At 40.8% G+C, this 139,207-nt stretch overlaps 5 protein-coding genes and 1 pseudogene across 6 annotated transcripts; all 6 read left to right on the forward strand.

The window, feature by feature from the left end:
* Positions 1–3,546: 3,546 nt before the first annotated feature.
* LOC127429981 (P2Y purinoceptor 14) lies at positions 3,547–4,551 on the forward strand. The gene has a single exon (XM_051679385.1). The coding sequence runs from the start codon at positions 3,547–3,549 to the stop codon at positions 4,549–4,551; it is 1,005 nt and encodes a 334-aa protein (XP_051535345.1).
* Positions 4,552–4,571: 20 nt separating this feature from the next.
* LOC127430202 (P2Y purinoceptor 14-like) lies at positions 4,572–121,608 on the forward strand. 2 transcript variants are annotated; one of them, XM_051679787.1, is made up of 3 exons: positions 4,572–7,493; positions 104,367–104,797; positions 115,928–121,608. In XM_051679787.1, the coding sequence occupies exons 2-3, from the start codon at positions 104,397–104,399 to the stop codon at positions 116,622–116,624; spliced, it is 1,098 nt and encodes a 365-aa protein (XP_051535747.1). In that variant the 5' UTR covers positions 4,572–7,493; positions 104,367–104,396; the 3' UTR covers positions 116,625–121,608. The 2 variants fall into 2 exon arrangements, with proteins under 2 accessions (XP_051535747.1, XP_051535746.1); XM_051679786.1 differs by lacking the exon at positions 4,572–7,493 and adding an exon at positions 103,402–103,491.
* On the forward strand, positions 17,976–19,209 carry LOC127429982 (P2Y purinoceptor 14-like). Its single transcript, XM_051679386.1, has 2 exons — positions 17,976–18,379; positions 18,573–19,209. Exons 1-2 carry the CDS (start codon positions 17,976–17,978, stop codon positions 19,159–19,161), a joined length of 993 nt encoding a protein of 330 aa, XP_051535346.1. The 3' UTR covers positions 19,162–19,209.
* On the forward strand, positions 82,655–89,490 carry LOC127430204 (P2Y purinoceptor 14-like). Its single transcript, XM_051679797.1, has 3 exons — positions 82,655–82,751; positions 86,089–86,495; positions 88,454–89,490. The coding sequence occupies exons 2-3, from the start codon at positions 86,089–86,091 to the stop codon at positions 89,082–89,084; spliced, it is 1,038 nt and encodes a 345-aa protein (XP_051535757.1). The 5' UTR covers positions 82,655–82,751; the 3' UTR covers positions 89,085–89,490.
* LOC127429983 (G-protein coupled receptor 87-like) lies at positions 92,972–99,052 on the forward strand (annotated as a pseudogene).
* Positions 121,609–128,803: 7,195 nt separating the features above from the next.
* On the forward strand, positions 128,804–132,346 carry gpr171 (G protein-coupled receptor 171). The gene is made up of 2 exons (XM_051679799.1): positions 128,804–129,000; positions 130,344–132,346. The coding sequence occupies exon 2, from the start codon at positions 130,658–130,660 to the stop codon at positions 131,606–131,608; it is 951 nt and encodes a 316-aa protein (XP_051535759.1). The 5' UTR covers positions 128,804–129,000; positions 130,344–130,657; the 3' UTR covers positions 131,609–132,346.
* The last annotated feature ends 6,861 nt before the right edge of the window (positions 132,347–139,207 follow it).

Genomic DNA, 139,207 nt, shown 5'->3' on the forward strand with positions numbered 1-139,207 from the left:
AAAATAATTACTTAATGTATTGCTAAAACAGAAGTTGATTAATAATTGACATAAAAACTGAATATGGTTAATTGAATCACTACAGTAAATGCAATTAACTGCAATTGATATGAACATAATTTGTGGAAACAGTTGGATTATCCAAAATTGTTTAGCCTACAAATGCAATCAAACAGTCCTTAAAATCAAACATTTAAATTAGGGCTGTTAATTTAACGCATTAATTTGCATTGATTAAGAATAATTATATAAATATTTATTAAATAAAAATTAATAATGTCTTAAAGGTGCACTCAGTAATTTTTTCCCATAAAAAAGTTTAACTCCTAAAGAAATGAATAGTAATTTTGAAACATATGTATAAAATCATGACCACTTACATGAGATGAGGAATCTAGTCATATCAGTAACCTTATAAAAGCTGTTTTATTCTACATGGGGCAGGGACTGCCATTTTAGAATCACATGACCAGCTGAATACTGCTCACTTAATCTCATTAACCTTCTTGTTATTGGACACTTTCACTCTTGGATTAAATTAATCATGGCTGTTTATAAATAGTGAATTTCTACAATGGCTGTAACTATTGATTTTGAATGATGCTGCATCCACACCACTAGGTGTCACTGTAAGTCCAAGATGACACAAACAAAAAGTTACTGAGTGCACCTTTAAACATGAACAAATTAATGATTTTGCAAGTCCCAGTCAGCAGGGGGCAGTAAGCGCAACGCTCAGCTGAACAGGCAACAAACCACACTTACTAGTGTCCATTCTTTTTGTGTTCTTACGTTCTTGTGGACTTGGTTGATGTCATCACCCACCTCCAAAAAAAGAAAATAGTTAAGTGGTTGTTGAATCTATATAAATCACATATATCTCTCATATATCACACATCTCAAAACTCGCATAGATGTGTTTGACGTCCTCATGTCTTCCGAGTTCACATTTTCAAGGTAGTTAGGAAAGTTCTGATTTTCACAAGAATGCAAGAATGAGAACATGTACTTAGCATTGAGAAACACCTACTGAGAGCAGACTGCACAAGATGAGGATGGGTTCTTGCATTCAAACACAGCTGGACAGAGCACAACTCCAAATGCAGTGGTCTCAAGATGTATTTTTACAAGTTTTAAACTATGTTTAATTTTAAGCTGTGTTTATGACACAACGCAACCAAAGTGAGACTCTCCAAAAACGTCTGACGCATGTTTACATAGACGTGTCCTTAGAAAAGCCCTTAATATAAGTCTACCTTGGACAGATAGACAAATTTATTTCCAAAATGGATTGCTGTGAACTGTAGGTCAATGATAGGCTTATGTTTAATGATTTGGAAATAAAATGTATATTGCCTTTTTATGTTGTCTAATCAATGCTTTACTCATCTGCAATGGTAATGTAATGTATTTTAATTATCTGAATTATTATCTTCATTATTTATATTATTTAAAAATAATAATTGTAAATTATTTAATCATTATAAATTGCATTATTTTTATTTGGGAGCCTTTCTCTGCAAATATTGATATATGCAATTAATTCTATGAATGATCTGGCATATCATGTAATTAATTAGATGAGAGACAAAATGTTCTGAGTTTGAAAGTGGATCCAGCCCTGTGGTAACCGAAACCTTTTTAGAACACACAAACTCTGACCCGCTTTTGGGTGACACACTTTTGTGTCAGAGTTTTTCACGGCCAACCAATTAAGTTCTAGTGTTGTAAGTGGCACTTTTAATATTTGAGCACCAGCAAAAAGACCTCTAGGGGCGAATTCACTTAACAGTTGTGCTTCTTTTGCAAGTGGTATTTTGGTGCAAAAACGCTGCACCTTATTTACTAACCACCTGCAATCTGGTTACAGAGGTGCAATCAAAGCTAAAATATCGCTGCATCTTAATTATTTAAAGTCATTGTTATTTCTTTCCGTGCAAACACACCTCCTTTCTATGTAAATTAGCCTCATTATAGATTGCGCTTCACTCACAGAAACTGCCAGGCACAATTTAAATAGTGCTATTACTACCTGATAAAAGTAGGAGGTAAAAAAACATTTCCAGGTTGGTCCAGCTAATGTGCATGTTCTCGTGTCAACTGACAAGCGATCTGCATCTAAAAGGTGATTCGCTCTTTTACCTGTATGGCAGGACTTCCTTTTCTACACCTGCCATATTGGGTGTTCCAATTTCTACCATTCATTATAATACAAGTGGTCTGACTGGACAATTTCTGGAGCCAGTAGCGTGCACTGAAGGGGGCAGCATGGGAGCGAGCCACTGCCCCCTTTTTTTCCCCACAAATTTAAATGTGCCCTTCTGGTTGTGCAGAAAAAGGGTGGGGTTTTAATAATTAAAATCAAATAAATTAGACAAAGGTGATTTTTACAGCATGCACTACAGCTGATCGAGGCGAATTCCAATTAAAAGTGATCATCCTTATGCCCTACTCACTCTAAAAGGCAGAGCCCTTGATGAAGGTGTTCTAAAAGGAACATGGCATTGCTGTATGAGTAATCCCTTCACTAACAATCTTGTGGAAGGAACCTTCGAGAAAAGGATCATTTTCTCACTTTTGTTTGAAACAACCCTTCAAGTGGCATTCCCTTCCCGCGGTGCTCTTCAACGGTGCAAAAATGCAGTTGGGAATTTGCTCCCAGAATCATCGAAGTGGCGTTGCCCTTGAGGAGTAACAAGTCATATAAAAAGTCCTCTGTATGTACAGTAACGTAATGTAAGTTCTTTGCTTCCGGAATCATCGAAGTGGTGTTGCCTCTGACGAGTAACAGGTCAGATAAAAATTCCATTGTTTGTACAGTAATGTAATGTAAGTTCAACAAAAAGTAATACATGATTGCTACCGCATTTCCAATATCACACAGTTGCAGTGTAGGCAGCTTTAATAATTATAATGGGAGCGGTCATGTCACTATAAGTGTAAATAAAAATTCAATAAGTCTTTTATAGAATACTGTCATAAACTAAAGAAGTTGTCTGATTCTGCCAAAATCACTTTACTTTTTCTTGAAACGAATAATCCATCAGACTGATCAATATAAAAAAGTACCATGGTTACCATGGTTCTGCAACATTACTGCTGTAAGGTCCTAAATATTAATCACAAAATATAGTAAAATAACATTACATTAATGTGAAAGGGAATTAAGTAAAAGTACTATAGAAAGTGTCAGTTTTATAAAGAGGGTGATGAGGTCAGAGTGGAAGCCGAAGATATGCAAGGATGAGGTGAGGGAGCAGAGATGAGAGAAAGTGAAGAAAAGAGTGATGAGACAAGAAAAATATTAGCACGGTGGTGTTAACAGGGTAATACCATGGTACTGAATGATTATTATATTCATATTTCATGATATTTTCAAGGTTACTCCAAGGTACTTAATTCCACCTGTTCCAGCTGAGGTCTGTGCACTGCACGCCACTGTCTGGAGCTATTCATTCTTAGTGAATTTCCCCCTGAACCTTCTCAAAATATTTCCTTATATCATCAAGCTAAAAAAAGCTTTTTATGTTTTTCTTTGTTTCAGATATGAACTACAGCAATATTACTCAGACAGCTTGGGAGAGCAATAGCACCAATGTCAGCAGTGTGTTTACACGCCAGATTTTGCCTGTGCTCTATGCTGTCATCTGTGCTTGTGCAGTCATCATCAATGGACTTGCTGCCTGGATCTTCTTCAGGCTTCCCAGCTCCTCAATTTTGGTGGTTTACCTAAAAAACATGGTGATGGCAGATGTTCTTATGCTGTTCACCTACCCCTGGCGAGTGGCAAGCGACCTGGGTTACGGTGGCTTGCAGCTGAAACTGATAGTTTGTCGTTACACTGCTGTACTATTCTACCTCAGCATGTACACAGGAATCACATTTATGAGCCTCATCAGCTTGGACCGTTACTTCAAAATTGTTCTCAGCACATCTAGCGTGTCTTCCCTTTTACAGCGTGTTCCAGTTGGAAAGGCTATTGCGGTGCTATCTTGGGCTGTTATGCTGTTTTGGATGCTACCAAACACAATTTTAACTAACCAGCCCATTACGAAGAATTTTTCCTGCATGACCCTAAAAAGTCCACTAGGGGGGCGCTGGCATGACATTTCAGCCCACTTCAATGTTGGAGTGTTTTGGGTGGCTTTCCTATTGATGGTGTTTTGCTATACCTCCATCGCTTGTCACGTGTACCGCTCGTACAAAAGGGTGCAACAGGACAGCAGTAAAGCAGGATGGAGGTCAAATCGTAGCATTTTCAGCTTGCTGGCTGTGTTTATCATTTGCTTTGTACCCTACCATGTTTGCCGTGTGCCGTACACACTTAGCCAAAGGCCCAGGGCTGGTTTTAGTGGGCACAACCGCTTCATTCTCTTCCAAATGAAAGAAGCCACACTCTTCCTGTCTGCTCTTAATGTTTGCCTGGACCCCATAATTTACTTCTTCATGTGTAGGACATTCAGAGAATCACTGCTACACAAGATGTCTTCTCTAAATACTGAAAACAGAAGGCCTTCCATAGGCACTGGGCTGAGTATCAGCAATCTGTGAGTGAAGGACATTGAGAGAGAGAGAGAGAGAGAGAGAGAGAAAAGAAATGATGGTTGACATGATTCAAAACAACATACAGTATATAGTTTCCTTGCATTCAAAAATACAGCATGAAATGTCACACAGAATGGTGTTGGTGTACAAACTTGTTGCCACAAAACCAAAAGTTCAACAAAATCTGAGTTCTCAAAATCATTTGCTGGCAAAGAACAACCTTTAAAGGGATAGTTTACCCAAAAATAAAAATTCTACAGCCTGATCTCATAAAAATTACATGACTGTGACGATATTTCTGCAAAATGACCCCAATCTAAACTATAAACCTAAACTTATTTTAAAAAGCAAATGTGCGAGGAAAACCACAGTTGCAAAAACGACCACATCCGTTTGTGGTACTTCTGACACTTTCAGCTCATGTGTCCACTTGCATGCTTAGTGGTACTTGAACCCCAGTCTTTTGCACTACAAGTGCAAAGTGCTATCAGTTGAGCTATTGTGCAATCTGATCACATCAGAACAACCTTGTAAATGTAGTTAATTATGTATTGGTTGGCTTACAAGTCATGGTTTGTGAAAGGAATCAAAGTTGTTGTTGTATCGCCTCTTCTGTTCATTTCACCAGAAATTGCCATGATACATACAACGATCCACATAAAAATCAGTGATTATAAGTTAAGTTCGCAGTTCTCTCATAAAGTACTCATCCTCATGTCATTTCAACTTTTCTATGTGGAACACAAAAGGTGAATTTCTGAACAATATCCTAGCCACTCTTTCATTTAATGAGAGTGAATGGTGACTGGGGCTGTCAAGGAAAGGAAAGAAAAAAAGCACCATTAACAATTAAACAAGTTGTGTAGTACAATACAACTTTTAGAGTCCATAGGAGCTGTGGCATAGGAGAACATTGTTCATCGGGTGAGAGACCAAGTTGTTCACTTTCGTTATATGCAAAAGCATCCAGAATATTCTTCCAAAATTCACCTTTTGCGTTCCACATAAAAGAGAAAGTTATATGGGTTTGGAACAATGTGGGGGTGAGTAAATGAGTAAATAATTAAATTTTTTTAGGTTGATGCAAACATTTCCGTTGATTTAACTTATTTAACTAACTTAGCTTGCTTCTTACGCTTACACTAACAATGCATATACTGTATGTATCTATTTATTTAATGCAAAGTGGACATCTCAGAGTCAAAGCTCTTTTTTTTTTTTTTTACAGTTGCAATTCTTCACAAAACTGACAAATATATGAATAATTATAAGTCAGGAAATGAGATATATTGGTTTAATGCAGTTTCAAAGCAGCATTTAAAGCAGTATTCTAACCAAAGTTTTTTTTTATTTTTTTTTTTTTTTAAGGTCAAAGAAAATATTAGACACAAAATAAAATCTCACTTTGATCATGTGTGATGTCACATTTTGTTGTTGGAATGTTATGGAATCCATGATGGCAGTTTCCAAGAGATCCCACCAGATAGCAGTAAATCAGCACAGTTACATCACATCACACAAAGTTAAAGGGATAGTTCAACCAGAATGTTAGACTCACCCTGCACTTTCATTGTATGGAAAAAAACATCCAAAATAAGTGAATGGTTATGACTGATGCTAAACTTCAATCTAACATCTCCTTTTGTGTTCCACGGATTTGAAACAATATAAGGGTGAGCGAATTATGACATTTTTGTAAACAATGAATGATGAGTTTTAATTTGTGATTGAAATTAACCCTTTAATTGGCCATCTATAAGAGTCTTCTTATACTATACTGATCTGATAAAGCCACAGTCACACTAGGCTTTGAGCACATGACATTATATTGGACACTGCAACGGACCAGGATATGATGTCACGAACGACGACTTCTGGTTTTAATAAATAATAAATCACAAATAACAAATAATGTTATATTCAAAATGTTAGAATATACTGTCTACTCACTTTCCAGCAACAATAAAAACACACAGCTTTAAAATACAGTATATTTCCATTGAATTTAGCCAAGAGGTCAATGTGTGAGGTTTCGATCTTCTATTGATCACACGTCTTCTCGTCATCCAGATTCACAGTGCAGCGTTCACCAAACTTGAACTTTGGTACCCAACATTGTAAATTTCTTAGCCTGAGCTTGCATTTCTGGTCTTCTGTGTTCAGATGCATTTGAATGGAAATGAATGGAGTGCCATGTGTAGCCCCTTAACTCTGATCTGTACCTGATAACTTTTGCTCTGTCTTTAGGATATTCCCATCGCTGCAGGCACCTCAACATTAAAGGAATAGTTTGCTTACATTCATGTTGTTCCATATTCACATGCTGATATTTCTGTGAAACACAAAAGGAGATTTTTTGAATAAGGTTTTGAAGACTTCTGAAGTTCTTTTACTTTTCATATGTGGTTACGATACATATGAGAACCAATTACGCAAGCCACATCTGAGACACAGATTCTGGTCCCATGGAAACCATGTAATCATGTTCATACATCAATGGTAAACACGAATCAGAGGTTGCATTTTCACTCTAAAGTTACATTTTTACTCCACTAACAGGTAGGTTTAGGGTTGGGTGTATGGTTAATAAAATATGCATTCCTCTTTTACTGTTTAAAACAACAACAAAAGAGTAAATGTTCTACCATTATTCACTCAGACGACTTGGCATTCATTATTCACTCAAATAACTATTCCTTTAAAAGTGGTGTAATTTGCATGGTGAGAAAACAGACTGCAACAGACTCATGCCCACAAAATGGCAACCTAATATACATCGAATTATATACGACCCATGAAACAATCCTTGTAGTGTTCTTCATTTGCATTCCTAATTTGCAAGCCCACTTTCCTCTTAGCATGGTCACGCAAAAGGAATTTGAGATAAATGTGAGGGACAGACAGCTAGATCAAAGCTCAGTGGAAACTTGTTTACAAGTGGATTTCAAGTAAGTTTAATATGACGTTTTAATGTTGCTGCTAGTTAATATTTTATTTAATATTAGAAAATAATACCAATAATTTTCTTAATCAGTATTTTGTGTTGTTTTCCAGAACAACATATCAAAACATCCTCAATACAAGATATATTTTCAAGCAAAAATATGTAAGGGAATAAGATTTTATTTTTTCAGAGAATGTTAAAGTACATTTTAATTACCCCACTATGTAAATGAAGTGGTGCAGTCTAATTTGCATTTTTGTTTTTGTAAGAAATAAGTCATTGGACTTTAGAAGTCTGAGAACCACGTCTATTTTCAGTGCAAAGTCTGAATTCAGTCCTTGCTTTTGCAGTTAGGGGATTCATCCAGCAGGTGTTATCAAAGTGTGAACAATGTCTCTAGCAATTATTGTTAATACTCGCCATGATTTGTGTAATGTTTGATGTGTTGGTTCATGTTTATCATGTCTTTTATTTTGAAAGTTATTTCCTGTTTCATGTCATGTGTTCCTGGTCATGTGATGTCCTGTTTTCCCTCCATGTTCATGTGTCTTGTTTTCATTGGTTCATTGTTTGATTATCTTGTTATCAGTTCTGTCTGTTCATTGGTTCCCTCATCATTGTTTTACCATTTGTCCATGTATTTAAGACCTCATGTTCACCATTGTCCTTTGTCAAGTATTGTGTGTGTTTGGTAAGGTCTAAGGTCTAACGACAGTGATGTTTCTGACCATTTTGGCACCCTAGGCGAGCTCGCTATTGTTGAATTGGTGCTCTGGCAAACGAGAGCAATCTCATCATTGATGGTGGTGGTGTGTGTGTGTGTCCTCCACCTTGTGAATGGGACGCCAGTGTTCACTCTGGTTTTACTCCATTCTCTGTGTCTTTAAGCAAGTCTTCGAATTTTGGCGAAGCTCAATTTATTTTCCTCTGTACACGTATGCCATGGTTTTTCATATTCCCCCAGCTGAACCAAGTAGCCATGCCCCAAATTCACGCTAATGACCTGTTTCATGTGATGCCACTGTATGACCGTGCTGCCATGTTTGTGACCAATATTCCATTTATCTTCATTGTGCTGCACTGTGAGATGTGACAAAAATCTTCTTCGGGAGTTAAAAGCAGCTCATACATTTATACAGATGGGATCATCACAGATGTTTTTAATACTGTGACTAAATCAGACAAGAAAACAACACAAAAACTTCTGTAATTTCTCAGTGAGAGATGTTTACGGTGATGTACCAGTCGGTGTGTGCACACATTAGACCCACTGAGGTACAGAGATGAATCGTGGTTAAAATATCTTTGTCTGCGAAAGTTCAATTTGTCAATATTTGTGCTGTCTTCAGACCCATATGAACTTTTCTAATTCACCCCCATTGTTTCCTCCCAATGATGTTCACATATGGCGGCTGCTGGGAGAAGTGACATCACTGAAACAGGTCAACAGGTTGAGCTAGAACTGGATGGGTGGACCTGAGCAGGCCGCTCAAAATATAAACATAAATGTTTTGATAGTGCCTGGGAAACTCAGTGTTTATACTTTTGGCTGAGGTAAACCCATGATTAGCTTATTTATAGTTGTCAATGAACAATAAACTGGGAAAGTAGAATGATTTTTGACATGAAAAAGTTACACACTTCACCATTAATGCACAAAAAACATTAGACACAAATGTTCCATATTTCTATTCTTCTGTATTGCATACAGCCCATTTACACATCCACATTCTTATAATTGTGCCATCTTTATATACTGTATTTTGATGTTGCTTAACAGGCAGTTTACGCTATTTAATAGAACTCAGATGATGCAATAACCAGAGAAAACCCTCCACATTAAAGGAATGTTCTGGGTTCAATACAAGCTAAGCTCAGTCGATGGCATTTGTGGCATAATATTGATTAACAATTTATTTTATTTTTTTTTAAAAGCACAAATCTTGGTTCCAGTGAGGCCATGGAAGTGAATGTGGCCAATGTTTGAATGTTAAAATACTCACAGTATATTCTAAAAGTATTTAGGGTTGTTAGTGTCCCAAGATATGTAGTAGTGTTGCAATAAAAATTTGAATTGAAATTAAATTGAAAATTAAATTTGTATATTATTTCATGAATCCCAACAGGGGGAAAACTTCTTTGTTACAGTAGCAACACATAAAGTGTCAATGGATTTCCCTGCCTCTGCTTTTGATATCCCCCTTCTGGTTATTAATTTTTTACTTTCGGAGGGGATAACGTTTTATCCCTGTTTCTAGTCACACTGAATGCATTTACCATACCCAACAGAAGGTGGTACTATTAAGTACAGCCCTATTTGGGTGCGATTATTTTTGAGGACAAATGTCTGACTGTAGATGAATAATTATTGCGGACGTCTGTAATGTTTACTTTCGATTCGCACAGGATAAGGGATGTTTGCAGAGATTCCAGAGATGGGTGCGTAAACTCACTGCATTTACACACTGACGTCACACGTAAATAACCCATCAGAAAATGTAAAGCTGTGCTGATTAATTATCTAGAAACATTAAACATGAACATACACCGATGAGCCAAAACATTATGACCACTCAAAGGTGAAGCGAATAATGTTGATCATCTCCTAACAAGGCCACATATCAAGGTCTGGGTAGATTAGATGGTAATTGACTACGAGAACAATCAGTTCTCGTAGTCAATGTGTTGAATGCAGGAGAAATGGGCAGGAGTAAAGACCTGAGCACCTTTGACAAGAGCCAAATTGTTATGGCCAGACGATTGGGTCAGAGCATCTCAGCAGGGCTTGTGGGGTGCTCCCGGTCAGCAATGGTGAGTACCTACTGACAGTGGTCCAGAGAGGGATAACCCACAAACCGACGACAGGGTGTTGGGCGCCCAAGGCTCATCGATGTGCGAGGGCAAAGAAGGCCCGTCTGGTCTGAAAATTGTAATGATGGTTACAGGAGGAATGTGTCACAATGCCCAGTGCATCGCACCCTGCTGTGTATGGGGCTGCGTAGCTGCAGACCGGTCAGAATGCCCATGATGTCCCCTGTCCACCATCAAAAGCACTTACAATGGGCACGCAAACATTGGAACTGGACCTTGGAGCAGTGGAAGAATGCACATGCCACCTACATTAACATCCTTGCAGACCAGGTACACCCCTTCATGGCAATGGTATTCCCTGATGGCAGTGGCCTCTTTCAGCAGGATAATGTGCCTGCCACACTACACACATTGTTCGGGAATGGTTTGAAGAACATGATGAAGAGTTCAAGGTGTTGCCCTTGCCTCCAAATTCTCCAGATCTCAATCCGATAGCATATGTAGGATATACTGGACCAAAAAGTCCGATCCAAGGCGGCTACACCTCTCAACTTACAGGACTTGAAGGATCTGCTACTAATGTCTTGGTGCCAGATATCACACCAAGGTACCACAGGAAACCTTTAGGGATCTTGTAGAGTCCATGCCTCGGCAGGTCGGCGGCACGCAGAGGACCAACAGCATATTAGGCAGGTGGTCATAATGTTTTGGCTCATCAGTGTGTGCTGTAATGTACTATCTGGATTACTTACCTAAATACAACACAACTTGTGACATTAGTGAGCCTGTAATCCTATATTACAATATTGAATTAAAAATATCGACAATCTGTTCACATTATGTTTTTTTTATGCCCCACCTGAAAATATGTTCCGAACCGAGAAGCTGCAGTGCCCGAGCAACACTTAAAAACACAACTTCTCCCCTTCACTCAAAATTACATGCTTTTATACTAATTTCCCTTATCAAAAGAAAATATGCTTGTTTCTTTCTCTTTTACATGGGTAAATAAACCCATAATTGCATATAAAACATGCATCTCTCTATACACAACAGCCAGCGTTATTTTAAGTTGTGAAGCGCATCTTTTTCCTGGTATCTTCTTACAGTGAACAACATCTTCAGACACACAGAAAACTAGAGAAACAATGATAATTAAAGCCAAGGGCTCACAGACAGTTCAGATTCACAAAATTTGAACCTTAACCTTGGCCCTATTTTTAATTTTCATCACTCCTGTAGCTCAACTGGTAGAGCATGACAATAGCAACACCATAATCATGGGTTCGATTCCCAGGGGAACACACTAACTGATAAAACGGATACCTTGAATGCATTCTAAGTCGCTTTGTATAAAAGCCTCTGGTAAATGTAGAGCATTCTTATCTAAGTCAGTTTTAGTGTGCCAACTTGTGGCAGAATTATGCAAGGACACCACATGTTCTGTCAGGTAGCACATTCAATGAGTTAAACAATATAAACCGAAGCGCTCAACAAGAATCTGCCCCACCTATTTCTGTGGTCACGAGCCACTACTGATGTTGAAGTAAAAATAATTCCCAAGTGTAACTACTTAGACTTAGACATGCTTTGTGAGATTCACCCAAAACAAGTTCTAAAACATGCCATTATGTATTATGTGTGGCATTACCTAGATATACTGTATGTCAGGGCCAGAGTGGCTAATCGGGGGGTTCTGGAGAATTCCCAGTGGTGCTGGTCAAAAACTGGGCTGGCAGGTCCGCATGTTTATTAATAAACTTTCATCAGTTGTGGCATAACTGATGAAACCGTTGCCAACCGTCCATATCATCTGGTATTTAAGGGATCAAAATTGCATTCCGTTTTAAAGTGAATGCAGTCTCTACCTTACTGTCTCACATCCAAACAAATGAGAGAGCGACCTGTCAAGTCATTTTTATTTGTATAGCGCTTTTCACAACACACAGTTTCAAAGCAGCTTTACAGAAAATCATGAATTAACAGAAAATGAAACAGTAATATCTATAAAGTCTTAGAGTCATCATTGTGTAGTTTGATTAAATATGATTGTAAATTGTCTATAAAGATAAGTAATTAAATAATAATTGTATTTAGAACCCCTGTGAGCAAGCTGAAGGCGACTGTGGCCAGGAACACAAAACTCCTTTAGATGTTGGTTAGTGGAGAAAAATAACCTTGGGAGAAACCAGGTTCACTTTGGGAGCCAATTCCCCTCTGGCTAACCAGCATGAATATAATGCCAATATTAGTTATTTATGTGCAGTGCAGGTCATGGTTTAAAATGAGTAAACTAAGTAAGTGTTAAGGGCCAGTGTTTATCAAAGATTTTTTATGAACTATAAGATTAATGTCTAATGTCTTTGAAGTTCATCCTGGATTAACTGCAGAAGTTCAAATTGTTGCATTGAACTTTGTTAGTTGACTGATGAAGGCTTTTGATGGCAAAAAACTGAAAGTCTATGTATTCCATTTTAAGAGTGTAGTCCATCATAAGACCAAGTTGATGCAGGCAGAGATCGGTGAGGTGCATCGCAGTTCAACCAGCAGGCCATTTCGGTGAGACCTACCCTAAGTCCAAGGTTCAGGCAATGGCATATGAAGTATTCTATGGCTTATGGTTGGAGTTGGCATCAGTTCATCCCCTGAAGTCCATCGTAATAGACTGAAGTGATGTCTGGTTAGCAACACTTAAGTCTATTATGATGGATTTCAGAGAGACGAAACACTGGCTGTTGTGCCATCATGGACACTTCACTTGACAGCGGGGGAAGGATCATAAAGGATCCAGCATGAACACTCGTCTGCCCCGATCAGGCTTCTGGATCAGTCCGCCAGCTCGTCTCATGGCGAGTTCGACCTCTTATTCGGAGCCCGCGAAAGTGATGAGCTCTCGAGCGCAGCATCGGAGAGCGGGCTCATCCAGTTGGACGCGGAAACCTCAGCTGGGCTCCTCCCTTCGGGTGCGGTCGCCCGGTCACAGGCTGACGTGGAGATGAGGACATGCTTTCCCGTGCTGCCGCGAGCGCCGGGCTAGAGTGGAACCCTCCGCTCTCCCCTGAACCCTCGCAGCTCGATGATTGGTTCCTGGGCTTGCGGCACCACTCAAAGCCCCGCCCCCATTCCTTTCTTCCCGGAAGTGCATGAAGAGCTGACAAGGTCGTGGGAGGCACTTTTTACTGCCTGGTCCCGATCTTTCAGCTTCCCCACCCTCACTACCCTCGATGGTGGGGCGGTCAAGGGCTATTTGGCAATCCCCTCGGTGGATAAAGGCACTCATGGTGCACCTATGCCCAGCAGAGCGCCGCCACCTGGTGTGGGTGCCCAAAGCTCCCGTCCAAGGCCTGTAGGTTTACGTCGTCTCTGACGGCCAAGGCCTACGGTGCCACTGGACAACCTCCTCCGCCCTGCACGCCATGGCTCTCCTACAAATCTGCCAAGGCGCTAAAGGAACTGCACGAGGGTAGTTCCGCCCCAGGACTGATGCAGGAACTGCGCTCAGCGACCGACCTCGCTCTCCGAGCAACAAAGGTCACGGCGCGGTCTCTTGGGTGGACGATGACCACATTAGTGGTCCAGGAGTGGCACCTTTGGCTCAACCTGGTCGAGATGGGTGAGGCCAACAAGACTGCTGCCCCCATCTCCCAGGCCGGCCTATTCGGCGACACTGTCGAGGACTTTGCCCAGCAGTTCTCGATGGTGAAGCAGCAGACGGAGGCTATCCGGCATATCCTGCCCCGGCACGGCTCAAGATCCTGCACCCCGTCTGCTCGTCGCCAAGGGCGTCCCCCTGCGGTGACTGCACTGGCTCCATCGCAGCCCGCCCCTTCGGCCCTGCCCCGGCGTGGAGCCCACTGCAGGAAGTAGACGCCACCCGTCTCGCGGCTGCCAAGAAACCATGAAAGGCTTCAAAGCGCCCCTATCTTTTGGGTAGTCAACTTGTCCCCAAAGGGTCGTTCGACACTCATAACTATGTTGGAGGAGGTTACGTGTCGGCCTGGTGCGCTGGCTATGAGGCACACAGTTGTCTGCCCATCACATACCGCCAGTTGTGGCGTTTTGTATAGGGACCCCTAGTGTCACTACATCGACACAACGTCGAGTGAGTGACAGATAGGGAATGTCATGGTTACTTGCATAACCTCCATTCCCTGATGGAGGGAACGAGACGTTGTGTCCCTCCTGCCACAATGCTGAACTACCCGCTGAAATGGCCGGACCTTGTCTTGGCTCCTCAGCATAAAACCTGAATGAGTGGTTGCATACCAGCTTATTTATACTCATATGTCCGGTGGAGTGGCATGCAAATACCACTCGCCAATTTTCATTGGCCTTTTATCAAAGATCAGAGGTGTCCCAAGAGTGACCCCTAGTGTCACTACATTGACACAACGTCTCGTTCCCTCCATCAGGGAATGGAGGTTACGCAAGTAACCATGTCGTTAGACATTATCAAAGACATAAAAAAAGTAAAACATTTTGTCAAAATTTAGCATTTTATTGGTTTGAGGGGTTTTGAAGTGTCAGTTTTTGCTATTTTAAAATGACAATAAAAGCAACAGCAATAAACAGAAATGAACATGAATGAACAGTGATAATTAATTTTGTGTACAAACTTAAGACTTAGAATAAACATTTTGCTCCCACCCCTAAGCATAAACTTTCTCACAGTGGAAAATACTCTCTGTTGTAGTGTCACCTATTCATTCCTGTGTGTGATTTTGTGTGTGTGTGTGTGTGTGTGTGTGTGAGCATGTGCGTTACGCATTGTGGATGTGTTATAATAGTACCACTTCATTGCTGTGTGTGTGTGTGTGTGTGTGTGTGTGTGTGTGTTCTGCATTGTCAAATTTGACCCTGTACACAACGATTTTACATTTTTTTTGACACACCACCACACCACCAGAATCCAGCCCAATTTGTGTGTGTGTGTGTGTGTATGTGTGTGTATAGACAGCAAAAGTAAGAAAGTCACCAAACCTCATGTCACTGAGATGAATGCAACCATGTTTTTTTAAGAAGCAAAGTTCAAAAAGGGTAATTTTTTTACCCCAAAGCAACACAAGTTTTAAGGTAAATTAATACAGATGCAACAGTATGATAGGGTACAAACAAATGGGGCTTTACAGACCTCAAAAGATTAAACTCAGTGAAACAAACTGTGCATAGTGCCTTCAATATTGTATCATGCGCGAAAACCCTCTTAAAGAGACAGTAACCATATTGCTGCTGTCTGTAATATTTACATTCCAAGTAAAAGAAAAGTACAAATTTGTTCACTCTTTATTGATGGTAAATGGCACTTTTCTTAAATGGCATGTAAAAATGACTCAACCTTCATTGTTTCCTGAGCAATTCATGCTAAGTTGAAATACTGACTTCTCCAATAACAGTGCTACAGCCAGTATATTCTACTTTGAAGTTTCCATTCCGGGCCGAAATTTATGTTTATGTTTTGGCCTGTGTGATCCTGCCCACTGCCCACTCACCAATATTATTTCAACACCACCGGGTTGCCAGATTTTAACAAGTTTGCTGGCAAACAACACTGTGTGCTGCAGCCATGGAAGCCAGCATACGAACTGGATCAGAGATAACAGATTCCACCCAACCTAAAAAGCCTCGCCATCCATCTAAAACCCACCATGACCAAAGGTGTAGAAAAACAAGGATAAATATTGGAGATGCCTTTGGAAGATGGAGACAGCTTAAAGACCAGAATTCCTTTAAAACAAATGCTGAGTTGGCTAATTTTCGTCAACATTCTGGCAACCCGCATGAGCTTCCAGTCTGGGGTGGGGCAGACAACTCTCCAATATTTTGAATTAGGACTGCAGTACCCATTTCAAACACTTGTTGTCAATCTTACATAGCACCATTAAAGGGAAATTTCACCCAAAAATTAAAATTCTCTAATCATTTTCTCACCCTCATGCCATCCCATATGTGTATGACTTTCTTTCTTCTGCTGAACACAAATGAAGATTTTTAGAATACCTACATTCTGTTAGTGTATTCAAAGCAAGTGAATGGTTGCCAGAAATTTGGAAAATATTTTGAATATTACATAAATGCAGCATAAAAGTAATGCACAAGTCTCCAGTGGTTAAATCCATGTCTTCAAAAGCAGTATGATTGGTGTGGGTGAGAAACAGATCAATATTTAAGTACTTATTTTATTTTATTTTTTACTATAAATCTTCCTCCCTGCCCAGTAGTTGGCGATATGTAAAAAGAATGTAACTCACCTAAAAGAACTCTTAGGAGAGAAGAGCCCTTAGAAAAGTGAAAGTGGAGATTAATAGTAAAAAAGGACTTAAATATTGATCTGTTTCTCACTGCTTCTCATTTACTTGCATTGAAAGGATCAACAGAGCTAAGATATTTTTCAGAAATTTTTAATTTGTGTTTTGCAGAAGAAAGAAAATCATATACATCTAGGATGGCATAAGGGTGAGTAAATGATGAGACAGTTTTCATTTTTGGGTGAACTATCCCTTTAAGATTCACTCATTTGTATTACTGATGCAATGATGTCTTATGTCAGAAAGTGAAAATCTAAGTGAATGCCATATGTAGGGCCCTATGATTTTCATGTTGCGGAAAACACGGACAGAATTGCGGAATCCAGTCATAAAAACTGAATTAACTATAAAACGCAGAATGTCACAAAATTTGACATATTTGGGATACCAAAAAATGTATAAATGCACAATTAATCAAATTAAAATCATAAATGCCCTAGTGTGATGATTAAACCATAAAATGCTGAGGTTTAATTAAACAAACATACGGTTTGCATGCGCTGCTGTTTAACAGTAAGTGAATGGGAAAAGCCAGCTGCGCATACACTAACCGCATCATTAACATCCCGTACACTCTATGTGTATAATGACAAAGAGCAGAGCGATTTATTCACATACTCATGCATACTTATATTTATAATATTAAATCATAGCCTTTATCATTTTTTTAAGGCCATTTAGCGAACGGCTTTTCCAGAGGTAAGAATTCGTCAAAAAAACATTCTCCGTCAAAACGCCAAAACAAAAGCCTCATTTAACTAGTTGCGTGAAACTGAAAAAAATGTGACAAAAATACAATACTTCTGTATAGTAAAATGTAATATTCAATGTAGTTGTTGCAATAATGATAATAATAATATATTTATAATAATGACATTATATTTAAGCAATATCTCACAAGCAAGAGTTTTATCACTGCTTTCATTAAAACTGTGATGCTCTACAGTGCAGCACTGTATTTGACAAAAATGTGGGTTTTGGATTGTGCTTTGATGATCAGTACAATAGAAGCTCTTCATTTGATAAAAATAATGCAGTGTTATGTTGAAAATTAATTGTTCTGTTCTCATTTGATTAAAACTCTATGAATGAATTTGATTAGGCTTTTTTATATAAAAAGGTTATTAAACTTTAAAACCTGGAATTCAGAGAAAAGAAAACTAAAACAGAATTTGGGAAAAATTAAACGGAATTTGGAAAAAAATAATCAAACGGATTTCATAGGGCCCTACATATGTGGTATATAGACATGGTAAGCTTAAATAACCTTCAAGTATTTATTTGTTGTGTTCTTTAAAAAAAAAAAAAAAAAAAAAAAAAAAAAGGAAGGAAGGAAACTTCTAAATAATTTGGCTCTCCTATGTATCTAGATGGAGTCAGTGCCTGCATCCAGCTTCAGAACTGCCCTGAATGACATCATGGAACCAAACCCAACAAACATAACACAAGTTGTCTGTACATTTTCACAACTTCCGGCCTATAATTTTTTTATATTTGCATACTCACTAGTGTTTCTTGTCAGTCTTGCACTGAATTGCCTCACAATACGAGTGTATTTCTGCACCAGTCTACAAGTCCAGTCCAGTATCACAGTCTACCTGAAGAACCTAGTTGTAACAGACTTCTTCCTCTGCCTCTCTTTACCTGTGCGCATTGCTACTTATTCCAACTATTCAGTGACCATGTACAACATTTTCTGCAGCTTTGGAGCAACAGCCTTCTATGTAAACATGTATGCAAGTATTCTCTTCATGGGATTTATTGCAGCAAACAGGTAACTTATTCAAACACCCACTTTTGTGACATTCCTTAAACTTAACCTTGTGTCTCTCCTGACCTCTTGAGATCAGATCACCGGAGATGGATATTAATACCATTATATGTGTATATGATTAATCACAGAGTGGAATGTAAATACATTTTCACAGTATTCTGACAGTATTTGAGTTGTAACTGTCTCATCTCAGGTACTTAGGGATTGTCCGGCCATTTGAGGCTCACTCTCTACAGACAATTCATGCAGCTCGCTACATTTCCACAGCATCTTGGCTACTCCTGTTATCCATTGCCTCCATCTACTTAACTCTCTTTCTCCAGACCTCCTGGGGCAACGATAACAGGTCTGAAGAAATTAGCTGTGAGTCCATGCACAGTCCTCAGTTTTGGATAACCTACAAAATCATCCACTGTTTTCTCATTGTGTTTTTTATTTCTGTGCTCATATCTCTTATTCTTCTATACTGGAGGACTCTGAAAATGCTCAGAGAAGCTCAGTTGTCCACACAGGCCATGACCAGTAACCATTTATTCAGCAAGTCAAAACGTAACATGCTAGTGCTAGTGGGGGTTTTCTGTGTGTGCTTCGTTCCCTATCACCTGATCAGACTGACTCACATGTTCATCAAACCCTTACTGCATGACTGTACAATAGCACAGGTGTTCTACATCCTGAAGGAAGTGACTGTACTGCTTGCAGTACTAAATGCCTGTCTGGATCCACTTATTTACTTTCTCTTTTGCAAGGCATTCAGAGCCCAGTTTTACTTCTGGAGATGATTTTGCCAACCTGACAGTGAACGAGGACTAAATGGGTGATAAAGGAGATTATAATATACATGTACTATATATGATATATGTTAATATATCAGTTAATGATTTAAAAAAATTTTTTTGTTCATTAATAGGGGAGACTGGGCTAGTTGTCACAAAGGCTATATCTAAGTAATGCTAAAACCTGTTTCACATCGCACACAGAAGCAGCGCTTATGCAAAGCTACAGTGTAACTGCAGTGTAACTACAGCAGCAGACTTGCAAGAGTTTTCACAATGGAAGCTTTTTTTTTTTTTTTCAGTGTAAAAAAGTGATTTCAATAGCCCACTGATAACCATTTTTTAAGTATAACAAACATGATCATCATAAAATCTTATTTACTTGATGGTGGTGTAACCTAATGTGTGTTTGTATAATTATTTCATTTAATGGCAGCCAACACAGTCTGCTCTTACAAACATCATCATTCAGTAGAGGAACTAGGCTTGTACATGAAGTGGAGAGGGAGGACGACGAGAGAAAGGACAGTGATCACTCTGTTTGGCTTTATAACATAGTCAGAAATAAGTTATGTTTAATCATTAAATAGTGATATCTCTTTGTTCAAACATCAGCCAAAACTTTTAAGTGTTGAATAATTTCTTCATAAGAATAAGGAAGAAGAGCACTAACAGCCAAAGCAACTGCATCTCAAACTTTTTCCTTGAATATTTAATCCTTGTTTCAAGTATGTTGAGGGTCATTGAGCACTTTGTTCCTTCACAATCAGTTTTATGTCATCCATGAGGTAAGTTCTAAGTTTACTGACCATACATATGCATTTGTTTACCAAATCCACTCAAGCCAGTACACTCGGCTGTGTATGGGTATTGATGTTAAGCCTAGAGACCTGCTCTATGTATAATTGTATATAATAGGCAGTTTTATTTTGTTTAAGCTATAACTTGAAGTACATTATTATTTTAAATGATAAAACCGCACTTCTGCTTAAGCTATATAATTAAAACAATGCCACTTTGTTTTTGTGTCATTTTATATCTGACAATAGTTTTCTTTTTTCTTTTTTTGCTTTCCCATATGCTCTAATTCATACAAAAACACACTAGACCAGGGGTTTTCAAACTTTTTAATGTCAAGGACCCACAAATACGATGATCCCCTTGCAAGGGACCCCCTTACTACAATGTAAATGCAGCCATGTATTTTTGTGTGTGAAGATTCCCTTTTATAATATAAAGGCATGTTTAAACCATATTTGAATATAAATACATCACAAATGCTGTTTCAAAATGTGTATTATTATTATTATTATTATTATTATTATTATTGTTGTTGTATTTTGGCATTGTACAAAAGCCAAATATTTCTTTTTTTTTTTTTTTTTTTTTTACAATGAACACTTTTTTGTTGCTTCTTTTGTTTTCTGTGAATCTGGAAAGTATTCAAACAGGGTACATTTTCAACACAATATTAAAACACTGGTAGGTGTTTAAACCTAACCATTTGCCTTTATGGAAACATATACAGTACATGGATCAAACCAAACAAAATAAACACATGGGTCACTGTATCAAGAAATCCAAATAGGTTGGATGAGCTTGGTGGCCGTGATGCAGTTTGTCAATGTGCCTTTTTTTAGACGCATGTCACTTTCAACCTCCAGCAGCACTCTATGCTTGAACTTCAAGTAGATTTACCGAACCAAGAACTTCTAATGGGATGGAGGAACCACTATCTAAATGCAGGACCTGCTGAAATATGTTGAAACTAAAATATGATTCTTTGGGACCTATCCAGACAAATGATCAAATTTGGAAAATATTCACATTAACTCTTTTGGGTTTTGGATTGTGCTTTGATGATCAGTACTACAGTAACTTTTTTTTGTTTTTTGTTTTTTACACAATTTTAAAACACTGGTAAATGTTTGAATCTGAAGTGCAACATATGCCTTTATGAAAAACAAAAACAAATAACAAACACGGTTCACTGTATCAAGAACTCCTAATGGGATGGATGAGCTTTGTGGCTGTGACACAGCTGGTCAGTGTGTGGCTTTATTTTAGTGAGAGCCATGCGCATGTCACTTTCCACCTCTAGCCATGCTCTATGCTTAGACTGACATATTTTGAGTCCTGAGAATCCAGCTTCACACAAGTAGTTGTGGCAAATGGTAAAAGAGACTTAATTGCCTTCTCAGACAAAACAGGGTAATCACTTCTCAAAGACTTCCAAAACTGTGACAGAGGGAGGCAAGAGAACTTTATTTTCATTTCTCCCTCATTTGTTAATTCATTTAGCTCCTCCTGGGCTGCTAGATTAAGGTTAGTGCCAACTCCAGGTGCAAAGGGGTCTCTAATCCAGTCCAGGTCAGTGTTGTCCAAATCAGGGAAATACTGTTTGAAATAGCCCTGAAGATGTGACATGTGAGACAGAATGATGGACATGATGTTATCAGCAGTGGAAGTGATGCGCTTCTGGTGACAGAGCTTCCCACAGAGCTAGTGTATGTGCACACAAAATGTATGAAATCAATGTGAAAATGTGAACATTTTGCCCTTGCATGCTCTGATTAAGAGCACTGAGATGCTGGAAAAAGTCTGCCATGTACGCCAATTTCAAAATCCAAGAACTATCTTTAAAACAGTTGGCAAGCTCTGACTTTTCAGCTGAAAGAAACTCATTCAACTCTTTTAGCAGCACGTACACATGATTTATCACAGCCTCGCGGGAAAGCCAGCACACCACTGAGTGGAGCAGCAAGCCCTCAAAATCAGCAGCCAATTCTTTGAAGAGTAAAGCAAAGAGTCTGTATGTCAAGGGGGGTGATTTTGCATAGTTCACAGTTTTAATTACATCCCTAAAACCTAATGCAATCATCATCAATCCGTTTAGTGTGAAGGTGAAGCATACAGTGTGTGCAAACTGCATTGGAGGCTTTTTCTTTGATCAGAGTAACGACACCACTGCGCTTGCTGGTCATGGCGGTAGCACCATCAGTACACACTACAACACACCGAGACCAGTCGATTGAATTGTCCACCATGTATTTATCTATCACATGGAAAATATCTTGACCCGTAGTTCTGCCTTCAAGGGGTTTACAGAACAGAAGCTTATCGACAAATTTGTCCTGACTGAGGAAACGTATGTACACCATAAGCTGTGCTTGATTAGCAACATCTGTGCTCTCCTCCAATTGCAGCACGAAGTACTCACTGGATTGCACCTGTTTTAAAAGCTAAGAAGCAACATCTCTGGCCATGTCGACTACTCTTCTGCTTACTCTGTTGTCCGACAAAGGCACACAATCAACTTTTCATGCCGCATACTCTCCAAATAGCTCCCTGAAAATATCTTTAGTGATAGGTAATAATAATGTATCACCAATTGTATGGGGCTGCTTAGCATGCGCGATGTGAAGTGATCCCAAAAATTATGCTTTTAAAGCCCACTCAGGGACTGTTACTTGTTGTCAAAAAATACTAGTCTGTCAGGCCAAACACATCTCTTGACATTTGAAAAAGTCAAAGGATTTCCCTGCCTCACCTGGATGTTTTTGTTGTTGTTGGCGATTGCGCTTTGATGGTTTCATGTTGTAGCAGGTTTTTGGTTGTGTGGGAAGGAGGAAGCAGGAGCTGGTTCAACAGTCCATGTGAGTTTTATTTCAAACGCTTTTCAGCGGAACACAACTAAAGTCAGTGCTTTTCAGCGAATATAAACAAACTGCTGCTTTTCAGCCAAACGGGGAACACACACACAACGACACTCTGCGTGCTTTTTTCCTCTCCCTCTCTGGTGGTCCAGCTTGCTCTTATTCCTCTCCATCTCTCACTGCAATAGGAACAGCTTTTAGGAATAATTCACTCCAGGTGTAAATCCTTACTGCTCTCATCTCCCGCACTCACTCTCCATTCACAAACTGGCGCTCGACCATGCCCCCACCACCACTACATTCCCCCATCGCCCGACTTAGGCCAGGGAGTCATCTGGCCTGTCACACCCCCCCCATTTCTGGAGAGGAAATCCGCAACAGCCATCTGCACCCCCGGCCTGTGGGCCACCTCGAACTTAAAAGGCTGAAGAGCCAGATATCAATGAGTGATCCACACGTTGGAGTCTTTCATGCGATGAAGCCACTGGAGCGGGGCGTGGTCCGAACAGAGGGTGAAGGCCCGTCCCAGGAGGTAGTACCGAAGGGTCAGGACTTCCCACTTGATGGCCAGACACTCCTTCTCAATGGTACTATACTCACTGAGAGTTTCCTGCTGATGTACAGCACCGAGTGCTTCTCTCCCTCGACCACCTGGGACAACACAGCCCCTGTCCGACATATCGGTCTGTAAAACAAAAGGGAGAGAGAAATCAGGAGAGTGTAGCAGCGGCCCACCACAAAATGCAGCTTCCACTTGCGCAAAAGCCTGCTGGCACAGCTCTGTCCACTGGACTGGATCTGGTGCTTCCTTTTTAGTGAGATCAGTCAGTAGGCTGGTGACGTCTGAATAATTAGGCTCAAATCTGTGATAATAGCCAGTCAGCCCCAGGAACTGCCTCACCTCCTTTTTGGTCTTGGGTCTCAGACAGGCCGCAATCACTGTGGTTTTATCAAATTGGGGCCACACCTGTCCATGACCCAAGTGGAAGCCCAGATACTGTACTTCCACACATCTGATTGTGCACTTCTTTGGGTTGTCCCACCCATCTCAACGATCTCAGAACAGCCCTCAGTACTGTAGATAATGATGTCATCCAGACAGGCAGCTATATAGGCAGCGTGCGGTCTGAGGATCCTGCCCATGAGCCGCTGGAACATAGCCAGATCCCCGAACAAGCTGAACGGAAGGGTCACAAATTGGTGTAATCCAAATGGTGTGGAAAAGTCAGTTTTCTCACGGTACATTGGCATTAAGGCAATCTGCCAATATCCCTTTGTCAAATCCAGTGTCAAATAAAAGCGAGCCATGCCCGACGAATTGAGCAATTCATCAATACGAAGCACTGGGTATGCATCAAATTTAGACATTGCGCTGACTTTTCTATAATCCACACAGAACCAGACTGAGCCATCGCTCTTAGGAACCAGCACCACCAGGCTGGCCCAGTCACTGGTGGATTCTTCTATTACCCACATATCCAGCATGGCCTTTAATTCTTCCCGAACCACTTTTTTGTGCTCGGGTAATCAGTAGGGATGACTACGTACCACTACCCCTGGGGGTATTTCGATTTGGTGCTCTGTGAGATTCGTACAACTGGGAAGAGGCAAGAACACGTCTGAGAATTCTCCATGCAACCTAGCAACCTCCGTGACTTGGGATGGTGAGAGGTGGTCTCCACAAGTGACCGGGGTGACTTGATTGGTGGCTTTTAAGTTCACCTCCGGTCCGAGCTCCTCCCTCGAGCACGCTGTGCGGTCAACGCCCGTACAATAATTCAAATGAGGAGAACCCTGTGGAGGACCTCTCGTACTGCAAATAATAGGGGCTCGAGCCATTTGTCCCAATTTCGAGAAAGTTCATGTACGAACTAACGAATCATATTCTTTAGGGTCTGATTAAATCGTTTGACCAAGCCGTCCATTTGGGGGTGGTAAACGTTGGTCCGAATCGATTTAATCCCCAATAATTCATAAAGTTTGTGTAGTGTACATTACATAAACGTAATGTCCTGATCAGTGAGGATTTCTTTCAGAATCCCCACTCAGGAGATTATTCTGAAGAATGCCTCAGCAACACTTCATGCTGAAATGTTGCGCAGAGGCACTGCTTCTGGATATCACGTTGCGTAGGCCACCAGATCCAACACAAATTGATGCCCGTGTGCCGTCCACTCTAATGGCTCGATGAGGTCCATGGCAATTCTTTCAAAGGGAACCTCAATCAATAGAAGGGGGCACAATGGCATTTTTTTGGGGGCGGGTGGCCAGTGGATTCACTAGCTGAGACTTCCCCCTCCCTTGCGTCATCCTGATGTGGAGCTGGCATCACCTCCCCAGCCAGCGAATTGCAAACCACACACCAAGACACTTTGTTACAGGACTCATCCACAGAAATTCCCCTCAATAAGGTAGAAAATGCCGGCCAGTTCATACCCAAAATTAGTGGATGGGAGATGCAGCCTCGACACTATGCTTTTGTCCTCGAAATTGAATAATGATGTCACTAACAGGTAATCATTAATATCCCCATGCACACACCTCACCTTCACCCAACGGCTTGTACCCAGAGCCTCATCTTCAACCAAGCATTGGCGGATGGAGGTTTGGTTACAACCTGAATCCACCAAGGCTTTGAATGTACCCCCTTAATACTAACAGGTATCCGGTAAGCTCCAGCTTGATCAGGGTCGGCCTGCGGCGTGTCAGAGATCCGGACCAATGCCCCCACCTCCATCACTGGGCATCAGTCCTGGAAATACCCAGGCTCCCGGAGCTCCAATAGACTGGCCTAGGTTTTACGCCCACACCCGCGGTGGCAAATTCATCAACCTGGGAGGAAGAGTGGAGGGGCACGGGGGGTTGGCCAAACCCCGAACCTGGGGAGCCGGTTTAGGAGGGAGGACTCCTCATTTCCAGGGAGGTGGAATAGGATGGGAAGAAGGGGAGGGGAAGGAATGAGAGAGAGAGTGAGGTGAAGTCTGGGGCTCGCAGGCCCCCGATACGCTGTCATATGGTCCTCTGCCAGCTGGACTGCCTCCTCGAGCGATGCTGGGCGGTGGCACTGGACCTACTCTGCCATCCCCTTCGGTAACCAGGTAATGAGTTGCTCCAGTACCACCAGATCGACAACGGCCTCGTCATCATGTTGTCCGTCCAGTAGCCACCTCCGGCAGGTATCAAGGAGCTGTTGGAAGAAGGCGAACGGGCAGCCGTGCTCACCAAGCGTCAGCGAGCGGAAGTGCTGGTGATGCTGCTCCAGGCTGCGGCCGACCCGCTGCACGTTGGCTCTCTTCAAATCCTTGTATCGACGCATAACTATTTCTTGTGGTCCCATCTTAGTGAGCGTGACTTGGGGAGTGGCTATAGTCCCGCCTGGGGTCGCGGTGGAACACCCCTCCTGGAGAACTAAGCTCCGTAACACCTGCCGGTCCTCTGCTTGAGCCTGGACCAGCACCTGGAACCACTGCTCCTGTTCCCTGCGTAGCTCAAGCCTGGTGTTGAGCCTGGTGGATGCAGGAGAGAGTCTTGATGACTTCAGCCAATGGCGAGGACTCCATGACGACGTTTCCTCAAACAAGAGCACTTCATTCATAAATCGACAAGATCCTACCTTCACACTGTGCATGTACTGAGTGCCTCTGTGCTCTTGAAACTCCAAGAGACAACACAAAGTCATTAAAAATAGCTACTTACTACACCTCTGGCCATCTTCTCATGTCATTCACACATTGCGTTGAAACGAGCAGATTCATATACATGTGAAACTGTAAGTTTATTTTATTTAAAAACTTGTGGGGTGACAAATTAATTTCAAAAAGTACAAGTGCATTTTTCTTGAATATCATGAAATTGCATGTATAATAATACAAGCTGTCATTGTTAGAAATTTCATGTCAGCTACATGTTTTAAGTTGAAACTTAAAAAATTAAGCACGTACAATGATGTGAAAAATGATTTGCCCCTTCCTGATTTCTTCTATTTTTGTGTATTTTTCATACTAAATTGTTTTAGATCTTCAAACAAGATATAACATAAAACAAAGGCAGCTTGAGTAAACACAAAATACAGTTTTCAAATATATATATATATATTTTTTTTTTTTTTTATTGAAGCAAAAGAGTTAACCAACAGCTATATCACCCATGTGAAAAACTAACCGCCCACTTCAACTTAATAGTTGGTTGTGCCACCTTTAGCAGCAACATCTGCAACCAAATGCTTCTGATAACTGGAGATAAGTCATTCACAATGCTGTGGTGGAATTTTGTCCCACTCTTCTTTGCAGAACTGCTTTAGTTCAGCCAAACTGGAGAGTTTTCAAGCATGAACTGCCTGTTCAAGGTCCTGCCACAGCATCTCAATTGGGTTCAAGTTAAACTTTGACTAGGCCACTCCAGAACTTTAATTTAGCTTCTTTTGAGCCATTCTAAGGTGGACTTATTCCTATGCTTTGGATTGTCTTGCTGCATAATCCAGTTGCACTTGAGCTTCAACTCACGGACTGATGACCGGATGTTCTCCTTTAGAATTTTCTGGTAGAGAGCAGAATTCATGTTTACCTCAATTATTGCAAGTCGCCTTGGCCCTGAAGCAGCAAAGCATCCCCACACCATCACACTACCACCACCATGCTTGACTGTTGGTATGATGTTCTTTTTGTTGAATTCTGTGTGTGATTTACACCAGATGTAATGGAACCCCTGTCTTCCAAATAGTTCCACTTTCGATTCATCAATCCATAGAACATTCTCCCAAGGTGTGTTTTGTCAAAATTCAGATGAACCTTAATGTTCTTCTGGGTTAGCAGTGGTTTTCACCTCGCCACTCTTCCATTTTTGCCCAGTGTCTTTCTGATATTGGAGTCATGAACAGTGACCTTTATTGATGCAAGAGAGGCTTGCAGTTCCTTGGATGTTGTCCTTGGGTTTTTTGTGACTTCCTGTATGGGTAAGTTTGGAAGGTCGGCGATTCACTACTGTCCCAAGCTTTCTCTATTTGGAGATAATGGCTCTCACTGTGGTTCTTTGGCTCCCCAGAGCCTTTGAAATAGCTTTGTAACCCTTCTCAGACTGATGTATCACCTTTTTCCTCATAATTTCTGGAATTTCTTTTGACCTTGGCATAGTGTGCTACTGGGTGAGACCTTTTAGCCAACTTCATGCTGCTGAAAAAGTTCTATTTAGGTGCTGATTTGATTGAAAAGGGCTGGCAGTAATCAGGCCTGGGTGTGTCTAGTCCAGCTGAACACCATTATGAATGCAGTTTCTTAGATTTGAGGATTTAGTAATTAAGGGGGCAAAGGGGACAAATACTTTTTCACACAGGCCCAGCTGGTATTAGATAACATTTTTGATTCAATAAATAACATTATAATTTAAAAACTGTATTTTGTGTTTACTCAGATTGCGTTTGTTTTATGTTGGATTTTGCTTGAATTAAAAAAAATATTTAGTATGAGATATACACAAAAACAGAAGAAATCAGTAAATACTTTTTTCACAGCACTGTATAACAACTAAACGCTTGTATCATGATAAAGTGCAGTGTGTTATAGCTGTCCAGATGTGATCTGCCAGGTCCAAGTTTTAAAATGGCTAAAATAGTTTTAAAATGGACCAAAACTGTGAAAATCTGTTGTGTTTTTTATCTATCATTTGTTATTTTGCATTATTTGTGCATTGAAAAGTACCTGTTCTCATGGTCACGGAGCTCTATCTCAACAAACTGTTTAAAGACACCTCACATACAGCCCTAAACGAACCCTTTTGTTCCATACAGCTGTGGCTGAGTAAGTGCATGACAAATATTACAGAACCAAAAGCGAGAGTGACAGACAAATAATAGCAGTACTAGTCACTAGTAATATCCTCAAGAAATACAGGCAGCAGAGATTAGCAGAATATGTCTTTGAGTTTTCCAGAAGGAGGTGGAGAAAACTTGCATATGAAAATGTCAGCAGGTACCAGAGGAAGAAACATGAGGGAACTGCTGGAACACTGAATTCCAGGGAATGCAAAATGCAAACAGTAACCAAACAAAAGAGGAAAATGCAGAAACGATTTCTGTTGGATTCAATGAAGAACCTCCACATGAAGTTTCTGGCTGAGCACAATGATGTCCATAAGCCTTACTTCCTGTTCTGCACACTTACTAGGTAGTGCACCCTGCATTGGCAGATGCATGTGCAATCAGATGATCATCACATCCAATGAAGAGGCTCTTGCACAAGCCATTGTAATGTTGTGCAGGCAGGAACAGATGAAAATGATGACGAAGATGATGTCAGAAGAACTCAAGTGCAGTTTATTTACAATATGCATTAAATGTTAAAGTATCAACAAAACATAAACCGGAACATTAACTAAACTAGACTTGCCTTGATTTCGACTATAAGTAGAAAATCCACAGACCATGAAACAACATAAAAGTTATTTTAAAAAAACAGCAAAAAAATAAATAAATAAAATAAATAAATACTCAAAGGACTAGAGAACATGAGGGCTATAAATACACAGACATGTGTTGGGCCTCATGTATTCAGATAGAAGACAAGGGCAGGCCTAACACAAGTCGTAAAACCTAACTCAGCCCCAACACATTCCATGTCGTAAATTTTACTGATAAAAATCGTGCCAAAATCAAACAAAGGGAGTCCAAAACAGACTACAAATCCATGAAGCCTTGCTCACTAAAGGATCAAACTCTCAACTCCTATTGGATGAGGCACACAACAGAATGTCCCTCAAACATGACATCATCAGGAGTTTGAAATACCTCTGAAATGCTTCCAGAATTCACTTCCAGCGACTTCGTTCACCGAATATAGACGTAGCTTTTTGCTGCTCTCAGGTGCAACCTCGTGGCACAAGGAAGTAATGTCCGACTTGAAACTGTAGCCATACAATCTCCATCTCGCTGGACGAGTTGAGATTACTCTGTGTTCAACCAAACACTCTAACGGATCCGAAGGAGACTGCCGAGCAATTCGCATCTTCATCCGTTTGCCTACAGAAGTGAAGAGATTAAAGATTTCTCTTCCATCTTCAATCAAGTCAACATTTCTGAGTTCTCCGCCAGCCCGCCGAGAATCAACAGCCGTACCGCCTGCCGACAATCAACAGCCGTACTGCCCGCCGACAGAGCAAGGAAATGGCCTCCCGTCATCACACGAGCCTCAAGGAACCAGGTCAAAGTTAAAGGACGGAGGAAAACACATTCTACCAGTGTCCTCATGCGATTCAAGTAAGAGGTTTACGTCTGGGCAGAGATAGAATATTATAGTGTGTTATTCTTGTGTTTCAAGGTTTTTGCTTGTACAGTTTACGGATCGCCATGTCCGCTCATTATTAATACTCAGGGTATTAATTATCGAATTTGTTTTGCTGTATTGTGGTCCAACCAAATTGGATTGTTGTGCAATTTCGCCATCGCGGGTGAGACAGCAGCTGAGTTCATCCATTAAAGAGTCAAATAACGCTGGACTGTTTACGAGCCGTCCACCGCGTCTCTGAGCGATGAACTAAACAGCTGCTTTCTGTCCCACGATTGCGAAATCAGCTTTAGGGCTGTCACTTCTCTCTCTCTCTCTCTTACTAATCACACACACACACACACACACACACACTGTCTCACACACACACACCTTATGTGTTATAGGATTATTTTGATTTCCATATCTAATCATATCACTGTTTAGTTTGTAGTTGTAAGTCAGAAGTTTATTGACTGCATTGTATTAATTATTAATTGATGTTATGGCATAAATAAACTTTGTTTATATTACAAAGAGAAGTGTTTTGGTTTGTTTTGCATACACCTGTGTCATGCTGACGGGATGTCAGTGCTCGGATTCAAACCTTCATTCATTGTTTTTTTTCCCGAAAATCGATATTCTTCGGATGCCGATTTTCCTAAGAAAACAATCTAATATTGAGACTGTTTTACTATTCGGTTATTAGTCCCTGATTTCAGGGTGGTGCCCCGTCAATGTTAATCCTTAATATTCTATTGATTTTTGATAATTGATAATTATCTTTGATGATTGAATTTGATCAATAAGCTAGTATTAATTTTAATTAATGTTTCATCGATGTTAACAATTAATGATTATCTTTGATAACTGTTGATTTAAAGGATTTAAAAAAGCTAACATTGATTCTCATCAATGTTCTATTGATTTTAATAATTAATAACTATCTTTGATAATTATTAATTATTGCTAATAACCTAACTTGCTCCTAAACGTAGCACACTACATTTACTGGAGCCCCATATGAGGTTTTAATGAGTTAGATTCAATTAATTAATTTAAATATGAATTAATAACTAAAGAAATAATTATTAATTATTTCTGATAGTAACACTGATCTAAACAACCAGTAAAGCCCTACATAATAATTGGTGCCCCATGTGAGGAATCCTACGTGTCAGTTCTGTCACAGTGTGTATGCATAAGAATCCAAAGTAATAATTTGAATCATTACTTCAAAGTTTGGTTCTGTTTGACAATTTACTTCTCACAACTTGCCAAATATAAGCCAGTGTGGTGTGAAAGTGCTCTTAAGAGTGAATTAGGGGTTGGTAAATTTACTATAGTCTGCTTAAAATCTGCAGTTGTTGTTATTTAACTCCTAACGCTTTCATCTAAATGATTTAAAGAGGTGCCAAGTCACTTCATTGACGTCCACCAAAGAGAGAACACAGTGAAATTCGCACATCATAACAGTAGCCCGTAAGCCACAGGTCGAAGCCTCTCAACTGTGCTTTTGTGCTAGCATTATATAAACTGTAAAACAACAAGCTGTCAGAGCCACTATCACAAGAATTTTTACGGCCCCAGTAAAATGAGTCACCAATCGCCCTGCGTGACTGGAGCTGAAGCTCCACAGAGGTTAGTCGACCCAGCACTGCAAGATGTAGTTGCTGCTGTCCTCCGTCTCTCCATAGAGGAGAGAGATAACCTTAACGGCTACAATATTAGTCGTTGTGATGAAGCATTGCAGGAACTAGTTGATTATGTCAACAACCCGGTCGGGAAGCCAATGCACACAATCCTGGACCTAGTGGGACAAATGTTCCTTCTTCATCACCGCAAAACCCAACTGCAAACCGCAGAGCACCAGACCCAGCTCGCCCAGCTGCAGAGCAGCTACCAAGCAGTGCAGAAGGAAAATCTCAGTCTGAACCAAGAAATTAGGTGCACCCAAGCTGAGAAAGTCCAGGCACAGAAAGATAATGCCCGGATGCAGGAGGAAAATGAAACCCTGTGCAGGCAGCTTCAAGCTGCCCAGCTAAGAGTAGAGTCAGATCAGGTAAGTGCAGCTGAAATGCACAGCACAACATCTGACATAGAAGAAGGCCTCCTCTTTAGCGATACGCGTAGGAATGTGCCCCTGAGAAACCCAGGGACACAAGCTAGGAGCCGAGCTGCTCCTAGTGGTACAGTCTCTGACTTCGTCCTCCAAGACACCTCTCAAACTCCTCCAACGGCCCGCTGGTTGGATGCAGGTGCCCCTCCTTATAGTTGCCCCCCCCAGTCAGTTTTCAGTCACGCCACCTTGCGTTTCAAACCGACTGATTCCACACCACAGAGGGGGGACGATTATTTTCAAGCCCAGAGTGGTGTAAGCGGCTCGAAGATCCCATTAGCCAGGGAGCTGTACGCAACCTGGGGGCCACCCCCACGCGTCGACTGGACTCCTTCCCCACCATGAAGGGGAGGAAGTCGTCCTCATCGCTATAGCGATCCGAGTGACTATGATGTTTCGGATGACTCGGATGACCCGTGGTTATACCGATACTAACGCTTGCGCATCCGACAACTCGAGTCCCTCGCAGGGGATATAGAACGCTTTGACCCAAATAATCGAGATTCAAACATCGACAATTATCTCAGGGAAATTGAGCACTGCCTGACTGATTTGCCTTACGCTTCGTCGCGCAAAAAACTCAAGCTTATATGGAAGACCACGGTAAGGAGTGTCCATGCATTCATGGAAATGCTACCGACTTGTACACGAAACCGCTACTCAGCTCTGTGTAAAGCCCTAGGTGAAGAGTATTCGCTGTATATTGACGAAGTCTCCGCTACCATAGCTGCTTTCGCCATCACCCAGAAGAGGCACGAGCCTCTGCGTGAATATTATAGATGCCTGAGAACCACGTACTTCCAAGGAAGTAATGCACCAGGTCTGGAGGAGGAACGAGCTTTCAAGTCTCTTTTCCTTCACAACCTCCACGAGTGTGTGTGATATGACGTCACGATGCACTGCAGAATGGGCAACCCCACCATGCAGGAAATCAGAAAGTACGCGCAACTGGCATGGGAGACACGAAGACGATGCCAGAGCCCTGGGGATCCAAGCCTCATATGCAGACCTAGTGCTTGAAGGCAACAAAATGCCTCGCATTAAGGTGAATGCTAGAACAGGACCCCAAACGCGGCGATCACCCCGCCAGCAGGGTAAGCAACAGAACCAGGGGGGTGGTGACCAGACACACCCCCAGGGTCATGGCAGGCCTAAACAACAAAACGTTCGCCGGCCAAAAAGAAATGCACATTTCGAACGAAAACCCAAACAAGAAGGTGAGTGGGTAGGCAAGGTTTCAAATCCCCTCAGAGAACAAGATTTGAGAAAAGAAATGGAGGACATAAGGAGATGCTTGACTGAGTTAGTAACTAAGCTTGACGTGCTCCATTGTTCACCAGGTCCGTCGACCTCCTCAAAGGAACACGGCACTGAAACCCCGTCAGTATGACTAGACGATGTACCCCCTCCCGTTAACACAAAGTTTACTTTGTAGGTCGGGGAAAGGGGAACAGTGTCCAAGTTGCTCCCCAAAACAGTCACTCCTAACATGCCACACCCTCCTTTTCTGACCTTCTTGGGTGATCTGTACCGTAAGGGCAATGCCTGACACATGGGTCATTCAACTCCCATGCACTACTCAACACCGGTTCCGAAATGGTCTAATGGGTTCCAACACCTTCGCAGAGGTGGCTAGAGCAAAGCTCTCCCTTGGCAAACCATTATAGACAGAGACCTGCAACGTAAGCATCACAAGCTACACGCAAGATAGGTCGTCTATCATAAAACGGGCCTGGATTGACACCTTTCAAGGGATGACGCTAGTACACCCTGTTTACATATGTCCCATTAATACGGAACCACTGTTAGTTGGCCAGGACCTACTGAACCGATTGGCTCCGCTCATTGACTGCCGTCGTGGACACATGTGGGCTCAGGTTGACATACCGAGACCACTTGGTCCAGAAAACAGTTCGCCAGATTCAGATACACACGTCGCCATCGTCCAAAAATCCAGCAGAGACGACGACTCCAATAAGAACAATTACAGGGCCTGGGTAAAACCCTTCAGGGTACTATAGTCACTGTAAATTTGCAATCCGTTCTTATCAATAACACTTTGCATGCTCTAAGGACTTTGTCAGAGAAAACAACTTATGCGTGTATCGTTAGAGATCTAATGCAGGACCTCCTCAGGGAAATCAGTTCCTCAGTCCACAGTCTGAGTGGTGGAAGGATTCCAGCTTACCTGGTATCCCTAGACCTTGTCGAACAAATCCTTAGATCTGCTACTATCTCCGTTGTGCAACCTTCACAGATACACATGGCATATAGTTTTAGCATTGAAATATTTTATCCATGTAAATCCTCAGAACCTCAAAATAGGATTTATCCTCAATCTACCGTCATAGGCAGAATATATATAGACTAAAATCTGTATTTAATGTTGGTTTTCAGAGAGGTAATGCACACATTCACCTCAAAACACCACCAACACTCGCCTACCATGATGAGGACCCCTCGCTCTACCTTATCCCTAACCTAAACGTGTACCAAGACAAAGTACATTCATTGGGTTTGTCAAAACGCAACCCCTTTGTTAGAGAGGTGACTAACTACCTCTGCGGCCTAAGAGCCGAATTCCCTGAACAAGTGTCATGGTAGCATGTCCATCAAAGATGAAGGAACAGAGACAAAGGTAGAGCGAGCAGGCAATCGCTGGCTCATTACCACCAGCCACCGAAGTCATACGACTGCCATGATACAGCCACTAAGCTAAGGCCACTAAACTAAGGCTACCAAACCAAACGGTGTTCTTAATGGTTCCCCAAGGAGCCACAGTGCACATTGACGATATTGTCCTCCATCATCTCAATGTCGACAAAAATGGACTCACTTCTCATACAGTCGCGTTTTACACACCAGTCTGAGCCCATCCCACAGGTTAACCCCATCATTTCCAAGGATAAGCCTTTTAACCTTTAACTCTCCTTTCCTCTAACATTTTGTTCCTAGTAACCAATGTCAGGTTCTACTTTGATTTTGTGTTATGACCAAAGAACAACAAAGGATTGTGTTATGGTTAATGCTGTGCCTTCCAATAACTTGAAATGTTTATGTGTGATGAATGTAGTTTTAGAATTAGCTAGAAGTTCTATGCCCAGATGTGCCTCAATATCTGTCCAGACAATAAAGCCTCTGTGAACTCTAATGAACTGTATGGACTGTGAAACCAATTCTCTTTCCTATCAGGAATACATGGATAGCGTAACCCACAGGTTACTGTGAACTGACAAGAATTGTTCGGCCCTTCAGTTGCTCTAAAGATGCTGGACAACAACCAACTCTTCAGAACAAAGGGGGGAGTGTTGTGCCTCATGTATTCAGATAGAAGACAAAGGCAGGCCTAACACAAGTCGTAAAACCTAACTCAGCCCCAACACATTCCATGTCGTAAATTTTACTGATAAAAATCGTGCCAAAATCAAACAAAAGGTGTCCAAAACAGACTAAAAATCCATGAAGCCTTGCTCACTAAAGGACCAAACTCTCAACTCCTATTGGATGAGGCACACAACAGAATGTCCCTCAAACATGACATCATCAGGAGTTTGAAATACCTCTGAAATGCTTCCAGAATTCACTTCCAGCGACTTCGTTCACCGAATATAGACATAGCTTTTGCTGCTCTCAGGTGCAACCTCGTGGCACAAGGAAGTAATGTCCGACTTGAAACTGTAGCCATACAATCTCCATCTCGCTTGGACGAGTTGAGATTACTCTGTGTTCAACCAAACACTCTAACGGATCCGAAGGAGACTGCCGAGCAATTCGCATCTTCATCCGTTTACCTATAGAAGTGAAGAGATTAAAGATTTCTCTTCCATCTTCAATCAAGTTGACATTTCTGAGTTCTCCACCAGCCCGCCGAGAATCAACAGCCGTACCGCCCGCCGACAGAGCGAGGAAACGGCCTCCCGTCATCACACGAGCCTCAAGGAACCGGGTCAAAGTTAAATGACGGAGGAAAACACATTCTACCTGTGTCCTCATGCGATGCAAGTAAGAAGTTTACGTCTGGGCAGAGATAGAATATTATAGTGTTATTCTTGTGTTTCAAGGTTTTTGCTTGTACAGTTTACGGATCGCCATGTCCGCTCATTATTAATACTCAGGGTATTAATTATCAAATTTGTTTTGCTGTATTGTGGTCCAACCAAATTGGATTGTTGTGCAATTTCGCCATCGTGGGCGAGACAGCAGCTGAGTTCATCCATTAAAGAGTCAAATAACTCTGGACTGTTTACGAGCCGTCCACCGCTTCTCTAAGCGATGAACTAAACAGCTGCTTTCTCTCCCACGATCGCGAAATCAGCTTTAGGGCTGTCACTTCTCTCTCTCTCTCTCTCTTACTAATCACACACACACACACACACTGTCACACACACACACACACCTTATGTGTTATAGGATTATTTTGATTTCCATATCTAATCATATCACTGTTTAGTTTGTACTTGTAAGTCGGAAGTTTATTGACTGCATTGTATTAATTATTAATTGATATTACGGCATAAATAAACGTTGTTTATATTACAAAGAGAAGTGTTTTGGTTTGTTTTGCATACACCTGTGTCATGCTGACAGGATGTCAGTGCTCAGATTCAAACCTTCATTCATTGTTTTTTTTCCCGAAAATTGATATTCTTCGGATGCCGATTTTCCTAAGAAAACAATCTAATATTGAGACTGTTTTACTATTCGGTTATTAGTCCCTGATTTCAAGGTGGTGCCCCGTCAATGTTAATCCTTATTAATATTCTATTGATTTTTGATAATTGATAATTATCTTTGATGATTGAATTTGATCAATAAGATAGTATTAATTTTAATTAATGTTTCATCGATGTTAACAATTAACGATTATCTTTGATAACTGTTGATTTAAAGGATTTAAAAAAGCTAACATTGATTCTCATCAAAGTTCTATTGATTTTAATAATTAATAACTATCTTTGATAATTATTAATTATTGCTAATAACCTAACTTGCTCCTAAACGTTGCACACTACATTTACTGGAGCCCCATATGAGGTTTTAATGAGTTAGATTCAATTAATTAATTTAAATATGAATTAATAACTAAAGAAATAATTATTAATTATTTCTGAAGTAACACTGATCTAAACAACCAGTAAACCCTACACATGGGTAACAAGTAAACAAGACAACCAATCACAGACCAGAACTAATGACAAAAGAGCCAATAACAGAACAGATAGCAAGAAAACAAGACTAATAAACATAAACCAATGAGAGGACAAGACTAACAAACATGGTAACAAGACAATGACTAAAAACCAATGAGAACAAAAACACATGAAACATGAGGGTCACATGACAAGACAAGGAAGTCACATGAAACAGGAACTAAATTTCTAAATACAATACATGAAATCAAAACTTGAAAACATGTAAGTGAACAAAAACACACAAACATGTGACATATCCCTCCCTCAAAGGGTGGCTCCCGATGGCCAACAATAAACAAAAACCATGAGTTCAATATGGAGCTGGGTGGGGGTGTGGGGGTGGAGCTTGGGGAACCAGACAGTGCTGGAGACTATGGGGGAAGAGGGCACTGGAGACCACAGGGGACCAGAGATGGTGACAGAAGACCAGGGCGGAGTGGGTGGAGGGCCCGGAGACCGGCATGGACCAGGAGACCAGAGCAGAGCGGGCAAAGGCCCAGAGACTGGCGTGGAACAGGAGACCAGGGTGGAGTGGGTGGAAGGCTCGGAAACTGGTGTTTCAGAGCAGGGAGCTGTGGAGTGTGGCCTGGTGAGACAAACGTGAGCTGTGGAGCAGGGTCTCATGAGACTGATGTGAGCCATGGGGCAGGACCTGATTTGGCACCTTCAGGAGGTGGAGCCGCTGGAGGCAGAGACCCAGGGGTGGAGCCACCAGAGGCAGAGAACCAGGGGGCAGAACCACTGAAGGTAGAGACCCAGGGGGTGGAACCGCTGGAGGCAGAGACCCAGGGGTTAAGGCAGCTTGGCATTGTGGGCCAGACGTGGTGGCTTGGCATGGTGGGTCAGACATGGCGGATTGGCATGGCAGATGTGGCAGCTTGTTATGGCAATGCAGACATGATAGCTTGACATGGCAAGACAACATGGCTTGGCATGGCAGTTATGACAGCAGGGCTTGGCATGGCAGGCATGACAACATTGCTTGATCAGGAAGGCATGGCAACATGGTATGATGAGGCAGATGTGGCAGCATGGCATGAAGAAGCAGGCATGGCGTGTCAGATGTGGCGGCTTGGCATGGCAGGTCAGACATGGCAGCTTGACATGGTGATGCAGACATGGTAGCTTGACAAGGAAAGACAACATGGCTTGGCATGGCAGGCATGACAACAGGGCTTGGCATGGCAGGTGTGACAACAGGGCTTGGCATGGCAGGTGTGACAACAGGGCTTGGCATGGAAGGCATAACAACATGGCCTGACGAGTCAGGCATGGCAACATGGCATGATGAGGCAGACATGGCAATATGGCATGATGAGGCAGACATGGCAGCATGGCATGATGAGGCAGATGTGGCAGCATGGCATGACGTGGCAGACGTGGCGGCTTGGCATGACGGGTCAGACATGGCAGCTTGACATGGCGAGGCAAACATTGTAGCTTGACATGGCAAGACAACATGGCTTGGCATGGCAAGCGTGACAACAGGGCTTGGCATGGCAGATGTGGCAACAGGGCATGATGAGGCAGACATGGCTGCATGGCATGACAAGGCAGATGTGGCGGCTGAGGCTTCAGGCACTGGCTCTTGGATGGCCGAGACTTTAGGCACTGGCTCTTGGACCGCCGAGGTTTCAGGCACTGACTCTGGGACTGCCGAGGCTTCAGGTGCTGATTCTGGGACTGCCAAGGCTTCAGGTGCTGGCTCTGGGACTGCCAAGGCTTCAGACGCTGGCTCTGGGATGGCTGAGGCTTCAGACGCTGGCTCTGGGATGGACGAGGCTTCAAGCGCTGGCTCTGGGATGGACGAGGCTTCAGGCACTGGCTCTGGGTCCATGGCAGGTGTGGGTGCTGGCTCGTGGTCCATGGCAGGCGTGGGCGCTGGCTCGTGGTCCATGGCAGGCTTGGGCACCATGACGGCAAATGGCTCTAATGTGGTGACCATGGCGGTGGGCTTTCACGGGTTGGACTCTGACATGGTGGACATCCTCATCTGCCACTCCCACTGTAAATGGTGAACCACTAAGATGCAGGGCAAAATCAATATACTGTTGCAGAGTTCAATGAATTCCACCTGGAGGCATTTGGGAATAGATGGGCTCATTTAATGCCGCATGAAAAAAAAATTTAAGAGAGACCTACTGCAACTCCACCTTGTCGCAGAGTCCACAAAACACCTCTACAAAATCATCAATGGGACAGTTCCCTTGGCGGAGACATTTTAGCTGAACTGCTATGTTCAGATTAGGTAGAGTATTCTGTAACTTTGGTAGCAGGACAGGTGAGACGAGGACGCAAACTAGAAACACAAATATAGCTTATTTACAATGTGCATTAAACATGAAAGTATCAACAAAACAAATCATAAACCGGAACGTTAACCCCTTACACCCTAAAGGCATTTTGACGGATTTCCGCTAAAATCGCATACCCAAGAGTAAGAACTCAAAAAAAAAAAAAAAAAAAAAAAAAACAAAAAAAAAAAAAAAGAAAATAGCAAAAAACGTCTATTGCATGATATACATTTTTAGAAAACATTTAAAAATGTAAGAAAATATATTTGGATCCTGCTCAGTGACTCTAATGCTACAACACTGCTGACAAAACACAAAATAGAAGCACTAAAATATAAACGTTTCAGTTATTATTCAGTTTGACATTATAAGTTTTAGACAGGAAGTATGGATGATAAAAAAAAATATAGAATAATAACAGAAAACTATAATAGGAAAAAACAAATTTATTGATAGGACAAGGCAATCCAAAGTTATAGAATATTGAGCCATGGTTTCCAAGGTGGCCTTTTTTTTATCAAAGTGTCCAAAAAATCTCTCCAAACCATAATTCATTTATTGAACATTAAAACATGTTGGATTTCGAGGCAGAAGAGAACTAAGAGAAATTGAACAATTCAACAAAGAATGACTTAAATACAGAACCTACACTGACTTTCTCTGGAGCTATAAAGTATTCAGGCTGGTGCCAGCAAATCTGGGTTTCTTGCATCTGACAAATCTAAACTGCCTTAAGAACAGAGGTGAATCGGGGAAAAGCACATCAAAACCCCCCTCTGCTCTTTGTTGTTAACAAGATAAACCCCCAAACAAACTCATCAAATAACTGGCCATTTGCTGAGGGACTAGTCTTTTTATGATCGCCAGGGAAACCCATGGAAATCAATTGTTCTTCAATATAACCAACTCTCTACACTTGAAATTATTATATTAATCATGAGGCATGTTTCTGGCTTACCACCTCACATGAAGCTTAATTCATGAACATTTATTGAAAATTCATGAATTTTCCTATTTCACTACACTCCAAATACACAGTCATGTGTAGGATTATACTACAAATATGGATAAATGCATCCTATGCAGATTGTCAACCCTGACAAGTACACATGTTTCTCATAATGTGTAATGTTTTATCCATATTTAAAACTAACAAACTAAAAAGTAGGAAGTTTTATCTTGCATTATAACTGAATTATAAAATAATTTAATGAGAAAGTACAAGTGTTTGGTATGTAATTGATTGTCTCTTAAATTCCAGAATTATGGTGTGAAGTATTTTCGGGTTATTTTCAGTTGTAGTTTTCTTATGAAATTCATGATTAAAATGTTCACTTTTTGAGTGGGAAACTGACAAACCTTAGAACAAAGGCCATGAATTAATTATCTTGAGGGGAGGACACTTTAACCACAGGCCCTCTGAAAAGCCATCTCTGATTGGCTTAGAGCCTCTTTAGGGTGTGAACAATCCGAATAGGTCAAAAGACCAGCCAGCAAAACTCCCTCTCTCTCTTCTCTGCTCTACGGTCTTCAAACACATTGACCTCTGTCCTGCAAAGTCCCGGCGTGAAGCCTCCACACACGCTATGTCTCCATGGTAACATGCTCAACAAGTCATGTGATAAGATGTGCGGATTGATGGTATCAAACGCGGAGGCAACTGAGATTCGTTTGAGGCGAATCACTACACCACCATGAGGACTTAGAGCAAATTGGGAATTGGGCATTCCAAATTGGGGAGAAAAAAAAACAAAAAAAGAATTATATTCATCAAATTAATCGCTAATTCCCTTATTGAGCTAAATTCCCAGCATATAAATAATTAGCAGATACAATGAGCCTGTTGTATCAAATATTAAATGGTGGAGAATTTTAATCAGATTTCTAATCTGCTCAGGTGTCATTTATCTCGCATATATTTCCCTACAGTATTTTGGTGGACAAGTGCGGCCAAGATTCTTAAACTAATTATTTATATATAAAATCCTACATATATTGGTGGAGAATGTGGGTAGTTTAATGTAAATTGTGAGCATACTGCAAATCTCTCGGTCTTTGTGTTGTATTTTATATTTTTCTTAACATATATTGGTGGAGAAAGTTCTGTCAGATCTCCAAAACTGATATTATTTGTAATATTACACAGTCATTCTTTTCTATGAATTGGGATAACAATTCAAAACAGAACAGAGAAGACTATTCTACAGTGTTGCGTGTGTCTGTGGTTTAATCATTGGAATAGTGATGTTCACATTTTTTTGCCAGAGTGAATTTGATAAATAACTTGTGTAACATCGTGCATCAGTGTCCGAGTGTAATTTTGAACGGGAGTGTAAATGCTTGATCAAGCTAGAGAGTTACTGTAAAACTGTGTATCGGCAGATAGAAACACTGTTTGATAAGTGTGTGTCCAAAGAAACTGGCATAAGAAGTTAAGATCCGCAGAGATCAAAAGAAAAACTTGTTTAAACAGCTGCAGTGAATTTACCATTTAAATAGAGATTAATCTAACTTCAAATGAATTGAAATTACAAGAGCCACCCCAGAAAACATTTATGTATGGCATCTGATACATGCGCATTGTTTTAATGTTTCATTGTAAATGAATTACTATTGTTAGGGCCAATTTTTTTTGTTACTTGTGCACTGTTTAAGAATTACTCTGAATAAAATAGAGTTAAAAGTACCACAGCGTAAATGAGATACACGTATCGTCTGTTATTTGTAAATTGTTGAACACGCTGGCGTTCATTTGATTTACTGAAACTGTTCGCAGTTATCATGAGTGCTTGTTGCAAACAGTATTGGTGTTGGTTGCCATGATGACGGGTCATCACGGGAAGTCCTAGGAGACTGGGAGACTGCAACTCAGTACTGTGCATGTGCAACCTGATTGACGCAATATTGTCAACAAAGCAGCCAGTGTAGCTAAACTAACTTGAGTTAGCGGTCTTATATTTAAAGTCTGTGTTAAAGCCACAGCATCACAAGCTAGCGGTTAATATCCCGTGGCTTGTTACAGTTTAATACCGCTTGTGTTTTGGGCAGTGTTGAAGTGAATTAATACCTTAAAATGTATCTAATCCTCAAACTTAACACACATCTTTGGATTCTTCCTTACTTTGAAAGTTTATTAAATTTTTCTCCTTCTCCATGACCTTCAACTCATCAAACTAAAATGCTGTCTCTCAGTGATTGATTGAGTTACATTTAAATTTAGTTTAATTGGAGAGCTGATTAAAATTGATATTTTCTTCCCCTTTTCTTTTCTTTCCTTTGTTTTTGTTTTGTTTAATTAGTTTTTATTAACACCTTTATTCTTTTTCTCAACCTACCTTAGATAGTAATAGGTCTAAAGCAGTGTAATTTTATAGAAAATGTGTCACGTTTGACATCATCATCCCATGTCTTATGTTTCGTGTACATTCTTTGTGTGAGAGCACGGGTCCGGTTGTGAGTTACTGCCGGGCACTCTTCGGTTGGTCTTGTTTCATGTCCGGAGCATGGTGTCTGGATCCTGACTTCCTGTATGGTTTGGTTTCGGTCTGTGTCGGGATCCGAACACTCATGCACCATGTTCTGTTTGTTTTAATCAAAGTGTGTTGACGTTTCTCCCTCATGTGTTTCAGGTGTCGCTGGCACGCAGAATAGGCAGGAACAAACAAGGGACAGGTGCTGCTCACCAGCTGAAAGTTGGTATGATCAGCGTTCCCATGGAAACAATCAGGGTTCCCATGGAAACACTGATCATACCAACTTTCAGCTGGCGAGCAGCACCTGTCCCTTGTTTGTTCCTGCCTATTTTATTCCCCTCGTGTATCATGTTCTTTGGTGGATTGTTGAATGTAGTCTGTGGTTTTTAATGTGCTATCATTATAGAAAGCTGTTTGATGTGAAGTAACTTACCTCACTCTCTCTGCCTAGTTGGTCCTGTCTTGTGTATCTGTTTGGTTGCCCGTCTCTGCCCGCGTGTCGGGAGTGTGGTTGTCTTCCAATCTGCTGGTCATTGTTCTCTGCACCTCACTATGTTTCAACGGAGGATTCCAACGAATCTGCTCCTGACTTCCACAATGCACACACTTGCCTACGAACACACTCTTCACAGATTTTCCCATTGCACGGCCATGGCACGCATGTATCATCAAACCCCATCCTATAACTGCTGCCAGTGCCGGGATCCTCAGTCTTCGCCAGCACAGTAAATGTTAATATTTATTGTTAACAAATCCTTTGAACTGTTCCTCTGCTCTTTGTCTCGCTCTCTGATAAAACGTATTGCTGTCTATTATTCCTATTAATACCTACAACCCCTCACATTCCAGTTTTATTATATTTCACTTATTGGTTGTTTATTTTTATTTCTCCTTTTTCCCTTTTTGTTTGGTGGGCATTGAGGTGATCTGTCTCCCACAGTAAATACCCACTCGAGTGAAGCCAACTCACTGTCAGGTGTATTTTGTTGATTCATGTCTTTTATTTTGAAAAGTTTAGTTCCTGTTCCCTAGTCATGTGATGTCTTGTTTTCCCTCCATGTTCATGTGTCATGTTTTCATTGGTTTATTGTTTAATTATCTTGTTATCAGTTCTGTTTGTTCATTGGTTTATGTTCTCCCATGTCTTGTATTTAAGCCCTCATGTTTTCATTGTCTGGGTGAAGTATTGAATGTGAGTATAGATGTTTATGTCAAGTCAGGTTTATGTCATGTTTATGTTTAATTCACGTGTATAGTTAGGGCATTCAGTTTTGTAAATAAACTGCACTTGGGTTCTTCATCTTCACATCATCTTCGTCATTGCCATCATTGTCAGCAACCAACAATGTTACACTCACCTCCAAGCTCCACAATATAAGACTTCATCCACTTCCCCATTGTGGATTTTTAAAGTAACAAAATCCCTCCAATTGAAATTTTTTGTCAACAAGCAACAAGTCTCAATCAGAAATCTTAATATTGCTATTGTATATATATATATACACTAAATGTATTGGTGGATTTTGTTCATTTTAGTCTTTATTTTATTTTATCTGCCTTCCACTTTCTTCTTACTACTTGCAGTCTAGAGACCAAGCTTGTTGAACCATTGATAATTCTGGTTAAAATATTTGTCATCAATAAGAGTCATCTTGAATTTTCAAATCATTAACCAAATTTTGTATGTTCTCACTATTTTACTCTCACGCAACAACTCTCTCATTGTGTTTATCAGTGCAACCCAAATTTCGGCATCCAAACACAGCCGCAAGATCAAGTCAAGTCACTTTTATTTGTATAGTGCTTTTCACAACACACATCAATTCAAAGCAGCTCTACAGAAAATCATGCATTAACAGAAAATGAAAACTGTAATATCTATAAAGTCTTAAGAGTCATAATTGTGTAGTTTGATTAAATATGATTGTGAATTGTGTATAAAAACAAATAATTAAATAATTAAATCATAATTGTATTTTGAACCCCAGTGAGCAAGCCGAATGTGACTGTGTCAAGCACACAGAACTACATAAGATGTTAGTTAATGGAGAAAAATAACCTTGGGAGAAACCAGGCTCACTGTGGGGGCCAGTTCCCCTCTAGCTAACCAGCATGGACATAATGCCAGGTAACCATCGCCTTTGAGGCATCTGTGGTAAGCAGTTCAACTGAACCACATAACAGGTGTATGGTGTCATACCTGCCAGACCGAAATTGAAAAAAGAGGGAACTTTACACTTCACTATTTGCCTACATTATTTGAGACCAACACCCCTAGCTGTAACACTACATCTAGGTCCTTAACCTTGTGCAGATCTGTGTCAGCTCTCTCCCTAGACTTCCACTACAGTGTGCCAACATGTCTCTGAAGACTGACCCCATGGCCCACTGGAAAGACTTGGAGGCGGAACTGAGAGTCATGCTGGCAAAAGTCACCAGCTCCCTGGCTCACAACCTCATAAGTCGGATGAAACTGAGCGACCAGAGTGCCACCCACACGAAACAGGAAGTAAACAACCTAAAGCTGCTGATGACAAAGACCCAAAAGGAGCTAACACATGCCCTGTGCTGCATAGACCTGCTAGAGGGTCAACAAAATAAATTGAAAAGCTTCAAGAAGCCCTGGAATCTGCTAAGAACCAAGAGCAGCAAGCAAAGGCCATCCAGGAGGAACTGGAAAGGAAACTCCAGCACACTGCATTGCAACTGGACCACGCCCGGTCTGAACTCAAAGAAAAGAATTCTAGATTCAAGGCCTTTGAAGGGCCTCTAGAAATGTCCAGAACTAAAGTTGAAACCCTGACCCAACAACTTGACCTCACCAAAGTCGAGCTCAACATGGTCAGAGATTAACTGAAACACTCTTTCAAGGTAAGATGAGAGTTTAAGATGGACAGATGTCCCATAGCATCACCCTTGTCCTACAGAGCAGCATCCTCCAATCAAGAGCTGGCATATGAAGGAAGCAACGAGGGCCCACAACTTAAAACTTCACCGGCCCTCTCCCAAGAACCCCTCTCCAACACCAGAGAAAGGATACTTAACAAACAAGGCTTTAATCAAACAAAGGATTGCCTCAAGAAAGGCCCACAAGACATTTTCAGTCTCGGGCCTCACCACATGAAACCAAGGGCTGGCATTAGAAGATCCGTGGCATCACAGCAAAGCCAATTTCTTTAGCAATGAACGAAGAAAATCCACTGGCGTCAAAGAATGTGACCCCACATCAGCGCCAGACCCAGGTATTCATCCAACCACTGGGAGAAACCATGTAACAAACCATGTCCCTCAAGCAACCTGCCTAAGCTCCCTCATGTGTACTGTTAGTTGCTGGTTTGTCCTTGTTAGTCATCATACTCTAATCTTGTTCTCCCTGTTGGATCTGTTTTTGTTTCTCTACTCTATGTCCTGCTGGTCAGATTCACCGTGCCTGGATCGAATGGATTATTATCTCTCTCAGTTTCATATATACTCTCCTTGTGAATTTACCTGCGCTTCTTGATGCCTGGTTGCCTTCGTTTACTTACCTTCTGATAACTCCGCTCTTCCGCTACAGCCTGTGTTTGGATTATGGGCTGTGTTTCTCTGTTTACTGTTCAGGTTCAATATATACCTTTTGACTGTTCATCTCTGCTTTTGGTCTTCACTTCCAGTGCCATGACTGATTCTTTCAGCGTTCATGAGCACATTCCGAGTGGTTATCTGATAGCTCTCTTCAATATCCATTACTACAAGTACTTTATGTCTTTAGTGTTGCTTTGGTCTGGCTGAAGGAAATGTAATCCATATCAGCTCTAGTGGTCTGTTTGCTCTGATGTTGACAAGTGGAGCAGCTTTTTCTGGAACAGCTCTGTGGAGTACACAATGAGGACGTCTTAATCTTTCTTTCAACATCAACTGCCATTTTTGGCCAGTAAAATCTGGTTATTTCTAGGTCATGAGTACAGTTGCAACACTTTAGATTCACATACAAGTTGATGGGGGATCATCTACCATAAAGATATATTTTAGATAATAAAAGGTCTCAAAAGAAAACATAAATCAAATAAACAAATAACCATAAATAAACAGCATTCATTAAGAACATAAACAGCAGTATACACCAGTCCTCTTTGGTTTTTTAGCATTCATAATATTTAGTAAACCATTTCACTAAGACACAAGGAAACACTACATCTCAATGATCTCCACCAAACCTTGAAAGACAAAGAAAGTCTGACACTGATGCAGTTCACAGTGAGTCGGTATGCCGGATAAGTATATAGTCCTAGGTTCAAGGCAAGCATAAACATGGGTTCATCAGGGGTATAACCAATCCAAATGAGCATTCACAGTGAAACCGGAGTGGTTCTTGGTCTCAGCAACTTTATCCTAGATATCATAGGTGGTTGGCACAGCAGATAAAGGGAATACAAAAGAAGGAATCCCTATTGAGCTGTGAGAACAATAATGTCTCACAAAATAGGGCAAACTCAGCAGTTTGGCACAGAAGAGCTTAATTTATGGCTCCTGCTACAGCATATCATTGCATGCTTAGTCACTCCCTGATATAGACCTGAGCTAAGATGGACAACTCCCCCAAGGGGCTGGGAGGAGAATTACAAAAAAAAAAAAAAAAAACTAACATTCCTCTGCAGCTGTTTCACAGTCTATTCCCATGTGACCCATATCATCATGAAGTTCAACTTCAAAATTTATTTCAAAACAGTCGTTCTGAGTTCCTCTGGCAAAACCAGTTGATGATTTAAGGTTCCAGAGTCTTGTCTTTTCCCATATAACACTCATTCTATGAACAATAAGTGATTCCAGTCCCTCAGCAAAAGAGGAAGCTGGGGGAGTTCTTCCACTGTGGGTGGTGGTTTATCTCCTATGTGGGTAAAGATTTGGTTGATGCTGGTATCAGCTTGTTGCATCTTCACCAAGTCATCAACTGATAGAATGGGGATTACAGAGATACAGTACCTTGTTCTTCCTTCTCATAACTGCTCTGCACAGCATTGAAACTCTTTGCAAGAGACTGAAGCACCACTATACAATCACTGCTGAGTTCAGGATCATTCTCAGGGGCTTGATAAACCATATGCCTTTCACAAATTGCTTTGACGACATATGTTGCATAGCTTGACATTATTGATTCCTCAAGATGGTGTGACAGGAACTGATCAATTCCTCTTGTTCTTTCTATGAAATGAGATCAGTGGATGGCACTTTGAGTACATCTGGATAACCCGTTAGCATCAAGATTGAGTTTGCCAGACCGGTACTGCAGCTTAAAAGAGTAGGTGGAGATTGCAGACAGCCACCTATAACTTGTTGCATCCAGCTTTGCAGAAGTTAAGAGATATAAGGGGGTTGCTTTCAGTGATTACAGTGAAATGATTCCCATAACATTTGTCATTAAACTTTTCTGTCTTAGCCCACTTTAGGGAAAAAAACTCAAGCTTATGTGCTTGGTAGTGACTTTCGATGCATGACAGCCCCCTGTTGGCAAAGGCAATAACTCTCCTCTTTCCTTCTTGTTCCTGGTATAATGCAGCACCCAGTGGTGCTTGCATATGTGTGCAGGACAACTGGGAGCTAAGGGTTTGCAAAACCCAAGATAGGGGCAGAGGTGAGTTTCTCAATGATTGCATTAAACGCCTGCTGACAGGTAGCCATCCAGCTGTGGTTGAAGGGCTTTTTGGGGTTAAAATACTGATCACTCTTCTCTTTGGTCTTTCCTTTATGAAGTGTGAGGTATCCAGCTATGAGGTCATTGAGGGGTTTCATGATTTTTTAATAGTTCTGGATGAATCTCCTATAGTACCCCATGAATCCAAGAAAAGACCTTGAAGAGTTTCTTCAAGTTGTTCGGACTTGGCCAGGTTTCAAAGCCTCATCTTCTCCAGATCTGTCTCAACACCATTTGCGGACACAATGTGGCCTAAGTATTGCACCGATGTATGGAAGAATTGAAATTTTTTTGGCGACAACTTCAGACCATAGTGCTTTATACGCTGGAGGACTCATAGAAGCTTATCTTTATGTTCTTCTAACATTGCAGAGAAGAAAATCAGGTCATCTATGAAAACTAGAAACTCTTTCAGGTTAATGTCTTCAATGCAACATTCCATCAGCTGTTGGAATATGCTTGGGGTGTTGGTAATGCCTTGGGCATTCAATTGAATTCCCAAAAGCCAAGTGGGCAAAAAAATGCAGTCTTTGGCTTATCGGTCTCCTCTACCTCAATCTGGCTGTACCCAGACTTAGGGTCTAAATCAGAACCATTCAGACCTAGTTGGAGCAGAGAATGTTTCTTCCAGATTTGGAAGGGCATAGGCATGCTTAATAGTCTGAAGGTTTAGCTTTCGATAATCCACACAAAGCCTTACATCATCATTCTTTTTCCTCACAACCGCGATTGGAAAAGAGAATGGAGACTCTGATTCTCTCATGACTCCAAAGTCAAGGTCATGGTGTGCAAAAACTTGGAATTAATTTTCTGCATCACTCTTCCTTTCCACTCAGGAGTCAAAGGCTAGGTACCGAAGTTGAAACTCATTTTAAAGTCTTGAGATGGCTTTGTCTGAGTATGTAATGACACATTGGATAGTGTTCACTTCAGCTAATCACATCATGTTCAGACTCAGGTAAGCAACCACGCTTAGCAGGAAGAGAGAGCAAACAGTTTGAGACCAAGATTCCACAAAGTGTATGGGATGATTTAATAAATACTTTTGAACCCACAAATTACATTGCCCTTGTTCATTCGTGAAATGTATGGTTATTTTAGAATTTAAGGCATTTTCTCTCAATACAGTAGCATTTTGGCTATGTACTCACAGAATGACACACTAATGCAGAACTATAAATGCAAACCACCACATTGGCCACTACACGGAGCCTACATCGTAGGTTTGTCGCAGAAGTATAAACTGGCCTTTGCATTCTCTCCTATAGTAGAACTGCAGAGGTTGATATCTCAGTATAAAGGAATTCCTGCGATTTCCGGTGATCGCTCTCGTGCACACACATACAGAAGACGAGCAAGAGAGAGAGAGAGGGACACGTAAACATGTGAAAACTGATGAACAGTATCAAATACACAGAATGTATGATAGTCCTAACAGTAGAGAGCACATCAAAATGAAGACAAAGCCAAATCCCAAACATTTTACACCAATTTTGAATTCCCAACTGGATGCTTTTTCAGGTCCGTAAAAAGGACATGTCTGTGAAAAAGGTAGACGTATGTTCACCCTGATAAATTAATTTGGGCCATGCCTAAAAATGAGTTGGTTCATAAATCCTAAATTATTTGACAAATCAAAATTCTTTAAACAGCTTGTGGTCAGGAGGATCCCTAGAAGATAAATGCCACATTTAGGAAATGTATCATTACATTTTGTTAAAATTAGGGACCATGGCAGTGGATGTAAAAAATAGTGCTTTCTTTAGAATTCTTCGGACTCAGATTCCGTGTAGCACTGCACATCACATGCTTTGTTTAAATGCACTCTTGTACAGGAAGCTGAACATAAGTGGTTGGATCTGACAAACAGAAAGTTTGGAAAACTATATTGTCAGTGTTACAGTGATCTTGGCCTAATTATGTAAAATTCTTCATACTTATAAACTCCAGCAAGATCATGCAACCAAAACAGGATACCCTACTGCTATTAAACAATATTTACAAGACAAACAAGTCCTCTATGGACTCTGTCTCCATCATATTATGTGTCTTATGTAAAGTAGCCTTTTGAATACATTCAGAACTAGGCTTCTGTGCATGCACTGTTATAGTCAAGCAAGCATGCAATAGTCCAAGCAAAAGTGGAAGTTTGCATCCCTAATTATCTTTGAAAGACATGTACACAAGTCACTTGTTTGAGTGAGCATACAGAAGGAAACTAAGGTGAATGAGGATTAACAGATTAGGATTAACTAGATCAAAGCTCTGTAATCCGCTACAAGCGAATTTCAAGTAAATTTAGTATGATTGGCCATATAGCAAATCATTACTAATTACTATTATTAATTATAATTATAATTTAGGCTATAGCTTCTGTATATAAAGTATGCCACGGATAAGCCTATTTAATTATTATTATTATTATTTAATTATATCATTGATATATTCTTTATTTTTTCTCACCAGATGAAGTTGAATATGTAGGCTACATAAACTGTGGAATATGTTGTTAATTGTGTTTTCTCCTGGTATTTCGGACCTTAATATCTGCTGAAACATCATTTTAATTTATGTCTGTGCAGTGTGTAAGTAACAATGTTATTCTGGAGGCACGAGGTGTCAAGCAATTGTAAAATATCAAGTACACATTTTGCAGTGAATATTAAATACAAATACGAATATGAAAAGAAATGAGAATAAATTAATATAGCCTACAAATTGAAAGCACGTAAATCTCTATCAGAATGTTTTATAATACACTTGAGCCTTATTTTGTGTTCACATATTTTTGTGGAGGACATAATTAATTAGTTAAATTACATGTGCAGAATTAGTGAAATACAGTGGAATTAATTGCAAGATCGAGCCTCTATATATTTCTAGAAATGAAAATTTTTGAACAGATTTTTTTTGGCCCAAGCACTGAAAGTGCAGAGGCCCTTTTGTTCTTCTAACGATTATTAGGGCCCGCACTGGAAGTGCGGAGACCCTATTGTTCTTCTAACAACAAATATTGCACACACATCAGAGTCTTTGGCCATTAGGGATTGGCAAAGTTGTGGGGGGGTGGGGGGATGTTCTGTAACGCCACCTAGAAGATGGGAATGTTCAGGGGGCTCTGTAGCACATCCCTTTTGAGCTACCGTTAGCAAACTTTGTACATATATTGATCTCATCAAGCTGGACAACTTTCGTGCTGACTGTCACAGGAAGTCGGCCATTTTGGATTGTTTGAAAAATTCATGCTCTGAAATTTGAAGTACTTCTCCTAGGGGATTCATGTTATAGGTATGAAATGTGGGCGACGTCATGCCAAGACACTGACGATGCTAAATTGCGAACAGATTTTTGATATATCGAATGGTGTTGCCATGGCGATGTGATAAATTAGCATCAGAAAATGGGAAACAGGAAGTGTCTCGTATCTTCTGCGTGCATTGTGTGGTTTACATCAAAATTGAGCCATATGTTTTGATGTGGCTATTGTAGGTCACGTCGTAGCACCACCAACTGGCAGAAGTGTCGAACTTCTAACAGACTTTGAAATATCCCTCTTATGTTTACCTGAATTGCTTCAAAATTAATAATGTATTAAAATAATGTCAAGACTTAAATTTAAATTTTAAGATTTAAAATTCTGAAAGGATACTTGATATCTTAAATAGTGTTGCCATGGCAACGCATTAAATGTCATTATACCTTTTTATGTATATTCACATGTTTTTAAGGTACTTAAATACTTGAATTTTCATGATATTTTGCACACACATCAGAGTTGTCAGCCATTAGGCCTGGGCAAAAGTTAACACATGGGCATGGCTGGGGAGCTCTGTAGCTCCACTTTTTGAAAAAAGTGGAGGGGTCAGTTTCTTTTACGGTCACCAAACTTGCTACATATATTGTTCTCATCAAGCTGGACAACTTGGCCAACAAGAAGTCAGACATTTTGGATTGAATGTGCATTTTTTTAAATTGCAGACCCTGAACTTTTGAATACTCCTCATATGGAATTCATGTGATTGTCACCAAATTTAGGCAATATTATGCCAAGACATTAAAGATGCTAAACTGCGAATAGATTTTTGATATATTGAATGGTGTTGCCATGTCAAGGCAATAGATTAAGAGCAAAAATATATATCTTCAGTGTGCATTGTATGATTTTGATGAAAATTCAGCTGTATGTTTGGTAATGGGGCTGATCACATTTATGCAGCTATTATGGGTCACAGGCAATTTCAGCAGACTTTGAAATAACCCTCTTATGTTTACATGAATTGATTCAAAATTCTTTATAATAATGTCAAGACACTGCTGATATAAAATTGTAAAGGGATATTTGATATCTTAAATAATGTTGCCATGGCAGATTATTGTACAAGTGAAAGCAGTTTTTAAAGTGAAATAAATAAGCTATAGAAGTCTAAGTTTATTGTAATGAAAATGTACTGTACAAACGTTTTCTTTTTTTATATAAACAAAATATACTAAAAATATCAACTGAAATGTACAAATACTAGAAAATCAAAGCCATGTCTAACCCAGCTCTGTTCAAATTTTAGCAGTACCAGAAATGTCCAATAGAGGACAGCCAAGCTCCATTGGTGAATGATTCCCAAAAGACCACATCTCAGTCCCTCCAGGATTTTGCGAGTTTGCGATCGCAAGAATTCTTGCAAATTCAAACAATCACCGGATTATTTATGGTAGCTTACCATTTTTATAATTCCCACACATTTTCTGCAAAAAACGTAAATCTGAGGGAATCCCATCGCTTTCCTTCATGTTTGACAGTGGCAAAACAAATGCTTGAAAATCTTGAAGCAATCACGATACATCCAAATGCACAGCTGCCATTGTATCATCTCTATAGTAACAGTGTAAACATCTCCGCCTCGTCTCCTGCACGTTGTGCATTCAATATCTAAATCTTTGTTTAAACTTTCGCAGGACCGCAGACAGCACACATACATCACAGCTAGCATTTAATTGTCACCCTGAGTGCTGCGAATGAGACACAAAAACTGTTTATACAAAGAATCCCTAACATTAATTTAAAATCCCCATTAGTTGTGTAATAAAATGTGATTAGAATTGGAGGTGCTTAATACGTACAGTAAGTTACGAATCTGAAAATGGCAATTTATCCTGAACACATATATGCTGAAAGTAAATGTTCATAAATGTTTTTACTGATATAAAAAGGTCACTGTAGAGCTGAGGAGGGCGGGGCTGGAATGAGACACACCCGGTCCCCAATCAGCCTGATGGGGCGCGCGAGGGATAAAGGCGGCCGGGGACGACAGTTCGAGAGAGAGAGAATTACAGACAGCTGTGCTGTGTTTTTAGTTGTGTGTTTTTGGTTAATAAATTATTATTTAAGTTGTCAAGCCGGTTCTCGCCTCCTCCTTTCCTCTAAACCCCCTTACACTGGTGCCGAAACCCGGGAAGAGGAGGGATTCCCGTCGCAGGGGCCTCGACACTGCCGTCCACCCAGGGGAGCGCCGCTGCCGTCCGACGGGGGACGGAGTAGCCCGACTACCTGGACGCGGGGAACGGCCGCCGTCCGCGAGGCGAGTGGGGACGGGACTCCCCGACCGCCTGGAGCGAGGGAGCCGCTGCCGGGGGCGGAGGAGTGCCCTGCCGTCCCCCGGGAACGCGGAGGGGTCGAGAGAAGACCGCCGTCCGCGGGGGGAGGAGGGAAGCGACTCCCCGACCGCCTGGAGTGGTAGGGCCGCTGCCAGGGGTGGAGGAGAGTCCCCACGGGACGCCGGGAACGCGGAGGGGCGTTCTGTCCGCTGGGGGTCGGAGGTCTGACTCCGGTCCGCCCGGGGAGGAGCTGCTGCAGTCTGCCTGAGAGGGTGGAGTAGTGATCGAGGACCACGCGACGGCGCATCAGAGAACCGGTGAGTTTCTTTTTCTCTCTCTCCTCTCTCTCTCTCTGCCGCTCCGTGTTGGCCTTTCCCTCGCCATTTTGTGTTGTTTTTTCCCCTCCTGTCTCCTCCCAGGTCGAGGAAGGCGGGGAGGACCCGCCGGCAGTCGGGGCATAAGGCACGCCCCCCCACCCGGAGAGGAAGGGTGGGGGGGATGTACGTCATGCCGGGGGCTCCCCGGCCTGAGGCAACGCCGGGAGGAGTGTAGAGCTGAGGAGGGCGGGGCCGGGCTGGAATGAGACACACCCGGTCCCCAATCAGCCTGATGGGGCGCGCGAGGGATAAAGGCGGCCGGGGACGACAGTTCGAGAGAGAGAGAATTACAGACAGCTGTGCTGTGTTTTTAGTTGTGTGTTTTTGGTTGGGTTTTTGGTTAATAAATTATTATTTAAGTTGTCAAGCCGGTTCTCGCCTCCTCCTTTCCTCTAAACCCCCTTACACTCACTTATATAGATATATGCAATATACTGTATATGTCAATATGACGAAAATGGCAATTTTCATATTGTAACATTTGTTTTAAACATTTGTGGAATTTAAAAGTGTACATAAATGCTCAAATATATGAACTCTAATTGTATTTGTTCGTATATGGCCATATACCAGATTTAAATATCAGACAATGTCAAAATGGCAACAGGCCTAATTATTGAATCCTCATTTGTGTTTTTAATTTACATATTTATTGTACATCTATTTTAACTGTACATAAGTTTTCTTGTATTACCTAACTGCACCGTAATTTGATGACCAAACTTTCGTCATGGCAATGTAACTGATTACGCTGTGACAACCGGAAAAGTGAAATTCCTGAATTCATTGCCACAACGTAACTTTGGAAAGATGCCAGTCCATCATGACAACGTTGTGGCAACATCAAGGAACAATAGTTGTTTGTTGGTAACCAGTTGGTAATTTTTGCTTTTAATGATTATTCTATGGAAGGACATGCAGTAGTCTAACCTAATTTATGTCCATATTTGCCCAGCATAATTTAAAATCTATTTAAACAGCTGTGCGTATGCACAACGAATGCAGACTCAGAGTTAATGTTCTTCATTTATTTTGACAGAGAACAGAGAAAAAATGCAACAAAAAATAAATTGAGACCTATTGCCACATAATTGCAACAGAATTACAAGGCAAAATGACTTATGTGTTCAAATTAAACTGTACTTAGGCCAGCTTAACACCTAATGCCTTGAATTACATTTGTGAATTTAATTAAACAATTTTTTTTGGATATATAAAAATGGCAAATTACTTAATTACAATATAACTCTTTAGATCTACATATTTTTTCAATAAATAATCCACATAAGACTTTAATGCCACACTTTTCAGTGTACATCAAAACATAAACGTGCTTTTCAGCACAATAAACACATTCAACAACAAACAACAGCCTTGCTTTTCAGCAGTCACTGTGACACAGACACACACACACAGCTCCATGTGTCTCCCTCTCCCCATCTGCCACTGTCTCCTCTCCTTAAATACTCCCGCCACTCCTCCCTGGAATGCGAGACCGGTGTGGCGCACAGGTGGAACTCGGTTACCACTTATCTCTCCACCCTCGCTCTGCCCCGAGGCCGCTTATCGGCAGCAGGAAGTATGGCACTTTTAACAAACTTAGAAATAGCCCTCTTATTTTTATACGAATTGCTTCAAAATTCTTTAGAATGATGTCAAGACACTGCAGATGTAAAATTGTCAAGGGATATTCGATATCTTAAATGGTGTTGCCATGGCAACACATTAATTGTTATTATACTTTCTTCTTATATTTGAGTGTTTTTGAGGCACTTGGCATGCTTAAAATTTCATGAAATTTTGCACATGCAACAGAGTCGTTGGCCATTAGGGCTGGGCAAATGTTCACGTATGGATGTGTAGGGGGGCTCTGTAGCACCCCCTTTAAAATGGGCATTTAAGAGGGCCTCTGTAGCACCCCCATTTTCACCTACAGTCACTAAAACTGGTACATACTGTATATAGTTCTCATCAAGCCAGACAACTTTCATATTTATAGCTATTAGCTGAACCCAACAGGAAGTCAGCCATTTTGGATTTTTTGAATATTGCAGTCTCTGAACATTTAAATACTCCTCCTAGGGCAGGGGGTCAAACTCGGTTCCTGGAGGCCCATAGTCCAGCAGAGTTTAGCTCCAACCCTAATTAAATACACCTGAAGCAGCTAATCAAGGTCTTCAGGAGTGCTTGAAGATTACAATGAGGCATTTTGGAGCAGAGCTGGAACTAAACTCTACAGGGCTGTGGCCCTCCAGGAACTGAGTTTGACACGCCTGTTGGGCCTCATGTATTCAGATAGAAGACAAAGGCAGGCCTAACACAAGTCGTAAAACCTAACTCGCCCCCACATTCCATGTCGTAAATCTTACTGATAAAAATCACGCCAAAATCAAACAAAGGGAGTCCACAACAGACTACAAATCCATGAAGCCTTGCTCACTAAAGGATTGAACTCTCAACTCCTATTGGATGAGGCACACAACAGAACGTCCCTCAAACATGACATCATCAGGAGTTGAAATACCTCTGAAATGCTTCCAGAATTCGCTTCCAGCGACTTTGTTTGCAGTGTGAAGACGCAGCTCTTTGCTGCTCTCAGGTGCAACCTCGTGGCACAAGGAAGTAACGTCCGACTTGAAACTGTGGCCATACAATCTCCATCTCGCTGGACGAGTTGAGATTACTCTGTGTTCAACCGAACACTCTAACGGATCCGAAGGAGACCGCCGAGCAACTCACATCTTCATCCGTTTGCCTACAGAAGTGAAGAGATTAAAGATTTCTCTTCCATCTTCAATCAAGTCGACATTTCTGAGTTCTCCGCCAGCCCGCCGAGAATCAACAGCCGTACCGCCCGCCGACAGAGTGAGGAAACGGCCTCCCATCATCACCCGAGCCTCAAGGAAACGGGTCAGAGATAAAGGACGGAGGAACACACATTCTACCTGTGTCCTCATGCGATTCAATTAAGAGGTTTACGTCTGGGCAGAGATAGAATATTATAGTGTGTTATTCTTGTGTTTTAAGGTTTTTGCTTGTACAGTTTACGGACCGCCATGTCCGCTCATTATTAATACTCAGGGTATTAATTATCACAAATTTGTTTTGCTGTATTGTGGTCCAACCAAATTGGATTGTTGTGCAATTTCGCCATCGCGGGTGAGACAGCAACTGAGTTCATCCATTAAAGAGTCAAATAACGCGGGACTTTTACGAGCCCTGCTCGTAAAACAGCATCTCTGAGTGAACAACTGAGAGCTGCTTTCTCTCGCGAAATCGGCTTTAGGGCTGTCACTTCTCTCTCTCTCTCTCTCTCTCTCTCTCTCTCTCTCTCTGTCTCTCGTACTAACCACACTGACACACACACACACTGTCACACACACACACCTTATGTGTTATAGGATTATTTTATTTCCATATCTAATCACATCACTGTTTAGTTTGTAGTTGTAAGTCAGAAGTTTATTGACTGCATTGTATTAATTATAAATTGATATTACGGCATAAATAAACTTTGTTTATATTACAAAGAGAAGTGTTTTGGTTTGTTTTGCATATGCTTGTGTCATGCTGATGGGATGTCAGTGCTCGAATTCAAACCTTCATTCATTGTTTTTTTCCTCGAAAATCAATATTCTTCAGATGTCGATTTTCCTAAGAAAACAATCTAATATTGAGACTGTTTTACTATTTGGTTATTAGTCTCTGATTTCAGGGTGGTGCCCCATCAATGTTAATCCTTATTAATATTCTATTGATTTTTGACAATTGATAATTATCTTTGATGGTTGTTGAATTTGAATGATCAATAAGCTAGCGTTAATTTTAATTAATGTTTAATCGATGTTAACATTTAACTGATTATCTTTGATAATTGTTGATTTAAAGGATTAAAAAAAAAGCTAACACTGATTCTCATCAATGTTCTATTAATTTTAATAATTAATAAATATCTTTGATAATTATTAATTATTGCTAATAACCAAACTTGCTCCTAAACGTAGCACACTACATTTACTGGAGCCCCATATGAGGTTTTAATGAGTTAGATTCAATTGATTAATTTAAATATTAATTAATAACTACAGAAATAATTATTAATTATTTCTGATAGTAACACTGATCTAAACAACCAGTAAAGCCCTACACCCCTGTCCTAGGGGATTCATGAGACTGTCACCACACTGTCACCAAGACGTTGAAAATGCTAAATTGTGAACAGATTTTTGATATATCAAATGGTGTTGCCATGGCGAGGCATTAATGGCAAAAAATGGAAAACAGGAAGTGGGTCATATCTTCTTTGTGCAATGTGTGATTTAGATCAAATTTGAGATGTATATTTAGTCTTAGGTGCTAATCACATGGATGTGACTATTTTGGAACACAGTCATAGCACCACCACCTGGCAGCAGGATGTGTGGCTCTTACAACAAACTTTAAAATAGTCCTCTTATATTTACCCAAATTGCTTCAAAATAGTTTAGAATGATGTAAAATTTCAAATGCATCTATTCACCTTGCATTGTTTTCCGATAGCCACTGGGTGGAAATGGACCCGTCGTGCTTGGCCCATCATCGCTGCTTGCAGCTATATTTTGTTTTAGAAGTATTCAGGAATATTCTGAATAGATTTTCACTCTATGAATTATTTAAACCTCTATGCAGCATTTAAACATTTTTGGAATAAAGGATTAACCAGATAAATACCTTAATGTGGATATAAATGTGGTCAACTTACAGTCTAGCTCCATTGTAAAATCATCACTTCTTTGGTCAGGAATTAAACACCACGCTCAGCTTGGTTTATAAAACCTTATATGTGAATTGTGTAAAACATTTGTTGTTAATGTGATTAGACATTTCAAACAGACATTTCAAGAAGTGAAAAATGTGTATGATATAGTTAATAATCTTTACAGGCATAGATTTCTAAGATGCGCACAATTTTAATGGAGTTGAGAATGCAAATGGAGTCGAGAATGCGGCCATCTGATCTGAACTTGAAATCACCATGTGAATTTCTATTCATAAGGTTTACACTGTAGTAATATTGGCTTCAAAGACTCATCATTGCTTTGTCATTTTCTATATGTTTATTTAAAATATCGTTTTATGCCTGTGCTCTCCTCCGCCCCTGGCAGTGGCCCCTCCTCCCCTCGCGGTCTGCAGTCATTCCTCTGCTTTCAGGCGGCCGGGCTCCTCCGTCCCCTGGCAGATGGCCGCGGCTACCCCTTTTGGGTGGATGGTAGTGGCGATGACTCTACTATGGCACATCCCTCCTCCTTCCCGGGTTTCAGCACCAATATAACAGGGTAAAATGGAAAGGAGGAGGCAAGAACCGGATGAACCATCAAAATAATGTTTAATGATAAATTAAAATATAAAGACAAAACATAAACATAAACACATACAGGGCAGCTGCCTGTAGCTCTCTCTCTTGAACAGCCTCCTCCGGCGGCCTTTATCCCTCTCGTCGGCTTGGTTAATCTGATTGGGGCCGGGCGTGTGTCATCACGGCCCAGCCCCACCCTCCTTGCCACAGTAATGTTCAGTCAGCCGGTTGTTATTGCACAATAAAGCCCGACAGGGTGATCAGGACTCTGACGCAAAGCGGAGTGGTCTTGTATTAACCTGAAGGGGTTTATTTTGCAATAACAATTGGCTGACTGTACATAATCCCTGCTTATCACAGTGCTACTAACCAAATAAATAAATATATGGACATAAAATATTGATTTCCGTCGAAATGATTTAATTTGAGAAGAAATCGCTGAACAGCTGGAATCAACCTCCGGTTTGCATCAGAGTGTTGTTGGTGTTTATTTTGTAAAAATGACCATCTGACTTCTCAATATTCATCATTTTACAGGACTACTTGCCAAATAAACAAATAAATGGACTTAAAACATTGATTTGAGTTGAAATAATTATATTAGCTTACTTATGGAGATCGCACAGTAAGCCGAAAAACAGGAGAGACGTCTCACAGAACCAGGATGAGCGGTCTAATATGTCTTAATCCCCAAACGTGCGGTTGTTAGAAAGCAATATCTGACCACTGAATGGTGCCACTGACCAATCAGAATCGGGTATTCTAGAGAGCTGTGTAATAATAGCTATTAGTTCACCCAAAATTAAAAACTGTGTCAAAATAAATACCTCCTGTAATTCCATATTATTTCAAATCAAGATATTCAACTTTTAAAATTAATTAGCCTGAATATTCTTGTTGTGGACCTATATAAAGTTACTTTCACATCAATATATCAGCTATTTTTATATTTTTATATCACATTCAGATTTTTTTTTCAGCTGTCCTCTCGTGCTCTAGCAGCTGTAGCAGCAATGTTTCTTCTTGTTGTGTGAATGTCTTTAAATTCTTCATCATTTAATCGTGATCCCCTGTGCTGTTTAAATATATTATAATTATTCATGATTTTATAGTGATCATTTGTGTTATGTAAGTGTGTTTTCACTGATCATATTTTTATAACGTCCTCTTGTGCTGTGTAAATTCTTCATAATTTTCATGATGTTCTTTAGCGGAGATGTAAATCGCCCTGATTCTCTCACGAGAAGTGACTCGTGCTGTCCCGCTCCATGTGCACGAGATTGGCTGTTTTCTTCATTCATGTGAACATGCTCCTGAACTAATAAACTCAAGATCAAACTCTTGATGGAGAGAGTTGATGACGGGCATCTTGATACTACTTAACCCTAATGAAGCCTGATTGGATTTGGTGAGTTTAGTGCTGGTGGTCATTTTCTGTGTGTGCTTTGCGCCCTATCACCTGGTGAGGCTGACTTACGTGTTTTTCAGTCACCTGGTGCAAGACTATACACCAGCAGAGGCGTTCTATATCCTGAAGGAGCTGCAGTGCTGTTTTCAGTGCTAAATGCCTGTTTGGATGCACTTATTTACTTTCTCTTTCCCAAGGCCTTCAGAGGCCAATTTAACTTTCTGAGCAGACGGTGCCAACCTAACAATGAATGAACGCAAAATGGGAGATCAAGGAAGTAAAGGGACGTTACTTCTGTAAAAAGAAATATACTTGAATATGTGCTTTGTCAAGGGTGAGCTGATAACTAAAGCTGATCTTAGGCGTCACTGTATAATGTACTGAAATAATTTCTCTATTGTTTTCTCTATTGAGCATGACTACCTTTACTAAAAGAAAATGAGTGTAAAAAAGTGTGCCATTTACTCGCAGACATATAGTGGAAACAATCTTGCTGCACTTGTGAAAAAAGTTTGCTACATTTAAGAAGTGGAAATTTACAATATTTTCAGAACTATAGATGTTTGATATTTCAAATGTATTATGTTCATTCGCCAGTCATGACAGTTTACATAATTAAAATATTTTGCAATCTTTTGATTTTTCCAGGTCTTTTTTTTTTTTTTTTTTTTTTTTTTAAAGCAATTGCCAACCTTTAACACTATTTTGTTTAGACACTAAATGGTGCCTTCGGTATAGTAGCTGCGGTGTGCACAACACAACCAAATTAACACAGAGAAAATAAAGCTGAAAACACGATGGAAATAAACCACAACTTACAGAATGTAAGCCACAACACAATGTAAAAACCACAGCACAAATAAATTAAGTGACAACACAACGGAAAAGCCACGAGACAGAACAACGAAATTAAGCAACAACAAAATTAAAAGGATAGTTTACCCAAAATATTAAAATTCAGTCATTGTTTACTCACCCCCTGATTTTTTTTCTTTTTTTTTTCTTTCTTTTTTTTTTTTACCCCATTTGACTTACTTTCTTTTTCTAAGCACATAGGGAGAAATTCTGAAGAAAATATGCTCAGTGATGTCATACAATGGCAGTTTAAGGTTAAAGCTAATCAGTGGTTGATTTGTTTAAAAAAAATTCAAGGGATATGGTGGTGTTAACAAGGTGTTAAAAATAAGAAATCTTTTCAAAAGTGTCGTTTGAAATGCTTGTGTTAAGTTCTTAGAAATGTAATATTTGTGTCCAATTTGGTTTAATTTTTTTTTTTTTTTTTTTAGTTGAAAAAAGTTATAGCATTTACTAAAAAAAAAAAACTTTCAAAATGTCATGTTGTGAGTGGAAGAATTGTATTTTTGGGAGTCACGTGGGTGCAGCGAAATAGATTTTTAGAGATTTCTTCACTGCTTAGGAGTTAAATCCACTTTCATTGTCTAATATCCCACATATGTAAGTACATTTTAGCTCACCCCAGCTAGCTAAATTACTTCAGTATTGAGAATTCTGTGCCAGTAAAAGAAGGAAGGCATGGCAACATCATAATATTTAAAAAATTCAAGTCGCCTGGCCTTGCAGAAAACTCCCCCACCCGAACTAGAGGATGAGGCCTCAGACAGCTCCCACAGCCCTACAGTTGTGACTGAGAAAACGACAAAAATGAGCTCCACACTGTCAAACATTGTGACTGATTTTTCAACTATTAAACAAACAACGGCAGAGTTGAAAGCAACAGTGACGGCTATGCAGGAGAGGCTGGGGGAAGCAGAGGCGTGGATTATCCAATTGGAGGAGTCCTCAGAACGGTTACTAAATGACAGCGGTGCCAGAGACAAACAAATGGATACTTTGTGGAACTGATTACAAGTCCTTGAAAACCACAGTAGATGAAATAATGTGAGGCTGGTGGGTTTGAAAGAGACTTATGGCACTAACAGAACATTGTTAGCCTGCGTTCAGAAGATCCTGAGTGAAGGGCTCAATGTTAAAACAGGTGGGGAATTTGAGATTGAGAGGGTGCACCAGCAAACTGCACCAATTCCAAACCCAGATCAGCCCCGCAGACCAGTTTTGATCTGCTTTACAAGACACTCGGCGAAAGACAAGGTGATTTATTCAGCTAAAGGAAAGCGAGGAATTGTTTGGGAAGGATGCCATCTTTCCCTGTTTCAAGATATGTCTAAAGAACTTGCTGTATGGAGGAAGACATTCACACCTGTGAAACGGAAACTGCAGGACCTCAATGTGCATTTCTCACTCGCCTTTCTTGCGACACTATGCTTCAGATCGAATGGGAAGAAGGAGAGCTTTCCAAATGCAGCCAAGAAATTCATTAATGAGCACTGTGACGGAAAAGGGGAAGTTTGAGGACATTAAATCAAGGTGAGCCAGTGTTGTAATAAGCATTTTGGATCTGACTATGGGTATGCATAAAGTAAACTGAATGTAACTCTTGGTAGCATAAGCAGAAACAACTAAGAAGACAGCGTGGACAGTAGCTGTGACAATCCTGCGGACCGAAGGGATTTCTTTTCTTTTTTCTTTTTTTTTCTTTTCCCCTCTCCCCTTGAACTTGTCACTTCGGGACGAATAAAGGGGAGCAGCTGAACACTTTTCTTTTTCTTATTTTTGTATATGTTCATATGTTCCAAAGTTTGTTTTGTTTGGAATGTTGCTGTTCTGTTTTAAATGTTCAAAAAACAGGAGGGTATTTGGTAACGACAAATATTCATTCGAAGGGGCTCAAGTGCTTGAAGGTAGTATATGATAACAAAAGGTTAATGGAAGGCACAGATTCAGAAAATAACTTCAATAAAAATAACAGATACATTAGATATGTCCAGGAGGCTAGTTAAATTCATCTCATGAAATATCAGTGGATGTGATAGTCCAGTTAAAAGAAGGAAAATGTTGTCATATTTGAAAAAGAATCTGGCAGATATTGTCTTTATGCAGGAATCTCACATGCAGGCATCGAAGCAGATAAATTTAAAGTGGGGAGGGTAGGCCACATTTTTCACAGTTCATATTCAAGTAAATGTAATGGTGTGATAATTCTGATACATAAGAATGTAAGTTTTGTTTTTCTGAAACAAAGGACAAATGCAGAGGGAAGAATTGTGTGTATTGAGGCCATAGTAGCAGGTACGTGAATGGTGTTGTGTAATATTTATGCGCCCAACAGGAGCGACTCGTCTTTTTTTACAAAGTCACTAATATTTTGGGTGATAATCCTAGATGGTGACTACAACAAAGTGATGGATCCTGTCCTAGATAAAAGTTCACGCTGGGCACATTTATTTACCAAGGAAAGAGAAGCATTACACATGCTGAGTAGTGACAATGGTCTTACAGAGGTTGACCAATCCAAGCAGGAGAGACTACACATTTTTCTCCCACTGTCATAAAACATATTCAAGAATTAATTTTTTCTTAATAACTACTCCCATGATAACTTGTGTAGCCAGTTGTACAACTAAGGCAATAACTATCACTGATCATGCAGCAGTAGAACTGATTTTGAATACAAATATCGATACAGAGCGAAGAGGCAGATGGAGAATGAACACTGCCTTATTGTTTGAACGCTCTTTTAGGAAAGTGTTAGAGAAAGATTTTAAACTATTTTTTTTAAATTAATATTGGTAGCACTGATTATATTTTAACTGTATGGGAAGACTCCGAGGCCTATATATAAGATGGAAACTGTGGCAGCGGGGGCGAGCGTCTGTCCGGAGAAAGAGAAAGCGTTAAGGGTGCATACACCTGAGCCAGATTATGATTAACACCTGTTTCCAATTGCAGTGAGCTTGGGGAAGAGCAGTATATAAGTGACCATGCCACCGGCAAGAGGCGATAGAGTATGGGTCCAGAGACCTATTGTGAAGCTAATGTGTTATTGTGAAGCTCATGTGTTATTGTGAAGTTGTAAAGCTGACGTGTTATTGTGAAGCTGTAAGCGCTGGAGTTTATTCATTAAAAACCCTTACCTGTGAGTGGAAGAAACCAGTTCCCTGTGTCCTCCTTCCCCTCCTGTCCTGAAGTTTGTTACACTGGTGCCAAAACCCAGGATTGAACTGAAGAAAATATGCCTCATGGAGTCCTCGCCATTGGCTGAAATCCTCAAGTCCCTCCCTGCTTGAGCTTCATCAGGACCAAGATCCCGCATCCATGAGCTCCTCAGAGCTCAAGCAGAGGACCGGCAGGTGATCCGGAGCCTCCTCAGCCAGGAGAAAGCCCTGGCCGCAACCCCAGACAACAGCAGCCCCATGCCCCTGCCCTCACTCATGAAGCTGGGGGTGGAAGATGACCCAGAAGCCTTCCTCGACCTATTCGAGCAAACCGCCGAGATCTGGTGTTGGCCGTGTGCTCAGTGGGCGGGCCGGCTCATCCCTTTGTTGTCCGGGGAAGCCCAACTCACAGCTCAACAACTGTCGGCGGCTAGTCTCCTGGTCTACAGCGACTTGAAGAAAACCATCCTGCAGCGGGTTGGCCAGAGCCCAGAATAGCACCACCAGCTCTTCCGGTCAATAAATTTGGAAAGGACCAGCCACATGTTTGCCTTCTCTCAATGTCTCCACGATGCCTGCCGGAAATGGCTGCTGGCGGGGGGACTGCGACTTTGAGGGAATTGTCAACCAGGTGGTGCTGGAGTAGCTTATCTGTCGCTACCAAAAAGGGACGGTGGAATGGGTCCAGTGCCATCGCCCGGCGTCGCTGGAGGAAGCGGCCCAACTGGCGGAGGACCATATAGCAGCATACCCATGGGAGAGGAGCCCTCCCACTCTCTCTATCCTCCCCCTATGTTTTCCCCAATCTCTTCTCCCTACCCTCTCACTCTGCTCTCTCTCCACAGCCCAGCCCAGTACCACAGAGGCGTGGTATTTCGCTGCCTCACCGCTCTCCCCCTCAGGTGGATGTGCCCTCCGACACAGTTGTTGGCGTAGCGCCTGGGCCAGCCTGATGGAGTTGCGGGGATCCGGTGCACTTCCGGGATCAATGCCCTTTGATGGAGCTGGGAACTGTGGTCCGGGTCCCCGACACTCCACGGGCTGCCCCCGATCGGGCCGGAGCGTACAGGATACTGGTAAGTGTCAAGGGGAGTACTCATCAAGCCTTGGTGGACACGGGTTGTAACCAGACCACTATCCACCAATGCTTGGTTCAACACCAGGCATTGGGCACAACCAAAAGGGTGAGGGTGAAGTGTGTGCATGGGGATATTCACAACTACCCTGTAGTAAATGGGGACCGGCTTCCCCAGCCGTGGCCTCTCCTCTTTCTTCTCCCCAAAAGGAAAAATCTTTCAGCTGGGGGCCATATAGCATATAGAGGGTAGTGAGAGCGGAGGAGCCCATAAATCAGGTCCAGGCAGTGAAAGGTGCCCACCACGATCTCGTGAGCGCATCATGCACCTCCGGGAAGAAAGGAACTGGGGCGGGCCGTGGCCGTGAGTGGCATTCTGAGCCCAGGAACCAATCGTCAAGCCGCGAGGGTTCAGGAGGGAGTGGAGGGTTCCACTCCAGCCTGACGCTGGCAGCCGCCCGGGTAAGCATGGCCACCAGCTCCATGTCGGGCTGCGACTGGGCGACCGCACCCGAAGGTGGGAGCCCAGTCGAGTCCTCAGCATCAGACTAGACCACCCTGCTCTCTGATGCTGCAATCGAGAGCTCATCCACTTTGTGAGCACCGAATGAGATTGCGAACTCGCCCTGAGACAAGCCGGTGGTCTCATCCCAGAACTCGACCAGGGAAAACGAGCGTACTGGGGAATGGGAGGTCCGTGGGGAGTTACCCGGCAGAGGGGCTCCCATTGGGGTCCCCAAATCGCCCACAGTGCTAACCGACACGGCCTCAAACCCGTAGGTAGAAGGACCGAGGCAGGGAGCCCTTGGGGTGGCTTTCCCTGTAACGACGGAAAGCCGTGACCGCAACGTTACCATGGTCATGTTCTTGCAGTGAGAACATGACCTGTCCACGAATGCTATCTCCATGTGGGCAGTGCCCAAGCACGTAAGACAGCAATCATGGCCATCGGAAGTGGAGAGGTAACGACCGCAACCAGGAAATAAACACAGACGGAAAGACATCTTTAAAAAGATGCTCTCCATAAGTGCCACTCTTTTAGTAGGGAAAATATACTCTTTTATTAGGAAGAATATATTCTTTTAGCTGCTGAAGCAACCAGAGGCGTTTTCTGCACACCACTGGTGCAAGAGGGGGAGAAACCGCTGTAATGCGCCATAAATCCAAAAGCTTTCGAGGTGAATGGATCGGCTCCGAAGAAAAAATCTGAATGAGTGGTTGCAAGCCAGCTCCTTTTATACCCATATGTCCAGGGGAGTAGCATGCAAATTCCACTCGCCAATTCCCATTGGCCTTTTCTCACAGATCAGAGTGTTTGTGGCTCCCACGGGCGACCCCTAGTGTCACTACATCGACACAACATCGAGTGAGTGACAGATAGGGAACATTGTCACTACTCACAGACAGTTCAGGAAAAACACTGTTCCTTTTTATACTCAGTAATAATGCCATTTCAAAACATGTTAATCATTCTCAAAAAAATTTACTAAATAGAAATGAACAAACTCTCAAAATTTCTAATGAACTTTCAACACATGTGCATTTCTGGTCGTCTATCATAGCCGGACCGTAACGGTGGATGATATAAGTAATCCCCACTGTTGACTTCAGCCAATGGAAGAAAAAGCATCTGGGACAAGAGCACTGTGCTTTGCAAGTGGTTTCTGATCATAACATTGCTGTTTTAGACAAAACTTTAGTTTTGCTTGATTATTAGGATAACTGCACACATTGTCCGGGAAATTTATAAGACATCCTACAACATTTAAAAAACAAGAATCTAACCACATGACATGCAAGCAAGCAGCGACTGGCTACACACAAAACGCCAACCAATCGCACTTCCACTAGCCAACCAGAAATTCCGACCTCCTTGCGAAATACAATGGACTCGCTGAGAATATTGTGTATAATCAAGTGGGGAAAGATACTGAAAATATGGAATTGTATAATGGCCAAATTTTGCAATGTGACTAATAATTTCATCATAGAATATCTCAAATCTCATAGAAGCTTGTGAAGCCTCCCAATTTTATAAAATGGTTAACACTTTTAGGAACAGTGATTTTGGATTTAAAAATGATATGGCAAAGGGACCTTGGTGAAGAAATTGATTCTGAAAAGTGGTCTAGCATTCTGACTGGGTGTAGGAAATCTGTAAAAGAAGCAAGGGGGAAGTTCACACAATACAAGATACTTCATAGATATTACCACACTCTATCAAGACTTTATAGGATGAAACCAATGAATGATAATTTATGTTGAAAATGCCGGGTGGAAACAGGAACTTTCCTACACTGTATATGGGAAAGTAGTTTTGTTAAACAACTTTGGGTACAGGTTATAGATGTTTTAAGTTGCTTGTTTGGATCCAAAATATCCTTAACACTAAAGTTATGCCTACTGGGTGATCAGTCCCAAATACCAAATGTATCAAAATGTGAATTTTCTGTTATTATGGTGGATATCACAAGTAGAATCATTTTAAGACATTGGAAGACAACTAAAGCCCCAGAATAGGAAGACTGGGCTACTGCAATGGTGGAAGTTGCATCATATGAATCTATGCTTAGTACAGCAAATTGTGCAAGAGAGGATGGGATATGCCTATAGGATGGGTTCTGGATGTACATAAAAAGAAAATGAAAATGAATTAGTTGTTGTTGTTTTTTCTCTCTCTCTCTCTCTCTCTCTGTATATTATTTTCTCCCTGTGTAAGAAATGTGCCTTATGAATATGGGACCCTAAATATGTATATGGTTGTATTGTTGTATGCATGTACCAGACCTTCCAAAAATCTATTAAAACTTTAATTCCAAAAAACAAATAAATAAATAAATAAAATGTCACGTTGTGTAACAGAGTAAAAATATTATAATACTTTCTTTGCACCTAGAATACATGAGACAGCTTCATCATTAGGTAAAAAACACTCAGTCTTGAGGGTCTCAAGGTGTCCGCTCTGTTTTATGTTTTTATGGTCTGCATAAACAACAAAATGGCTTCCATGTTGGTTATACCACATGACTTTGATTTGGTGGATAAAGTGTCTTTAAAAATTAATAATATTTAAAACAATTGTTTCTCTGCTTTTTTTTTTTTTTTTTTTAATTACTATAAAAGATTCTTACAGAAGTATTCTGCACTATTCCTGCCAACATTTCTTTTTTCAAGAATTTCAGCTTTTAATGAAACTTTTACTTTTTTATTACCGTTTCTGGACACCAAATTTTGTACTTAAAAGTCCTAGAAAAAAAAAAAAAAATACTTATGACTTCCAACTCAGAAATTTAAAATATGCTTATCATAGAACATGTGTATTCAAGTTAATGTTTGTGTGAATTGCATTTTTTAAAGTATTTTTAATTTAATAGATCTGGCCAAAAAAAAAAAAAAAAAAAAAAATGCGCTTCATGTCATTGACCCATGGCCATAATATGCACCTGTTACCCTTTGTTATTGTATTTTTATGATCAATTTTCTGAAACGAATCGATGTTATGAAAGAGGTTTGCTCTAGATCGTTCGCTCACTGTGACACACACATATATTTTCTGCTCCAATAACCGAACTATAATGGAAGTTTGGGCTGTTTTTATGAAGGATGATTAAACAGTGGTGCAAAAAGTGGTTCTACACACAAAAGCAATTTATGGGGGAAACCCTGAAAATTGTTTAAGTTAAAAATATTTAGACTATGTTGTAACTGTACCCTTTTCATAGCAATATCTTACCTTTTGTTCTCGTCTTTGTAAAGAAAGACAGTAGATTTAATTGTACTCTCTTGGCCATTTTTGAAAGTCTGCGAAACTTTTGAAAACTTTTGAACTCAACCCATGGCTAAATTCCGATATACCTGTTTGCTGGTGCTTTCAGAAAACCGGCGCCTTTTTGCAGTGGAGAGACAGCTTGCGCGCTCATGGTTGCCAAATAACACAACTAAAGCATCACACTGGCATAATATTTCCAACCTGTGCAAGTGTACAGATTTGATTAGGGGTCACCTCACCTCTTGAAATCTGGCAACTCCAAACGTGCCGAAATCTAATTCTGATCGGCTAATCGCCATCATTTGAAGTCTGTTATTTATCATACGTAGAGAATTAAATATTTTACTTGCATGATTAGTTCTAAGTAATAGCCTACATGACACAAATTATCTAAAGGGGATGGTAAGTGAGGATGGTGGCTTTATAGCCTTGAGTATAATTCAGAAGTCTAATAAATGAATCCATGAGACTCATGATTGTTTCTGAAAGCATACGATAAAGTTTGGTGAGAAACAAGCTGAAATCTAATGTATTATTGCTCTCCTCTGCACATTCATGAGACTGCATGAGAGCAACAGTTATGCTGCAAGATGGGGCGCTCAAGTGAAAACTCCTTTTATCTAAAAACAGGTACGCCACAGCAATAGTAACAACAGAACACAACACAGCTGCACACAAACCAGAGAACCGAACTTACTAAACATGTCTGATGAGTTTGTATTTGGAGAATAGATGCATTTCTATGTTTAAAATGGTATTCGGAAATCAAACTAAGACAGATTGATGAGGCTATACCGCCACAGTCACACTGTGTCCTAACCTTGGCACGGATGCCTTGGAGCACAGCTGGCCTCGGGGGCTATGCAAGTATGTGTTTCCTCCTGTGAGCCTCATTGCACAGACTCTGTGCAAAGTCAGGGAGGATGAGCAGCAAGTCCTGTTCGTTGCACCGTACTGGCCCAACCGGACTTGGTTCTCGGATATGATGCTCCAGACAGTAGCACTTCCCTAGCGCATTCCCCTGAGGCAGGACCTTCTCACTCAGGGGCAATGCATGCTCCAGCACCCACGGCCGGACCTCTGGAATCTCCACATCTGGCTCCTGGACGGGACACGGAAGACCTAACAGGTCTTATGCCAGTGGTGGTAGATATGATCACTCAGGCCAGGGCCCCCTCTATGAGGCGGCTGTATGCCTTGAAGTGGCATCTTTTCGCTAACTGGTGTTCTTCCTGTGGGGAAGACCCACAGAGATGCACCGTCGGGTCTGTGCTGTCTTTTCTTCAGGAAGGGCTGGAAAGACGGCTGTCTTCCTCTACACTGAAAGTGTATGTGGCTGCCATAGCAGCTCATCACAATACACCGGACGGCAATCCCTCACGACAGCGCGACCTGATCAACAGGTTCCTCAAAGGCGTGAGGAGATTGAATCCTCCTAGACCATGCCTGATCCCCTCTTGGGATCACTCTGTGGTCCTACCTGCCCTACAGAGAGCCCCGTTTGAGTCCCTGGAGCAGGCCAAGCTCAGCACTCTGTCTCTGAAGATGGCCCTCCTGGTGGCACTCACTTCCATCAAGAAGGTGAGGGACCTGCAGGTGCTCTCTGTTACCAGCGAATGCCTGGAGTTCGGGCCGGCATACTCTCGCGTGATCCCGGTTACCCACCACTCCTTTTCGGAACCAGGTGGTGAACCTGCAAGTGCTCCCTTCAGAGGAGGAAGACCCGGCCTTGTCATTGCTATGTCCAGTTCGCGCCCTGCGCATCTATCTGGACCGCACGTAGAGCTTTAGATGCTCGGAGCAGCTCTTTGTCTGTTTTGGAGGACAGCAGAAGGGGAAAGGAGGACCCGAGTGTTACGCAGTAACAGCAGGTAGACCGGGCGGCCGGCTGGGTGTACCGCTTGCATTACACCTTTCCCCTTTTTTAAATTTCATTACGCACTTTTTGTCCACAACAGTTCCCTGTACCAGTGAACTCCGGACGCCTCTTTAATTCTTTACCACTGTCCGGTGACGAATTCGGCGGTGGAGTAACACCACCAGGCCCAATACTCGTGGTATTCCCCTTTTCAGGTGAGCCCGTGTGCTTGGGCTCAGTGCTCCATGCGTGGTAATCCCGTATGATGAGTTTCAAATGTTCGGTTTTCCCCTTAGGTGAAACCTGTTTCCCCTCGTCAGAGCTTTCTCTGTCTCGGCCACTGTGCTGCGTACCCTCTCTGTAGATAGGGTCCTCCTGTGGTATCATTCCATATGTGTACTTCCCCGTTGGTAAGTCCATGTGAGGTATGCTCCACATGTTAACCTCCCTCCGGCAGGATGTGGTCTCCGTAGTGCTCTCTTTCCTGGAGAGGGAAGAGCACTACCCAGCGCTGTTCTAGAAAGTTCTCGGCGGGAGATTGCTTAACAGCAAATTAAGAAAGGCACCGCCGGTAGCCTACTTGGGTCAGTGCCCTCTCCCCCCTTAACGGGACTAGGGAGACGCCTTACCTAACTCGCTGGAAGGTCACGACATGGTTGAGCGCTCGCTGCGAGGCACGCAGCAGCATGCCCGTGTCCACTCTTCCATGCCTTTTGACATAGTTCAGCGCTTGCAGCATTTCCTATAGGAACCCCTAGTGTCACTACATCGACACAATGTCGAGTGAGTGAGAGACAGGGAACGTCTTGGTTACTAATGTAACCTCTGTTCCCTGATGGAGGGAACGAGACGTTGTGTCCCTCCTGCCACGGCGCTGAACCGGCCGCTGACATGGCCGGGACTCTCTATTGGCTCCTCAGTATAAATCTGAATGAGTGATGCACGCCATCTCCTTTTATACCTGTATGTCCGGGACGGAGAGTGGCATGCAAATTCCACTCGCCAATTTTCATTGGCCTTTTCTATTTTAAGCAAAGGTGATTGGGGCTCTCAAGATCGAACACCTAGTGTCACTACATCGACACAACGTCTCGTTCCCTCCATCAGGGAACAGAGGTTACATCAGTAACCAAGACGTTTTTTGTATTGTGGGCTAATTCCATGACTCCTCTCTATTATTTCGAATGGTGTGGAAAAGCAGCTTTAATGAATAAATGGTTGGCTACCACGATTAAATTAATCACAAAGAGTGGCCATTAATTTGCTCTCCATGCACTTGTCGATGACAGGTGCATGAGTGATATGTGTTGGCACTCCTGGAAGCGTCATGATGCAGATGTGTTTGCAGCATTGGATCTGTGCAGGTATGCTGTTAAGACCAATCCATAACAGTGCGAGTAATGCTTCACGTATAAATTGGCTTTCATGTATACCTTGTCGTCATGATTAACACAGGCTAACGATTGGGGTAATTTCTGTCACGTGACACTACATTTTTGCTACATTTTTTAGACAAAAAGTGTTTCCAAACCAGTTTTTTGAGACATTTGATGTATCGACATAGAGATATGCGCTAGAGTTAAATGGAAAAATATGTCGACACTTAATACGATAATTTGTTTTTCTATCAGCTATATCGGTAAACTTTTTTGATGCACTACACCTTTTGTCGCAAAAAACCCTTGGATGGAAAAATAGTTAATGACAACTGTGATCCAGACAGCGATTAATCATCTCTTTAACATGCCACAAGTGCACTTGTCTACATAGCGCATCTGGATAAATGCCAGGTTATAATGTTCTTCTTCATCATTTGATCATTATTTGATGAATTACTGCTTATATGATCAATAGAAATTGTACTCAAACATCTCTTTCAAATAAATCTAATTGTACTGCCTGCTGTCATCCGGCGATAATAGCACGTAAACTGGGCCAGGCAATTTTTGTGAATAAAGCATCTTTTTCACTACTTTGAGCACTGACTTCAGGACAAATAAGTGCAGCATTTTTTTTATAAATGTTTCTTTCCTGATAATTTCATAATTTCCTGATAATTTCTGATAATTTTTGTGGCTTATACCCATAATGCTGTGGCTTTTCCATTGAGTTGAGGCTTAGTTTGTTGTGATTTCAGCTTTTCTTTGATTTGCTAAATTGGTTATGTTGTGTACCCCTCAGATACAATGATTTGAAGGGAGAACAGTCATGATAGCCATGATGTAAGGTTGTTCCAAACAGAATTTCCGATTCAAATTATTTAAAAAGTAAGTACAGAATAGTGAAGTGTTTGAGCCCCACACTTTTCAGCCCTCCAAAGCTCTCACAGTCGATGAGAAAGTCTTCAAAGGGAATGGGGCTTAGAAATGCTCACTTCTCAATGGAACGTCGAGATTACAGTGTTCAAGCATACACTCGAATGAAGGAATAAGATGAAAACTGCTGTGAACAGTGAAACTGTTTTTGCAGTCATTGCTAGCAATTCTTTAGTCAACAAAAAGAGGGGGCAGTCTTAACTATAGTTATTACAACTCAGTGTTTCCTAAACCCTGTGCCAGCCTGGCCCTACCTAATAAGCGACATAATTGGCTGCATAGGCCCCCACAACCACCAGGGGGCCCCCTACCATGAGTTCGTATGAGACAGATAGAACCTGTCAAATCTACAAAAAAATAAAAAATAAAAATAAAATATATATATATATATATATATATATATATATATATATATATATATATATATATATATATATATATTATCATTAAAGAAAAGGTATAGAGACATAAATATGTACATTTGACAACTGTTTACTTAAGAAATGGTGTGGTGACATTAGTACAACAGGTGGCTATTAGTGCAGGTGGGTTCAAATCCACCATTTGCTAATTTCACGATGTCCTCGTGGTGACTGGGGGGGCTCACTAAAATGTGAGTGGCGGCTTTCTTCAGCAACTCAGCATGTCACAGACTGGCGGAAAGTGAGGGTCACGATGCACGCATGGGGAATAGAATGGTCTCTTTAGAGCCTCGCTCTGCATTTAAAGGCAGCAGTGAGGAGGCACCATTACATGAGGTGCATTTCGTCATGTATTTAAGTTCCGTCGGAAACACTTTACAATAAGATACCATTTGTTAACATTAGTTAAAATGAACTAACAATAAAAAAATACTTTTACAGCATTTATTAATCTTGATTAATGCAAATTTCAACAACTGTATATGGTTTATATATTAGGGTAAAACAGGGCTAAAGGCTCCATGGGGTAAAAGGCTCCTTTAATTTTATTTTCTCCCAAAACACTAAATAGCATCAAAAACTACCACAGTACTCTCTTAAACACCTGTTTGTCATTATAAAGTGCAAAATTTTCCTCTTCCATGAGATCATTGCCTGTAATGTCTAAAGGTTGATTTTGAGGCAATTTGATCTCATTTTTACATTTTGTAAATTTATGTAGCTAATGAATATGCTAGAAATTATCACATTTATTTTGAAACAAAATACTTATTTGTCATCTCAGTTTTGTTCAAGATGATTATATATATATATATATATATATATATATATATAATCACCTTGAACAAAATTGAAATGAAAAATAAGTATTTTGTATACATGGTTGGGAAGTAATGGAATACATGTAATGGGATTACGTATTTAAAATACAAAATATAAGTTACTGTATTCCACTACAGTTACAATTGAAATCATTGGTAATTAGAATAAAGTTACATTCAAAAAGTATTTTGATTACTGAAGATATTACTTTGCATTTTATTGTCATTTGTTTCATTTAATATTTAGTCCTTTCAGATGGAAAACATTTATACATATAAATGATGCAGTCCAAGGTGCATTTGAACAGCGGTGAAACTCTTTCTTATGATGTGTTTCATTCATACAAGCAGACAGAGACATAAGTTTGAAGTAAGTTTGGAGCAGAAGAAATAGAAATAAACCTTGTGTAAATTGTCAGCTTTACGCTAAGTTAAAATACTATTTCTAGCCATTTTACATGCACATGTTTTATCAAGAAAATTCACGTTAGATCATAATTTCTTATTTTCTAGTAAGGCCTTTGATATTAGGGCAAAAATCGTATTCTTAATAATAATTTTTGTAATGTTTTCCTGTAAAAATATCTAAAAATCCTTAAAAAAAGATCAATATGATTAATCTTATTTTAGAAACAACACTGTATAAGATGTTTAGGTTTTTCAGAGAATGTATTTTAACATGTGTATTTTGTCTTACTGTACTGGCAGAGTTTTTTATAGTCAAAACAAGTGAAAAAATCTACCAGTGCTGAAGAAGTAATCCAAAGTATTTAGAATACGTTACTGACCTTGTGTAATCTAACGGAATACGTTACAAATTACATTTTACAGCATGTATTCTGTAATCTGTAGTGGAATACATTTCAAAAGTAACCCTCCCAACCCTGTATATATAAATATATATATATATATATATATATATATATATATATATATATATATATATATATATATATATATATGTATCAATAACTGTCCAATAAATGAAAGGATAGCATTTTGGGGTAATAAAGCCCCCATGTTGCAGGGGCTAAAGGCTCCTATTAAACACATTGTTTTTCTCAAGTGGGGTGAATTATGAACTGAGTTATGAACATTTTTCAAATTGGGCTCACATTGATTGATCCATTTACAATTAATTATTAATTATTTTGTTTAAAGATTATTTTGTTTATAGAATACTTGAGGTGTGCCTTTGGCCCAATATATTGTTTTAAAAATACTATAATACACTGCTGCAATGCAAATAGCATAAGCCACTATTCTAAATCAGTTTAAATAGCATCTTCCTAACCTTAATTTGGTCATTTAATTGTTTCTTTTTCGTTTGCACAGTCTTGGAATTTGATGAAGAGAATTATTAATTTGTGCTTGTGTGGTTATGTGGTTGATGTCTTTAGATAGTTTAAAAAAATATATATATTCTTTTATTTTTGTACTTATAAAGCAGTTGTACCTGCGCTAATAAACTACAATTAATAGTTCAGCATTTTCAAGCTTTATACTTTTGAGTAAATTGACTTGTTTATTTGCACAGTTTAAGTTTGCATATTTATTGATGTTAGGTGTCTCAGTAGGTAGGGGCCCCATTTTGAAATCTGCAAAGAGCCCCCAAAATGCTAGGGCCAGCCATGCCTAAACCTGTTCCTGAAGGCACACAAACAGTACACATTTTGGAAATCTCCTTTTGTAAATCATCTTATTGTTATAATCATGTGTTTATAATGTTTTATCTTCTCTCAATTTCTGAGTGTGTGTGTTTCTCTCAGTCTCTATCAGGAGTCTGTAGGTTCCTGCTGATTCGAAAATTCGAAAATCACCATCCACCACACCAACCCCTAGCGCTTCTAAACACTAGTGACATGAGTGAGTTTTGTGTATTGGTTCTCATCAGTAGTATTTTGCTTAATGCTGTGCTCTGTTCTCACTCTTCCTCGAACCTTTATGGATATCAGGATAGGTCTATAGCCTGTGTACTTAATTAACAGTAGCAAGGTGTGCACACTAGGGCTGGGCAATTCATATTAAAAAAATAAATAAATACATCCTCGAAATCGATGATAAACTTTTGAGTAATTTGTATATATTTAGCCTATGTACTACAGTACATCTAGACAATCAGATCAGGTATGTGTTGCTAAAAACGCAAGCAGTTCAGCAAAGTTATACACACAACTATCTATCTCAATCACAATCATGAAATCAGCCGGTTAACGCCTGGGTATACTTCGTTTTTCTGCGTTCCGGATCGGATCGCGTCTGGCCGACCGAGTTGCCTTTATGAGTATACTCTTCTGACCACTAGCAAATACGAATGTGTTCGACGACGCATGTCCACTACAGCTGCTTTGTAATACTCTTTTAGTACAGTCAATGGCTGGCGCATGTACCGACGATGAGCACAGACGAAGACCATCATCCATGGGTGAGGAAATCTGGGCCATGCGGACTGGGCTGATTATGAAATTTGCCTCACGCATACTATGCGCTGAGCGATCTGCAACGTGGACAACCGAAGTATACTCAGGCCTTAGAAAATATTAGCTGGCTAGCGGCTACATAGCCCTGTTGTCATGTAAACCAGTAATGAGACTAGGTAACCACTAGCTAGCTATCCGGCTAATATGATGTTGTTTACCGAACAGCACTGACAATGCAATACAGCTATCAACTGAGCACAACAGTGACTCCCACATCAACACCATTGTTGTTTATTCATAAACTATTAAATTGTTTTTTCCATGTTCCATAGGGCTGTCATGTCCATTAACTTACTCCCTGTGTCTCAATTGGCCTACTTATATTACGACTTTAGAGTATCTACTTTTTTGTTATGAAAATGTGCAAACTTTTTAGTGTGTAGCTAAGGAGTGTGCAAGTATTGAGACATACTTTCACATCATAAAACTGTATCTTGAAACCACAGACCCCTGGTTGCATAGTCACATGCATCCTGCGACCAAAACGACTTGTCAATCATCCTGTTTCAGTTGTCACGATGTACTGTACATGTTTCTGATTTAATTTTTACTATTGTTCTTTCATTATTTTATTTTATTTAGGCAACCCCACAAGTGGCGTTAAAGATCGCTGGTCTTTTGAGCGGAGATCGGATGATGTTTTACAGTTCATATGATGCATGTTGTATTCAATGCAAGCCAAAGTCATATATTTGCTATCATTATCGGCATTGAATGTGTGAAGTTCACAATGTGTTGCAGATTAAATCTAATACGTAGAACATGATTTTTTTTTTTTTTTTTTTTTACAATAATATGATCTTATTATTCATAATCACATCAAATATGAAATATAGTTTTATCTATCATATCTTGAATATTATAACCAATTTAGAAAGAAAATTTCATGACACTGTGCTGGATCACTTTATTTATTGTTTTTGTCTTTTGAAGCATCACATACGGTTACATCATTCAACAGTCAATTGAAATGGAATGTGATCTCTATATCCTCTCTATATCTATATCCTTCCAGGGATGTGTGCTCTCCCCACTACTCTTCTACCTGTATACAAATGACTGCACCGCCAAGGACCCCTCTGCCAAGCTCCTGAAGTTTGCACGACATTACTGTCATCGGCCTCATCCAAGATGACGATGAGTCTGTATACAGAAGGAAGGTTGGCGCTCACCATTCTAAACAGCACTGTGGCAGCAGTGGAGTCATTCAGGTTCCTGGGCACTACCATCTCAGAGGACCTGAAGTGGGAGACCCACAATGACTCCATTGTGAAAAAGGCCCAGCAGAGGTTGTTCTTCCTTTGCCAGCTGAGGAAGTTCAACCTGCCACAGGCACTGCTGATACAGTTCTACTCTGCAGTCGTTGAGTCTGTCCTTTGCCCTTCAGCTACAAAATCGGACATCAGAAGACTACAAAGAACAGTTCGGACTGTTGAGAGGATTATTGGTTGCCCCCTGCCCTCCCTTCAAGAACTGTCCACTTCCAGAGTGAGGAAAAGTGCTGGAAAAATCCCTCTGGACCCCACTCACCCTGCCCATTAACCTTTTGAACAGCTGCCTTCTGGATGGCGTTACAGAGCACTGAGCACTAGAACCGTCAGGCACAGGAACAGTTTTTTTTTCCCTCAGGCTATCCAGCTATCCATGAACAGTTAAAACTGCCCCATAGAGCAATAACTATGTGCAATACACAGCTTCGTCTATTTATATTTATCCGACATATCCTACCTCTTCATTCCCTTGCATCTGTATATAACAGGTTTGTATTTGTACATATCTATCTATCTATCTATCTATCTATCTATCTCTCTCTCTCTCTCTCTCTCTCTCTCTCTCTCTCTCTCTCTCTCACTCTATATATATATATTATTTTCCAAGAAAACATTTTGGAAGAGAGAAAATTTATATGTATGTATATATATATATATATATATATATATATATATATATATATATATATATATATATAGTCTTATTGTGTATTTCTATATATACTTATTTTCTATTCACTTTTTATTTTTATTCAGTTTTTTGTGGAAGCTCTGAACCGCAAGGTGGAGAAAACAAATAACATTGAAAAAAATAAAAAATTGTGTCTCAGTTCCTTCCTGAGCCTAAGTCTTACATTTATTTTTCACTCTTCAAATTTTTTTTACATACAATATTAACATTACCAGATGTACCCCTAACACTAACAAGGACAGACATAATAATAATTTCCCCATGTTTCCCGTTTTCCTCAATACATTCCTTCGCTTCCACCATGTAACACTGAGCAAACGGCATAGAAAGGGGGGTTTTAGAAAGACCAACAGTTTCAAACAAAAAAATAACTCCAGTTGTTACACAACAACGAATGCCATATCAAACATATATAACCTGATTTTGTCTTGATTAAGGTTTGCAAACCCTTAAATAAATAATAAATGTATTATTCAGCTATACAGCAACAAAGAAAGCATTAAAAGCATAAGATTACATGTTTACTGATAGTGGGACCTGGTAGCCAAGGTTGGTACTACATGCATTTTTTTGATGGGCAAAACAAGACTTCGCTATCACAGCGAGTGAGAGTGAGACTTAAATAGCTGAATGAAATGGAAACAGGTGAACAAGTATTCATTGACAAGTACAGGGATTATGGGAGATGGAGTCCAGAGAGTTAAAGTCAATCCCAAGGTGATGGAGCCCTCTGGTGGTGAGCGGGAGCAACAACAAAGGCGGGATTCATGACACTTCCATGTGGATTTGGTGTTAGTGCATTCCTCATGTTTACTGGTAAAACATATTTTTTGGCTGTTCTTAACAAATGACTGAATTTATTTTTGTATGATTTATAAGTTGCTAAATGAGAGGTGTGGGATTGATGAGAAACTTTTTATATAATCGATTCCTCTGAATTGAGGACTTATAAATACCTGGTGTAAACCAAGGTTTACAAAATCCTTTAACCATTTTCTTTTTGGGTGTAACTATTGGAAAACAGCAATGAAAAGCAGAATTGAATATGGACATAAACAGACATAGACAGATAAGCTGATTCGGGATCTGAGTTTTCATATTGTCCCATGAAAGACCTTCAAGCATCCTTTTAAAATGTTCAGCATTACATTTACTGAATACTCTACATTTAATGTTTTTATCTACTTCTCTGGTTTTGTTTTTATTCATAGATGATAAAATAAATATTGGTAAGTGAATAGAAATATCAGTAAGCAACACTTGATTTTAATGTGAGACTCAAAGAGTTGGTAAAAATATGATCAATATTTTGATATTATCAATCATTATCAAACAGTAGCAGCGGAGCTAGTAACTCTGGTGTATAAATAAGGGGATAAAAGTAACTACCATAGAGAATATTTAGGAAGTCAGATATCGAATGATTTGCATTATCTAGTCAATTTAAATTATAATCTCCTTAAAGAAAACAAAGTGCTCTTTCATTATTTACATGGTCCAGAGTTGTTGCCAATGCTTCATTAAAACTTTCAGTATCAGTATTATAACTTTATAACCATGAAATATTGAACCAGAACAAATTTTAATAAATAAACATTCAGAGCCAGCACTACATAATGCAAATGGAAGGTCTTCCCTAACACAAAACTGCACACTATCATAAAAATAAACTGAGACTCCTCCTCCTATTCTTGAATTTGTGCAGACATGTACAAAAGTATAGGAAGGCGTATCATACAACATAGTAACTGCTTCAGTTAGCCATGTTTCTGTTAAGGCAATAATGGAGAAGTCATGATTAAGAGAAGATAGATAATTGATAAGATGGTCATGATTTTTCGAAAGACTACACACATTCAAATGAACAGAGGAGAACAGACATGGATGGGGGTTCTGCAATTTTTACTGTAGATCATCAAATAGTTTTACATTGAAATATGTACAGTCAGTTGGTTCATTATTGAAATTTTTCAGACAGTTTAAATCAGAATCAGCACAATTGATATAATCTTCATCAAAAGTCTTTATATCAATAGGATTAAATGTAATATTATCATAGATGTCCATATTATTTTCCCGGTTATAGTGGATAATAGAAGGAGAAATGTTTGAGCATTGAGCAGCCAATCCTCCTGCTGGCCTCACTAACACCTCTTCCAGCAGCAACCTTAATTTTCCCCAGGAGGTATCCCATACAGGTACTAACCAGGCTCAACCTTGCTTAGCTTCATTGGGCAACCAGCCTAGAGTTACAGGGTGATAACTCTAACTTGACAAGCTCCTCCCAAACTTTAGTTTAGAACTACAATTTCTGGCTATGCTACTGGCATGCACTGCTGTAGTCAGGCATGTGATCCGCCGAACATAAACAGTAGTTTGAATAAACTGTTCCTGAAACATACGTACAAAACTCTCTTCCATCTTTGTATGAGCATACAAAAGGAAACTGAGGTGATTGAGGACAAACAGCCAGATTAATGCTCTGTGACCAGCTTGATTTCAAGTGGATTTCAAGTAAGTTTATGATTGGGCTTCAATTGAATTATTATGAAAAAAGGGTCAGCAATTACATCTTTATGTGCATTAAAGCTATTTTACCCCTATGCATTTTGTTTTATAGGATTATATATCGAAATAAATAGTTACAGTAGAATAGTATTTTTGAAAACACGTTTGAAATGGTGGTGTCCTCTAAGATGACATGAAGACCAGTGGTGAAAAGACTAATGGAACTCTACACTTGAGTAAAAGTATTGCTATAAAAGTATAGGTAGTTAGTGTAGGGCTTTACTGGTTGTTTAGATCAGTGTTACTATCAGAAATAATTGATAATTATTTCTTTAGTTATTAATTAATATTTAAATTAATTAATTGAATCTAACTCATTAAAACCTCATATGGGTCTCCAGTAAATGTAATGCGCTATGTTTAGGAGCGGGTTTGGTTATTAGCAATAATTAATAATTATCAAAGATAATTATTAATTATTCAAATCATAAGAACATTGATGAGAATCAATGTTAGCTTTTTTAATCCTTTAAATCAACAATTATCAAAGATAATCACCAATCATTAACATCGACGAAACATTAATTAAAATCAACACTAGCTTATTGATCCTTCAAAATCAACAGTCTTCATTTGTAAGTAACTTCATTTGAGTAAATGAGGTGAGCAAAGAGTGAGCAAGTGGTGATGGTTGTATCACCTTGGGCTGTTAGCCACTTGTGCCGTCAATCGGTCGGCTTCTGCTGGGTTTTTAAGGTGTCATCTAGGCTACTATTTCCTTGCACGGCTATCAAAACTCTTAAAATATATTGTAAAATATAAAGTTTCATTCCCCCAAAATATTTCTAGTATTAACAGGGACATGTCCCCCCCCCCCCCCCCCAGGTTATAATGGTTGCTCAAGCCCTGGCTTTGTTACTTCTCTGAAGTTGATTTTAATTATTGAAAATGTACTGTAAATTGGCAAAACCATATCCAGATATAAAATGTACATATACAAGTGGAATGACATATGTATCGGGGAAATAAATCCAAAAATTACAGATAATAGTAGATCATTTTCCAGTTTTTTATTTTATTTATTTATTGTTGTAAAAACGTCACTACTGCAGCTGATAATGATTATATGTAGTGCAATCTCATTGGGATAGAAATGTAAATAGTAAATTAAATTAAATCAAATGTTAAGAACAATAAATGCAATAAAGGTTCATTAAAATATGACAATAATAAGAAAAAGTAAGTGCAAAGATGTAAATTTAATTATACTTCAAAAGCTTAACATTACTTAAAATATCAGGGGGAACTTCAATAAGTCAAAGGGGTTCAGCTGACAAAATATGTGGGGAACCCCTGCCCTAGCCTTAAAGTAAGGGTGGGATTAGGGCCTTAAAATTGTATCTAACTACTAGACTAATATATTTATAATATAAATATAATAAAACATGTTCTGGTGAAACAGAAATATTGACTGAATCCTCTGAACTGAGCTTGACTGAATTTTCTCTTACGAGACTGCCCTGGCAAAAACAAATACATCCATTAAGAGTGTTTCCCAACCTTTTTTCTGCCACGGCACGCTTTTTACGACTAAAAAATTCTGCGGCACACCACTATCCCACATAGGCTAACCATCGTCAATATTTGTCCTTTTCAAGAACTTGTCCATGTTTTCTGTCCGTCTTAGTAGCGTGTTTACTTGTTATGTTTGAAATTCAGCTATGCAAAAAAAAAAAAAAAAAAAAAAAAAAAAAAAGTCACATAGGTAGGCTATGCTGTGTGAGGTCACAGGTGGCAAGAGCGCTAACTGGGTAATGGAAAAACAACAGATTTACTTCTTTTCTAATTTGTAAGTTTGTTCTTGTAATGCCACAACAAATTACAAGGATGCAAACTCATGAGGGGCGAAAAAGGTAAGACAATCACTCGTCCACAAAAAAAATTTCTGGAGACATTTTTTAAAAAAAAGAATAAGCTAAAAGCACCAATTGCAGCTATTTTAGTGATTCAAGTTTACAATTGTGCAGAATTAGCTGCAAAATAAAGAATATTTTGGTGAGGCTTGCTTCTGTTTCACAAATCTGTTCAATTTTATTAACTGATTAGTTCAGTGACCCCTTCTGGAAACGTCACTAGGTGGTGACAAATGAGCGTCTTATGTGCTATGAGTGAGTCAGTGAATCATTTTGAGTCGTTCATGCCATTATTTTTCATCCAAAAAGACAACAATAATAGTCTAATAATAGTGAGTTTCAATAACGTCCTTACCTTCTCCTTTATTAAAACTTGCCTGGCTACAAATCTACAGACTTCAGTACAAGAATTATAAACACAAAGCAGATCTATGGTTTCATTTTCCTACAGTAGCCTATTTAAACTGCTGAGCATGGCTTTTATCAGAAAAGACCACAATAATAGTTAAATAATAATAATTTTGAGTTTCGGTAATGTTCTTTCGTCATTGTAAAGCACATTTCACGAGTTGAGTCGAGGCGTCAATGCTCCGTTCAACGCCAGCCTCAAGCACCACATTGCCCTCCACATGACAAGAGTTGCAGAAAGCGTCATAGAGGGGCGATTTTACGTGTTTGCCATGTAAAAAAGCGGGAAGTGTGCACAATAAACATTGAAAACATGTATTTGGAAGAGAGAAAAAAGCTTGCAGTTGCTTTGATAGCAGAAAGTAATAAAAGGACTCGTTTATGTTTAAGTCTAAGCATTTTCTTGGTGAATTTAAATTAGTTCAATAACTGGGGTCTCTGATATTCATAAACGATAAGGTAATATTTAATTAAAAGAAATTATGAGACATTCAATGTCTCTTCACAAATTTTGAGAGTTTTTAAATATTTCTTGTTGCTTAGTACTCTCAAAGACATTATTGGTAAAGCAAAAACGTGTGTGTGAAAAACACTTTGGTGTAAAGTGGCGTCACTTCATAGACTTAAATGTATTCTGCAGCGCTGACACGAGTCGTGTGAAAGACCATTAACGCGTATAAATATCTTCACTTTTGCACATTAATTATTGCTCTTCACAATCACAAAAGTGACCGATTATGGTTTCAAAATGGCAAATTTCTCTGAAAGGTGAGGAGTTTGGATCCCTGAATTTTTTTTTTTTTTCCATGCATTTATTTATTTTGTGGAATTTGATAATTTTCCACTGCACAACTGAAAATCTTTCACGGCACACTAGTGTGCCACGGAACAGTGGTTGTGAAACACTGGTGTAGAGTTGTATACTAATGGGAAAAATTATATTCCCTAATGAGATTCTATTTTGTGTTTGTTAAACCTGCTTTCAAAATTTCAATGAAATTATCTCTCTCTTGCTTATCTAGATGGAGTCACCAGTGCCTTCTACCAGCTTCATCACTTCTCCAAATGACCTCATAAAACCAAACACAACAAACATAACACAAGCTTTCTGTGACTTTTCAAAGATCCCAGCAAACCCATTTTTCATATTTGCATATTCACTAGTGTGCATTGTCAGTCTTGTGCTGAACTGCATCACAATACGGGTGTATTTCTGCACTAATCATCAAGTCCAGTCCAGTTTCACAGTTTACCTGAAGAACCTAGCCACAGCTGACTTCCTCATCTGCCTCTCTTTACCTGTGCGCATAGCTACTTATGCCAACTTTTCAGTGATAATGTACAACATTTACTGCAGCTTTGTAATAGCAGCCTTTTATGTTAACATGTATGCAAGCATTCTCTTCATGGACTTTATTGCTGCAAACAGGTATATATTACCTTGGCATTTCAAACATATTTGTGTTTATATATATATATATATTATAATAGTTATTTTGATATGATAGCATTATTATTAGGGGTTCAAGTACGAAATGCTGAATCCTTTTGTAATTGTCAGGATTTCTGTTATTATAATTCTTCTGCTGATCGTGTAGACCAAACTGTGAACAAAACAAGAAAATCACACATTTTGACATTATATCAGTGGAATCCTTGGCTCAAGCTGAAAAAATGGCCATCAACAAATTCATTTCCGTCATGAAAAATTTTCCGCCATATTGGTTTTTTGCAAAACCTACTTTTTCAAAGTAGTCCTAGGCTGTATGTCCAATTTGCAAAAAAATTGTCATGTATCATCTAGAGATACTGATGACTTTTTGATAGACCAAACTGTTCTCGAATAAAGCTTCAACGAATTCGGCGGTGAGCACTTTAAAACAGATGTAGAGGCTATATCTTTGCAACGCTTTATCGTATTGACATGAAACTTGGTATGTGTCATCACAAGCATGACCTAAGGCTACCTACAAAGTTATATCACAGCGCCACCTAGTGGTCACCTAGTGGTATTTATGCTTATAACTTCTGAATAGTTTGCCTAAAATTATGAGATTGTCTCTTTAGATTCCTTGGGGCATATGGAGTCGACTGATACCCGATTTTTCTATGCTGGCCATAATAGGCGTCACCCATTTAGAATTTTGTCATGAAATGCCATATTTTTCAAACGGATAGTTGTATCAAAACTTGGTATGTTTCACTGGCACCATGCCCTAAAATACGCAAAAAATTTAGGGCCAGCACCACCTTAGTAAAAAGATAAAAATGCAATGTTAAAAAAAAATAGTATAATGTTAATTAATTTGGCCTATCATCCTTTCACTGCTCTCTGTAGATTCCTTGGGTCACGTTAAGTATGCTGATACCCAATTTGCCATGGTCAGCCATACTTCCTGTCCACCATATCGAATTTCATTGAAAAACTTTTTCAAACTGCCCCTAGGCCGTAAGTCTGATTCGCACTAAATTTGTTGTGTATCATCTAGGGACACTCACGATAGAAATCTAGCAAAGGCTTTTTGATAGACTAAATGGTTCTCAAACAGCGTGCCAAGGAATTAGATGGCAAGACACATAAAAGCATCTGAGGATTTATCTCAGTAACACTTTGCCGTATTGACATAAAACTTTGTCATTGTCACCACATCTTGATCGCACCATACAATTTGTGACAGCACCACCTATTAGTTAAAAATGTTACTGAATTTTATTGTAATATAAGCATTTATACTTTTCTTTAAATCATAATCAGTGATGTGCAATAATTCTTTCTTACAATCAAATTGTTTGTAAAACATTTTAGATTGTTAAAAAAAATAAAAATAAATAAATACATAAATAATTATACTTTTGTGAACCAGTCCTAGGATCTTCACTCAACATCTGTGGACAGCCAATCATACATGTAAAAAAAAAGTTTTGAACTTTTTTTTTTTTTTTGGCAAGGCTATAAGAGCATGACTTAGTTTATACAAAAGCCTGTAACTCCTAAACAATAAATCCAATTTTCATCAAATTTAATACAGAAATGTGACATTTGATTCTGAAGTAGCATGCAAAATCTGGTGGAATTCAGAAAATAGGTGGCGCTAAAACAATCAGGAATTTTTAAAAGACCATGTCTCTGTGGACCTCAACCTGATGGTTCTGAAAATGATGGCAATTTATCTGTATTTAGGTGCTAACAGACTGTCCTATTAATAATTGATATCTGTTAAAAACTTGAACCCCACATATTTATTATTATTATTATTATTATTATTATTATCAATGCGATTAAGAATGTTTAACTCTAAGCCAAATGCAAGTATATGTGTTTCAGATTTAATGTAGAGAGACAGTGTTCTGTCTGTGCATTTGATATTCTTTACTCTCTCACTTCAGGTACCTGAAGATTGTCCGGCCGTTGGAGACTCATGCTCTGCAGACAGTGCACACTGCACGCTACATTTCTGTAGCAGCTTGGTTCTTATTGTTATCCCTTTCATCTATCTACATAATCCTCTTTCTCCAGACCTCCTGGGGTAACAGTCGAAGGCCTGAAGGAATTAGCTGTGAGTCCTTACACAGTCCCCAGTTTGCCATGGCCTACAAAATCATCAACAGTTGCATCTTTGTGTTCTTCATTTTTTTGCTGATATCTCTGATTCTTCTGTACTTGAGGACACTGCAAAAGCTCAGAGAAGCTCAGATGTCCACACAGGTCACATCCAATAGTCATAAGATTGAAAAATCCAGGCGTAATATGTTAGTTCTATTGGTCATTTTCTGTGTGTGCTTTGTGCCCTATCACCTGATGAGACTGACTTACACGTTCATCAGTCCCCTACTGGATGACTGTACAACTGCACAGGTATTCTTCATCCTGAAGGAAGTGACTGTTCTGATGTCAGTGCTAAATGCCTGTTTGGATCCACTTATTTACTTTCTCTTTTGCAAGGCCTTCAGAGCCCAGTTCAGCTTTATGAAAAAACGTCACCAACCTGACAGCGAACGAAGGCAAAATGGGAGATAAAGGAAGTGAAGGAAACTAGTAAATGATTCCAAGTCATGAAACTCTACATGGCACAAGCTGATAGGTCCTTTGACATGCAATTTTTTATCAAGTCAGTTTGCATACTCTCTCTTTGTCTAACATTTATATTGCCTCAGTTTTTTGCAAGTAAGCCAGTTTCACTGCAGAGCATCATGAGAAGTTTCTCCCTGAAACCCTCCTCCTCTTCAGCACCACAGTCTAGATTTGCATCCAGAGAATTGTGTATATACTGTTTGTATAACTAAAATGTTTTCTTAGAATTGTCATAACTGAACTTGTTTAAAAATAAATAAATAAATAAATGAAAAAAAAAAAAATACTTTGTACTTTGCTTTGTGACAATACTTTTGAGATGTATTTTAGCATTTACGGATTGGCGCTATTCACTTCCATTGCAAGCTGCTTGTTGTAACCTTGATTTCTGCTAAAAAAAAAATAAAAAAAATATTAAAGAAAAGGAGGGACATGTCATTATTTTTGATCAACATTATGCCACAAATGCTGTCAATTAAGCGGAACTTGTATTAAACTTGGAATATTCCTTTAAAGAAAAAAGTCCAGCATTGTGGTACAACAAAGCATCAAAACCAAGAACATGTGTGCTAGGCCCAATATTCCTTAAGCTAAGGAAAAAAGTGTTTCCTGTTGCTTCAAAATCTCTTCTCAATATTATGAACTCCTTATTTCAGTCAGGGATAAGCCTGGTATAGATTCTTCTTATTTAACCACTACCACTTTGTTTGCATACCGTACCATATTTTCAGAATATTTGCATATTTTGCATATTTCGAGTCAAGTCTCGAGCTCCGAGCCCTCCAGTATATGGACAGCAAGCCAAATACGTTTACCGTACAACACAAGATTACATTAATATATGAATTACTGAAACAGTATTTGGCCTTGTTTTAATTGGTAGCATTTGCAAGTAGTTAAGTGAAACAATTTTTCATATTCTATTTATGTTTCATGAAAAAGTAACAAATAAGCCACATCTGTTTATAATATATGCAACTCTTTGCTGTATACAAATAAATAGCTTTTAGTCTGAATAAAACAATATGCCTGTTGTATTATATTAATTCATTTAAGGAATAGTTCACCCAAAAAAAATATTATTCTCTCATCATTTACTCATTCTCATGCCATCCCAGATGTGTATGACTTTCTTCAGCTTAACTCAAGCAAATATTTTTAGAAGAATATCTTAGGTTTGTAGGTCCATACAATGCAAGTACACAGTTTACAAAACTTTGAAGCTCAAAAAGCATATAAAGGCAGCATAAAAGTATGACTCCAGTGGTTAAATCCATGTCTTCAGAAGTGATATGACAAGTGTGGGTTAGAAACTGATCAAAATTTAAGTCCTTTTTTACTATAAATCTCCGCTTTCAGACAGCCCTCCTAAGTGTTCTTCTCTCCTAAGAGTTCTACTTCTTTTGTTTCTGGCGATTCACATTCTTCGTGCATATTTCCACATAGTGGGGAGAGAGGAGAATTTATAGGAGTCATGTTGATATTATTTTATTTGATTAAACATTTATAACTAAAACATTACTTGCTTTTAGGAAGATAAACAACACTCTTTTTTTTTTTTTTTTTTTTTTTATATATATTTTAATGTGATTATTGAAGGACCTTAGCATTGGAATCAGAAGAAGATTAAGAAAAGTATGCAGAGAGGCCTATAATTCCGGGAAATTCCTCTTTAACCCTCAGGGGTCAACGGACGCGCCAGTGCGTCCTACTGGATATTTTCCTCATAACAGCGGAAACAACTTAAAATACTCCATCATTTTTGGGCATACAGATAAGTGTAAGACATCATTAGAGACTATAAAGGGTCTACTTTTATTTGTGTGCACTCACAATAACAACAAAACCTTGTGCTTTTGTAAAATAAATAAAATAAACAGGGTGCGCTTTCAGCCGTCTCTGTCTCCGCAAGCATCTTTCTGAAACATGTCACAAAAATGAACAGAAACGCCATGAATAATTATCACACAAACATGAAACATATGTCTAAAGAAAGCTTATAATGTCTACTTTTAAACAAAACAATTACAATTTAAAACAAATATTCTCCTGCAATGTAATCTGTATGAAGCAAAGCGATGTACAGTTTCTCCTGGCTCAGCTAATTATCGCTAATGTGAGCCCACCCATCAGCAGAGCACGCTATTTGTACTGTAATGTGCTGAGGCGATCAATGCAAATGGTAAACGCCCCCAACAATGCCTTAAAAAGCATCAAGTTCATCATCAGATTCATTCACTTTCCTGCGCGTTTGGAAGATGGCACGCTACACAGGTGAGGAAGAGTTCACATTTTCCTCAGAAGAAGTGCAGGACTCCGATGAATGTTTGCATTTTGAAGAGTGACTTGATCCAGCCAAGGATACAATTTCGGATGAGTAAGTCTTTACTTACATTAGCTAACGTGCTATTTGATATAAACATGTACATATTTTACTAGTTGGACTATTTCCAGACTTGCCAGCCAGTATTCAAAGTATTGAAATTTGAAATATGTCCAAATAGGCAAGTTTTAGTTACATTTAAATGTTGTTTCAGCTAAAGTTGGTATTTAAATTGTATTCTGTGTGATATAAATATGATATGTAATATGATATAAAAATATTATGAATGTTTAGATTATATTTTAAATAGTGTTTATGCTGCCTCATTATCATCAACGAAGCTTGTGCTTGCAAATATCTGTTCAGGTGTAAATGTGCTGTAAATATGCCCATATTAGAAAATCAGAATATTAGAATGATTTCTGAAGGATCATGTGACACTGAAGACTGCAGTAATGATGCTGAAAATTCAGCTTTGATCACAGGAATAAATTGCATTTTACAATATATTCAAATAGAAAAGTTATTTTAAATTGTAAAAATATTTCATAATATCACTGTTTTTGCTGTATTTTGGATCAAATAAATGCAGCCTTGGTAAGCAGAAGAGACTTCTTTTAAAAACATTAAAAAAAATCTTACCAATCTAAAACTTTTAAACGGTAGTGTAGGTCTAAAGTTTTTAAGTAAAATCTTAATGTAAAGAAAATGTATAGTCAAATTATTTCTTTTAATTTAAACTTGATTTTGTGAATAAGCTACAAACAATACATTCAATCAATATGTCTCCTCACTTTCATTCTCTCTCAGGGGAGGGGTCTTTGTCTCCTCAGGTGTGAATCACATCAATATTCATGATCATCCATGCCTCCTCGCAAATGGCCTTTCTAACACTAAAAGTGTCTTACAAAAGTTAAATGACTATATTTTTCCTTATCTGTCACTCACTCGACGTTGTGTTGATGTAGTGGCACTAGGGGTCACCCTTGGGAGCCCCAAACACCTCTGATCTTTGAGAAAAGGCCAATGGGAATTGGCGAGTGGAATTTGCATGCCACTCCCCCGGACATACGGGTATAAAATGAGCTGGCTCGCAACCACTCATTCAGATTTACTCTTCGGAGCTGAGCGGTTGTGTTCAGCGAGCTGAATCCTCTGCTGTTCCATTCACCTTGAAAAGCTGTTGGATTTACGGTGTATTACAGCGGCTTCTCCCTCTCTTGCACCGGTGGAGTGCAAAGAACGCCCCTTGGCGCTTCAGCAGCTAAAAGAGTATGTTCTTCCTACTGAAAGAGTATATTTTCCCTTGTAAAAGAGTGGCATTTATGGAGAGCGTCTTTTTAAAGATGCCTTTCCGTTTGTGTGTATTTCCTGGTTGCGGTCATTACCTCTCCGCTTCCGATAGCCATGATCGCGGTCTTACGTGCTCGGGCGCTGTCCACGCTGAGACAGCGTTCGTGGATGGGTCATGTTCTCACTACGAAAGCGTGACCATGGCAACGTTGCGGTCATGGTTTTTTCCTTCCTCATCCGCTGGGATGAGACTGCCAGCTCGTCTCAGAGCAAGTTTGCGATCTTGTTTCGGCGCTCGCAAAGTGGATGAGCTCTCGATTGCAGTACCAGAGAGCAGGTTGATGCTGAGGACTCGACTGGGCTTCCACCTTCGGGTGCAGTTGCCCAGTCGCAGGCTGACGCGCAGCTGGCAGCCATGCTTGCCTGTGCGGCTGCGTGTGTCGGGCTGGAGTGGAACCCTCCACCCCCCCTGAACCCTCGTAGCTTGACGATTGGTTCCTGGGCCCGGAGCGCTGCTCACGGCTGTGCCCCGCCCCGGTCCCTTTTTTCCCGGAGGTGCATGAGGTGCTCACGAGGTCACGGCGGGCACCTTTCATTGCCCGGACCCAGTCTCTGAGCTCCTCTGCTCTCACTACCCTCGATGGTGGGGATGCCAGGGGGTACTCTGCGATTCCCCAGGTGGATAAGGCGGTTGCGGTGCACCTTTGCCCGCAAAACGCCGCCACCTGGGGGGGCCGCCTGAGACTCCTGTTCAGTGCCTGTAGGTTTATGTTGTCTCTGGTGACTAAGGCCTGCAGTGCTGCTAGACAGGCTGCCTCCGCCCTGCACGCCATGGCTTTCCTGCAAGTGCAGCAAGCCAAGGCGCTAAGAGGCTCCACCGCAGCCCAGCCCCATGGCCCGGCCCCGGCGTGGAGCCACCCGCAGGAAGCAGACGCCACCCGTCACATGGCCGGCTGCCAAGAACCCAAGGAAGGCTTCGAAGCGCCCCTGAGACAGGTGACCCAGGCACGTGGAGACCTGCTGCAGGCCTAGAGATGGTAAGCAGACCACTCCATCCTCCGGCGGAGGGCCGGGAGGAGAACCCTTTGCCTTTTTTTTGATTCGCTGCATGCCCGAAGGGCTGCGGCACCTACACGTTCAGAAAAGGAGCAGTTTCCTCATTTCCTGGGTCACATATCCGGTGCTCACGGCCGTCGTTATCATGACCACTGGCCACCATTAATTTATGGCAGGTAAATTGGACCCTGCGCGCCCAGCTGTGGCACAAACACGCCCACGCCAGGCCGGTTCTGACGGACTGGGGGGACGATTTTTCTCCTCCCCCCTCCCTGACCAGCCCTATGGTGGGTATCCAGAGCCATGTAAGTGCTTCGATGTCCCAAGACTCAGCACGGCTCGAGCCCCCTTGAAGTGGTACCTCAGGCTCCGCCCTGCCGCGAGGCCCCACCCGCCGGTATGTCTGACGCGATTATCCCCTTGGTCCCCCTCACCCCGAGTTTGGGTCACGATGGCTGACCCGGACAGTCCGACTCGGCTATGCAAATTAGTTCACCAGGCACCCGCCCAGGTTCAGCGGCATCCGCTTCACCTCGTGAATGGTGAGAACGCCGCTGCCTTACGCGCTGAGATTGCTTCCCTTCTACGGAAGGACGCGATAGAGCATGTCCCTTCAGCCAAGATGAGGAAGGGGTTTTAAAGCCCCTACTTCATCGTACCCAAAAAAGGTGGTGGGTTGTGGCCAATCTTGGACCTGTGTGTTCAGAACCGGGCCGTGCACAGACTCCCGTTCAAGATGCTGATGCAAAAACACACTTTAGCGAGCGTCTGAAATCAAGATTTGTTTGCGGCAGTAGACCTGAAGGACGCATTCTTCCACGTCTCGGTTTTACCTCGACACAGGCCTTTCCTACAGTTTGCTTTCAAGGGCCGGGCACACCAGTACAAAGTCCTCCCCTTCGGTCTGTCCCTGTCACCTCGCACCTTCAGGAAAGTCGCAGAGGCAGCCCTTGCCCACGTTAAGGGAAGTGGGCATTCGCACCCTCAACTATCTCAATGACTGGCTGATTCTGGCTCACTCGCGGGACTTGTTGTGTGTGCACAGGGACCTGGTGCTCAGACACCTCAGCCGGTTGGGGCTTCAGGTCAACTGGGAAAAGAGCAAGCTCTCCCTGGTTCAGAGCATCTCTTTTCTTGGCATGGAGTTAGACTCAGTCTCGATGATGGTGCGCCTCACGAGCGAGCTCGTGCAGTCGGTGCTGAACTGTCTGAGAGCATTCAGATGGAAAACGGCGGTCCCACTGAAACTGTTTCAGAGGCTCCTGGGGCATATGGCGTCCTTAGCGGCGGTCACGCCGCTCGGGTTGATATATATGAGACCGCTTCAGCACTGGCTTCAGACTCTAGTCCGAGATGGGCATGGTGCCACCGGGCACACCGCCGGTCTGCTACCATCTGTTCAGCCCTTGGACCGATCTAGCGTTTCTATGGGCAGGGGTTCCCCTAAAGCAGGTCTCCAGGCACATCGTGGTTATGATGGATGCCTCCAAGCGTGGCTGGGGCACCGTGTACAATGGGCGCACAGTTGCCGGTCCTTGGACTGGCCCACGACTGCATTGGCACATCAACTGCCTCAAGTTGCTGACAGTATTGCTCGCCCTGCGGAGGCTTTGGCTGTTGATCCAGGGCAAGCACGTGTTGGTCCGGACAGACAACATGGCAACGGTAGCATACATCAACCACCAAGGCGGCGTGCGATCTCGTCAAATGTCGCAACTCGCCCGCCGTCTCCTTCTCTGGAGTCAGCAGTGGCTCAAGTCGTTGCGAGCCACTCACATCCTGGGCAACCTCAACAATGCAACGGATGCACTGTAGTGGCAGGTCAGGCTCAGGGGAGAGTGGAGACTCCACCCCCAGGTGGTCCAGCTGATTTGGAGTCGATTCGGTCAAGCGCAGGTAGACCTGTTCGCTTCCTGGGAATCCTCCCACTGCCCGCTCTGGTATTCTCTGACCGAGCTGGCCCCTGGGGCTGTGCAAGTATGCGTTCCCCCCAGTGAGCCTGCTTGCACAGACCCTGTGCAAGGTCAGGGAGGATGAGGAGCAGGTCATCCTGGTAGCACCCTACTGGCCCACCCAGATGTGGTTCTCGGACCTCAAGCTCCTCTCGACAGCTCCCCCCTGGCAAATTCCCCTGGTGAAGGACCTTCACTCTCAGGGACAGGGCACCCTCTGGCACCCACACCCAGACCTCTGGAATCTCCATGTCTGGCCCCTGGACGGGACGCGGAAGACCTAAGCGGTCTACCACCCGCGGTGGTAGACATGATCACTCAGGCTAGGGCCCCCTCTACAAGGCGCCTGTATGCCTTTAAGTGGCATCTGTTCACTAAGTGGTGTTCTTCCTGACGCGAAGACCCCCAGAGATGCGCAGTTTGATCAGTGCTTTCCTTCCTGCAGGAGAGGTTGGAAGGGAGGCTGTCCCCTTCCACCTTGAAGGTGTACGTTGCCGCCATAGCAGCACACCACGATGCAGTCGACGGTAAGTCCTTAGGGAAGCACGACCTGATCATCAGGTTCCTAAGAGGCGCCAGGAGGCTGAATCCCTCCAGACCATGCCTCGTTCCCTCATGGGACCTCTCTGTAGTTCTTCAGGGTCTACAGAGAGCCCCCTTTGAATCTTTGCAGTCAGCCGAGCTTAAGGCACTCTCCTTGAAGACTGCCATCCTGACTGCACTCACTTCCATCAAGAGGGTAGGTGACCTGCAAGCGTTCTCTGTCAGCGAAACGTGCCTGGAGTCCGGTCCAGGTTACTCTCACGTTATCCTGAGACCCGACCGGGCTATGTGCCCAAGGTTCCCACCACCCTATTTAGGGACCAGGTGGTGAACCTGCAAGCGCTGTCCCAGGAGGAGGCAGACCCAGCCCTGTCGTTGCTGTGTCCGGTGTGTGCTTTACGCATCTATTTGGATTGCACGCAGAGCTTTAGAATCTCTGAGCAGCTCTTTGTCTGCTTTGGTGCACAGCGGAAAGGAAGCACTGTCTCCAAGCAGAGGATCGCCCACTGGCTCATTGATGCCATAACTATGGCATATCTCGTCCAGGACATGCCGCCCCCGGTAGGGCTACGAGCCCATTCTACCAGAGGTGTAGTGGCTTCCTGGGCCCTGGCCAGAGGTGCCTCTCTAACAGACGTTTGCAGAGCAGTGGGCTGGGCAACACCCAACACCTTTGCAAGGTTCTACAACCTCTGGGTGCAACCGGTTTTGTCCCAGGTAATGGCACGCAACACAAGCGGATAAGCCCAGGATAGCTGGCCGGGTGTATCACTTGCACATAGTGCCTTCCACCTCCCTTGTCGCTGAAGACGTGCGCCATTAATTCCCAGTAGTGTTCACAAACTTTGTTCCCTGGTTGACTTCCTCCGAGCCCTATGGCATTCGAGTTTTCGGAGAGACTCGCTGCTGGCCCAGTACACGTGCTAACTAAGAGTCCTGTTCTGGGGTAGGTGCTCCGCATGTGGTGGTTCCCTGTAAGGCTAACCCCATGCAATATATATCTTCCACTAGTTCGTTGTCTGTTTCCCTGTTGGCAAACTGCGTCTTCCTAGGGCAGAGCCCCTCTGCCCCAGTCTCCATGTTTGTAGTAACTCCCCCCCCCCCGGTTGGGTAGGATCTACCTTGAAGACTCTCCACATGGTTGGAAAGACCATGTGACATATTCTTCCACTTAAATATCCCCCCCTATCCTTGGGCGAGGTGTGGTCTCCGCGGTGTCTTTCCCTTGGGGGAAAGACCTTATCAGGTCTCCCTCTGCCATCACTATAATGAGAGACAGGTGTTAGAGTAATCAACACCCCCTGACTAGACCTGGCGTTAAGACTGTCTCTATCTTTTGGGTAGTCGACTTGTCCCCAAAGGGCCGTTCGACACTCATAACTATGTTGGGGGAGGTTACATGTTGACCTGGTGTGCTGGCTATGAGTTCACGTAACACAGTTCAGCCAATTGTGGCGTTTCATATAGGGACCCCTAGTGTCACTACATCGACACAACATCGAGTGAGTGAAAGATAGGGAACGTCATGGTTACTTGTGTAACCTCCGTTCCCTGATGGAGGGAACGAGACGTTGTGTCCCTCCTGCCACAATGCTGAAATGGCCGGACCTTATATCGGCTCCTCAGCATAAAACCTGAATGAGTGGTTGCATACCAGCTCCTTTTATACCCATATGTCCGGGGGAGTGGCATGCAAATACCACTCGCCAATTTTCATTGGCCTTTTATCAAAGACCAGAGGTATCTCGGGCTCCAAAGAGTGACCCCTATTGTCACTACATCGACACAACGTCTCGTTCCCTCCATCAGGGAACGGAGGTTACACAAGTAACCATGATGTTTTCTACGTTGTCTGATTTTTTTGAATAAACTGATTTTTGATTGTTATCAGTGTATTGTTGTGCATGTAAATGCACTCAGTTGCCCTGCAAGAGTGGAATAAAATATCCCAGATTTAACACCTTAAATTCTAATTTAAAAGCAACCAAAGAAGTTGATGTTATATTTTTACATGCACAGTGCATTTAAATTGATTTTGACAGTATTCTGACAGTATTCTCTCACACCAGGTACTTGAAGATTGTCCAGCCATTGGAGACTCATGCTCTGCAGACAGTTCGTATCACCTGCCACATTTTCATTGCAACTTGGCTGTCCTTGTTATCCATATCCATATCCATATCTACTTAATCCTCTTTTTCCAGACCTCCTGGTATCATGATCAAAGGCCAGTTGAAAAGGCCTGTTGTAGTTGTGAGTCCATGCACAGTCTCTATCTTTGCATGGCCTACAAAATCATCCACTGTGTATCCATTGTTGCCTCCATATTTTTGCTGATGTCTCTTATTTTTCTGTACTGGAAGACTCTGCAAACGATCAGACAAGCTCAGCTCTCCACACAGGCTATAGGCCTATCCAGCAGCCATAAGTTCAACAAGTCAAAGCATAACATGTTAGTTCTAGGGTCGTTTTATGTGTGTTTTGTGCCCTATCATCTGGTAAGACTGACCTGTATGTTCACTGGTGACTGTAAAGATCAGGCATTGGGCATTCTGAAAGAGTTGACTATCCTACTTTCAGTGCTAAATGCATGTTTGGATCCACTTATATACTTTATCTTCTGCAAGGCCTTTAGAGCTAAGCTGAGCTTCAGAAAGAAGATTTGCAAAGATCAAGTGAAAATCAAGGCAGGGGCTGTTCTAAGGGTGGGCCAGGGGATGCTAGTACCCTCCCTGAGTCATATGTGACAATTCTGAGTCATATGTGACAAAATTTTGATTTTGTTGCCAAAGTAGAAAAAACAAATTTGTATAGTTCATTTATTTGTGCTTTTCCCAATACACATTGTTCCAAAGCAGATTTACAGAAAATCAGCAGTAATGTCTGTAACGTCTGAAAAACATGAATAAGCAACACTCCTGGGGCTGGTTGCACCAGCTGTGCGTAAGTTAAAACTTAGCCTAGTTGTGGCGTAAATTGACACTAAGTCACAATTTACGTACTACTAAATATTTGAGCGTTGCACCATTAAACTTAGGTAGGACGTAACCCAACGTATAAACTAAATATTTACGGAAGCCTCAGACCAGGAGTAACGGTTGGAATATAAAAGCAGAATGATATTTTATGACATCAATGAGCTCTTGTTTTGCGTGACAGGCTTCAATCCTTTCGACATACAGGATGATGTTGACATTTGCACTCGTTTACATTTACAAGAGAGAAAGGAAAGAAAAAAAATAGATATTAAAATTAATAAATGTCTATTTATCCAGCCTGTTATATTAGTATTTATTACCCCTTATTTTAGATACAGTTCCTATATATTGTTATTTACACAGGGCAAATATACTATTTATCAGATCTACTTTTATTACGTATCGTATTTTAATGGGGATATAATTTATTACAGCTGACAGTTATGTGAGCAAACAAGGTTTGAACATCAACCGTAACATACAGTATATTGAAAAAATATTGAAAGCCCTATTTGAGTTGGCCACTAAGAGCTGTTTCTTTGTTTTTATTACCCTGACACGTGTGTGTGTGCGTGCGTGCGCTCAGCTGTTCGCTGACTCCTCTGTTGCCCATGAACTTGGATCTTTCACAGTGGTGCCGAAAACCCGAGCTTATCAGGTCTCCCTCCGCCATCACTATAATGAGAGACAGGTGTTAGAGTAATTACAGCCCAGGTGACGAGCCTTACTGCTTTCCCTCTCCCTCAGACAGACACATGACGATGCCACAATAATAAACAATTTGATAAAATAATAATAATATTATTGTGATTTGTGAATCAGGGTGTACTTTTGTTTTGTAATCCTAAACTTATTACATGTTCCACAAAGTTGAAAAGGTTAATCAAATTTGCATTCCTGTTGACTGTATATCATTTACAACTAAAAACAACTTGCTTTACAACTCATTTAGGAACCACTCTCTGGATATTGCACCCGGAAACTAGAGCTCACACATGCCCATCCATTCTAATAGTCACTGATGCAAAATTTATGCTTTGCAAAGGGGATCAGGGGACTTTCCAAATGTGCATCACTGTAAACAAATTTTTTTTTTACTTTTATAAACTGATGGACAAGTCAGAATTATTTTGTCTATGGTAATGCCTAAGATGCTGTCAATAGAGCTTAAATAGTATCTCATTTACATCTCTGAATATTCCTCTAAGATGACACCATGAAGTGCCAATAGGAAGTGCTATTATTATTTTTAGTAGGCCTATTTTTAGATTTTAAAGCCCAGATTATTATTATTATTATTATTATTATTACTATTATTACTATTAATTGGTGTAGGGCGGAGGAGGGCGGGGCCTGGCCGGAATGACACACGCCCGGACCCCAATCAGCCTGATGAGGGGAGCGAGGGATAAAGGCGACCGGAGAGGGCAGCTCGAGAGAGAGAGAGAGAATTATATGCAGCTGCCCTGTATGTGTTTGTGTGTCTTTTTAAGTTTATTATTAAATATATGATTTATATTGTAAAGCCAGTTCTCGCCTCCTCCTGTCCCTCTAACCCCTTTACACTTGGCTATGTCAAATCAGTTAAATTTGTATAGTGCTTTTCATAACACACATCGGTTCAAAGCAACTTTGCAGAAAACGATGCAGTTACAGAAAATGATGCTGTAATGTCTTAAAGTCCTCATTGTGTGGTTTAAATGAATAACGTGATTGAAAATCATGCCTTAAAATGATTGTCTTAAGGATTTGGTGTAATGTACAACAACTGTACATCTATGTGGAGGTGTAGTTAATGATTTCCTTTTGTGTTCATTTGCCTTTATATTATGTGGGAATATCAATAGGTTAATACATAGGAATCATGATGAATACTGTATATAAAGGATGTTTTTTCCTTTATAAATATTAAATAAATAATTGGATGATTGTTTTGATCTTAATTTAGGCTATCTGTCAAAGTTTTTTATTGTTTCACAGTATTTAAAATATATTAACATAATATATGCGTAGAGTTATGCCTAGCATAACACATGTATTTGGTTATCTTAAAAGGAGTATTTCAGGTCAGTGTTGACTTGAAAGTACAGCTGGGTCTGTGCTGAAATAATGTTGGAATCTTCTGAATCTTTAAGAGGAATCTTTTGAGCTGACCTTGCTTTTGGTGACCTCTCCTGGACATAAATGGATCTCATACATGCCTATACACCCTTCAGCACTTACTACTTTGGCCACTGGGGGCAGTATTTTAAATTTCGGTAGGCATATACCAATTTTTTTTTTTTAAGTCGACCAACTCTTTCTGATTTGATTCACTGTGAGAACAGGCTGCCTTGTTTGCTGTGTGCTCAACACATTTAGACAGAAGTCAGTGTTTGAGTCCATGTATATTTTGAAGTACTTTAAGACAACAAGCGTTTGAAATGGGCACTGCAGTCCAAATACAAAATATTGGAGAGTTGTCTGCCCCGCCCCAGACTCGAAGCTCATGTGGGTTGCCAGAATGTTGACACGCAAATTAGCCGACTCAGCATCCGTTTTAAAGGATTTCTGGGCTTTAAGCCGTCTCCATTTTCCAAAAGCATCTCCAATATTTATCCTTGTTTTACTACGCCTCAGGTCATGGTGGTGTTTAGACGGATGGCGAGGCTTTTAAGGTCGGGTGGAATCTGTTATCTCTGATCCAGTTTGCTTGCTGGCATCCATGGCTGCAGCACGCAGTGTTGTTTGCCTGAAAACTTGTTCAAATCTGGCAACCCGACAGTGTAGAAATATTATTGGTGAGTGGGCAGTGGGCGGGATCACACAGGCCAAAACATAAACAGAAATTCCTGCCTGGAATGGAAACTTCAAAGTAGAATATGGCTGTAGCATTGTTATCTGAGAAGCCAGTATTTCAACTTAGCATGTTTCCTAATTCTCTAATGACATATTATGGTCATTTTATGATTTAGCACAGTAAAAATATTACATATAGCACCTTTAAATACTTGTGTGATATAACCTGTCAAGAAAAGTTATAAAATCAATTAATGCAGTTCCAAAGACATTCCACTAGATGGCAGCAAATCAACACATGACAACATGTACAGACTTATTCTCACTAGCGCCATCTTTGATTTTTAATGGGAATGACAACGAGGCTGTGAGCGATAAAAAAATCTCTTCGATGGCACGAACGATATAAAGCTGTATAAAGCTCCTAGATCATATCTGATGAACTCATGTTGTCTGGAGTTCTTGGTATGAATGTTCTTGAATAGATATTTTATCAATGTTTTGTCCGCGGAACGATCCAAAAGCACTTTAAACTGCAGTACAGCCCATTTAAGAGAATGCAAGTCTATCCCTCACAGCCCCGTTGTCATTGCCATTAAAAATCAAAGATGGCGCTAGCGTGAATAAGGTCTATTGTTACTAAGTGATACTAGAAAACCAGATTGTACAGACAATTAAAGGAAAATATGTGTAGTGTGTTTATGACAAATTGATCAACAAAATGCCCAGACAGTGTAAAAATGTCAAAGCATTTTCAAGTCAGTTACAAAATAATAGAATAGAATGTAAAACGTTTCATTTTGGGTTTTTGTTTTTCATATATCAAAGAGATAATGCACCCAGTGCTAGAATGGGATTGAAGCTGCAGGCATTCAAGTCAGATGGAAGTGGTATATTTTTACAACTCTTGCCATTTTGTTGGATTGAAAATCATCGGGTAAATGGTCTATTTCAAATTGGATTTCTCATTGGTTTTTATAATGCATTACAACAACATAAAAAAGTGAAACCATAGACACTTTAGTTTCACAGTAAATGTATTAACATACTTCATAACCGTTACTAAACAACAACAACAAACACATACATTTTGTTGTGTTATGTCTGAGAAAACAAAATTTGAGCCCAGATCACTTTAAAATTAAAAGCTAAAAAATACAAACACAGTATGCATTTTATTCCTGCAACTTTTCATGTAATCTGCTGTATGTTTGTTTATTTTCTGAAGTACCACAAAATGAACCCCCTAAAACCACATCTGGTTTTTGCATTTTTTATCTCATTCTTTCAGACACATTATCTGAAAATGACACCATACTAAACAAAATTTCCTCTTTGCACGAGCATGCAGAAGGAAGCTGAGCTGAATAAGAAAGGACAGACATTTACATCAAAGCTCTGTGACCAGCTTGTTTACAAGTGGATTTCAAGTAAGTTAAATATGATTATTATGATTTCATATAGATAAAAGATAAAAGCTAATTATTGTTTTAATTAAAAAATTAAAAAGTAGATTAACAATATTAAATATAAATATCATATATATATATATATATATATATATATATATATATATATATATATATATATATATATATTACTGGCAAGAGTAAGGTTTCTGTGTATTCTGACTAAATAGACTAGTGTTTATTGCAATCTGGCTATTGTAAATGTTTATATGCATGTTGTATGGTCAGTTTGAGAGGAGGGGCTGTAATTATAGGGATTATAATGCAAATATCTGATTGAAAAGTAAGAAGTGTCACGCCACAATGTCTTTTCTCATGTTGAGCATAACAGAGTGATAAAAGTATAAAGCTAGATTACTAGATCTGATACAGGTATGTAAAGACTTAATACTTGATAATAAATTAGTGTAGCTAATAGACACTTTTGTTTAAAATCCATCTGGCTAATACAAATATAATTGGCTTTATCTAAAAAAATTTTTAAAAAATAAATAAATGTCAGCAGCAGTATTATTGAGATACCAGCACAAAAGCGTACTTTCAAGAGGCCATTATGAACAGACCTGAAATGTATGAAAGAAACTTCTCTTTATAAGTCATTGAACTTGATGAATGTCACAGTTTCTGCAGCGCTCAGCATTGCAAGTGAATGACAATACCCTTTGTGTACCAGAGATAAAGTCTGTTTTTGCTCTCATTCCTCTAAACGTTGTAAACATATTAAATTATTATTATTTTTTTTATTATTATTATTTTTTTTTTAGAGTTTGTATATCTTTGTACAGTTTACAGTTAAGCCTGCTTTCATAACATATTTTTCTCTTTTGTGAATCTAGATAGAGTCTCCAGTTCCACTAATTTTTATAATGGCAACACCCCTAACCAACTTCACCACAGCCTGGGATGACATCATAAAACAAAACACGACTGATATATTACAATCTTCCTGCAAATTTTCAAAGGTTCCAGCTCACCCTGTTTTCATATTTGCATACTCACTAGTGTTTCTTGTCAGTCTGGTGCTGAACTGCATTACAATGAGAGTGTATTTCTGCACAAATCAGCGTACCCAGTCCAGTGTCATGGTCTACTTGAAGAACCTAGCCGCAGCTGACTTCTTCCTTTGCCTTTGTTTACCTTTGCGCATTGCTAACTATGCCAACTATTCAGTGACAATGCGCAATATTTACTGCAGCTTTGGAGCAACAGCGTTTTATTTAAACACATATGCAAGCATTCTCTTCATGGACTTTATTGCTGCCAACAGGTATACATCTTTTTCCTTACACCTACTTATGTAACACCTACATGTTGTTCTCCTTTGGGTTTAGCAGTACAAAAAGTGAGGTAAACTATACTCTGCTTGAGGCTACGGTGATGGTTCATTAGTTATGATGCACTTCACGGCCAAAAGCATGTGGACACTTGAACAATACACTCATTACAGGATAAAATATGTAAGGTGGCATTTCAAATTTGTGAGGGGGCACACATTTGTCACTATTTCCTAATTTAATGTAAAGCTGCTAAAAGGAGAGTGTGCTCTATCATCTCCATCTGAAAAACAGAGCAGTTCACTGCTTTTTTAGACATACAAAACCATAAAACATTACCAAATGTTTAAAATGTTTGCCTTTCTACCTTGCTTAAAAAAGATAGACTGAAATAAAAATACATAAATGACAGACTTAAAATGTATGATCAAAGACAAAGAGAACTGATACTACTTAAAGGTGAATTGCCATATGTAAATTTTTTATGCCAAAATCAATTCTACTTTCCCTGTTTATTGTTTATTGACAACTATAAGTAAGCCATTTGTGGGTTTACCTCCCCTAAAATATAACCACTGAGCCTCCTAGGCACTATCAAAACATTGATGTATATATATATATTTTGAGCAGCCCACTCAACTCCACCCATCCCTTTCTAGCTCAACCTATAGCATGGGTTTGGGGCGTGTCTACTTGAACTATTCGTTCAGCCGGGGGAATATGAACAACCATGGCAGACTTGTACAGAGGAAAATAAATTTAGCTTTGTCTTCAGATGTTAAAGCCCAAATTCGAAGACTTGCTAAAAGACAGAGATAGAGAATGGAGTAAAACAAGAGTGAACATTGGGGTTGCATTTACAAGGTGGAGGACACAAACACACACACCATCTCCAATGATGAGATCACTCTGGCAAACGGGAGTGATAATAACAGGTTCACCGCGCAAGTCACTTATGGGGCACTGCCTTCCCCCGTCAACAACAGCGACCTCACCTAGGGAGCCAAAATGGTCAGAAACAGCACTGTCGTTAGGCTTACTAGTTACCAGAAGAAACATACAACCTCAAGTGCTGGATCCCCCCGCAGACCCAGCTGCCGTTTAATCTGGCGATGTTATTGGACGACCCGATTCCTCTGCCACACTTTCTGTCAGGTGTGTTTATATTATAGTGGTAATGTTCATTACGACGTTAAACAATTATCACCTTTTATTTAGTATTGCCTATTTGTTCATAGGAAATCAGAGAGTGCAAAAGGTCGTGATGAGTCTAAGGGGTGTTGCCAAAACCATACTTGGTGCCACTAGTAGCACAGAAATTACACATCTCACCTTTACATTTTAGGCTAAATATAAAAGAATATCCCTTACATTGCTTCTCACTTCTGTGAACTTCGCAAAGTGATGAAAAGCTCAAGTTCAAATACTCAATAGGCATGCTAATTTTCTTTTTTTAGAAAAAAAAAAAAAGTTATACAAGAAATTGCATGACAGTGTATGTAGATTATATTAGCAGAGAAGCACATCTTATTTTTGATTTGATTGAACTGTACTGTGCGCATCCATTCACCTTTTTTGGCTTCTATTAAAAATACTTTTTCATGGGCAGACCGCTATTTCTATTGTGCAGATAGCAGCAGGAGTGAGAGGGGTCGGCCATGTAAAAGCACAGGGAGCTGCACTGAAAAATATACCCTTCATGTCACAATTATTTTTCGATGAGAAGTTGCGAGTGGAACTGACAACGGGCACAATCCATGAATCTGCCCGAATACTGAGAGTGATTCTAGGGGCCCACAGATCCAGGGGAGCCCACAACAAATGTTTAACTGTATTTTTTAAAAGAGCTCATATTATGCTAATTTACAGGTTCATAATTTTATTTTAGGGGTCTACTAGAATAGGTTTACATGCTTTAATGTTCATAAAACATTATTTTTCTCATACTGTACATTGCTGCAGCAACTCTTTTTACCCCCTGTCTGAAAAGCTCTGTTTTAGCTCCTGTCTCTTTAAAGCCCCCCTTTCCAAAAAGACCAGTCTGCTCTGATTGGTCCACTGGCCCAGTCTGTTGTGATTGGTCAACAGCTTAGAGCGTGTGTTGGAAATGTAATGCCCCTTACCATAACCGAGTTTTAGGCTTCTTGAAAACACTATTGTAACTACGGTAATAGTGGTGTCGGTTTTGCCGTACCAGTTTGAGCCCGATAATGAAAGTTTGGAAGAACAAGCTGATCGACCCGAGCCACCTTCACAAGCCCGATTTGAGCAGGACATTTCACAGTGGTGAGTTTTAATTTTGTAGTATACTGTTGATTATTGTGAACCTAACAAAGGTTAATGTAAAAGACACGTAGTGCATCTAAGTTAGTCATCTTTTGCTGGAGTGGGTGTAGCCAAACTTTTTTCACCAGAGCTATGAATGGAGAACAGAGGCTTACTCCCTGTTGGACATTATCGGGTTGTATGAGAGTTAGTGAACAAGTTAGTGAACAAGTTAGGACTACCATGGATGGTGGCCGTAACATTACAGCTTGTAATTATAAGTAAACCTCCACACTTTACCACTGATAAAGACTCTTGAGATTGACCATTGTGTTACACAGTTTTAAGTAAAAGCCGGCCCACAGCTGAATAGTAAACCCTTACCAAAACAATAATGTTACATAGCAAGTTAGCCGAGCACTTAGAGCCCTGCATTTCAGCCCGAGCCCAACGGGCCCCGACATATTTACGCCCCTAGGGCAGGGCTTCGGGCCAATTTTCACATCATAGTTCACACCCGGGCCAGGCATCGGGCCTGTTTTAGGCTCCTCCTCCTTTTTATATTTTAGACATTAATTAATTAAAAGAAACTATGAGAAGTTGATGATGGTAAAACAAACATAGAAATAAGTTTTATAACCTATCACACTGACACACATAACACAGTCTGCTCACGCATACACACACGCACACAGGTTTCCCATGGGCCCACGATTCACCTCACGTGCAATGGAAAATATAAAGAGAAAAATCGGCAATGGCGAATTTAAAACGGAGAAAAACACAAGAGGAAAGGCAAACTTCTGGGCTGTTTTTCAAGTAGTGACAACCTTAAATAACGAGCCTACTGGTTATGCACAATGCACAACTTGCAAGGCTGTGCTAAGCTACAATAGTAAGAAGATGGTATCATCTCATTTACAAAGACATTTTGAGCATGGAGGATGTAGCGGACCAACCAGGCAGCAGCAAACAAATGAGTGTGAGTGATTTCCTCACCAAACCAACTCCCTCTATGGTGAAATCACTAATCACAGCTAAATGCATGAATTTCTGTTGTATGGACATTAGGCCATTTGAAACAGTGGCAGGGAACGGTTTCATCCAGTTAGCACAAGAGCTAACAACTGTAGGCGCAGCCCACGGCCATCTGTCAGCTACAAGTTTACTCCCTGACCCCACCACAATCTCCCAAACTGTGCAAAGAAATGCAACTGCTAAGAGAGGGGGCATGGTTGAAGAGATCAAGGGGGTCATGTCGTTGATAAATGTGGGCATGACAACTGACATGTGGATGGATGATCACCATAAGATAAGCTACATGTCAATCACATGTCACTATGTCACACCACAATATGACATGAAGAGCAGGGTACTCACCACAACAAGCTTCCCTAATGAGGCCAAAACAGGAGACAATATACGAAAAGGGTTGCAGCAGCAAATAGTCTCAGTCCTTGGCTTTGATGCATCAGTGATGAATAATGTTGTCTGGGTAACCGATCAGGGGGCTAATTTTGTTGCCGCTCTCTGCCCATACTGGTGCCTGGACTGTCAAGACCACTTGTACAACATTGTCCTCCGGCATGCCTTAAACCCAGATGAGCTTGCAGAAACAGTCCCAGAAGTAGCAGAGACCCTGCAGGCCACCAAGGCTTTAGTCCGATATTTAAAGCACTCAGGTCTGACAAGCCGGTTGTCAAAAACTCTCAAACAGATGGCAGAAACCACATACAGCAGTGTATTCCTCACCCTGGAGTCAATTGAGTCAGTCTATGTTGAGTTACAGGAGATACTTCAGAGCCGTGGTGAAAGCCAGCAACTACACAATGTGTCCCCAGATGTGCTGGCCTTCCTGGTGCAATTTTCAAATTTACCTTGTCGTGCCTTGGCTACTCAAACTGAAACAACATTACCAACCAGATGTGTAAGACACTCCTTCCCAAGCAATTATCCACCAACGACACCTTGAGTGCATAATGAAGAAAGTCCACATCCAGCCACTTCACAAACTGGCCATATTCTTATTGCCGAAGTTCAGTCAATTAAGGATGTTCACCGACGCCGAGAGGGATGACATCCATCAGCAGGTGAGATCAAAAAATCAAATCAAATCAAATCACTTTATTGTCACACAGCCATATACACAAGTGCAATGGTGTGTGAAATTCTTGGGTGTAGTTCCGATCAACATAGCAGTCGTGACAGTGATGAGACATATACCAATTTACAATAACATCAAATTAACACAGCACAATTTAAACATCTGATATATACATAATTACACACAACAATATACAAATAATAACATACACTGTACAGTATACAATACACACTATATAGATACACATTATTCAATAAAAATATATATATATATATATATATATATTAAAAAAAGTAGATATATATAGAATGTACAGTATTGTACTGTATTGACATTCAGGCTGTCGGTTGATAGTCAGTTGTTAAGAGAGAATATAATATAATAATAATATAATTTATGACAGTCCGGTGTGAGATATAAGAGTAAGGGTAATAAAGTGCAGTGCTGATGTATTTGATCGTGGGAGATCAAGAGTTCAGAAGTCTGATTGCTTGGGGGAAGAAGCTGTCATGGAGATGGCTGGTGCGGGTCCTGATGCTGCGATACCGCCTGCCTGATGGTAGCAGTGAGAACAGCCCATGGCTTGGGTGGCTGGAGTCTCTGATGATCCTCCAAGCTTTTTTCACACCGCCTTGTATATAGTTCCTAGAGGGAGGGAAGCTCACCTCCGATGATGTGTCTGGCAGTTCGCACCACCCTTTGCAGTGCTTTGCGGTTGTGGGCGGTGCTATTGCCGTACCAGGCGGAGATGCAGCCAGTCAGGATGCTCTCTACATTGCAGGTGTAGAACCGTGTGAGGATTTGGCGGTTCATTCCAAACTTCCTCAGCCGTCTCAGGAAGAAGAGGCGCTGATGAGCCTTCTTCACAACGACTTCAGTGTGGATGGACCATGTGAGTTCCTCAGTGATGTGGACACCGAGGAACTTAAAGCTGCTGACTTTCTCCACTGGTGCTCCATTGATGGTGATGGGACTGTGTTCTCTGTCTTTTCTTCTGAAGTCCACCATAAGCTCCTTTGTCTTACTGACGTTGAGGGAGAGGTTGTGCTCCTGACACCAGTGTGTCAGAGTGTGCACCTCCTCTCTGTAGGCTGTTTCATCATTGTCAGTGATCAGACCTACCACCGTCGTGTCATCAGCAAACTTAATGATGTCATTGGAGCTATGTGTTGCCACACAGTCATGTGTGTACAGGGAATACAGGAGTGGGCTGAGAACACAGCCCTGTGGGGCTCCAGTGTTGAGGGTCAGTGAGGAGGAGATGTTGCTGCCTGTTCTAACCACCTGGCATCTGCTTGACAGGAAGTCCAGGATCCAGCTGCACAGCGAGCTGTTTAAGTCCAGAGCCCGGAGTTTCTCATCTAGCTTGGAGGGCACTATGGTGTTGAATGCTGAGCTGTAGTCTACAAACAGCATTCTCACATAAGTGTTCTTTTTTTCCAGGTGGGAGAGGGCAGTGTGTATTGTAGATGCAATGGCATCATCAGTGGAGCGGTTGTTGCGGTAAGCAAACTGCAGCGGGTCAAGAGAGAGAGGCAATACAGAGCAGATGTAATCTCTGATTAGTCTCTCAAAGCATTTGCTGATGATGGGGGTCAGAGCAACAGGACGCCAGTCATTTAAGCAAGTTATTTTTTATTGTTTTGGAACAGGCACAATTGTGGATGTTTTAAAGCATGTGGGGACTACAGACAAAGAGAGGGAAAGGTTGAAAATGTCCGTAAAAACACCAGCCAGCTGGTTCGCGCACGCTCTGATGACGCGGCCCGGAATGCCGTCTGGGCCCGCAGCTTTGCAGATATTCACCTGTCGGAAGGATCGGGTTACATCCGCTACAGAGACGGAGAGTGAACTAACCTCTGTAGCTTCAGCCGCGAGAGCTCTCTCTGCGAGGGCGGTGTTATTCCCCTCTAAACGAGCATAAAAAGTATTTAGCTCATCCGGGAGAGAGGCAGCAGTGTTCATAGCGGAGTTTTTATTCCCTTTAAAGTCCGTGATGATGTTAATTCCCTGCCACATGCTTCTAGAGTTGGTGGTGTTAAACTGTCCTTCAATCTTGCTCCTGCACTGGCGTTTTGCGGTTCTGATTCTGGTTCGGAGGGCATAACTGGCTTGTTTATGCTCCTCCGTGTTCCCGGAATTAAAAGCGGAGGTCCGCACATTAAGTGCCGCGCGAACATCGCTATTAATCCAAGGTTTCTGATTCGGATAGATCCGTATTGTTCTGGTCAGAACCACGTCCTCTACGCACGTTCTGATGAAACACATTACGCTATCAGCGTAAAGCTCGTTGTCGTCATCAGAGGCGGACCGGAACATCTCCTAGTCCGTGTGATCAAAACAGTCCTGTAGCGTAGAATCTGATTGGTCCGACCAGCACTGGATCGTTCTGAGGGTGGGTGCTTCCTGTTTCAATTTCTGCCTGTATGCGGGCAGAAGCAGAACGGAAGAGTGGTCCGATTTGCCAAATGGTGGGCGGGGGAGGGATTTGTAGCCATCCCGGAAGGGAGAGTAGCAATGGTCCAAAACCCGGTACCCTCGTGTGTTGAAACTAATGTGCTGGTGGTATTTTGGTGTGACTGATTTGAAACTGGCTTTATTAAAGTCCCCGGTCACAATGAACGCTGCCTCAGGGTGTGTGGTTTCCTGCTCACTTATACTCCCATACAGTTCCTTGAGTGCCCGGTCTGTGTCAGTTTGTGGGGGAACGTACACAGCTGTGATAATGACCGCTGTGAATTCCCTCGGTAGCCAGAATGGTCGACACAGAAGCATAAGAAATTCCGGATCAGGAGAGCAGAAAGACTTGATAGAATGTACGTTCCTTTGATCACACCAGGATTTGTTGATCATAAAACATACACCACCTCCTCTGCTTTTACCTGAGAGGTCTTTTGCTCTATCCGCTCGGTGCACGGAGAACCCCGCGGGTTCAATGGCTGAGTCTGGAATCTCTGCAGACATCCAAGTTTCCGTAAGGCAGATAATGCAGCAGTCCCTTGTATCTCGTTGGAAAGAGATCCGCGCTTTCAGCTCGCAGAGCTTGTTATCCAGAGACTGAACATTTGCCAGTAGAATAGTGGGTAGCGGGGGTCGATTTGCGCAGCGTCTTACTCTGATGAGAATGCCGGCTCTGTTTCCCCTTTTCCTCAATTCCCACTGAGGAATGTGAAGTCCGGTTTACGGTGTGAAATTGCTGAACCAATGTCCAAAAGTGTTTGTCTGTCGTAGACAATAAGGCAGACAACATCCAAGACAAAAAACATAAGAATTGTGAACAAAACAAACAAAACACTACTATGTTGTGTCGGAGCTCACAACGCAGCAGCCATACTCGGCGCCATCTTGAGTCAATCTTGAGATGTCAGATAGCCTACTATAGGGAGGAGAGGGCGGCAGCACAAGGGGCTGATCAACCAGCCGGTGAGATTGTCTTTTATGTGTGTTGTTGTTATTGTTATTATTATTATTATTATTATTATTTTTATTATTTTTTTATCATTATTATTATTATTATTATTATTAATATTATTATTATTATTATTATTTCACATTATTTGCACCGGCAACCACACCAAGTCACTTCCCTTGTATTAAATAGGCCCCTAAATTAATGTATTAATCATAGCCTACTTGGCCTTGGCCTAACTAATAATTATAATTATGATTCATGCAGCGGCAGGCACAGCTGTGCCTGCACCTGTTGCTGCGGGCCACTCAGCAAAGAAGAGAGCGCTGGCTGAGTTTGAGGAAAAGTGGGAAAACATTGTGGAGCAGGAGGAGGATAATGATGAAGTACAGCATTACCTGCGCCTCAATCCCAACATGGAAGGTGATGGAAGAGATGTGCTGCGCTGGTGGAAACAACACAAGACCATGCTACCATGACGGTCAAGACTGGCTCGCACGGCGTGCCTTCAGCGCAGCTGGAAGAGTTATAGAAGAAAGGAGGACTGGACTGAAACCTTCCACTGTGGATGCTGTGCTTTTTCTCCACAATAATCTGTAAGAGACTGTTCTTCTGGCTGTAGCCATGTTAAGACTAGGAGGCTGTCTTGTTTTTCATTTGATTTGACATTATTTTCATTAGTCTAACTGTTGGAAACTATTGGAAATAAGAATGGTCATGTTGTGTGGTGGACCCTTGATTTTTGAGGTAAGGTAACCTGCATGTTTTTTTATTTTATTTGTTTAGATTGTATAGCCCATTCATTCATTTTTCCGCACACCGTTGCGAGCAGAAGAGCAGCCTGCCTCAGCTTGTAAAAATGCCTTTTTACTGTGGTGGTGATAATAAACATTTAAACTAACATTGTGTGATATGCTTTAAGTGTTTTATATTTATGGATTTTATTGTAGACAAGTCAAGTCAAGTGTTAATTTGAGAGGCTAAATTGATCAAACGTAATCAACTCACTGTCGGCCACTGGTCGCTTGGTCGTCATTTTAAAAAACAAAAACTTTAACAAACAAAAAATGCTCCAAACATTTTTCTAAATTAACTAAATAAAGAAACGAAAAGAAATATAACCACTTTGCCATTAAAAACAAAACAAAACTATTTTAATGGCTGCAACAGTAGTATAGGCTGTGTAATAAAATTTAATTTTTAAAAAAAATACAAAAAAACACGGGCTCCAGTCGGACTTGAGAATTCTGATAAGCTGCCAGACAAGGGCCAGGCTAGGGCCTAAGCGTCTCGGGCCAGGACCAGGCTAGGGCCTAGATTTGAGGCCCGTGCAGGGCTTTACCGAGCACTACCGTGGATCGCAGACGTAAAATACCGTTTGTAAAAATAAATCCATCTCCACACTTGATCATTATTCATGATAGTAAGAATGACAAACAATCTGCATAATTCTACACAATTGTAGATAAAAGTGGGCCCGCAGCTGATTAGCAATAACTATTTCAACACGATAACATTAGCTAGCAGGTTAGCAGAGGCCTACAGCTGTGCACTGGGTGTACACCAAAGCTACAACACAAAACTCTGCATTTGAACTCTCGGTAGCAGATAAATCCACAAATAATCAAGCATACATACAGGTTGTAATCCCGAAGCGCCAGATTGTCCCAAAAAAGTGGGAACGGCACCATCTTTCAGGAGTAACCATCTTGAAAATCTGTCACTGGTTGTGGTTGTACTGCTGAGGAATATTGGTAAAAATAAATTTTAACCACTGATTCTTCAATTCGTCTGTCTTTGGAAGTCCAAACAGAGGTTTTGCTTATACAGTGAAGAAAACAGCATCTTCTCGACATGGCGACAACACTAACCCAACTCATCCTGGCGGGCAGGCCAAAGTAGCCCCTAGGCGGGCATTATGCAAATATGTTACACAGTAACATAGATACCTTATGGAAGAAATGGCTGGACTACAAACCAGGCATTTTTTGTAGTTCAGGAACAGTGTTGTCTGTGGGAGAGAATAACTCCCTTTTGCATGGACTTTGTGCTTTGTAACTTTGCAGACCTTTTACATGCACAAACAGCTATATTACACACTGAAGGAAAGGTAAAATCCCCAAAAACATAATAGGGCCACTTTAATATGAAAGGGGCCCAGAGCAATATACAGTCTGAGGCCCAGAATTCCTTGCTACAGTGCTGCTTCTAGGAATGCTTTCCACTCAATATTAAAACATGACTGTGGGGATTTGCTCCCACAAGAGCATCAGTGAGGTCAGGCACTGATGTTGAACGACAGAGCCTAGCTTGCATATGGTGTTCCAATTCATCAAGGTGTTCAGTGGGTTTCCAGTCTGGGCTTTGTGCAGGCCAGTCTAGTTTTTCCATACCAGACTCAGTAAACCATGTTTTTTTTATGGGCCTTGCTTTTTGCAAAAGGGGCAGAAAACAGAAAAGGTACTTCAAAAAATGTGCCCAAGGAGACAACATGGTTATATGGATCACACGGAAAGTTGACCATGCTCATACATTCAACAACACTTCTAGTTTCGGCCACTGGGAACAGTGGTTTGAATTTCAGTAAGCACAGACCAATTTTGATGGAAGAACTTTCATCCTATTGATGCCAAATTCATAGTCAGATCAGGGATCTTATGCACCATCTAATATTGGCTGTAGTTAAAATAGCCAGACCTGTTAATTACAAGGCAGTGTTCACATATTTTTGGCCATGTAGAGTATCTCCAAATGCAACAGTCATCCACCCAAAATAGTTTTTATTTATATAAAATGAACTACTCAGTTTCATGGTGGTATGTGAATGTTTTTATTTTATTTATTTTTTTTTTATATTCTCCCCTTTTTCTCCCCAATTTGGAATGCCCATTTCCCAGTGTGCTCTAAGTCCTTGTGGTGGTGTAGTGATTCACCTCAATCTGGGTGGCGGAGGACGAAACTCAGTTGCCTCTGTGTCTGAGACTGTCAATCCACGCATCTTATCACGTGGCTTGTTGAGCGCGTTACTGCGGAGACATAGCATGTGTGGAGGCATCACGCTATTCTCTGCGGCATCCACGCACAACTTACCACGTGCCCCACCGAGAGCGAACCACATTATAGCAACCACAAGGAGATTAACCCATGTGACTCTACCCTCTCTAGTAACCGGGCCAATTTGGTTGCTTAGGAGACCTGGCTGGAGTCAGTCAGCATGGCCTGGATTCAAACTCATGATTCCAGGGGTGGTAGTCAGCGTCTTTACTCGCTGAGCTACCTAGGCCCCCTGTGAATGGGTTTTGAATGTATTGCAACAGTTTTTGAGTCTTTACTCTCTCATTTCAGGTACCTGAAGATTGTCCGGCCATTAGAGACTCATGCTCTGCAGACAGTTCGAATTGCATGCCACATTTGCACAGCAACATGGCTCTCCTTGTTAGCCATGGCCTCCATCTACTTAATCCTCTTTCTCCAGACCTCCTGGGGTCACATTCAAATTCCAGAAGAAATTGGCTGTGATTCCTTACACAGTCCCCAGCTCAGAGTGGTCTACAAAATCACCCACTCTGTGTCCATGGTGCTTTTTGTTTTTGTGCTGGTTTCTCTGATTCTACTATACTGTCGAACTTTGCAAAAGATCCGACAAGCTCAGTTGTCCACACAGGCTACACCCAGAAGCTGTAAGTTCTACAAGTCTAAACGTAACATGCTAGTGCTAGTAGTTGTTTTTTGTGTGTGCTTTGTGCCCTATCATCTGGTGCGACTGCCTTATGCGTTTATCAAAAAAACACACAAGGAACATTGTATAGCAGCCCAGGCATTCTATATCCTGAAGGAGTTGACTATCCTGCTTTCAGTACTAAATGCCTGTTTGGATCCACTTATATACTTTATCTTCTGCAAGGCCTTTAGATCCCAGCTGAGCCTCAAGAACAAGAAAGATTTGCCAAGATCCAGTCCAGATAAGCAAAGGCATCTGAGCAACATGTTGAGCACTATTGAGACAAAGGTGTGCACGCTAAGACGTGAAAGTGTGATTTAATTAAATACACAGCAGGATGATATTTTGTCCTTCTAAACTGTAATGACACAAAGTGAATGGTTTAGATGAAGGCTCATAAAATCAGACACAATATAATCAAGCAAATAATCTTAAAGGCATGAACATGTCATATGCATTTTCAAAGTAAAAATTAAAAGATACTTAAGGCTTTAGGGTTCTTCAACTGCCACATTGGCTGAACCCTCTGGAGATCCTCCAGGCACTCTTTCAGTTCTCCGAGAAACTCTTAGACCCTGTTTACACCGGTAATAAGATGCATCTTGGGGAGAGGGGTTGGGGCTGGGTAGCTCAGTGAGTAAAGACGCTGACTACCACCCCTGGAGTCACGAGTTCTAATCCAGGGCATGCTGAGCGACTCCAGCCAGACCACTCTCGTGGTCACTATAATGTGGTTCTCGTTCTCTGTGGGGTGTGTGGTGAGTTGGCGGAGAATGGCGTGAAGCCTCCACATGTGCTATGTCTCTGCGGTAATGCGCTCAACAAGCCATGTGATAAGATGTGCAGATTGATGGTCTCAGATGTGGAGGCAACTGAGATTTGTCCTCCGCCACCCAGATTGAGGCAAGTCACTATGCCACCATGAGGACTTAAAGCTCATTGGAAAATTGGGCATTCCAAATTGGGGAGAAAAAGGGGAGAAAATCATTAAAAAAAGATGCATCTCGGGTGATTCGATCACATGTGGTCAGGTGAGACACATCGCTGTTTACACCTGGTCGTTAAATGTGTCTCCTGTGAGCACTTGTTTTCGGATTTGTAGGGGAGGGACTCTGTTTCATGACGACATACATCAATCACTATGTCAATGTGTTACTGCATGATAATAAACCGTAGCAAAGTCAGAAAAGAGAAAGAAAGTAGAATTGTCCATTATTTTAGTACAACCCCAATTCCAAAAAGGTTGGAACAGTGTGAAAAATACTAAAAAAACAACAAAAAGGAATGATTTGTAAATTATATTCACCCTTTGCTATATTGAAAGCACTACAACTACACATTATATCATGTTTTTCCTTGTGAATTTCATTGTTTTTTGAAAATGTACAGTAATTTCAAATCAGATTATTGCAACAAGCTCCAAAAAAAGGTGAGACGGGGGCAATTTAAGATTAATAACAATTTGATGAGTTGAAATAACAAGGCGATGTGAAACAGGAAATGTTAAATAGGTGAGGCAATTGTGTCATAGTACTGTATACTGTATAAGTATACTCAAAAACAGCCTAGTCATTCAAGAGCAAGGATCGTTCAAGACTTGTCAATTTGCCAACAGATGCTTCAGTAAATAATCCTGCACTTTGAGAACAATGTTCCCCTAAGACAAATTGGAATGAATTGGGGCATTTCACTCTCTACAGTGCACAATATATTTCAAAGATTCAAGGAATCTGGTCAAATCTCGGTGCGTAAAGGGCAAGACGAAAACCATCTCTGATCCCTCAGACGCCACTGTCTTAAAAAACCTCATTCATCTGAAATGGATATTATGAACATGGGCTTGGGATAACTTTAGTTAACCTTTGTCAGTCAACACCACTTGCCGCTGCATCCACAGATGCAAGTTAAGACTTTACTGTGCAAAGCAGAAGCCCTTCATCAACACTGTGCAGAAGCGCTGCTTATTTCGCTTGGCTCGGCCTCATCTTAGATGGAAGGTAGAACAGTGGAACTGTGTTTTTTGGTCTGAAGAGTCCACAGTTCAAAACGTTTTTGAAAAACAAAGCTGTCGTGTTATCCGGGTCAAAGAGGAAAAGGGCCATCCAAGCTGTTATTAGCATCAGGCCCAAAAGCCAGTGTCTGTATGGGCCAGGGGTGTGTCAGTGCCCATGGCATGAGTAACTCGCACATCTGTGAGAACACCATGAATGCAGACAGATATGTACAAATTTTGGAGCAACATATAATGCCATCCAACACAGTCTTTTCCAGGGACGTCCCTGCATTTTCCAGCAGGACAACTTCAAACCACATACTGGCCAGATTACAAGTGCATGGCTGTGTAAGCAGAGAGTGTGGGTGCTAGATTGGCCTGCTTGCAGTCCTGACCTGTCTCCAACTGAGAATGTGTGGCGCATTATGAAGCACACAATACAACAACGAAGACCCTGTACAATTGTGCAGCCAAAGACCTTCATAATAGATGAATGGGGGGAAATTACACTTTCTAATCTTAACAAACTTGTGTCTTCAGTGCCCAAATGTTTAATAAGTGTTATTAGAAGAATTGGTGATGTTTTACAGTGGTAAACACTTGACTGTCCCAACTTTTTTGGAGTGTTTTGCAATCATCTGATTTGAAATTACTGTACATTTTCAAAAAACAATGAAATTCACAAAGTAAAACATCATTTAATGTGGAGTTGTGGTGCTTTCAATATAGTTAAGGGTGAATATAATTTACAAATCACTGCTTTTTGTTTTTATTAGGATTTTTCATACTGTCCCAACTTTTTCAGAATTGGGGTTGTAGATTACCTGTATTAACCTGAGCTGCAGATGTTCATGCTTCTCATAAGTGTCCCTGCATGTTGATATCAGACACACTGAAGAAGATCCGTGCAGTTCTCATGCTTGTGTATATATCAAATTTTCAGATCGGACTGTTACTTCCTTTTAAAGCCTCTCATAACTGGCGCTTCGCTGCTGCCAGGATACATTCAGGATGGATTAGCATTTACACATCAAATGTGATGCGGCCACATGCATTTTTGACCACATTTGTATATGTTTTTGTTGTTGTTGTTGTTGTTGTTGTTGTTTTTATCACAAAACGTTTTAGACCCTGTTTAGACCTGTATTCAGCACTGACCACATGTTATCGGATCACCAAAAACGCATCCTAATTCCAGGTGTATATTGGGTCTTAGTTTCTGCAAGAACTCTAAAGAACTCTAGACACATTTCATTCAGTAATCCCATTGGAAGAGAAAGGCTTCAAGGCTCTTGAAATGTATTTTGGAATTCTTTGAGTACATAAATAGGATATTTAAGGATCCTTTAAAGGGTGTCTGGAGGATCTCCAGATGGTTCAGCCGGTGTGGCGTTTGACCCCCAAATTGTGCCTCGAGTATCTTTTCATTTTTACATTGAGTGTTTAAATTGTTTTCACTATCACATGCCTATAGTGGGAAAAATATCTAATAGTGACCTCATAGGAAGGAATTTAAAAGATTCACCACACCAGACGACACCAGAACATTTACCTCAACCTCAACTTTGACCATTTCTACCTATCCTATTTGTAGTTGTGGATGTATTTGTATTTGTATTTTTTATTCATTTTTCACAAGGTATAGTGCAATATGTGCAACATATAATGGTAAAGGACATGAAAAAGTTAATGATTAATTGTCTGCCCAGGCAAATAAAGCATAGCTCAATAACTATGTATCTACAGTATAAGCTTTTATATGACTATATTTGTGTATATCTTGTGTATTTTGTTTAGGTACCATTTTATTAGTGGAGAAATATTTATCCTGGTCTGGATAAATATAGCATTTGAAATTAATAATAGCATTATTACATAATAAAGATGTCTTTTAGCCTAAATGATAATTTTAATGTTAGTTGGTTTGTACGTTAAGGTTTTATTGTTATTTCATTTTGAAAATGTATTTCAAAGTTATTTTGTAGCATGCATGAATGAAGCATTGAAGTAAAATAGGCAAAAGACAATTTAATTACATAATTAAAAATTTCACTTCTTGTTTCACTGCTATGATTAAAGGGAAATGTTAGTTGCTTACATAACATGCACACATTTTGTCTTTATTGACTTAATTGATCTAACACAACCCCTACTCAACATGCTCTTGGTCATATTCTCATATTCTATCAATTAGTGATGGGAAAATCGGATCATTTTACTCACTTAGATCTTTGAATCTCGTTCAGCAAAATTAACAATCTTTATTCAGTTTGTCACGTGATAGTTGTAGACCACAGAGGCGCTACACAGGAAAAAGAAATGAATAGTTCACCTCCCAACCAGGTCTTCAGATCTGAGTATTTAGTTCATATGTCATGTGACTGCCACTAGGCTCAGCATAGAAGACAAATGATTTGTTCATGAGTGACAATTACTGGGAACAGTTCAGTGTGGTGTAGTTGTTTGTATCGATATCAAAACATGTCAGTGTGATAAATTACATTTAAAAATCACATGAATTTTCATGATGATGAAATACATGATTCCCATGTATTTAATGCAGAAAGTATTTGCAAGATATTCTCTGCCAAGTTTAATATTAAAATGGTCTTAGATAATTATCAGTAAAATCAAAGGGAAATTTTGTATAAATCAAACAACAAGGGGATGCATCATGGAGGAAAAATAAATCACAATTTGTCCAAAATCAATTCAATAGTCAAGTCAATAATATGGGGCTTTCTCATAGCTTTCGTTGTCTGTGATATTTTACTGAAGAGAAGATAAAAGTTGTAAATACATTATAAACTGTTTAGGACCGGGCTTGAATTTCAGGCATCTTGCTTTATGAATGTGATCGTCCCATCATTCCGCTAAAGTTTAAACATTAACTAACTCTTGATTAGTAGTTTCAATGCTATGGAAACAAACCATAATGCCAGAAATATACATGTTAAATATTCAAGTTATAAATTGCAAGAAATAAAGAAGATAGACCAGAAATGCTTTGTGTAACTGTAAGGGCAAAAATAAAACCGCTTGTATTTAAGTAAGATTGGGGAGTATGAACTTGTTTCTGCTTCCAATACAGAGCCTATGCGGCTGTCACATGTACTTATTATTCCCGAGTCATATAAACATTTTGCTCAAAATTAACCCATCACAACTGTCAATAAACATTTACACGTAAAACATATACAAAGCCCAGTTTCCCCATAGAATGCTTTGAAAACTGAAGAAGGCTGACAAGATTTAATTTATTTAATTATTAAAGCTGATTACTGTACATTGATATTGATGCAGTGAGATCCAGCAGATGGAAATTACTTCAATAAATCAGATGATTTGTAGAAGGGATAACAACTTTAATTTGTACAAATTAATAAATGAATTAAAAATTAAATAATGAATACTGAATAAATGCGATAATACAGAAAATTAATGTTTGATTATAAATGCTAAGTAGATATGACTTAAGGATATATCATCCTGGTTACTTTCGTAACCTCCATTCCCTGATGGAGGGAATGAGACGTTGTGTCGATGTAGTGACACTAGGGGTCACTCTTGGGAGCCCCAAACACCTCTGCTTTTTTGAAAAAATTCCAATGAGAATTGGCGAGTGGAATTTGCATGCCACTTCCCCAGAAGGAGCTGGTATGCAACCACTCATTCAGGTTTTGTGCTGAGGAGCCGAGACCAGGTCCCGGCCATTTCAGCGGGTAGTTCAGCGTTGTGGCAAGAGGGACACAAAGTCTCGTTCCCTCCATCAGGGAACGGAGGTTACGAAAGTAACCGAGACGTTCCCTATCTGTCACTCACTCGACGTTGTGTCGATGTAGTGACACTAGGGGTCCCTATACAAAATGCCACAACTAGCTGAACTGTGTTGCGTGAACTGGCAGTGTGTGACGGGCAGACTGCTGTGTGCCTCGTAGCCATCCAACACACTTATGTGTGTCGAACGGTCCATCAGGAACAAGTTGACTGCCCAACTATAGGGACAGGCTAGCCCAGCCGAGGCCTCTTTTCCCTCTCTTTTCTCCCCAAAAAGATTGGAATTTGTTAACTGACTGGGAGCCATAAGTGTCTGCATCAGGGAGTGTCCCTCCCAAGGGGAAGACACCGCGGAGACCATACCCCGCCCAAAAGGGGGGGAGGGGGTGTATTTTCAGTGGAATACATCACATGATCTTACCGAGTCTTGTCGGAAGTATGTCATGTGGAGAGGTCCCATGGTAGGTCCTACCCAAAGGGGGAGGAGTTTCTACAGAGCATGGCGACCAGGGGCAGAGGGGCCTCTGCCCAAGGAAGATGCAGTTTGCCGACAGGGCAGCGAGTTTCTCCACAAACTCAGCTGCCAGAGGGCTAAGGAGAAAAGTCATCCAGGGATCATAGTCTGTGAACACAACTGGGAGTCAAGAGCGCACGTCTTCACCTCAAGGGAGGGGAAAGGCACTATGCGCAAGCGGTACACCCAGCCAGTTGTCCCGGAACTTACCTGCTCGTGCCTGCTAATACACGGGACGAGACCAGCTCAACCTGGAGATTGTAGAACCTCGCAAAGGTGTGGGTGTTGCCCAGCCCGCTGCTCTGCAGATGTCTGCCAAAGAGGCGCCACTGGCCAGGGCCCAGGAGGCCACCACACTCCTGGTGGAGTGGGCTCATAACCCCACAGGGGGTGGCACATCCTGAGCCTGATATGCCATCATAATGGCGTCGATTACCCAGTGGGCGATCCTCTGTTAGGAGACAGCGCTTCCTATCCTCTGTCCACCAAAGCAAACAAAGAGCTGCTCGGAGCTTCTAAGACTCTGCATGCGATCCAAATAGATGTGTAAAGCTCGCACCGGACACAGCAACGCCAAGGCTGGGTCTGCCTCCTCCTGGGGCAGCGCTTGCAGGTTCACCACCTGATCCCTAAAAGGAGTCGTGGGAAGCTTGGGCACATAGCCCGGTCAGGGTCTCAGGATCACGTGAGAGTAACCTGGACCAAAATCCAGGCACAATTCACTGATAGAGAATGCCTGCAGGTCCCCTACCCTTTTGACGGAAGTGAGTGCAGTCGGCCGGGGGTGGTAGGCCACTTGGGTCTTCCGCGTCCCATCCAGGGGCCAGACGTGGAGATTCCAGAGGTCTGGTCGCGGGTGCCAGATGGTGCCCCGTCCCTGAGAAAGGTCCTTCCTCAGGGGAATTCGCCGGGGGGGTGGCCAGTAGCGTGCTACTAGGATGACCTGCTCCTTGTCATCCCTGACCTTGCACAGGGTTTGTGCAAGTAGGCTCACTGGGGGAAATGCGTATTTGCATATTCCAGGGGGCGAGCTGTGTGCCAGTGCATCTATACTGAGGGGTGTTTCGGTCAGGACGTACCAGAGTGGGCAGTGGGAGGATTCCCGGGAAGCAAACAGGTCTACCTGTGCTCGACCGAATCGACTCCAAATCAGCTGGACCACCTGAGGGTGGAGCCTCCACTCTCCCCTGAGGGTAACCTGATGTGACAGCATGTCTGCTGCGGTGTTGAGGTCGCCCGGGATGTGAGTGGCGCTGCTGACTCCAGAGGAGGAGATGGTGGGTAAGTTGTGTCATGCAGTGGGAGCGTAGACTGCCTTGGCGGTTGATGTACTCTACCGATGCTATGTTGACCATCCGGACCAACACGTGCTTGCCCTGGATCAATGGCTGAAACCTCCGCAGGGCGAGCAGTACTGCCAACAACTCTAGGCAGTTGATGTGCCAACGCAGCCGCAGGTCAGTCCAGGAGCCCATTGCATACGGTGCCCCAGCCTGTCTTGGAGGCGTCTGTTGTAACCGCAACATGCCTGGAGACCTGCTCTAGGGGAACCCCTGCCCGTAGAAATGCAAGGTCGGTCCACGGGCTGAAGAGGCGGCGACAGATTGGCGTGATGGCCATGCGATGTGTCCCGCAGCACCATGCCCATCTCGGGACTCAAGTCTGAAGCCAGTGCTGAAGCAGTCTCATATGCATCAACCCGAACAGTGTGGCAGCCACTGAGGATGCCATATGCCCTAGGAGCCTCTGAAAAAGTTTCAGTGTAACCGCTGCTCTCCGTCTGAACACTTTCAGACAGTTCCCTGTGTGTGCACAACAACTCTCGAGAGTGAGCTAGGATTAGCCAGTCGTCGAGATAGTTGAGGATGCGGACGCCCACTTCTCTTAGCGGGGCAAGGGCAGCCTCTGTGACCTTTGTGAAGACGTGAGGGGACAGGGACAGGCAGAAGGGGAGGACCTTGTACTGGTACGCCTGGCCTTAGAAGGCAAACCGCAGGAAGGGTCTGTGTCGAGGTAAGACCGAGACGTGAAAGTACGCGTCCTTCAGGTCTACCGCCGTGAACCAATCTTGATGCCGGACGCTCGCTAGAATGCATTTTTGCATCAGCATCTTGAACGGGAGTCTGTGCAAAGCCCGGTTCAGTCCTCACAGGTCCAGGATTGGTCACAACCCACCGGCTTTCTTCGGTACGATGAAGTAAGGGCTGTAGAACCCTTTCTTCATCTCGGCTGGAGGGACAGGCTCTATGTCCTTGCACAGAAGGGTAGCGATCTCTGCAGGCAAGGTAGCGGCATTCTCGCCCTTCACTGAGGTGAAGCGGACGCCGCTGAACCTGGGCGGGTGCCTGGTGAACTGAATTGTGTAGCCGAGTCGGACAGTCCGGGTCAGCCACCGCGACGGGTTGGAAAGCGCAAGCCACGCATCCAAACTCCGGGTGAGGGGGACCAAGGGAATGATCACATCAGACGTACTGGCGGGTGGGGCCTCGTGGCGGGGCGGAGCTCGAGGTGCCACGTCGAGGGGATTTGAGCCCCATGGCCGTGCTGAGTCCAGGGACATCAAAGCACTTACCTGGCTCCTGCCGCCCACCATAAGATTGGCCGAGAAGGAGGGAGGAGGAGTATCATCCCCATAGTCCACCAGACCCAATCCCATGTGGGCATGTTTGTGCCACAGCTGGGCACACCGGGGTGGGGGGGGACTGCCGCTGGGGCGCCATACCTGCAAAGATGGAACGGTGTACGGTGGTCGTGACGACGGCCGTGTACACCGAACATGTGACCCAGGGAACAAGAAAACCGCTCTTTTTTAATTTTTGGGTACCACAGCCTCTTAGGCATGTGGCGAAATTAAATGAAAATGAAACAAAAGATTCTTCTCCCTGCCCTCCACCGGGGGATGGAGTGGTCTGCTCACCAGCTCCGGAGAAGCGGGTCTCCTTGCCCCTGGGTCACCATCTCAGCACTTTGAAGCCTTCCTCGGGTTCTTGGTGGCTGGCCATGAGACGGGTGGCATCTGTTTCCTGCGCAGGGCTCCACTGCAGCCCGCTCCCATGGCCGGCCCTGGCCGGTGTTGTAGTTGCAGGAGGACGCCCTTGGTGATGAGCAGACGGGGTGCGGGGTCTTGAGCCATGCCGGGGCAGGATGTGCTGTATGGCCTCCGTCTGCTGCTTCACTGCCGAGAACTGCTGGGCAAAGTCCTCGACGGTGTCGCCGAATAGGCCAACCTGGGAGATGGGGGCATCAAGGAACTGTGCCGTGTCAGCCTCGTGCATCTCAACCAAGTTGAGCCAAAGGTGCTTCTCCTGGACCACCAGGGTGGACATCGCCTGCCCGAGAGACCGTGCCATGACCTTCGTCGCCCGGAGAGTGAGGTTGGACACTGAGCGCAGTTCCTGCATCAATCCCAAGTCAGAACTACCCTCGTGCAGTTCTTTTAGCACCTTGGCATAGTGTACTTGCAGGAGAGCCATGCCATGCAGGGCAGAGGCGGCTTGTCCAGCGGCACCGTAGGCTTTAGCCGTCAGGGATGACGTAAACCTACAGGCCCTGGACAGGTGTTTCGGGTGCCCACGTCAGGTGGGGGCGCTCTGCAGACATAGGTGCACCGTGAGTTCCTTATCCACCTGGGGGAAACACAGAATACCCCCTGGCCGCTCTGCCATCGAGGGTAGCGAGAGCGGGGGAGCTGAAAGACCGGGACCAGGCAGTAAAAGGTGCCTCCCACGATTTTGTCAGCTCCTCATGCACTTCCGGGAAGAAAGGAATGGGGGCAGGGCGTGGCCGTGGGCGGCGACCCGAGCCCAGGAACCAGTCGTCGAGCCTGTCTGTCATTTCCGCATTGGCCTGGGACTGGGCGACCACTCCCGGAGGAGGAAGCCCAGTCGAAGCCTCTGTATCCGACTGGATGAGCCCGCTCTCTGATGCTGCGCTCTATACCTTGTCTTCTTCCCGGGCTCCGAACAAGATGTTGAACTCGCCCTGAGACGAGCCGGCGATCTCGTCCGAGCGCCCGACCTGAGCAAGCGAGCGTGCTGGGGAATGGGAGGTCCGTGGGGGGATACCCAGCGGAGGTGGTCCCATTGAGGTCCCCAAATCGCCCCCAGTGCTAACTGGCATGGCCTCATACCCCTAGGTCGAAGGACTGAGGCTGGAGTGGCTTGCTTTCTTACGAATGCAAGCAGCAACCGCAACGTTGTCATGGTCATGTTCTCACAGTGAGTACAAGACCCATCCACGAACGATGTCTTCGCATGGGTAGTGCCCAGACCCGAAAGACAGCGATTGTGGCCATCAAAAGCAGAGAGATATCGACCACAACCAGGAATAACACACAGACGGAAAGGCATCTTTAAAAAGACGTTCCGTGTGTGCCGCTCTTTTAGAAAGAAAATATACACTTTTTTTTATTTTTTAGAATATACTCTTTTAGTTGTTTCTGCCGAAGTGCCCAGGGACATCTCTGCTCTCCACGGGTGCAGAGGGGGAGAAGCCGCTGAAATGCACTGTAGAATCCAGCAGATGAGGTGAATGAACTTTCGCGGATGAATTCAGCTTCAATGAATAGAACCGCTCGGCTCCGAAGAGAAAATCTGAATGAGTGCTTGCATACCAGCTCCTTTTATACCCGTATGTCCGGGGGAGTGGCATGCAAATTCAACTCGCCAATTCTCATTGGCCTTTTTTCAAAAAAGCAGAGCTGTTTGGGGCTCCCAAGAGTGACCCCTAGTGTCACTACATCGACACAACGTCGAGTGAGTGACAGATAGGGAACCAAGGATTAAGTCCTGGAATAAACCCAACAACACAAAGTCTTGTCTTTGTCTAGTGAACTAAGTAAGTAAATGGAAAAAAGTTAAAGTACAGAGATGAGTCGAGATGAGGCCTCAAAGTTGGAGATCAGATGTGAAGAGCTAGAGAGCTGAGGTGTTAGTCTGACACCCAAAGGTTTTTTAAGATCTTTATACCCTCTTGAGACTGTGCGATAAAAACACTTCCTTTTTAGGCACACAGAGTTCAGCACGAGGTTAAGTTGTAATTCAAGTTGTCATGTCAGGTCATATTGTTATGACCTATTGAAGTGCGAAAACTGTGGTTGAGTGGAAGGAATAGGCTGCAGAATAGCTTGTACATAAATCTTTACCAAGTACTCATACATTTCCTGATCTCAGCAAGATACGAACACTGGTGTCTTAGATACATCCTGTGTTCGCAGACCGCATCTGTACAGTACTTGGAACAATAACAACTATAAACTAGGCTCTCTCTGCATCCAGCTCTGAAGCCTCATAAGGTCATGAAGTAACATAAACCCATATACAAGGGTAGAGAAAGAGAATGAGGTAATTTTCGGACATACATGTTGAGCATATAAGGAATACTTCTGGTGTCATGAATGTATAATCACAGGAGTACAAGGCTGGACATATAAGGAATACATTGAGCATTAGTACAGTGATAATAGTACATTGACAATATAAATGAATGTAAAACTGAGTACATAAATGTGAACACATGAATATGATTGCATAGCTCTATATATATTTATAGTATATTATATATTATAGATTATAATTGATTTCAAGCATAATATCAATAAGCAAAAACATAAAATATAGAAAAGACTCTAGCCACATGCATCAGATATTACACTGATAAAAAAACAACCCAAAAATAATGCTGTAACACCTAACTAAACTGGTTTGATTCAAGTCAAAAATATTAATGTCTGAATACACCAACAAATCTAATTTTAAGGATTAGATCAGGTAGACATAGCTTCTTAAAGTGACAATTGCAGGTTACCACTTTTTACAGTGGAAGCAAAACGAAATTCAAACCATATATGGTGTAATGTACAGAAGCTCTTGTAACAATATTCAAATGTTCATCATGTATGCAAAGTAAGCAAGTCTTAAACCGGTTCATTTGAAGGTGTTATTTTTACTCTGGAATTTTGTGCCACAGAATTAATGTAACACAAATTAGAACTGAATAAGAGTTTGAGAGGATGCAAACTCTATTATGACTCTAATGTCCTGTGATATAGGACAGCCACAAAAAGAGCAGCTTTTATTCTTAACTCATCGAAAGGAAAGTCAAAACCACCCTGCTGCCTCTCAAACCAGGAACTAATAGCACATAGAGCACATGCAAATGAGAAAAGTCTTTATAAACTGGTGGTTTGCGGTTGTCTAGAGTCAAATAATTGGGAAAGTTCACATTTCCGCTGCGTCATTGCACTACATTGTAGGAGTGCTGGTGAATGCTTTCCCTCCGTTGGCTGATATAATCAAGACCATACCCCAAGACAAGAGGAAACATGATTTGTAATGTAGTGGAGCCAATACAGAGACTCTGAGAACAAGTATCGTAGTAGCTGTAGTAGCAGGATCTCAATATCTGGTGATGTGGTAAGTACTCCCTTTCCAATGCTATCTTGAAGCACCATATGTCTGTTCCTTCCTGTCTGAGACATGATGTGTCTGAGAATCGGTCATAAGTGTCCAAAGAATGATAAACCAATGACTAGACTTCTTTGTGTTGGGAAAGTAATCCTTGTTTTAATCTTTGATGTGTACTTTGAAGACTTAAAACATTTGCATCCAGGTTATGATGTATTCTTTGATAGATCCAGGAGAGACACGTCTGGGTAATGACAGAGTACTGACAGCAAGGAAGGATATGTCAAGCATCATGGCTTGCTTTAAAGCAAGTGAATTAGAACAGTACAAATACACATAATATATGAAAAGAAGTATTCAAATTACTTCTTTTATCAAGATATTATTTTCAACATCTACATGAAGTACCTGAGTTTCCTTTTTTGGGACTTCAGCTGACCAATTACTTGCTCACTTCCCTAAAGAACTGTATGCATGTGTGGACCTTGTTTGAGGGTTTTCACATCAACATTTTCCATGTGATATTATTTTGAAGATGCAAAATTACCTACAGTTTTCAGTTTAGAGATCATGCGTAAACACACCCCGTTTGAAAATAAATTGAAAACAAAATAAATTTTGCACTGGCTATTTCCCTGAATTAGAAGTTGTAACATTACCTGAAAAGTTCAGTTTTGATATTATGTGTGAACAGATTCGTAAGATTAACGGTTTGAGCATGCATGAGTTCAGGATGTACTGATGTAAGATGGAGAGGATTCAGGTAAAATAGTAAAAAAAAAAAAACAGCTGTACAGCTGGAGCTGCGCTTACATCCCCCTCCTGACTGAAACTCAAAAACATGCAGGTGGTCATCAAGCTCGAATTGCTCCATTGGTAGGAAAATTCCTTATTACGATGGCGTGATTAATTGCACTAAATTAATGTGTTAATCAACAGCCTTATTATAAACATAATGTTTTTAATATTAGAGAGTAACCAACAATAACAGGATATGAGGAGCTATATCTAACTTAGGTATTTCAACCATTAAAATGGGTTTTGTTGGTGTAGCCTTTTGTATTCAGGTTACTTTTTTTTTTTCTTAAATAAATAAATAAATAAAACGGGTAATTCAGATTTTACCACATGAAGCACATTTTCAGGTTAACATTTTTTTCAGTGCATTAAATATTAGTCCTGTGAATGAGATCAATTATAAGAGATAAGTATGCTCAGTTCACTGCCTTGATACAAACTAGACATTTACACTGTATCTGAACCAGCCTAAGCTTTTCAACGCTTGGTACTGTTGGAGGCAAACGAATTTCATGTAATAAATGTTTATAATTTTTCTTTCTGTCTCTTTCTAGGATTTTTCCATGGCAATTTCTGTCTCATACTGATATGTGACATGACATGCTTGAGCGCACAGAACAGGAAAATGCTTTTGTGCACTTGAAAAGGGGGGTTACCACTTCCTTCCTCCACACTCTTTACTTTCTGGTGAAGTGAGACTGTTAAATCAACTTTAATTATTATCGGTGGTCTTACAGATGCATTGGGTAGTCACATGAAAAAAAGGAGAACTAAAACTCCTCTCCTTGACCTACTTTATTTATTTAGGACTTGAATACATAGATTACATACAGTACAATTAGATTCTACAAGTTTATACAATCCAAGAATGGGGAATCCAAATACTAGCATCTGTATCATCAACGACAACATGGTGCCCTTTGCCACGTTTTACATCCTCATCTTCTTGATTGGCATGGCCACCAGCCTGGTGGCACTGTGGGCCTTCATAACCAGCCAGAACGCTAAAAAGTGCATCAATGTTTACCTAATCAATCTTCTGACATCTGATTTCCTCCTCATGCTGGCCCTTCCCGTCAAGATTGCAAAAGATCTGGGCAATGAGTCTCTGAGTTTGACCATTTTTCACTGCCAAGTGAGTTCTCCACTCATCTACATCAACATGTACGCTTCCATCATCTTTCTATCGTTTGTTAGTGTTCAGCGCTACCTCCAAATCACTCGAAGCTCAAAACTGCTCCGACTGCAAGAGGTGGGCTTTGCGGTGCTAATGTCAGCAGTGGTCTGGTTCCTTGTGCTCTTCATCAATGTGCCCAACATGGCCATTCCAATCAAAGGTAACATTACAAAAAAACATGGCCTAACCTGCTCTGACCTAAAAGAGGATTTGGGCAAGCACTGGCATGCACTGTCGGTATTTCTGGGTATGGCTATATTCTTCAATGCCTCTGCAGCTGTGCTTCTGTCCAATGGCTTGGTCTTGAAGCAGCTTTGGTGTCGACGTGAATCAGACCCCGAGGACCAAGCGACTGCCCGGCATGCCTTCATAAACATCGCAGTGGTGACCTTGGCTTACATGGTAAGCTTTGTGCCATACCATGCTGTGCGTATGCCGTACACGTTTACACAGATAGAGGTGTTCTCTGATTGCAGTTTGAAGAAGAGTCTGTTTCTGGCCAAAGAGTCTACCCTACTCCTCTCCATCTTGCACCTATGCTTTGATCCACTGCTGTACTATGTTATCTGCCATGCATTCAGGCATCAAGTCACAAAGGCCTTCTCAAACAGACACAGTGTTTCAAACTATGACACAGACTAAAAATTTCCATTGGAAAATTGAATGCATGGTAATGTAAAACAGCAAGACATTCAACCAAGCAGAAAGCTAGAAATGTCTGGAGAAAAGGAGAGTGCAAAAAGAACTGTGGCCAATAATGGCACAAAACATAATTTAAAGCAGTCCGCGCAATTAGCTCTTGCCATCTAACACGACTAAGTCTACAGATGTAATTTTCATATCAAGTCATTTATTTTTGTATAGTGCTTTTTAAAGCAGCTTTTTTTTTAGAAAATCATACTGTCTGTTATGTAAGGTTTTAAATGTCCCCAGTGAACAGCTTCATTGAAAAACCTCATTGAAAATCATGCTTTAATGTTTTTGTCTTTAAGCCCCCCATGAGCAAGCCAAAGGCAACTGTGGCAAGGAACAAAAATGCCATATGATGTTTGTTAGTAAAGAGGGGAAAATGAAAGAAAGAAAATTAAAAACACGGGAGAAAACAGACCTAGCTGGGGGAGATAGTTTTCCTCTGGCTATACGTCCACAGAAGACAGACTGATTGTTGCTCAGAGGTGTTTGTTTAATTCATTACTGTTGTTATTTATAAGCATTGAGATTCAGTGGGAAATTGTTAGTAAAAATTATATTGCACAGCTACGAATTAAATGCAAATTTCTAGATAGATTAAAAAATAAATTATGTGTGATTCACAAATTGTAATGGCTGAGAAGAGTTCTGTTTAAATCTGTTTATTAAAAATAAAGCAGTTTTGCAAAATTGTTGCCACAGTTATTTGTCATATTTGTCTCAAGCACTAAATATGGGTTAATCACCTTTTTGGTTGTACTCTGTAAAAAAAAAAAAAAAAAAAAAGAAAAATTGTTGAGCAAACGTTATAATTTAACAACATGATGCATTAAGTTTTTTTTTTGAGTTTTCTCAACACCTGTCTTAAAAGGAATAATTCACCCAAAATGAAAATTCTCTCATGATTTACTCACCCTCCTGGCATACCAGATGTGTATGACTTTCTTTTTTCTGCAGAACACAAATTAAGATTTCTAAAAGAATATTTCAGTTCTGCAGGTCCTCACAATGGAAGTGAATGGGTGCCAAAATTTTTAAGCTCCAAAATCCACATAAGGGCAACATAAAAGTACTCCAGTGGTTAAATCAATGTCTTCTGAAGAGATATGATAGGTGTGGGTGAGAAACAGATCAATATTTAAGTCCTTTTTTTTTTTTTTTTTTACCATAAATTCTACCCCTGCTCAGTCAATCTCCACTTCAGTTTCACTTTCCCATTCTTCTTCTTCTGTTTTTGATGATTCAAATACTTAATACATATCGCCCCCTAATGGGCAGAGAGGAGAATTTATTATAAAAATGACTAAAATTGTGATCTAATTCTCACACACACTTATCATATTGTGTCTGAACACATGGATTTAACCACTGGAGTCATATGGATTACTTTTATGCTCCTTTTATGTGGATTTTGGAGCTTAAAAATTTTGGCACCCATTCACTTCCATTGTGAGGACCTGCAGAACTGAAATATTCTTTTAAAAATCTTAATTTGTGTTCTGCAGAAAAAAGAAAGTAATACATATCTGGTATGCCAGGAGGGTGAGTAAATCATGAGAGAATTTTAATCTTTTCCTTTAATAATAGTCCTCAGTAACATTGCTTTGCTTAGTCAATGTTAATCTGTTTGTTCTGTAAATGAAAAAAAATATTTTAGCCAATTTTTTGTTGTGTCTTGTTCCCCTCTGGCTAAATAGCATGAATATAATACCAATAAGAGTTATCTATGTGTAGTTCAAGTCTTGTTTTACGTAAGAAAACTGTGTAGATGTTGTTGGCCATTGTTTAAACAAAAGGTTTATAATAATTATTATTATTATTATTATTATTATTTTGTACAACACCAATTCCAAAAAAAGTTGGGACAGTGTGAAAAATTACAATAAAACAAAAAGGAATGATTTGTAAATTATATTCACCCTTTGCTATATTGTAAGCACTACAACTACACATTATATGATGTTTTACCTTGTGAATTTCATTTATTTATTTATTTTTATGTACAGTAATTTCAAATCAGATGATTGCAACACACTCCAAAAAAGTTTGGACAATCGAGTGTTTACTACTGTGAAACATCACCATTTCTTCAAATAACACTTACTGTATTAAGAATTTAGGCACTGAAGACACAAGTTTAAGTGTAAAAAGTGGAATTTTCCCCCATTCATCCATTATGCAGGTCTTCAGTTGCACAATTGTACAGGGTCTTCGTTGCTGTATTGTGCGCTTCATAATGCACCACACATTCTCATTTGGAGATGGTCAGGACTGCAGGCAGTCCAATCTAGCACCCACACTCTCTGCTTATTTGGCCAGTATGTGGTTTGAAGTTGTCCTGCTGAAAATAGTGGGATACAGCTGGTAGTAGTTCATCCTCTTGAATTTCATCGTAGTAGACTGAGGTGATGCAGACAGTGATTTCTTTTTGTGTGTGTGTGTGAAATTAACTGCAATCTTTACCTCTTAAGAGAGAGGTACATGTAGATCTTGCAAGTCAAGGTGGTACAATTGTTTGACATAGACACACAATAGACCTCAACCCTTGCACAAACCTCAATAATGGTGACAATCAACAAACCAAATGTAACAAAGATAAATAAAGATGAGCTCCTAAAAACATCACCACACAGTAGAAAAAAAAATAAATAAAATAAAATAAAAACAGTACAAAGAAAGTCAGCAAAAAGCACAAATTAAACTTATAACACTAACTGCATAATTAATTTATATTGCAATGCATGCTGGGAACAAATCAGCAACATTGTTCAATTTGACATTTTTCTTTCAGACAACTCTGTTAGACTGGTTGGGACAACATTTGGGGAATACTGTTGGTCTAATATGTGTTTTTATGTAGATGCAAAGTAATTCACATTTTGAGTTTCTGTGACTCAAAAACACCCATAAGCTGGATAAAATCCTATTTCATTTTTTACCGTGTATTTTAAGTTGCCTCGTTATTCCCAGAACTGTGTGAAAGAGAGGCCATTTGTGCTCATGAAGAGTCACAATTCTCTGTGAGTCATGCCTCTGGTGGTATGACTGTGTGTCAAAAAAAACAAAAAACTTTTAACACCCACTGGTTATTAATCATCACTTTTGGTCTATACATATTTTGGTCAGTGTAGGCTGAGCTAGAGAATTATTTTTTACATCATAACTTGGAGATTCCCATATATGAAGAAAAAAGAAAAATAGTTATGTGCAGAAAAATCTTTATTCAGCTGGCTTGTTTAGGTCATGTTATTTAAAACTAATCAGCATGGTCCACTGAACATTGTAAGGAGCCCGATGTTTATGTTGTGGTATAATCCGCATTTTACGTAGAACATTTACTGTAATGTCACATGGAAGTTGACACAAGAGCTACAGTATATTACAGTAACTATAACATTTTAAGTCAAATGTCACATTGCATAATTGCTTGTTTTTTTGTTTTTTTGACAATGGTTTTGTATGTTGGGGTTTAAGGTATGTAGTAAGGTATGTCGTTCAAAACTGTCGAAAGCTAGGATACAACCCCAATTCCAAAAATGTTGGGACAGTATGAAAAATTACAATAAAAACAAAAAGGAGTGATTTGTAAATTATATTCACCCTTTGCTAAATTGTAAGCACTACAAATAATCATTTTATGGTGTTTTACCTTGTGAATTTTTTATGTACAGTAATTTCAAATCAGATGATTGAAACACACTCCAAAAAATTTGGGACAGTCGAGTGTTTACCAATGTGAAACGTCACCATTTCTTCTAATAATACTTATAAAGCATTTAGGCACTGAAGACACAATTTTGTTAAGTTTAAAAAGTGGAATTATCCCCCATTCATCCATCATGCATGTTTTCAGTTGCACAATTGAACAAGTTCTTCGTTGCTGTATTATGCGCTTCATAATGCACCACACATTCTCAACTGGAGATGGTCAGGACTGCAGGCAGTCCAATCTAGTACCCACACTCTCTGCTTATTCGGCCAGTATTTGGTTTGAAGTTGTCCTGCTGAAAATGACGGGATGTCCCTAGAAAAGACGGTGCTGGATGGCAGTATATGCTGCTCCAAGATTTTTACATATCTGTCTGTTTTAATGGTGCCCTCACAGTTGTTTGAGTTACCCATGCCATGGGCACTTACACACCCCTGGCCCATACAGACACTGGCTTTTGGACCTGATGCTTATAACAGCTTAGATGGTCCTTTTCCTCTTTGGCCCAGAGAACATGACGGCTGTGTTTTTCAAAAACTATTTGAAATGTGGACTCATTGGACCAAAAAACATGGTTCCACTGTTCTACTTTCCATCTAAGATGAGACCATGCCCAGAGAAGTCGGCAGCACTTCTGGACAGTGTTGATGTATGGCTTCTGCTTTGCATAGTAAAGTCTTAACTTGCAGCTGTGGATGCAGCAGCGAATGGTGTTGACTATCAAAGGTTTACTAAAGTAATCCCAAGCCCATAATATCATTACAGATGAATGATGTTTTTTAAGATAATGATGTCTGAGGGATCAGAGATTATGCGCATTCACAAGTGGTTTTCTTCTTTGTCCATATTCCTTGAATCTTTGAAATATATTGTGCACTGTAGAGGGTGAAATGCACAAAATCCTTCAATTTGTCTTTGGGGAACATTGTTCTCAAAGTGCTGGATTATTTGCTGAAGCATCTGTTGGCAAATTGACAAATCTTGAACGATCTTTGCTCTTGAAGGACTAGGCTGTTTTTGGAGGCTCCTAATATACTATGACATGATTACGTCACGTTTAACATCTCCTGTTTCACATTGCCATGTTATTTAAACTCGTCAAGTTGTTATTAGTCTTAAATTGCCCCTGTCTCAACTTTTTTGGATTCATGTTGCAATCATCTGATTTGAAATGACTGTACATAAAAAAATAAACTGTGAAATTCACAAGGTAAAACATCATTTAACGTTTAGTTGTAGTGTTTTCAATTTAGCAAAGGGAGAATATAATTTACAAATCACTACTTTTTTCTTTTATTAGTATTTTTCATACAGTCCCAACTTTTTTGGAATTGGGGTTGTAATTTTTTATGATTTCTAGTAGAATAATATCTTTGTAGAAGCACTTGGGTTAACAAGTGAATATAATATTTTTTATTATTTTTTTATCAGTTGTCATTAAGATTTTTCAGAAATGTCAGGTTGTCACAAAAAACAAAAACAAAAACAAAAAAACATTTATTTTATACAATTAATTACAATTTCTCTCATACAATATAATTAGCAATGTTTCAATATTTTTGTTTGTTACCTTTCCCATTTTGCCTTTTCATGGGTTGTTTCATGTTGTCATGTTTCGTGTTTAAATTTCACAGAATGCATTTTTTTTTTAACAGATATGTTGAGGACAATTACTTTTTAATGGATTTTGAATAATTGAATAACTGAATAATGACAAACAAATAAAATAACATTATCCAGTCATAAAGAATCATCCAAAACGTAAACTTATTCTATGGTTAATAAACAGGCCTATTAATTATTTACAAATTTCTTATTAAGATGTCCATATTTATTTGTTTATTTATTATTATTATTATTTTTATTGAAAGGATGTCATAATAGCAGTACTATGAATTCATATTGAATGAGTCCACTCAATTAGTTTAGGTTATAATGAATAGTGAAGATGTTTAAAATGTACATTTAACACATTTAATTATTAAACAATAACCCCATTTATTATAATAGTAAAGTACTTATTATGAAATAAAATAATAAAAACACCAGCAGCAACATGCCACTGGAGATATCTTACCCCAAGGGTCTAACTTTACCTTTCCAAAAAAAAAAGAAAAAAAAAAAAAGATATTAATCCACAAATAGATTACTGTGTCCACAAATCCACAATAATAAATAGACATAACATTTTTTAATATCCAACATAATAGAATGTCACAGTCTAGACCACAATTTTCCAATGCTACAAAATTAGATCAATTAACCTCAAAACTCATCTGATAAATCTCACAAATGTGCCATCTATGGTCAAAAGAAAAAGTTAAGTTGGGCTGCTCATTTTACCCTGGTTGGCTTCTTTCCAATCCTTCCCAATTTTTATAGTGTATATCGATAAAAGTTAATAAAAATTGTAAAATTAGTTTGAAAAAACATCAGGTTCTTATTGTAACAAGTTACCCTATTTAGCGTTGACTTCATCTTTTTTTCTTGAGCATTAATGGTGGAAATTTAAAATAGCATTTTGTAGCCGGGTCATTATCAAAGTACGGTGACAGACATGTCCCTTGACTTTTCAGTCAAAGATTTCATATAGTCAAGAAACCCCATTAAAAAGGCAGCATTCTATAAATTAACCTTGTATTTTTTTGTTTTTTTTCCCCTTTTCTCCCCAATTTGGAATGCTGTGCTCTAAGTCCTAGTAGTGACTTGCCTCAATCCGGGTGGCAGAGGATGAATCTCAGTTGCCTCCGCGTCTGAGACCATCAATCCGTGCATGTTATCATGTGTCATGCTGAGTGTGTTACCGTGGAGACATAGTGTGCGTGGAGACCTCATGCTATTCTCTGCAGTATCCACACACAACTCACCATGTGCCCCACCGAGAGCGAGAACCACATTATAGCGTCCACGAGGAGGTTACCCCATGTGACTCTACCTTCCCTAGCAACTGGGCCAATTTGGTTGCTTAGGAGACCTGGCTGGAGTCATTCAGCATGCCCTGGATTCGAACTCACGACTCCAGGGGTGGTGGTCAGCACCTTTACTTGCTGAGCTACCCAGGTCCCCAAACTAACCTTGTATTAAATAAAATTTAATGGTTTGACTCAGTATTGTTTTACAAATTTTTTAGAACATATATATATATATATATATAAAAACCTGGCCCTTTTTCTGGTACACCATTTCTATGACATTTACAGTTATTTATATGTTTATTTTTGTACTAATTTTGTTTTCTTAGCATTAGTGCAAAGCCTAAAAAGTGTGCATACAACCTAAACAATATAAGTAAATCATTTCAATAATTTAAACAGAACACTTGTCCCTTGATTTCATGTCTTTGGCGTTATCAAAGTAAAAAAAAAAAAAAAAAAAAAAAAGAGGAAGAAGAGTCTACTCAAATGCATAGTTATTCCCCTACCATGCTGAAAAATTTATTAATTTACATTTTACCTTTTATTTTTTTGTTCATTTAAATATGTCACTGGTGTTACATTGTTTTATGTTCATGTGAAATATTTTTATTGAAAAATTTGATTTTAGTCTGATCAGTGATGTATGTTTTGTGATGCTGTTGACATCATCTTGGAAAAATCATCTTAAAGGGAATTTGTCACTGGTGTTATCGTCACTGGTGTTACAACCCTTGCTTCATTTGTAAAAAAAAAAAAAAAAAAAACTTAAATGCATGAACACAGCAAAATCCCCGGTGTTAATTTAACACTTCTTGGTGTCTCCACGAGTCCACTCTACAAGAGTGTTAAAAACTAAGGGTACGTTTACACGACAACGATGTACTAAAAACTGAAATGTTTTTCCTTTGCGTTTTTGAAAAGTTTTGC

Source organism: Myxocyprinus asiaticus, chromosome 39 (assembly GCF_019703515.2).
Source record: "Myxocyprinus asiaticus isolate MX2 ecotype Aquarium Trade chromosome 39, UBuf_Myxa_2, whole genome shotgun sequence".
NCBI lineage: Eukaryota > Metazoa > Chordata > Actinopteri > Cypriniformes > Catostomidae > Myxocyprinus > Myxocyprinus asiaticus.

Coding starts and splice junctions, on each gene's coding strand:
- LOC127429982 (XM_051679386.1), top strand. CDS start 17,976: ATGGAGTCAGTGCCTGCATCCAGCTTCAGAACTGCCCTGAATGACATC. Junction 18,380..18,572: donor GGATTTATTGCAGCAAACAG/GTAACTTATTCA, acceptor GTCTCATCTCAG/GTACTTAGGGATTGTCCGGC.
- LOC127429981 (XM_051679385.1), top strand. CDS start 3,547: ATGAACTACAGCAATATTACTCAGACAGCTTGGGAGAGCAATAGCACC.
- gpr171 (XM_051679799.1), top strand. CDS start 130,658: ATGGGGAATCCAAATACTAGCATCTGTATCATCAACGACAACATGGTG.
- LOC127430202 (XM_051679787.1), top strand. CDS start 104,397: ATGGCAACACCCCTAACCAACTTCACCACAGCCTGGGATGACATCATA. Junction 104,798..115,927: donor GACTTTATTGCTGCCAACAG/GTATACATCTTT, acceptor CTCTCATTTCAG/GTACCTGAAGATTGTCCGGC.
- LOC127430204 (XM_051679797.1), top strand. CDS start 86,089: ATGGAGTCACCAGTGCCTTCTACCAGCTTCATCACTTCTCCAAATGAC. Junction 86,496..88,453: donor GACTTTATTGCTGCAAACAG/GTATATATTACC, acceptor CTCTCACTTCAG/GTACCTGAAGATTGTCCGGC.